Source organism: Halichoeres trimaculatus, unplaced genomic scaffold, assembly GCF_033239565.1.
Source record: "Halichoeres trimaculatus isolate MK-OKI-2021-1 unplaced genomic scaffold, fHalTri1.1 fHalTri1_scaffold_20, whole genome shotgun sequence".
In the NCBI taxonomy this organism is placed as follows: Eukaryota; Metazoa; Chordata; class Actinopteri; order Labriformes; family Labridae; genus Halichoeres; species Halichoeres trimaculatus.
This window is the reverse complement of record NW_027437198.1, coordinates 16,616,606-16,735,422: the sequence shown is the minus strand read 5'-3', so window position 1 is coordinate 16,735,422 and position 118,817 is coordinate 16,616,606. Positions and strand designations below refer to the sequence as shown.

Sequence of the window (118,817 nt, the reverse complement as noted above, 5' to 3'; positions counted from 1 at the left end):
TGTATTACAAACGCACATCTTCCAGAATACTAAACAAGAGTCGAAGAAGTTTTCCTTTGTCAACAACATGACATATCTGTCCTGGAGAGTGGCCGCAATTTTACGCCATTAATTATTTACTACTCGGTTATCATGGTTATCTCTGTGTGAAGAGTCAAACAGATGCCTGTATTTCTGCACTTTGACTACTAGGAGATCCCGTCCTTCTACCATCTTGTCTGCGTGTCTCTGTCTAACAGGTTAGAAATTTTTGAATGTGTGCAGTGCGTGTAAGACACTGTGCAAGGGGGTGTAGGTGCAAAAATGACATCATTCATTCGCAAGAAGCTGTGCAGGCCCCATGAACGCGTCAAGCGTAAATCAGCCTTAACAAGGTGGCTCATCCCTTCTTTTTCAGTCAGTAAAAAGACAAATGTTGGAAAATGATGCAAATAAACTGTAAATAAACAATCACCTCCATGACTTAAAACAAAAATCTAAATGTGTTTGTCTTTCACAGGCCAAGCTTACTCTTCTGTTACATATAAAATCTCTCTCTGTCTCTCTCTGTTCCTCCTGTAAATTCTCGCTCTCAGACTTCAGACGTCCTCACCCCTTTCCTTCCTCTTCCTCACTCTTCTTTTTAAACCCGTTTCACACACAGTTTAAAGAGGATTCTGTCTCAGGATGTGCGGCTTAGAGATTAGAGGCTGAGACAGAAACAATCAGAAGCACATATAACACAGTTCACCTCAGCTCTTGACTTTCTTACAAACTCTGCTCTGCAAACTCTGGCACATCTGAGTCTGCTGCAGTGTAAAACAGAAAATTACTTGGTGGAGGTGTGTATTATTTCTGTCTTCAAAGGAAAGATAACACCTTACCATGTGTACCAATGTGTAGCTTGTTAGTGATGTAGTTCTCTGTCCTTATATTAACAACCTCTGTCAGGTGATGCATCTTTTTTCAGTCTACGTCCTATTTCTGGTTATAAAAATCACATTTTTCTCACAGGATTCTGCTAACACCTTTATACTTACACTCGCTTTCACATCAACACATCTAGAGACTTTAACTAGAATTGAAATAATATGAAAAACTAAAAACAGGTACAAGTTGTTGAAGAAACTCCCCCATAAAGAAAGGCTGAACCACAGGTGTTTTAGCATTACATAACACTGTTTGCTGTATTTTGTCCACACTCAGAGAGGCCTGCTGCACTTTTTCTCATTAAACTGTGTCTGACAGCTCGGATGGTATTGCACGTCTTATCCAATATCTGCAGCAGTTATAAAGCTGTCAGACTACAGATTAATATTTTCCCTTTCCCCCGGCTGCCTTTATTTATTTATTTATTTATTAATCTATCTATTTTAGCACTACTGTTGATGAGCATATCTGATGCTGACAAATAGGGTGTCGTCAAATGCGCTCGGCCAGCGTAGCCTATTCAAATTCTAATGTGAAAGATAAGAGAGAAACCCCGAGAACAGTGGGTTTGAAGAGCGGGACAGCATCAGTCAGTCACACAGAGCAGGGACGGTTAATTGTTCATGTCAGGAGTAAAGCAGTATATTCATTTTATGCAGAAAATTGAGTTATTGTGAGGATTATCTCATTAGAGACAGTAAAGATTCAAGCTTTTTCTTGGCACAAAGCGACAACACATGGTAATTAACCTTTAGTGCTCTGTCAGCTTGTCTTTAACATGATGTATGTCTGTGCTTAAGATGTAGTGATGAATAATGAATGGGTGAGTGAGTACAGCATGTGTCACTGTCTGTAAATTCTAAAGGTGGAGATGCTTCGAATGCAGGACTACGATCATACGATACTATGGTGTACAAAACGATATGTAAAAATACAAAATGATATGAGGAGATGCAACACAAATGATAAAATATGACACCAATACATACAGAATAAAATGTTATAGGATGCTGTATAATGATATCCAATTCAATATAATGATGATGATGATGGTGATGAAAGCTTTATTTGTCATTGCACATGTTCTGATATGATAAGATGACATGATACGCTAGGATACGCTAAGATACGCAAGGATACGATACGATACGATAAAGAGGTAACACTTTACTTTAGAGGTCTACAAATTTCATAGCACTTAGGTAATAATTAGACAAAGTTTTTTCTTATTTCTTTGAAATTACCCCCAAAATTTCATGAGAATGTGGTGAAAATAATCACATAACTTCTGGCCAGATTCTGTTCTGCAGTGCACCTGTACTCGCAATGCCTATCACAATCAGGTAAGGCCAATTTACAACCCCATTCTTGGTGAATATAACATCTGAGGCCTTCAGTTGTATCATATAAAACATTATTGGCTTATCGTAAAGGTTTATCATTTTGCATGTGATTTCAATTATGCATAACAACAAACTCGATACTAAAGAACTTTAAATTAAATAACAAATAGCTAACTATCAACTGCTGATTGGGAAATTGAATTGTTTACTTAACATTTCAAAGGTAATTATCAGAGGAAACAATGAAGCTAACTTCTGTATTCAAGAACTAAGCCGCTATTTATCACCTGCTTATCTGGAAATGGCAGAAACGTTGGGATATTTCTAAAAACATTTTGTGGTGGGTTATGATTTGATTTCAAATAAATTATTTGCTAATCGTCATCTTCCTACCTTGTAATTTGGAGTAAATTACAAAGAAACTGGAAAATGTAACCTACCAATTGTGACTTGTGACAATAAATTTGGACATTATTTTAAAGAAGTTAAGTGCTAATTTAAAAACTTCGTTGAATTCTTACCAAAGTGTGATAAAATTTGCGGACCTCTGAAGTTAAGTGTTACCCGATAAGATGACAAGAGTTTTATGCTGGATGCCAGCGCTGTTTCTTGCCAATTTTACAAAAAACAGGTCCATTGGCACAGGAAGTCATGCACCCAAACCACCTAAAATGGCCAGTGACTTTCAAAATAAAACAAACCGTGTCCAAATCAGATCGTGATTAACCTGGCTATGGCAACAAACTGATATGATAAACAGAGCCAGACCAGGAGACAACAGGTTGGAGGATTTATAGCCAAAAAAAGAAAGAGAAGAGGCTCAAAAATGGCGCTGTCGGCAGATCAGCAGTCAATGGTGGGCTTCGTAACATAAGAAGTAAATTTAATGATCGATGTGCAGAGCAAGTAACAGCCCTTTTCTTCTTTGTCAAAGTGTAATGTTAGCAGGTATGTGTTTGTGGATGGGTGGGGGTTCCTTTTTGTGGGGAAGGGGCACGATCTTTGAAAAATTTTCAAATAGTTGTGAGCGAATATTCGATCACAGGGGTGGCCAACCTGTGGCTCGTGAGCCGCATGTGGCTCTTTGTCTTTCAGTGTGCAGCTCTTTGATGAACTCATAAAACTGATATATTGTTGGTAATGTTGGGACCAGTATTGATCAATACTTGGGTGATGAGACTGATACTTAAGTTTCAGTTTTCTTTTCTCTTCATGTGCTCCTCTCACTCATTCATGTGCTCATAGATAGATAGATAGATAGATAGATAGATAGATAGATAGATAGATAGATAGATAGATAGATAGATAGTTAGATAGATAGATAGATAGATAGAACAACATTTAAAAACACAAACACAACAAATCTCAAATCTCAAGAAATGTCTTTTGTGTCTCTTTGTAGTACCATGGTAATTTTTGTGGCTCATGGTCTCTGACTTGTTGGCTACCCCTGGAATATTCGATAGCTCTTTTGCTTGAAACATCCACTTCTAAGTTATACTGCCATCAAACCAATCACAAAGCAACCACCCTATCAAGAATATGCTAGAGCAGAAGGATAGATGGGATAGCTGGATCTGCAACACTGAACCTTGAAGAAGTCAGGAGTGTCTGCGCCTTAAATTTATGGAAATTCATTCAAAAATCTTGAGGGGCAATTTACTCCCATCACGAACATCAACTCAAGAAATCAAAAAACCTGTAGGATCCAGTTTTTTGAACTATCAAAATATCAAAGCTTGATCTTTAAAGTCTGTGTTAAAGTGATGAATCGACAGGCTGACATTTTGTATCCACAGATCCATGTGGTCAGTATGGTTAAAACACATCAGTGAGCCACGCGGCTGCACTAAGTGACATGTTCCCTTATTACATTGAACATGGACGCATTAGTTTGTTTTGAGTCAATCACTCAGACACGTCCCAGTGGTGCACTGTGGCCACAGCTGAAAACAGGCCCAGACTAATCCTTCACTCAGTCCCATCGCAGATTTTAGGATATATTTAGAGTTTTATAAGAATGGCACAGAGGAAAGCAGACACCAGTGTTCCTGCTGAGCTGCAGAGCCCAAGATGTGTTTTGATAGTTTGAGTTGTATTTCTTTGTGAAACATTGGAATATCCTTCAAAAAGAAGCACTCCAGATCACAAATATGATGAAATATTGCAGTGCAGAGCTCACACATCTCAACTTAAATCATGCTTCGAGTCTCTCTGAAAAATAACCTCAACAAAAGAATATGCTTACTCAGAGTCTATTCCCCAAAATTAAAACACAGCATATTTCTTTGGTCAGATGATAAATGCGGCAATTTCAATTTGAGTATCGATCCAAATGATTGGATTCTCCAGTATAGGAGCAGTGTTTATCTGTTTAACACATAAGGTCCAATGGGGACATTGAAAAGCCCATTGCAGTGCTGTCTGTATATTTTGCCTGCACACAATTGATTTCCAATACATGTGTCAGCAGAGAGGGGGGATTTGTGCAAGCACAGTGTCAGGCCATGCACAGATACCTACAGAGGAGCGTGTTAACACAAAGCAGGCTGTGATGCTGCACATCAGCACGCAACAAAAGAGTGTCTGTTTCATCCATACAGTGAATCTGGCTGGATTTGAACCACATCATCTGCAGACATAACGCCTGGGTGTCTTGCACAAACTGTTGCAGCAACACAAACATTATCCAAGGAGTGACTTGGGTGTTTGAGGAAACCAACAACTCTGCCTCAGATGCATTTCCCTCGTCTTTCCACTTTATCCTCCCTCCTGCTTGTTATCCTGATTACCGCCACAGCATCAAAATCTCGCAAATACTGGCCCAAAAACTGCTGCAGTCATCATATAAATTAGGAAGGTTTGTGCCTACGAGCAGTGAGATAAAACTGGATGAATAAACAGAATCTGTCAGCAAAGCAAGGTATTAAAAATCCCTCCTTCTTTCTGATTACGATGGAAATACTTGTGGCAGACTGCCATGAACACATAAGGACACATACTAATTTTCAGTACTCCAGTCACATTTAAGTCTTGAGTCCAACACTTAGTGCCATCACTGGGACTTCAATGCTGCAACAACACCAGGACAAGGTCAAGAAATAAGTAAAGTTGTTGAAGCAATTCAACCTCTGCGAAGTAGCGCAGGTGTCTGCAACTTTACATTCAAAGGAGCAACTTTACCTCAGATCACCTGGATTAAACTCAGGGGCTGTTCACACGACAACGGTTTTAGGGTGAAACACAAAAGTTTTGTTGCATTTCAGCCTCGCATTTACACGGAAACGGCGTTTCAGCCGACCTAAAACGCCAAGTTTTGAAAATGGCCTCCAGAGTGGGATTTTCCTGAAACGCTCCCAACACCGTTGCCGTGTAAACAGTAAGCCGGCGTTTCCAGTGGAAACCCTGACGTCACACTCTGCCTCGCACGCGCATACAACAGGACAACAGTACCATTGTTACAATCCTCGTGCACTACCGTGTTGTGCCTGTGCTGCTCAATCTGCCGTATCTGCTGACTATCTTTCAACAAAATGTGCATCTTTTGCTCCACTTTTTAGCTTAATATTCCCAATACACCAAATGACTGGCTCTACTTCAGTGGAGATCTCCCAAAAGCGGCTTCTGGACAAAACAGTATAGCACCACCTACAGGCCTGGCATGCTGACTATAGCCTCTTCAGTCCATCAGCGTTTCCGTGTAAACGCAGATCTTTTTTCACTGCCTTTTAGCGTTTTCAGATGAAAGTTGTCATGTAAACGGGGCCTCATTCCATTCCTCATTCCTCATTCCTCATTCCAGAGCCATCAAATCTACTTCATCTTCACAATGAAGACTGAGATTCTATACACAGTTAAAATCAAGCAAATCTTTAATCTATTTGTATTTGTGTATATATATATATATATATATATATGTATATATATATATATATATATATATATATATATATATATATATATATATAGTTAACAAGAACAAGACAGAAGTGCAACGGCAAGGAATTAAAAAAAGAAAAACTGGAGATTCATTCCATCAGCATAATCTCACGCCAGCAATGAGTGAGAGAGAGAGTGTCCTACTTAAAACTACTTTAATTATTTCCCTTTATTTTTGCATGTGTCTCATGTCACACAGCTGGAGGTGAAACATTCCTACACAGCAGACACAAAGCAAAATGCAAATGACATGCAGCCGAATCAATACACATCGACGACCAAGCAACACACACTCCTGCCCATGCATGTGCACACACATACTCACACACACACACACACACACACACACACACACACACACACTTCTCCTGCTCATGCCAATGCGGCATACAGCCTGAGAAAATGCTGACACAGTGAGTGGAGGGGGAAGCGTGATAATGGGGCACTGGGGCCGAGTGGAGCGATGAGAAAACAGTCATCAGAGTCATTAGCATCAGCGTGACCCCATTGGCTGCTCTGACGACAAGCTGAGCCCCCACACATCACAGCCTTGAAACAGCGCGGAGAGGATAAGAAGAAAAAACTGCAGCGTCTAATGGTTACCAGAGGGCTGCAAACATGCTAATCATATCAACATGTCAACAGGATGCTGCTCAAAGCCCACATGAGGGGTTCACACTTTAATTCGTGGTACAGGGAACAGGGAAGCTGTCGAGAGGCGTTTAGCTTCTCTGTACACATAAAGCCAATTTATGCTCCTTCAGAAAGCATTACGTCAGTTAATATGACCATCTAAAGGCTTTATTTACATTTATATAGAAAGCAGAAGCTGGCTAGATTCAAGAAATGATTACCACAGTTTAGGTGACATCAAAGTTTTTAGTGATGATTTCATGAGTTTCCGAAACACCAGCTGTAAATAAACCACCAAAACATGACACTACTTGACCCTTTTTTTCCCTCTGCCCTTCAAAGCTTTAGCACTGATTTCTTTAATGGTCAATTAAACACAAAACAGGGATTTTTTTTTTCTTAAATGTGCAAGATAAACTCTCTGGAATAGAAAGCTTTTGCATAGCTGATTTAACCATAGGTCAAAAGTTGAATGGCTAACCATAAACGGCAGTGAATTTCTTTGAAATTTGAGGATGCAAATTACAGGGGTAAGGAAATGTCTGTCACGATCTGATATGGGTACAACTGAAGAAATGTGCACGTCAAAACTGCAGATACTTTAAAGCCAAAGACTGTATGACAAAAAGCCTTGCCTCTACACTTTGAGACTCTCTACTTAACTGTTTGAAAAGGTTGTTGTGAGACTCAAATGAAACATTCGAAGGGAACACAAAAACTGAACTGTTTCAGTTTTAATTTCGTTGCTGAAGACTATGATGAAAAATATTCGTCAATGAACCTTTTTCACTGATGAAAGCTAAATAAAAAACTAAATTAAAAGTCAAAGATGATGAGAAAGACTGTGACAAAATATAACTGACACTTTAGTCAATGAAAATTTTAGGGAGGCCGGGAATGGCAATAGGTTGAAATGTATCACAAAAGCTGCTGACGCTGTCCCTGAGCCGCATGCTCTGGCAGCCGGCCATTACCTTCACTAGACATCCATGCACACGCAGCAGTGCTTGTCAGAGGATCACCAGAAATGAGTACAAACCTTTATTATTACACAGTCTATGGTACAAACACAAGAATATGAACCGTTAGAAGAGGAAGGGTGGCAAAAAATCCCAGGACGGATCCCCAAATTACCAAGACAAGCCGCCCAACTTTTTGGGACCCTTCTATTGGGGTGCCAGCCTAAACCAATCTGATCCCACAAGGCTGAGATACAACAGTGCAGTTCCTTCATTTGTCGAAAGAATCGTCACCTACCGTGACACTTACAGTGTTCTCTGAAACATAGCTTGATTGCGGTTAGTGACAAAGAGCCACATGGAAATCACAATGAAGGCGAATTGCTGGACGTCTTCCGTAATTTTTTTTTTTTACTGTTTTCCTTCTACTTTGGATTTATTAGCCGGGTGCATGCCGCCCACCAAGAAGGGGTACGGTTGGCTGCGGGAAAGCGAACAGGATCAGGCCTTACCGATCTGACCTGCACCAAATCGCACTGATCCAAACCGAACTGCTTGGTAGAAACAGGGCTGTAGTAACTTTTTCACCAAGACCAGCTTGCGAGATAAAAAAGAAACTCCAGATGGAGATAATGAAACGGGTAAGGCAAGATGTGAAACAAAATTTAACGTTGCCTGCAAACCACGGTCCAAGTTTATAAATTGTGTACCGTCATAACAAAAGGTTAATATTAGAGAAAGACCAATATGGATTTTTCCAGGCTGATAACGATACCAATTGTTTGTAGTCAAGGAGGCTGATAACCGATATTTGAAGCCGATATTAATTTGCAGTCAAAGTGCAAATATTGGTGTCAAAATGTTGAACAATACAAACTCCAACACTTAACTTCATTCAAATACCTTTAAGCATGAGTTTATTAAACAGCTCCCAAGCTTGTCAGCATGTTTTATAAAGTTAAATGAAAACTTAAAAAAATATAAACAGCTACAGTTTTTTACAGCGAATAAAGTTTTCCGAAATTTCAATGTAACTGCAATAACTGTAATAACTGCACTGCTGATTGGCTGTTTCCCAAGCCATGGCTCTGCTTGTAACCAATCAAATGGTACTGTGGGTGGGACAGTGCTGGGGACTGATTAGTGACTGCAGACAGCGGAGCGGCTGCATTAGCGCTGCAACGTCGCAACAACGCCGCAACAACGCCGCAACAACGCCACAACAACCCAGTTTTAAATTTATTATTTATCGGCCATCGGATCTAAAAAAAGCCCGATGCCGATATGCCTCAAAATGCCAAATATCGGCCCCGATAATCGGCCCGGCCAATAATTGGTTTATCCCTTGTGAATATGATGCCACGCCATATGACTTAACATGTAAACGTCTTTTCTACAGCCTCTTACCAGAAGCAGCAACACAGGAGAACTAAGACAGGTCTGCAGAACTTCAAAGTGTGCAGGACGTTTTCACAACAGTTGGGTTGTTCACATTATATTTGACTAAAATCTCCTAATATTTGGTCGACAGATGCCTCTGTCTATGTGTCAAACTCATTTCAAACCATCTAACCATCACCACCTCCCCATGAGCCAGCCCTTTATGATGGTGTTCATGATGAGGATTATGTTAAACAGACAAGAGCATGTTTGTGAGGAGTGAGTCAGACGTGTGAGCTAAAACACAGATGCTCTATATTTAGCAAAGTAGTGACTGTTTCCTGGGGCTGGATGCCAAATTAAGCTTTCTTATATTAAAGTAAAACACTCTTTTCTGCACGGATGCACCAGAACCGGCCTCATAGAGACACCATAGTGAGTTTGGATCAGCTTTTCTCAAACTGTTTCATTCCCAAGAAATGTCTTCTGGCTCACGGCTGCAGCTCATCACCCTCTTATGATCATTATTCAGAGCTGACCTTATCAGTGTGTGATTTATCGCTGACTGCAGCACAATGTCATTATCATCCCCCAAACCTCTCACAGATTCTGAGGCCTGGCACCTCTGGATCTTTTCAGCTGGGTTTAATAAGAATCTGGGACGGCTGATAAGAATCACGACAGGAGAGGATCTCAGGTGGGGAGTTTTCGCTTGCACATGCAAGTTCTGCTGCAATGGGAGCAACCATAGTCTGTAAAAAAAACACAACAACATTGATGGCACCATATCAGAAAAGCTCGACTTAGCCCAGCTTTGAGGAAAGTTTCATGAATATGATAGATAAACAACAAGTATGAATATCAGAGAGCGTGAAGCAGGGCGTGTGAGGTAACTCTGGTTGGCAGTTTGTGTTAAGTGTTGAAAGAGCTAAAGATCCTCCGGCCCCGCTGCAGAGCAATCGCAGAACAGTTTCCTCTGAGTCTCTGGTGAGGTTAGTTAATGAGCAGAAGGTGGAGGTTGAGTAGAAAATATAGCAACTGTGTAAATGCGATGTCATTAGCATTGATCAGGGACCGATGCTGTCGATGGCAGCAGGGTGAGGGTGAGTTTCATGACTCCACACAGTCATCTGGATGAATCAATGATGAAGCACGGTGTTACGCAACTAAGAACAGACACGGCTACAAGAAGACCTCGGTGTTTCCACAGGAGGCTTTTTATTCTCAGAGTAGCACTCCAGATTCAACTGATATGGCTCCTCATTAACTCCGCTCCTCATTTCTTCTTAGAGATCTGAAAACTCAGGAGAGGGAGGGGGAGCTCTTTCAGCCTCCCCTCTGCTCACAATCTGCATGAAAGCTTGGAGGAAGCCTGTTGAGTTTTCTACAAAGGCGATGTGATCCAGAAAGGAAAACAAACAAAAAAAACTGCTTGCTTTTCGCTTTAAAAGCCAGCTGAGAGTTGCCACACTAGGAACTAAAAGCAAAAATGCTGCAACTTTATGCCTTGAGGCAGAAAGTGCACGGTAAGTTCACAACCAAACACTCGACTCTCATCTTGATGATTTGTCTGAAAACAACATGGAGCCCGAGGCTGAGGTGAGCTGCGTGTGGAGAATCTGTTGTTGAATAAAAAAGCTGTTTTATTTCGAGCAGAGCCTAAGCAGAGCACAGTGTCTAATAGACATCACATTCCTGGACTTTATTTAGAGATTCTATATTATAAATTATCAGACATCTGAGAAACTTCAAAGACCCATAGGTTATAAAATATTTTAATTATTTCATAGGTTGGGTTATTGTTTTCTAAAACAAAACTATTTCTTCTTCCAATTATAATGACTTAATTCTTATAATAAAAATTAATAGCCAACAGGTCATCAAATCAAACATAGCCAAGCTACCAGGTCATCAAATGAAGTATAGCTTGGCTGGTGAGTCATCAAATCAAGCCTAGCCTAGCTAACAGGGCGTTAATTAACGTATCCTGGCTAAAAGGCCATTAAATGAACTGTAGCTTAGCTCAAAGGTCAAAATATCAAGCTGAGCCATGTTAACTGCTTATCCAACCAAGCCTGGCCCAGCTAACTAGTCATCAAATCAACCCTGGATTAGTTTACAGGTAATTAAATTAAGCCAAGCCGAGCTAACAGGTGATGCTATCAAGAGTAGCCAAGTAAACTGGTCATTAAAGAAGTGTAGCCTAGCTAACAGGTCATAAACTCAAGAGTAGCCGATGTAACCGGTCATTTAATCAACCTTGGATTAGGAAACTGGTCATTAAATTAAGCCATGCTAAAAGGTATAGCATAGCCCAGCTAATCTGACATCATATCAAGTTTAGCCTAGCCTACAGGTCATCAAATCAAGCGTAGCCTAGCTAATAAGTTATTAAATTAAGTGCGACCTTGCTAACAGGGTGTTGATTAAGCGTAGCCTAGCTAACAGGTCATTGAATAAAGTATATGAGTTACTAAATAAGGCTCAGTCTAGTTAACAAGTCTCAAGTTCAGCATTCATCTAAGAATGTTCCTGATTTTTTTTTTTACTCAGGATTCTGGAAACCAAGGTGTCAGCAGCACTTTACCTCTTTTGTATTGTTTTAATTTTGGAATTATTGATACATTTAAAACAAAAATATTCAGAGTTTTGGTCTATTTTCTGTTTCACATTGTTTATGTGACATAATGCCTTGAGTATGAAAATAACTCACACTCCCCTCCTGCTGCATTATTTCCAGTCAGACTGAAGTGATTGAACTGAGTGCTTTGCATCAATACCTCCAACAGCAGGGTCCTTCATCATCTTTTATTTGTGGATAGCAAAAGCAAAGCCGGACTCCTTTAAACCAGCCAATCGGCTGAGCACTGACCCATTAACGCGCGCCCACCTAGTTATGTTGGCTGTAAAGCAGCCGGCGGAAAGGACCACAGGGAGAGAACGGGAAACGAGATGGCTTTTGAAAATCAATGAGAATATCAAAGAGGCTCTTTTTCCATACTCCCACTCAAATCTTTAGGCAGAAATATTGAAAACCCTTGAATCTCCTAAACTCTGGTGAGCTTTTTTATTGGTGGTAAAAGACCCTCAGGGAAACAGTCGGCAATGGTGTGTCGATAAAGAGAAACACAATTAGGGAGTTTGCGCGGATTCGGAAAACAGCTGCTCCAGCAAAGAGGAGTTCCACTGTAAGTCTCAGCAGGGACAGCATATCTGTGTTTTCGAGAAAATACAGAGACAAAAAATAGAGAGTAGAAAAACACACAGAGAGATTGATAGAAAGTTGGAATCAAGAGGCATTTAATTGCTAATTAATAGGATAACGTTTGTGCTTCAACAAACTGTAAAGCCGTATGGGACCTCTACAGCGGCACCTTATGGCGCCGCCTTTAAACTGCCTTTGGAACACTAATTAATTCACATCCTGCTGCTAATTAATTTGCCACTGCTAATTAAACTGAAAGGCACCTTCTTCTCACCCAGCCTTCTCAGTCCCTCAGCTCCGCTCTGCTCTGCTGCGTCTCCATCTTTGGGTTTCGGTTTCATCCTCCCCTGATTCAACAGCTCATCCAACATGCCGTGCGTCAACCCCCTCTCCTCTCCTCTCTTCCCTCAACAGCGTCTTCACGGCTGACAGCTGACGCTATTATTGTGTGACGTGCCCCCAGCTAAAAGTGGACATTGTGATGTTTGTACCTTTAAACGGCTGCACCATCAGGGGTATTGTTAGCAGGACGTCAAATGTAACAACTCTCACACAGTTTTTCTGCTTCAACAGCATCTATAACTTTTCTGTTTTTCATTAGTTCAGAATAACTCTTCTAATCATGTTCTTTAAAAACAGCTGTTTCAGGAAGAAACATCCCCTGATGACTCACCACTGTTCTGGCAATCATAACATATTTTACTTCTATGCTTGTAATTATTTTGTCGGGTATTGTCTCTGGGTGTGTTGCTTTGGAAATGTATGAGCAGCAGTGCACTTTGGTTGAACCAGGGATAAGGAGGGATGTAAAAACTGAAAAGTAACTCCTCAACGGTGCATGTGACTTTAGATGCTAATTTCTCGTTGATTTCTGACCCTCTGTGGGGACTCAGTCATAAGTAAAACCAATGTGCAGTACAGTGAAAGAATAGTTTAGTCTCATACAGGCTGAAAGGATGGCTCTTCGAAGATGTAATTTCACTACAGAATTCAATTAATGACGAGTCAAGCAGCATGATGAGGAGTCTGTAATAACTAATTACGGGTTGGTATCAATTATTATGATTGAAATGACCTCATTATATTCACGGTTTAGTGTAATTACTGATGCTTAATGTGCAGCCGAGAGCTCCTCACTGCACACTGGAGACCCAGATCCTCAGAAATGTTTTAACTCTGATATTTAAAGCCTTTAACGCACAGCAGTAAGAATGTAAGAATGTGAAAGGTGTCCGATATTTTCTTCTGTCTGAGTCGAGGAGTCGTCACAGAGGATGCTGCTGCTGTTTCTTCATCCATGTGATGACAGTTTCACAATTTCCGACACATCCTCAGAGGAGGAGATCGTATGTCGGCACAGCTTTAAATATCCATACACTCCCATCAATAACAATTAGAGTGACTTGACTTCTTTCAGGCTGTAATGCAATTACATTACCAATGACAGAGATAATAAAGACTTACATTATCGATTACAGCAGAGATAAAATCTGTACGCTGCTGCTCTTCAATTAAAGCGTGCATATGTGTGTGTATTTGTGTGTGTGTGTTTTGGTGAATCCGTATGTTAAATGACCTTGTTGTTAAGGTCTTTGGTGGTAATGCGCTCCAGGGGTTAACTGGATGGCAGCAGAGAACAAACAGTGCTGGTGCTCTCTGTGAAAGCTATAAATACTTCATATACAAACACCTTCATGTGCTCTGTATAGAAATGTCATATGGTGTGAGAGCGCGTGTGAGTGGGTGTGAAATGACAGAACTTGAGTGTGATCAGATAATAAGATCTGGTATTTAAAGACATGTGGAGCACGTTGTGTGATCAAACCCAAGCTGCTGATAATTCCTGCTGTAAAGTGTTTGTTGTGCGACCCATTTCAGCCAATCAGGAAGAGGCACGTACCAAGATATACTCAAGATTTTCAGAAAAGCTGTTGACGCACATTTCCCTAGCAATGAACTGAAGCATCTCCTTCACTTTGATTTTGCGCTTTACTTCAGGTTCATCCAGCCACACTCACCTTTTAGCCGTTTTATCTCGACAGCGATGAATTCCCAAAGACCACTCTGATGGAAATTACACTTTGGTGTTTGTTCAGTCTGTGATGTGTCTGCGCTGGAGTCCACAGGGAGCTGTGTAGAAAAAGAGTGTGCCTGTGAAAACTCTGCTTTAGGACAACTGTGTGCGACAGATGTGGCCTGTGAACTATTGTTTTTTACTCCACATGAAGAAATAATCCTTTAGGGAGGCGTCTGCAGTTATCACACTAAATATCTCGAAGCTTGACTTTAAATATACTTGTATTTCTTCTGCAGCACATTTTTCCGTCACTGTTTGACTGTTTTTTTTCATATTGCTCAGTTTTCCCCCTGTCCCTGTGGGCAAAGGATAAAGCGAGAAACCAGAATCCAACTAAGGAAAGCATCAGGGTCTTGCTCACACAATCTTCTCCAGCAGGGGTTCCCAAACTTTTTCAGCCATTGGAATTAAGAATAGAACAGTTCACAAAGTCCATGATTTGGATCTTATCACAGTTTTGTGGCCACAGTTTCCAGCTCTCTGTGTATGGATTTTTAACACCCCAGAATACCATAAATCCCAATAATCCACTGTTAAAAGGTTGTTTTTTCTTTTTAAATGATTTTTTAAAACCTGAAAGAATGAGGCAGTTTGCCATTTGATACATCATAAAAGCTGGGAGAGATATTTCTAGTTTCAACACACCTACTGCTTAGTAAGGAAAACTGCTATCGGCTGTCCCAGTAGTTGCTAACAGTCACTAAATGACGCCATCGCCTCAATTGCAAAATAATCCATTTGCATGTAATTGTCATGGATACTGTAGAATAGAGGAATAACACTGTAGGAGAGACAGAAAGCAGGTATAAAACCCCATAAATATGTTAAGTACTATGACTGAACTTGCTTTTGCCAATCCTCGTTTCCTTGGATCCTTGTTCAAAAGATAAGATAAGATAAGATAAGATAAGATAAGATAAGATAAGATAAGATAAGATAAGATAAACTTTATTGTCCCTGAAGGGAAATTTGTCATGGACATAAGTGCAGTGCATATCAATTAACAGTATACAACATAATATACGATAACACACCTGTTGTAAATGAATAAATAACCCTCCTTTATCCTGGCACAAAAGTGACATAAAAGAGAAGAGCACATATGCTATTCATTTGCATGGAGTTATCTGCTCTGGCTGCAGCTAAGAGAGACTGCTGCGAGTAAAGGCTGTGTTATGCTTTCTTCATGAACGTGATGCGCGGAAATGAGGCACATGAGATCCGTGCAAGATAATGCGTGAGGCTTTTATGCTTTTTAACACCCTGGGCTGCATCCGTTAATGTCCATTCCCAAACTGCAGGGGGCGGTGTATCACAAACATATGTCTACCAGAGTACTAAACAAAAGTCAAAGAAGTTTGGGGGTTTTTTTATAACACATTTACATATCTGTCCGGGAGAATTTTTCAAGTTCTTTTAACCAATACCATGCCTGCCATCACACAGAAAATTTCTGCATGAAAAGGACTGCACCAGGGGGCGTGGGTGCAAAAATGACGTCATTTGTCCACACGTAGCAGCGCAGACCCCACAGATGCATCAAGCATGAATCAGCCTTAAGGAGGATTTGTGTGCCTGACTGAGAGTGATTTGGATAGGGGAAACGGCCCATCCATTGCTTGTTGAGGAGAGTAAGATCAAAACATGCTGTCACATCACAGTCTCCAAACTCCAGAAAAATTGCTAGATTTGTCGCTAGTTGCCTTAAAAAAAAAAAGACAAGACTGAAAAGTTGCTAGAAATAGCTACAAAGTTGGTAAGTTGGCTACAACTGGATCAGGTTTGAAAGGGTTGAGGATCAACTGCATTGGAGAACTTGGCTCATGTGACATTGACCTTCATCGGTCAAAACTGTTTTTTGATGAGGCAGAGTTTTTGAACTCTTTAAGGGATAAAAAAGTCACAGCTCTGATGACGGCAAAGAAAACCTGTGCCCTTTCTCCTTTTTTAAGTGAACTGCGACGGAATTTGAAACATTAAAGAGAAAAGGGAGACGACTTTCTGTCTGAGTATAATTCACTTAGACCCACGATGGCTCCACTGTGACAACACTTCAAAGCTTAACAAGGAGAAAAAAAAAGGTGGTTTGTTGTCAACATCAGGGAGTTATGGTTCCACAAAATCACTTGTGGTTCCAGTAAATCTCTGAAGCACACCGTGTACTGCCACCCTGGGCTGTTATCTCGGAAAGTATCCGAAGTAAATGCTGCTTTTAAGCTAATAAAGAAGGAAATCTCATGGTTTGTGTCTGAATCTGCAAGACTTGAGGAGATGAAGTGGTGCTCTGTGGGAGACTCACAAGGTCTCGGGAACAGATGTGTTGTTTCAAGGTGAGTCAAATGATTATTTTCACAAGTACGGTGACTAAATCAGGACTAACAGACTTCATCACGAGAGTCAGATCTCTCTAAATGAATATTTAAAAGTATTAATCATTTTGAATATTTAAGTGTTTTAAAATACAAAATCAAGCATTTAACATTCTCTTGGTTTCACGTCTGTGCAGAAAAAGAGGATTCGGTAAATCTCAGGCGCAGCTCTTAGCCTGCTTGACTCCACTTCCCCTTTGAAGAAGTTTAAAGAACCAAATTAAAAAGGAAGCCCTGTCTCTGATACCGCCGTCACTGCATGAACATTTTAGATTAAATCAGGAAAATACATCCTCCCACAGGCAATTTGCTTTTCAATATACGTCAAGTGTTTGAATGCTCTGAAATGTGAGATTTCCTCCAGTTTTCAGGCCTTAAAGGAAGCTCGAAGGTGCCGCTGGGCTCTTCACGCCGTGTAGGTAAATCGACAGCGCACATTGGAATGTTTTTCTCCAAGTGTGATCGGATGATAAAAATAGAGCGGGATAAACAGCTCCAGGGAGGAGCACTGAGCGATAGTGATGTCATCAGCAGTACTGGACCAAATATGAGTCATCCAGAAGTTTCAGAGCCTCGGTGATGAAAACATCACTCCCAAAGTAGGCTAATCCACTGAAATCCACAGATTCACTCTGTGAGCGAACGCACGGGCAGATTTCACACATTAACGCACAGCAGACGCTTCCTCCATGACTTCAGATGAGCATGAGATTAACTCTGCACCACTACATGTTTCAATATAGAAAATGCATTGCATAGATTATCGAACCTGCTAATTTGAAGGCTTTACACCTCTGTGCATGTGTGTGCATGGGCAGAACAGTCGACTGGATTTTATAAATCGGCTTTGTGTCATTAAACTTTGGCAAGAGAGAAAAGAAGCGAGAGGCTAAGTAGGCGACTGCCTTTGGATCAGCAAGGTCTCCTTTCTGTAGCTCAATCCAAGTCCTTAATCCAGATGATTCTGAGAAGTAGAAATTTATTAAAAAGACATGAAAAGTGATATAGAAGCAGAACCTCAGAAACAAGCAGAGATGCAAAACGAGGCTCATTAAAAGCATAAAAAGATGTTTGAACAGGCTCAAAAAACCTTCACAAAGAGCTGCAGAATGAGGCACTAACAGTCACAAAGGTATGCAAACCAGATTTCCAAATGACAACAAAAAGATGCAAAATGAAGGACTAAAAATGACCACAAAGAGAGGCGTGATGAGGCTCTGAACAGCTTCACAACCACATTTATTTAAGCATTTTTCACAGCTCTTCATTCACACCTCATTTAGACACCGGGGGCAGAAGCTGGGATTGAACCCCGACCTCCTGATTGAAAGATAACCCACTCTATCCAAAACAGCCTATAAATGAGCACAAAGAGGTGTGAAACCTCCATATAGAACAAGAAGGGAAAAGATGAAAAACATGCACAAAAAACGCAATGATGTGGTGTAAAATAATGCACTGAACTGCTAATAAGAGATGAAAAATATTCTTAATGTTCCATCACAAGATGCAAGGGTCAGAACAACCACGAAACCAAGTTAACAAACCACCAAATTTACACAGAACACCAAGAAATTTAAAAATACACAAGAAGATATGCAAAAGATGGAAAATGCTGCACAGCCTTGAAACAAAGGCAAAGTGACACTCAACGGTTTGGTTGATTTAGTAAAGCCTGATCCTGTTTGTGTTTCCACGGCCAACTGAGCCCCCTAGTGGTAGGTGGTGTGTAAGCCAGATGCCGATAGCGGCATCAGTTAGGTAATAGCAAGACACCATAGCAATGCCCCACAGTGTACCCCGCTAATAAATCCAACGAAGAAGAAAAACGTGACACAGTACACAAAGAAAAACATCCAGAGACATCCAGCAACCTGTCTTCTTCGTGATTTCCATGTGGCTCTTTGTTACAAAGCGAAATCAAGCTTTGTTTCATATGGTTTGCATGAAGGTATAAAGTCTGTCAATCTCAGAGCAGGACAGATCGTTTAGTAGTTTTGCACCAAATACCTCGGCAAAAACTTACTGCACTTTCACCTCATACAATACAGGTGCACAAGTATGTTTTGCACCTGGTGCACTGCAACAAAAAGTGCAAAGTGTGAGTGTGTCAGTGTTGAAACATGTGACTTTTAGAAAAGGAATTGTGCACCTGGAATTACAACTTTGTGAATGTGTGTTTTTGTGTTGTATTTGTGGTAAGAAAAAAAATAGACACAAACAAGATTTTTTTTTACAAGTACACAACTCATAGAGTGTGGGAAATCAGATTTACTGATACACATACAAATTCAATGTACACAACTACAAATTTGATGTTACAGGTGCTCAAACGTTGCACCCAGAACCTTCATAGGTTTGTGTCAGTTACGTGGAGATCTGTCCCGGGATTGGTCAGTGGAAACGCCACAAAATGCCTGCAGTACCAAGACAAACCAAGCTCAATCGTTTGGTGGAAACAGGGCTTAAATGACTAAGAAATTATGCACAGAGACCAAGGGGGAACATCCAGTTGAGAAAAATGAAACTTTTGCGAAAAATGCTTAAGGCTGGCTAAAGAAAGACCAGAACCCACGTACACACCAAGCCATAGAAACTTACACGGTATTAAGGGTATGATTGGTAGTTTGATTTAGATACACTTTTTGTTATAGTGGTTAAAAAGATCAAAATGTCCCGATGGCAAGCAATACATAATGTGTTCTAAAATGAAAGCGAATAATATCTGCTGTCTACAGTAGGAGAAAACCCAGAAAAACATCAGCCAATCACATTGATTAGGATCCGATCTTTTACACCAATCAAATTCCATCCTGCTGTTTTGCCCTCCTCCTGCACGTACGTTTCACCAGCGCACTGCCACTGACTAAATGCATGTTCCCGAGTTTAGCGGTGTACAGGTTCGCACCCAGCAGAAGAATGGCAGAGAAACTACCCATACCCCGATTACTGATAACCGCTCCCATTGGCTAAACAGAGCAAGAAAAGAAAGACGGAGGCTTTTTGGTTTTTCCTTACCTCTAAATGAGACATGACTCGATGTAGTGCGAAACATAAAATGTTGTGCTGAGTCCGTTTGTCAGTCGTTCACAATCATAGTCACGAATCAGAGGCGTGCAGGTGAGGGGGGCGTTGCTTTGGAGGAGCTCCAAGGGGAGTAGGAGGAGCGGCTAGGCGGAGTCCTGACGAGATGCTACTTTCAAATTCATGCTAGTTTTTCAGGACTGACAACCCTGCCTTTAAAATGCATATTTACAGCATGGTTAAAAAAACTGGGCCTGATACACTAATCTCACTACCGGGGGTGAATTTTTTTTCTAACTCTCCCTTTTAGAAGATTTTAGACACGGCTCAGCTCACCCAATAGCTGTTAGGAAGGAAGATCAAGCCCCCTTCATATCTGATGTGGCGTCATGGAGACCATGTCCGTGTTTTATACAGTCTATGGCACAGACTTAAAACAACCACAAAAATGTACAAGAGCTGTACAAAACAACCATGAGATGCATAATATCAAAAAGTTGAGAGTTAAAGGTTACTAAATACAGGGGTGTAAGTTCAAAAATATGCACCAATCATTCATGTTTTTATTCACCATATTTGTGCTCTTGGTTTTATGCACCTCCTTTGCCAAATCTCCTTTTTTAGCTTCTCCCACTCTCTCTCTCTCTCTCTCACACACACACACACACACACACACACACACACACACACACACACACACACACACACACACACACACAGCCTCCACTTTTCTTCGTTCACCTTTAACCGACCTTCATGTCCATCTTTTCCCTCTTTACTCCTCTCTTTACTCTGTCCCTCTCTCTGTGGCACAAGTGAGGACAGATGTCCTCCCTAACTGGCTGATTGAGTTACTTCTGCTGTCCCTGTTGACACACACGCACACACACACAAAGGTGGGTACACACTGTGAATAGCTTTGCAGGGGGATGAGAATGCATCAGGATGAAATGGAGACAGACAGCTGATAATGACACGGACCTCCCGCAGAGACACGGCAGATGATAGTCTATAGAAGACGACCTGTTGACTGCACGGTGTTAGCATGCAGAGTGTTAGCTCGTCTCTAAGCAGGTTTTCACAATCTTAGACTCTCTCAGCCAAGTGAAATACAACAGAACACTGAAACAAGACACTAAGATAAAACCTGAAATGATCTTTTTTACTTTAAATCCAATTTTAACAGAGGATATCACCGCAAAAAAATTGTACATTTTTACAAAAAGGAAGAAGAAGCTGGAAATCCTTGCTGGAGATAGGACGTAGGGGTTGGCTTGCTCAGCTGATGTGAGCCTGAGATAAGAGGATGAAGTACGGGACATTGGAGAAGCTCAGTGTGTGTTTTCGTTTTCATAGAGGCTCTCCATCCACCATCAGCTCTTTTCCTTTTTATAATCTGAAGGGAAACAGACGGGGGTTTCTCTTTGTGTACTCTACTTTGAGTGATGAAGAGGGAAAGATGAGAGGGCTGCAGACAAAAAGCAGCACTGGGGAAATACGACCCAGCAAGCTCACACAGGGAGACTCATCCACAAATGAAGTTTAATATAAAGAGACCAGAACTTGGAGCAGTGATACTTTTAAACTTTTATTTTTAGTCTCTTTTGTGCCTATATTTCCTATAAATTCACAACACATTCAGGGGGTAGGGGTCTCAAAGAATGAGTGGCAGCCACTAACAGAACCAGGGGTAGCGCATTATTCGCCCCCCTATCTGCTTCATCTGAAGGTCTGATCCACAAACTGCTCTGATGATATTAAAGCCCAAACACACCCATAAAGTCTGTGCACAGGTGCTGGGAATTAACCTGTGTGTGCGTGTGTGTGTGTCTGAATCAATGCCAGGTGTTCAGTGTCTGGCCCCTGCAGTCAAGGACGCACTCCTTCAACCGCAGACATCCATCAACACCTGATCACTTCTTCTCTTTGTTCGCCTCCTCGTCCCTCTATCTCCTTCCTTCTTCCCCCTTGTTTTAAACAGTCCTTCATTTAAATCCTTGGTTTCCAAAGCCTGTCCCTTTCTCTGTGACCCCCCCGCTGCCTCTCCTGACATAACTTCCCATCTTAAAGCTCACTCTGTATCCGTCTCCTCCCTGAGCTAATCTATGCTGAGTGACAGTTGGAGAGAACCTCCATGAAGAGCAGCTCGAGCGTGTTAAAGGGAGAGACACGCAGGGAGAAATAAAGGAAGACGTCTCTCCTACGTTTGGATCTGAGAGACGAGGCAGACAGTTTGATGAGAGGAAGAGAAGCTGAGGTGAAGGAGACGGATGAAGCGATGGAGGAGATGAGGGGCGGTTTAAAGAGGCAGCAGAGGAGGGGTGGGGGGGGTTGGGGGGGGCAGGTGACTGAGATGAAGAGCAGGCTTTGAGGAAACTTAACAGGTTTATCCTACTTAGATTTTCAATAAATCCAATGAGGTGAGAGGGAGAGATGGAAAAGATAAGAGGAAAGTAGAGGCAAAAGGAAGACAGCTGGAGGAAGAGGGGATGGAGGAGGAAAGAAATGTTAGAGAGGGGAAGTGAGGATATTTTTTCACATTGTGTGGGTCGTGAGATCCAAATTAAGGCAGATGATCATCGTGCCTCAAACGCCAATACACCAGATGTGTCTCCGTTCCGTCACGTCACCGGATCAGATAGGTTTCCATTCAAGTCAATCTGTCTGCTTCAGTAGCGGCTGCTGGTCAGTCAAGGAGGGGTAGCTCATTTTTTTCCGGCCTTCATCATAAATTTATTTATTTTTTTATTTAAACGTAAATTCTACCCTCCTATCCTTTTCAAGAAAATAATCTGTGACCCTGTCGTACCAACCAGGTGTTTTTTCCAGGGATTTTACCAGTGTCCTCTCAACGCTCGTTGTTTTTTTGGTAAGGTAAACTCGTTGGGGATTGATAAAGCCCCTGGATCAGTCCAGAATGACTCAGAAGATGCTCTGGTGGAGGGTTATACTTCAAGATCACTGACTGGCTCATTTCACCGTCAATCAAAAAGGGATCCGGCCTTAGACAGATCATCCAATCATCATGCGGAAGCCCAGCATCCAGGGCAGACCATTGCCTCATAGACCCACAGCGAGGCAGATGAGCGGGACAAAGCCCAGCGTTTATCCAACGACAGTCCAGTTTCCACAGTGGAACAACCCACTCTACGCTTCCCTGCTGAAGTCAGAAGACGCTCAGCGTCCCACTGTGTTAAAGCGCTGAGACGCTGCGGGGATGTATGAGAAGGAGGTGGAGCCAGTTACCTGTGATAGGTAGCTGATCCTGAACAAAAGATGAAGGAATTCTAGCTCATATTTTGTCAATGAAATGTACACACAGCAGTACATATCACCACTTTTTTGGGGACATTTTAGGGGAAGCTGAGCTTCCCTTGCCGTTATAGAGCAATCGCTACTGGTCTGCTTAGACTGGACCTGCTCTGTTGTGGTCTAGCTCAGTGGCTGGTCCAGTTTGTTGCAGGTAATTCACAGCCATCCTATTTTTGTTGGATGTATAAATTCAACATAGGGAAGATCAAGCGGGACAGGAAGTCAAGACTGGAAACTACCTAAAAACACCTGGTGACTTTCAAAATGAAACAGTGTCAAAATCAGTCCGTGTTTAGCTTGACTTCCACGACAAATGGACATAATAAGCGGAGCCAGACCAGGAGTCAACAGGTTTGAGGTTTTACAGCCCAATAAGTTTTTTTATTTATCAATAAGTGGGAAATGCAGGAACCTCTCGGTATCGTGACTCTAGCTGTCCGTCAGTCATGCAGCTTGCCGGACTGAACACGCAGTCAGTCTAAGTTGACAGAATCAGTGGAACCAGACTGCTGACGTATCTGGTGTATTTGAGGTGTGATAGTTGACTTTAATATACTGAACTTGGTCATGGAATGAAAAAGCAGGAAAAATTGTAAAGAGCTGCAATGGGAGCTGGAAATGAAAAGTTAATCAACAAAATTGCAGAATAGGATACATAAAACTATTATTTGACATTTTTCTGTAATTCAGATTTTTTTTTCTCAGAATTTTCAGAAAAAAAATGAAGTTCTGACATTTAAAAAAAAAATTGACCTTGTGTATAGATATATAGGAGTAACTTCTGTACAAGATGTTCAGGGAAAGGCTCGAAGCAAACACGACAGAAATGCAGAGAGAGAATGTGTGCTAGCACAGCCAGCTGACGGGGGAGAGTGAAATGATTTAAGACACATCTCCTGTTCAATCTGTACTCTCTGCCCTCCATCTCTCCCTCGGGATTCCTGCTCCTCATTCCCCATCCCTGCTCTCCTCCTGCTCTTCATCCATCTCTCCTCCTTCTGCTCCTCATCCTTCATCCCTCTCTCCTCCCGCCTTGGTTTCTAGCCAACACCCTTCGCTCCTTTGTTTCACTGCCAGGTGCTGTCCTGCAAATCTGGAGATGTAAGGAAACTTTGTTCTAAGCTTTCATGCAAAAAAAAAAAAAAGAAAGTTGAATATTTAAGGTGAAAATAGCGTTTGGCGCCAACAAAGAGAATAAAGTATCACGTAGCGTCCTCCATCAGATGAGGTTTGCCCCGATTGTGGTCGGACCCAAAGGCACTACTTCATTTTTTCTTTTGTTTTTTAAATCTAGAGCACATTTCTCTCCTCCAGCCCTCTTCTCTTCTTATTTTTGGGAATTTTCTGCCATTCTCTCACTGATCTTTTCACGTCTGAACGTCACTTTCTCCCTCCTTCCTGTCTGATATTCTCTTCTTATGTCTCCCCCTCCTTCCCTCTGTCAGTTCCTTTTCCAGCTTCTTCCCCCATGTTTCCTAATCCTCCTCCTTTCCCAGCGATAATTCCCCTCCTTCCCTTCGCTCCTCTTCATCACCCTCCTTTTCTCCCTTCTCTCTTTGGCAAACGCTTTCTCCTCTCTTCTCTTCTCCTCTCCTCCTGCCTGTGTATCTCACTCTCGCCTCCTTCCCTCTACCTCTTTTCCTTAAATCAGCCTTTATAGACTGCGGCAACACACGTGTTCCAGACGCGCTCACACAAAGATGAGGATGTGTGGAGGAATTAGTGCGGTTATTAACGCACCGAGCGTGCACGAACAAAACAACCTGCAGCTCAGTCTGCAACATCGCTGGCATTTTCAGGAAGAGAAAGTGAAAGGAAAAGGATCAATGAAAGATGAAAGGAAAGAGGATGAAAGCTGTATGGAATCAGGAAAATGGGAAGTAAAAGAGCCAGGGAGGAAACAGAAAAGGTCAGACGATATGAAAAAACAAAAAAGAGGAGACAAAAACTGGGATAAGAGTGTCAGTGACTGAAAGGGAGAGTCAGCAGGACAGAGCTGCACAAAAGATATAAGTGAGTGTGTGTGTAAAAAAGAGAGGGAGAGACAGGGAGGGAGGGGAGGAGTGAGCAAGAGAGGGAGGAGTGTGTTATGGAAGGAGGAGTGAGAGAGGGAGAGAGTGTGTGTGTGTGAGACATTGTCATCCAGTCCTGCCAGAGAGCAGCAGCGGCAGCGAGCTCCACTAGCGGACGGACTCAGACGCATGGAGTGACTCTGGAAATACGGGATTACACTCTGATGAAGAAGCAGCAACAAGAGGAGAGCTGGAATAACACAAAAGAAGCCTTTTGTGCTTCTAATCCCACTTCTGTTTGGAGCATCACAAGCAGAGCACCAGTGAAAACACATACATATGATATATATATAAAACTCCTATACATATATATCAAATTATGCCTGTTTTCAAAGAAGCTGCAGCCGGAGAAGGACTCACTTGACATCAAAGTGTGAAAAAAAATTGGGGGATAATATTCAGCTTTTGCTTGAATTTTTTTTTGTCAATTTTTGCTCACTTGGAGAGGCAAAAAAGACAAAAAAATACATTGACGCAAATGGGAAATTTGGAAAGCGCGCTACTGAGTTGAAGCAGTGACAATAAAAGGAAAAGCAAAGAGCGTCTGCTGCAGACAGTCTGTTATTTTCCAACAGCGCTTCTTTTGAAAACAGGATTTTCCTTTTCTTTTTTTTTTTTTCCTATCTGCCCTGGCTGTCACACTGCTGTTTGGCTGTCACATCTCCGCTTGTCTCTGTCGTCCGAGTGGGCCGGGGGAGCATTAATCCAGCGCGCCACTGAGAGTGCAGAGGGCAGTCCACTGGCTCTCTGACCCCACCACCCTGATATTTCCTGTAAGCAACGAGAAAAAACTGCACACAGGCAGCCCGGGGAAGGGGAGGTAAGTTGTGGGAGAAATAAAGAGGCAGGAACATCAAGAAGAAGATAAAAGAAGACATAATCAGACAAAAACAAATAGACGTTAGCAAAAAAAAAAAAACTTGGAGAAGGAGCCACGATCTGTAGCGTGGGACTCCACACTCAGCCCAGATTCTCCTGAGTGCTGGGTGCAGCAACGCTCAGGCATCAAGATCAGAGATCCACAACATCAGCCCTCCCCTTTCCCTCTCTCCTCCTCTCTCCTCCCCCCGTTTACTCTTAGCACTTGTAGGGCAGGACCGTCAGAGGTACCTAGCTTGTGTCCCAGGTCCGTCAGAGACCTGCGGAGAGGAGGGGGGGGGGTTCATTCAGAGCGGCAGCAACAGGAGCCGAGAGCACAGAGCCACTGGACCTCTTCTGTGTGTTGCTAAAAGCTCTGTCACCAAGGGGATTGTGACTGTGTGTGAGAGTGTGTGTTTGTGAGTGTGTTTGTGTGTGTGCATGAGTAAAAACACGCCTCAGGTGCACAAGGGGACACTTCTGGACTCTAATCATCAGAGGATTTCTTTTTGACAAGCCCCTGGAGTGATGTTTTAAAGAATATTGAGCAGCTGCTTCTACCTGTTGGTTCTGGGAACAGGAAGGAGATCCATCCAGCACAATCTCTACAGAATAAAAGCTCAATATTTGACACCAGGGAGCGAAAGGTTGGGCGTCTGAGAGAGGAAGTCCCATTCCCCCGAAGTGGACTAAAAGATGCCCACCACAAAAATAAAAAAGCTTCTTTGGAACAATGACATTCAGGGTAAGAGGATGATAGATGCAAGTTAAGCTCTGCGAAGGAGAAGAGGAAGAGGGACACACTCCTCTCTGGTCTGAGTTTTTCCAGGACATCAGAACTGATTTGACTTCACCGCTGAGCATGAAGAGTTGTTATCCACTCAGGAATATGAGTCCATCTCCAGAGTGAAAAGCCTTTCATGTAGGAGTCTGTGACTATCTGCAAATTTTAGAGGAATCTGCCTTCTTCTTTTTTTTTCCTTCTTCATTGGCTCCAAGGAACCACGAGTTCCCACTTTTCACGGATTATTCATCCACTCGGTGGGAGGAGGGTATTGCTGGAAATGCCAGAGGCGAGTTCATTCGTACGTAACACGCCCTCCTAAACTGGATTCCCTCCAAGCTTCCGGATTTGTCTACAACCGCCTCTGCTGTCTGCTGACAACATATGGCTTTGTGAAAGGTGACGTTTCCTGATTTTGGAATGTTGTTTGCTTTGATAAATTGCAGAGGGTCGGCTCTTTAGAATTAGCTTGGAGCTAACTCTTGTAAAGTACACTGAACTACTGTATGAGTGCTGACTATCATTATGGTGCTGTTACCAATCAGTTAAAAACACCTACACTTGTACGGTAACCTGCCAGAGGCCATGATGGGTTGACGTATGAGCTGAGGGACTTATTCATTCCTATTCAGAGCATGTTGAGATAGGAGACTAATCTCTTCCCCTTTAAATAACTTAGTTTTCTTTTGCTTACTTCCGGACACATTTGCAAGTTGCTCTGTTCATCAAAATATCGTCTCAGCTCAAGCTCCAAACAAAACAGATGTATAATTTCTTGTATCTTTGTTGTTTTCAAATCCTAGGAGCAATCACTGAAGCCCACCTTTAATTCCACATCAACACTGAGGCATCCCAAGACATTGGAGTAGGTCAAAGATGGCCGCCTCCATGCATCCACTGTTGGTAAGCCTCTCGTTGGCGGTCCTCCTAGGCTTGAACTCTCTCAGTATGATGAACTTAAACTCAGGTCAAGCTTTGGCCCAGGTCGCTTCCAACAATGAGACAACAGAGCCCTCCGTGGTACCGGAGGCTGCACTGGCAACACCAACACCAGAACCAGCTGAGACTTCCGGAAACCGCTGTTGGGGTTACTATGATGTCATGGGCCAGTGGGACCCACCTTTCAACTGTAATGCGGGTATCTATTTGTTCTGTTGTGGTTCCTGCTTCTACCGATTCTGCTGCCAGTTCAAAATCCACAGTTTGGACCAGACATCTTGTTCCAACTATGACACGCCCGTCTGGGCAAACACTGGGCGACCGGTTGCGCCCGTCACAGAGGTCCAAGAGGAACCGGACCGTGATCGGACCCATATGATCGTGTATATTATCTGTGGAGTGGTGGCCATCATGGTGTTGGTCGGGATTTTCACCAAGCTCGGGTTGGAAAAGAGTCAAGGGGGACAGACGGACATGACCAACTCCAGGTAGGAAGAGGGAAGATGGATGGATGTGATGATGGATGAATGTACAGAATGAACCATAAATGGACCAAAAGATGGAATGACACAAATATAGATCCATGTATGGATGAAAAGGCAGCGAGATGGAGCAGTAGCTGGATGAATGGATGGATGGATGGATGGATGGGATAATGCGGGCACGGATGTTGGGCTAAATGGATGGTTTGAAGGAGAAAAGGACAGACGTTAACAATTTGAGCAATGGAAGGATGTAGAAAAAGATAAATGATTTAAAGATTGAAGAAGTTAAAGAAAAGATGATAAGATTGTAAAATGGATGATATTTGGCATCACAGAGATTGTTTATTAATGATTAGCTTGAAGTTTTGCCGTGATAAACAGTCAAACGGACATTAAATGCACCAAAATTCTGTTGCGTTCATTGTTGCTGGATTTTACAGTGTTGCCATCCAACTAACCAAAGAATGGTCCCTGAGATGTTTGGATGAAGCCCTACAAAGCTTTGTTTGTTTTGTTTTCTCACTTTTTATCAGAATAATAAAGTCAAAGCAGCCTTTTTTTGTTTAGGTGTATGAGTACTTTCTTGGCTTCTTGCCTTTTATCGTCCTATTAGTTATACAACATTTTAAAGCTGCAATGCGACGCCATTTTGTTATTGTGGAACTTTATCTTTCTGTAACTACTGAGACGTTTTTCAGCCACTGCACCGTGCCTCGGATTTGACTGGGCTGCTGAAAAACTAATATCTGACGACAACTAATTTTTGAAGCTTAAAGAGTTGTGGTGACTTGGGCCTGTGACTGTCTCTTTTTTTAAAAGTATCCCTGCAGAGGCTCATGGGTATTGTAATACTGAGACCATCCTGCACATGTGGATTCCTTCCATCCCGTGCAGACCCTTGCTTATATGAGAGAGTGTCACCAGATGGGAAATGAATGAAATGACTGGATCACAGGGAGGTGATAATGGGTGTGATATTTGTATGCAGCCATGAGGGAGTAATGGAGAGAGAGAGAGAGAGAGAATGCTCCAGAGGACATTGGTCAGGTGGTGGTTGGGGAGGAGTTTGGGGGGCAGCACAGTGCAGTTGTACTGTGTTTCTCTGTATCCATGTAGCCGTTTCATATTAATGGATGATTGATCGCTATGACACAACTATGACTCTGGCAATGTGTGGCCCCGAGTACACAGTGAGAAGACAGAGGGCTGGTTTTTGGAAGGGACGAGTATTGAGCGGATCTGACTGGAGTACAGCCAACGGCTAATTCTAGTGCAGAAAGCGGGGGTGTGTGTTTGTGTACGAGGGGGAGGGAGACAGTGTGTGTCTGCTGGGTGTGAGCGGGCAGCCTATCGGGTGTAAAGAGTAAGGCCACAGGGGTCCCTCCAGAGCACTGTCTCAAACTGCCGGGACAGAGGAAGGAAGAGGGAGAGGAAGAGGAGGAGGAGGATGGCAGTGAGAATTGACACTTGTTGATGCTCTATCTCAATGAAAGCTGGCAGCTTTTGGTATATTTTGTCTGAATATGTCAGTACTCTAGCTTGGCTGTTTTTATCAGTTGCACATGATGCTGCATGAAGAATTTCTCAGGCTGATTTATTTATTTATTTTTTGTAAATTAACACTTAACATTATCTGAAAGTGGCTGCAGAATAAATATACCATTGCTTTTATATGTAAAACAACACAAAAAGGGACAAACTTAGGGTAAAAATGTCTGTTTTCATAATAGCTGTTTAACACACTCTCTTTTTTTGGACACAACACAGGGGACTCTCATTTTTTGACTCAGAGCGGGTGTTGCGGGTTGAGTTTATTGTGTTTCTTCCAGAGTATTACATTTAATTTGACCATACATTATGGATGGTTAAATATTGCATTTGTGTTGGATGGAGGAATACAAACTTAAAGGCATCCAGTCCACTCTTTTCCCAATAGGAAGAAAAATGGAGTTAGTATTCCTGCTCAGGTTTGTTTTGTGCAAGTGAGAAGACAAGACTGTTTCTGCATAGACCACCAAAAAAGCGCAGTTTTCTGTGGCGCCAGTTTTTGACGGGAAGGTAATGTGCCTCGTGATATGATGGAGCTCAGGATGAGATACTGGAGCCAGGTCTGGGTGAGACTGAAGGCGGGTGTGGTCCCGTTGGGGCAACTGCAGCTTTACTGGCAGCAGCAGCACTAGCCCCTAGCCCGGCTCCCCAGTGGGAGATTTAAACAAGGATAATTTAGAGATTCAGCCCAACAGAAATGTGAACTGAGCACAGTAGATCTTAATTTTTGGCGTCAGGTTTTTTTTCTTCGTTTATTTTGACAGGAATTAAACATACCACAATAGACATGGGTGACGCATTCGCAACTAAGTCTCCTTTTCTCTTGCACACAACATGGTAAAACGCTTAAATATGCTGTTATAGGTAAAGTATATTAAAAGTGTACTTGTAGCTAACACCAGTCACTCACCAGAAAACCTTCTTTGTTTTCCATACTGTGGTTCTACTCACACCACAACTCAACTCAACTCCTCCTAATCCTGCCTTGTTCCTGGTCTCCATCTTGCCTAATAAGTTCATAATAAACCTGAGCACCATCATATATGTATGAAAACAGATTTTCTTCCTCTTCATTGGCTAGAGTGACAGTCAGATCCATGTTTGTTAATATTAAACAGAGGCAGAAACAGTGGGACTCCCTCTCTGTGACGGTTTTTAATGAGGAAGTAAACACTAACATACTAAAATGTCTCCAGGAGACACTGTGGTTTATTGATTTCTGAATTTATTCTTTTTCTAAATATTCTGTAATATGTCTTCAGCCTGCAACATGCTCTTTTAAGATCTCCTAACTGGTTCGTGACACTTTAAGAGGCAGGCATCAAGCATAGACCGTAAAAAAATGGACATCATCTTGCTTGGCTGAAAGTGAGGTCGTTACAAAAACTACTCCCCCTGGTGACTGGCTGCGGTATAGGTAAAAAAAATCCATCTCTCCAATCATTCCAGATGGGCTGTGGTCAAACTTTAAAAACGTAATACACCTTGTAGAAATGTTTCTTACATCTGATTGTTGTGGTGATTTGAAGATATCATTTGGCTGCCTTGTATTCAAGTCCTCGTTTTTCTCTGAAATGTTTCATTTTCATTAGTTAAAAGAGGATAAAAACAAGATATTTTGTCGCATTAACCGATGATTGACAGCTGACGTTCTTGTGTATTTTTTTCGGGGACTGTAAAATATATCGGGAGGGAGAGTCAAGAAGAGATTAGACTTTAGGAAGAAAAAAAAAAGTATTAGTTTTGTCACTGGGCTCTACTTAGATTGTCTCAGAGGCCCTCATAGCCTCTACTGCACAGACTCTGGCTGCACAACTGCTACCAATAGTGGCGCCTGTGACGGGGGAAATTTGGCTTCAAAACCGAACACTAATGGATTATTAACTGAACCAGAAAAGGATGATTTGCTCATACATTTTCAATAGATCCAGAAAGGTGACTGTGAGTGTGCCAAATGTGAAACCAGTGAAGCTTGCATTGCCTCCTCGAACCAGGTCACTGGCACCCCTCCACTTAAAACAGCATGAGCCCAACCCCAGACCAGTCTGTCTAAAATAAATGACAAAAATAAGTCGTATAAATAGCGATGCACCAGGTGCAAGTGTACCTGACTTTTAACAAGAGTCTGACTGGTTCATGTTGGGCCCAAACACTCATCTCTGAACAATAAAGAGACTTAATTTCAGCTTTCTGTGTGTGCTGCTTTACTTTTTGTCAGGGAACATTTGAGAAGCCAAAGGATAAATTCAGGGTCTGAATCAGTGTTGGTACTGGCAGCTGCTTGACAGTAAGACACTTTCACCTATCTATAAACACGTCAGTGTGCTGGGTTTGTGTGTAAATGTGTGTGTTGTAGTGAGTCTGGTTGTGTGTGCATCCAAAGAATAAATCCAACCACAGAGCAGTTCAGGTGGTAATGCTGCAAAACCTCAGGTCAGGCAATCACAACAGGCAGCAGTGCAGTGATGTAAAGCAGAAACATGCATGCTCACACACACTGACAGGAACCCCCTCGCTGCACACACCCCTCTGTTGCACCGGCTCTCACCTCCCAAGCGGCTGTTTGTGTTTTTGTTTCGCTCTCAGCCTGTCTGCTGTGTGTCTTCTCTGGAAAATACTGCAAAGCAAAAATTAAAAATGAATCCCGTCCTTTGATACGAGCTGCGCTGAGAGGATTAATGTGGCAGATCAAGTGCTGTTCAGATATGTTAGGTAGCTTTTCTGTAGGCTAACAGCTGATAGAGAGGACAGGTGAAGAAACACATACACAGGTAGTCAGAAAGACGCCCGTTTGTAGTTCATGTACCAAGATAAATGTTCAGTCAAATTTTTGACCCAGCAGCTTCAGTTGGTTTGTTTTCAAGCTGGTTTTCATGTCCGACTCGTGAGGTGTGCTGATGACCCTTTGTGATCCTCATCAGTGACTTTGCTGACACAAATGTTCATAAAAGAAATGTAACAAGTCATCGATCTAAAATGAACCTGAAATATTTTCCATGATACACACAAATGCACACGCTCCCTGTAGCATCATTGCACTACTTATCCTAAGTTATTCAACTGAAGAGCCGTGTGTTCAAGGGCACAGCCAATTGAACGACCCACCAGGGAGCAAAACAACCATTTCCATGGGCCATTTTATTCCTTTACTGCATTGTGTTTCATCAACACTGCTTTCTATTTCCTTTATTGTTCACTGCAGTGGCGCTTTTCATCATCGCCTGTGACAGGTGTTTAGAGGCCAGAGATAAACGCTCGGGCTCCGCTTTGCTTTGCTGCAGCCGTTGCAGCAACGGACGGATGAATCCAACATTTTCTAATGAGGTGTGAAGTTCAAATTGGGTTTCTCCTTTGTGTCAAGGCCCATGGCAAAGTCATTAAAACCGCAGATAAATATAAAGAGGACAGACAAAACTTAATGAAACAATTCATCAGGTCGAATAAACACGGCACAAAGAATCTCCAGGACTCATTGCTGATTCATCTCTGTTGTTGTTGTTATGCTCACCCTGCTTCTGTGTTTTCAAAGAGGAGTTAGGCTTGTTAGGCGGTCACCCTCCTCCTCCGCCACGCTTAATCTGGACCCAAAATAAACTCTTTGATGCTGCAGCGTTATGAAAAATAGACTTTGACCCTCCCACCCTCACAAAAGTGTGCAGTTACCTAAAACCAACACGGACTTCCTGTTTGTGTCTTTTATTAGCCTGTGCGCACAGGTTGGGAATCATGTCTTTGTTCAATAAGAAGAGGTGGAACAGTGAGTCAAACCCTGAGGAGTTAAAACTCAGATTTAACTGTAAAACGCACCATGTCTATTATCAGACATTTTTAGGACTGCGCAGTAATAATGGTTCTCCTTCCAGCAGAGACATGGTCCATTAATTCCTGATAATGGCTCTTATCCTTTCCTGGAAAATATTTCTCAAACTTTCTCATGCACCAGCCTGCTATAAAAAGGTTTTAAAGTTTAGAGTTGGTAAGATGAGATGCACTGTAAAGGAAGTCATGTCTGAAGGACTTCTAATAAAACAATCCCTGATACAAAACAAAGATCTTCTTCCTTGCTTTTATCATCCTCCTGTGTTAAAGAGCAGAGGTGTGTCATTGTACATGCATGTCCTGCCCTGCTAGCTGCATCACTTGTGCTGTGATTGTAACTCCACACCACACCCCAGTGCAGCAGAGCTCGCTGAGACAGATTGCTGCAGAGCCCTGAACTTCCTGCGTGCAACTGTTGCTGCAGTGGCTCCACGACGCCTCACCCACTTCTATTTCCTCCCCCTTCTCCTCCTGTCATCCTCTCATTTCTAATACCGAATCCTATTATTTGTTTTCCTGTTTCCTCACCTCATTATCTTTGGCTCACTTTCACTTCTGGGGCCTCATGAATAAAGCATCACATGTTCGATATATAAGGCCGGAAAGTGTGCATGAACCTCGGTCAGGTTTTAAAAAAAAGACAATGACAAGTGCACACAGTCTTATCCCTGGGTGCATTCAACATTTTGAGTCTACGAGGTACTGAGGAAATGAATAAATAAAGCAGATGATGAGAAAACATGTGGAGGATGTCCACTTAAAGATACTGATTAAAACTGAATATACAGAGGAAATACAAATAACACGGTTCGGTTTGAGGCTTAGCTTTCACAGCCTACTTTCACCCCTTTTTCTGTAGACACACAAAGTAAACTGATATGAGTTTTTTTTTTTTTAATATCCATTGGAAGAGAGGGATTATCAGTCTACGTCATCATAAAGATGTGCACGCTTCTCGACCGCAGAAGCAGCATTTAGCTCCATTCATTCGAACGAGTTAGCGTTTTTAAACACTAAATTCAACCTGTTAGAAGCATCAAAATGTACGGTTTTTAATGTGGACAGCTGTCAAAAACAATACTACACAATAGAGGCAACTTTTGTCAAGTTTTGAACGTTACAACCGGTGTTTTGGCGTTAATAGCGACCATGCTAACTGGTGACTTTCAGCCGACGACGGCCTGATTAACGGCCGAGAGTCACCAGTTAACAGGGTCACACTTCACACTGAAACACCAGCAACGTCTGCGTGTGTGTAATTAAATGTGTATTTTTTATCCAACCTCAGTTAACCAGGTTTGACTGCAGTGCAAACAAGCAATAATAACTGCTGATGCTCAAAATACAGATTTGACTTTGCTTATTTAATGAAAAAGTTGGTTTGGGGCTGAGGTTCTGACCAAACATGGACTCAATATGGACAGTAAATAATGAGTGAACCTATAAATTATGATAAACAGTAACAACTGCTATTTCACAAACCTGGGCGCATTTCACGGTCCGTCAAAGTGATGACATGGTTTCATCTGTTAAACAGGTGGCCAGATCTGTTTTGAGGTTTCTAGTTTACATTGTTGTTCTCTCATAATATGACGATGATGATAAAAATGTACCTGAAAGTAACTTTATTTTTTAATGTATGGTTGTCATGTTCAATGTACAAAGTCACAATTGCTTTATTCTAAACACATGACATATCTGTTTTACAGTGTCTGTATTTGCCTTTTTTCTTTTCAAATAAGCCACAGGGTCTGATTTCAGATATCTGTGTTGTTTCTCCATTTCCTATCACCAGCTCGGTTTCAAGCAGCCCACTTAGAATTGTTTTTCCTTCCAGGCAGATAAGTCAGTTTTAGGGATCTCTTCTTCCTGCTTTGACTCCTGCTTTGTTGCATGAGCTCAGAGTGCCTTAGTTAAAATCATGCCTTGTCTTCATCATCCTACTTCTTCTCTGAAGGTTAATTGTATCATACTCTCATCAAACCCCACACATCTAATTACCAGAAGTTTACAGGATCCTGAAGTAGATGCACGGATGTGACAGCGTATCTCAGTTTCAGTTTGAAGAGAAGATAAAAGAAAGATAAACCAGGAGTGAGGGCTGTGGGCTGTTAACTAGGACCTTTGTCACTTTGGATTTTGTAATTTGGATGTGATGTAGGAGGTTTGTAGGAGGCTCCGTGATGAGTGTGTGACTGTATGAACCTCTATTATTCCTCTAACATTGTTTGCAAACTTGCTGTGTTCTTTCTAGCCTCTCCTGTGTGTGTTTTTTTATGTGTGTGTGGAGCTACATGGAGGTTGGGAACAGGCCGTTTGTTTGTAGGCTCCATTTTCACTCCAGTGATCCTGGTAATGGTCTTGTCCCTGTGTAGATTGACGTTGGCTCCAAGTCGCCCTGACAGAAAATCAACTTTTAACATGAAGCTGTTTGGTGGAGCGTGCTGCAGCAAGCATTTCTGGAAATTTTTATCTCTCACCTTCTTCTATCTATCTATCTATCTATCTATCTATCTATCTATCTATCTATCTATCTATCTATCTATCTATCTATCTATCTATCTATCTATCTATCTATCTATCTATCTATCTATCTATCTATCTATCTATGAAGCCAATCTCTTACTTTTTAACTCATTTTTATTCATGGCCGTCTCAGCATGCTCAGCTATTATGCATATCTTCATTTCTTTGCAATCTGCCCTTCAACCTCCTGTTTCCGTTTCATCTTCTAATATCTGTCAGTCAGGAGGAGGGGAGAATACTAAAATATTCAAGCCCGGGTTGCATTTCTCTCTCACAGAAATCTTCGTAAAATTTTATTGGCAATTAAATCTCTATTGATTTATAATGACTTGTTTACTCCTATTGAAGTATCTCATAATTTGCAATTAACTCAAACTTCCTTGTTAATTAGAGAGGTAAAAATTAAGTGTACGAACACAAGAGACTTTGTAATCAACTATTCCAGCTAGGAATCTATCCATGCATTAAATACAGCAGGATACGGGATCGCGGAGGGCTGGGGAAAATCCCAATAGACCTTAAGTCGAGGAGTTGGAGTAGTCGAAAAACCAAGCCCCCAGGAAGTACAGCAGGCTTTGCACATACCTAAATATGCATAACTTGATAGAATTTCAATGGTTGAGTTACTTGAAAACTCCCCCTTATTCATATCCAGAATTAATTTTTAATTGAATTTGGATGTTCTTATTTTACTAAGGGCTTAGCTGTGGGATCTTGGGAGCCAGTCTCAAGTGGCTGATAGAGGAATTGCAGCCAGGGCTGGTTGCCACCAAGGTTAAAGCTATGAGAACCACACTTGTCAGATGAATTGTTATCATTCAATAAGTCATATTTCGTGGTATGGCTGAGGTCTTGGAGGTCCCTGGCTTTCCACATGCTTATGTGAAATGCCATACACCTTCCCTCTCTTCTATGCAGGGAGAGCAGAAGCAAAGACCCTCCAGTGCACAGAACAGAGCGAGCATCAGTGACCCTGCTTCAGAACCAGATGAAAACACCCTGATCTGCATTTCTACCTAGAATTTCCTTTCTGGTCTTGCAAACTCATATCTCCCAAACCTCCTACATTCGCAACTTCTGCACAGGAACAGAGATGTAAAAGATGAACTCAGAAAGAGGAACAGGCTGGCACAGCGTGAAGGAACTAACTTCTTTACTTTGTTTTCTTCTCTCAACACCCCTGTTCATGTTCTGTTTACTTTCTGAAAGCTCGTCTCATTCCTTGTCAACGTCTCTCTTTGTCTCCAGCTTGTTTCACCTCAATCTAAAGCCCTTCCTGCAGTTTTCTTTTCAACAACAACAATAAAAAATTCTAATGCAGTTATTACATGAAAATCTAATAATAGTATTTTAAAATGTGTTCGAAACACTGATGTAACTAAGGTTCAAAGTTTTCTATTTTAATGGGTCAAAACAGTGCATCTGTTAGCCTCTGTTCTTCTCAGCAGCAACACTGTCACAATAAAACACACAAACTTGTTGTGACAGGATTGCATGCTGTGCAGATACATGTTGAATCCAATTTTAAGCGTGGTTTCTCACCTTTCAGGGTTGTGAGGCTCTGTTTTTCATCTTCCTCTCACAGACGCTGAGAGTCAAAGAGAGACAGAGGGTCCAGCTGTATTCATGCCTCTATTAATTGTGAAAATAACCTCAGAACAACACTTGTTTGCAGTTAAGTAAAGAAAAGAACTACAACGCTGAGGAACCAAAAGATGTTAATGCAATGATTAGCACTGAAACCTTTCCACTCTTGTGCAGTGACAGAGCGGAGATGTACTAAACATGGATCTGGTGGAATTACGCTGTAAAATAGCAATAGTCAGAGAAACATTGTTCCTCATGCTTTGCTCCTTTGTCACATCCTTGGACCTGTGGTACTTCGACTGTAAAGCACATTAAAAAGATGGACTTACTGTGCTGTATCTTGATAAAATAAATCATTACAATGTGGATTAAACCATGTGAGGATGGATTTTCTTCACCCTGGGTAGTCCTGGTATACCTGGCAGCTAATTGGGGGTACACTCTGTATGTTAGGGTGTAATGTGTCAAATGATTGATGATACTGCAGGGGTCCAGAGTCTATAGTCAATAGCTCCTCTATATCATTTGTTTTGCCCCCTTTAACCCCCCCACCCTCCTCTCTGAGTGCATCTACACAATCAGTCATAAAACAGTCTACAGATACACTCACGGTCACACCAGGAACACCAACACAGAGCTCTGCTTACTGGTAACACGTTCACTGTTCTGAAAAATTCCTTTTTGTGTTTCACAAAAAGACAGCTGTTGGTTGGAATCAAATTTGAAGAGCAGGAAGCGATTTCACAGAAAACAAACATATTTCTGCTTCTTTGCACGGAAACATGCCTTTTCTTTATGCCTTAGCAAACCTTATTTGTTTCTCTGATATCTGGATGCTGAACACGGTTTTGTTTGTTCTTTGCACTTTGGATTAGTAACACAGTGTCTGAGCAACAACGAAAATCAATCAGGATTCAGGCCTTTAGTTAAGACGCAACATGACACTCTCAAAGTGCACAAGAGCTGCTGTGCTGCGGGAGCCGTGAGCGGTCTGCAGAGCCCACAGCAAGGATCAGACCGAGTACGTTACCTGCATCTTTCTACATCTCCACCATCACACATGCCTGGATTTACCTGTTTTGTCTGTCCAGGTTTCATTTGATTGCTTTGATGAAAATACTGTCATATTTTATCGTCCCAAATAAAAATGATTGTGACAGGTGGATTTTCCTGTTTAATCTTTTCAACACTTTAAAGAGGCTGTAAGGAGATTGAAAGTGATCTTGAAAAGTCTCCCTTCTAGATATATGCCTGATCGTAATCCACACATTAAAATGAGATTAACATATAGAAAGCTGCTACAATGTTTGCTTGATGTCACATTTCAAACTGTAGTGCTGCGTAACTGCACAGATAAGCTCTTTACCTCGTGTTGTATCCAGTAAAAAGTTGTCTTGGACAAAGAAAATTAGCTTCCATCCATTTTGTTACGTCTAGAATACATTAAGAGCTTTTTGTAAGCTTTTATTTTTGAAGGTGGCTTTTCCACTCACCTGCAAAATAATTGGATAGTATGAATAAAAACTTTAGTATGTTGGTTGTTTTGTTTCATGTATGTGATGGTGTTTTGTTACCCAATAGGTATGACCTGTTGCTCTTACTTCTTAGTTGCACTAGCTACTAGCCTAGCAGCCAGCAGAGTCTGACCTTGCTTTTAGTGTAATGAAACCTGAAACACCCAGGTTTACTGTGATAACCTCCTTCTGTGCTTTATTTTGTTTTTCTGGGTGAAGACTGGGTTTGTTAAATTTCCCTGATAGTGTTCTTATCTCTTAAGTTTTGGTATTGTTTTAAATTATTGTTTTAAAAGGTTATTCACTTTGATTTATTTTTCTTGCACCATAAATAGTGCAGTGTAATTTTAGTTGATAAGTGACAGGTATTTTTGTCCAGCTTTTTAAGTGTGTTTCGTGAAATAATGGTGCAGCTGTTATGAAAATAAAACTTAATTCACTACACACTGTGAGTTCCACCGTGAATATAGTTTAAGGCGCAGTCACTTTCCAAATGTGTTATAGATTGTGTTTCATCTAAACTGCATATCTCACCCTTGTCTGGAGCTCTGGTTAGCTAAAATGCTAACATTTGTTACCTACCATGGACAGGTCAATCCAGAATTTAGTACTTTGTGGTTCGGTGTAACATACTAAGCCTTGTTTACTCTTTTTTTTAACATTAGTATCAGGATTACATATACTTTTAGACTGAAAAGATGTATTTATCTTGTGTATATAAATAGCATGTTAGCTTGAATGCTACATTTTGTGTTTGAGCATGACATCCTAAGCTATGTTTTAATACTGATTTTTCACATTAGCATCCAGGCTAAAGGTTAAGTCAGCCTCTTAACCTGATGCAAATCTTATTCCAGTCCGGGGCACACATTAGCTTGAATGCTAAATTTGGTTAGCATACTGCAAATGGGTAGATCTAGTCCTTTCAACAAACATTATAATTCACATCTAGAACTTACTAAATTGCACTTTCTGAATGTGTAATCTTTAGTACTCTGTGGTTGAGCATAGCATGCTAAACTTCGTTTTAGCATTATTTTTTCACATTAGCATCAGGGCTAAAAACAGTTACACTATTTTGAACATGAATAGAGCTGGACACATGCTGAAACACTCACACATGTGCACACTCACATTTGGCAGCTACACTGATTCTGTCAATATGTGCCTTCTAATTATACCAGCGCAGTATCAACATCAGGATGACGTAACACTGACGCTGGAGCCCTGACGCTGTCAAGAGGAGTGAGAAGGAAAGAAAGAGGAAGACAGATAGATGTTGATGTCTTTTTCTTGAGCTGGACTAAAAAAAATACAAATCTCCTCATGTGTAGCTGTGAAATAACACAGGCTGGATGGGAAATGACAGGAGAACTAAAGTTTCTCATCTCCTCATGACAGCCATGATGGTCAAAACACAACCTCCCTCATCCGTCCACTCCCCCCTCTCTCCTGTCATCTCTTTTCCAATCCATCAACTTCACCTGTACTTTTTTTCCAGCGTTCCCTCCTCTGTCATTTTCCTCATAAACTCCTCAGCCTGCTGCCCTCTCTGGTTTCTAACAACGCATTATTCTTCATATGTCAGCGCTGAAAAGACGGGAAGCTGTTCAATAAAAAATGTCTGCAGGCTTACACGGCTTAAACCGTTTGAAAAGACTTGGCACGTGGAGAAGGGGATGTTTTCCAGGCTCAGGGATTTTCTAAAAAACAAAAACCACTTCAAAGACATTATTTTCTGCTGGTTTATATTAAGAATGGGAATCTTTGGATTTTATCGACACTGATGCCAGTAATGATCACTACTTTTATGGTCACTCCTCCCTCTAAATAAAGAGCCCTGACATAAAAGATGATTAAAGATAGAGGTAGGTACATAAAAAAGGCCTGAACACAAAAAGCACCCTCAACATTCAGTGAAACAAAGCACCAATGTGAACCATTCGAACCATTATACCCCAGTGACACTCTCCACTGGGATGACAGGCACAGAAGAATATCCACTCATGTATGACGGCCACAAAAGAGCCTTCAATGTTGAATTCAGCTGAGTTTTCTTTTCTTTTCATCATGGCTGATGTGAAATAAGCACTCAAAGAGTTCAGTTATTGCTCCGGGAAACAAAGTCACTTCATGTGCGCTGCTCATTCCTGATTTGTCCTCAGTGAGAGGACAAAAAAAAAAAAAAACATGGTTACTGTGAGTCCCTATAACCAATACGCCCAGCCTTCGCAGTGCTCAGCTGCATGGTGTAACATACAGGGGGCTTACACTCCTTAGAAAAGTGGAGCATGAAGACAGAAACACCGTTACGTAACGCAGGAGGAGGGACAGAGGGAGGGAGGGGGAGACTGTTTCGGGAATGGTACGAAAAAATCTTCAGGGGTAGAAAAAGGAGTAAAAATATCACAAGAAAATACACAGATTATACAATTTATGTGCCTCAACAATGCAATATTTCATACATAAATGAATCAATAATTTTGTGAGTGGTACCATAGATTCTGAAGTGATTAGTTTAACCTTACAAGTGTAAAAAACTGTCGAGGTTACACTTTTGAAAAACTAAAGAAAAAAGCAAAAACTCTGAGACAAAAACGTATGTATGTCATTCCTGAACCTTTTTTAAAAACACCTCAACCAGAGTGTTTGTGGGTCTCACAGCTCTGTTTTAAAGCTTCAGCTGTTAACTGGTCCAAGGTTTTGCCATTCGTAAAGAAAGTGATGCTAACTGTTAGTGGTAATCAGCTAGGGGTAAAGCAGCCATTTTTGTTACAGCTATTTGTTGTATTTTGTTTGTGTGTGTGTGAACTTGTGTTACTTATATTTCTGTTGGTGCCACAGCAGCTGGTGTGAGTTCTCGTGTGTTTTTTATAAGTAGAAGAAGACGCAACTAGTGGCAGGTGTTTCTGTAGCTAGAGGAGCACACAGTTTTTGATCGTTGTCTGAAACAGGAGGAGGTGCACAAGTCAGCAGTTTATAGGGATGAGTACCGTTCACATTTGAAACAATACCTGGTACTGATACCTGGTACCTGGCAATTGGTACCGGTACTCAACGGTACCAATTTTCGGTACTTTTTTGTGTTTATATGGTAAAAAATACTAAATTGATAAATAATAAAGTATAAAATTTTTCAATTTAAGATATTGATTCTTCATTTTATAACCTTGCAATGCTGTGTTCATGTCCAGCATGGAAAATCACCTACTCTTCCGCTCCCTCACAGTCACAAGGAGTCAGTACCTTTAAAAGTACCTAACTTGGTACCCATCCCTATCTGTATACATCTGCCGATGAAGCACCTCAGTGGCTTTCGGGATGATTTCATCAAGTCTCAGTACAAACAACATTACTAAGATGTTTTTTACATTAAAGCCCTTGATAACTTTTGACAACTAAGTCCTGACACTTTCAAGCAGGAATAACTTAAAGGACTTTATTAACTGCAGAAAATTGGACATTGTTTTCCTCCCACTATCTGCCGCATCTTAAGGAGATCAAGTTTTGCTCCTCCGTGCAGTTTGCTCCTGATTGTAGAGATGAGCTGTTAGCATCTCCACTCTCTGCTGCATGTAGATGCATCAAGATCAGTTTTTTGAATAGATGTGTATGGTTTCTGGTGTTTCTGCAGCCAGCCTCAAGTGGACACTTAAGGGACTGCAGTTTTTAATTTTTTTTTGCACCTGCCTCATTTTTTAAGACTGCAGGTTGCTGCTTGTTTATCATGCACAAAGTGTCACATTCACGCAAATGCAAAAGAAATCTGGTAAGAGAGGCAGTGAAGAGTATAAAGCAGAGAAAAATAGACTCACATGGACATCAGCCAGGCATGCTGGTTGAAATCCTGATGGAAGTCTTTCCCCGACTCTTGGCTCACTCTTCAGCTCGCGGCAGTGCTTGATCATGATGATGGAGGTCAGGAGGTTGGCATCTGATGATCTGAGGGGGCAAAATGGGGAGAAAGTTGGTCAGTTATGAGGGGGTGAGTTTATTTAGGGCTTTAAAGGTGATGAACAGGATCTCCAAGTGGATCAGGTGATGCATAGAGCTGGTGAACCTGTAGAAGTGTAAGAGATTTTAACATTAGCATTAACGATTGAGCCTTTCATTAAGAGTAGAAAAAAAGCAGTTTGCGTCTTTGTCATTGCGTTCCTCCGTCATTTCTGCCTTTTTAAACCGAAGGAGCTTTTGTACATCAAACAAACCCTTAGCAGTGTCTTTCTAATATGTAGCAGTGAGCGTTAACTATATTTGAACGCTTCCTGTTGTGTTTTGTTGAAGGAAAATAAGAATTTAACTTTGTATTTCACAGATAGAAACAACACAGATGGATCAAAGCTGCAGAGTTCTCTGAGATGTATTTACTGATCCAAAGCACGTGTAAATAAAAACACTGCCTCAAAGCTTTTCTTTGCAACAAAAACAAAAAATTTACATTTTTCTGTAACCTAAGATTTGATTTGACTTTGTGTCAATTTAAGAGCTAAATAACATCCCCCTTTTCCAGCCTCCATCCCTCCTTTTCCTCCCTCCCTCAGGCTTTCTTGTTTCACTCCCTTGTTCATTAATTCATCACTCTATTCTTCCCTCCTCCATTTATCAGTATGAACTACTGGGAAATGTATGGGGACATCTACATTCCAGCCACATGCTCCTTCTCCTCCCTACTTTTGTATAAATGAAAGTGATAAATCTTAAGAGCGAGCAGAACGCAGTGTTTGCTGCATGCAGATTGTGGCAGAAGGGCATTAGACGGAAAGCAGCTGTTCGCTGTTTTCATGTAGAAAACCGAGGTAAACACTGCAGGCTCTCACTCAAACAACCACCTTATGCACGCACAATATGAGCCCACTTTAATTTTCTGTCATAACACGAACTCAAGTGATGTTTAGAAATGTAGAAATATAAAACAGGAGTACTCCAGTAGCTGTTTAACAACACTCAAAGACTTTAGTCTTACTATGGCGGCTTTTTGCTGCTAAGAGATCTAAGACCACAGTATGAGCAAACATTTATCTCCAACAGTTTGTTTTAATGGATCATATCTTACTAAATACTGTCACCCTGGTAGAGAAGCTAATTTTTAATTCTTGCTCACATTAAAAAAACTTTTAGTCTCCGGCACTCTGAACTGTCACCTCTCTCCTCGTCTTTTCATCTCTGACTCGTCTTTCCCCCGCCTTTCTTCTGTCTCCAGCAGAAAAAAAAAAAATTCTTTGAGGAAAAGTTTCAAAGGCCCTTCCGCCCCGCTGACAGCCTCCAACACTTGTGAGAGCTCTCGAGGAAGCGACAGGCTGCTCCACAACAAAACGTCAGCGGGGAAGAAACCGTAGTTTACACAGCACTTTAATGTGGATTAACAGGAGGATTTTTTGGTCCTGAATGCAGCACAGACTACAGCAGAGCCACAATCTGATGTCTCTGTTATCATCTCAACACACACATTATGAGACTACACACAGAGCAGGATCACGCCTGATAGAGAAGCAGGGCATGGAAGAAGTGTAAAAAAGATCAAATTACTAAAAAGTTGATCTGTAAAAATGTGATGGAAGAAAAGAAGGTATGCATGATTCAACCTATCACTGATTCCACTCTCCTTATGTCCTCAGGCTGAACAAGGCAGCCATATGTTTTACACGATCCCCTCCGATCAACAGTTTCTGCTGCTGTCGTGCTGAGAAACGCAGCACAGACGCAGCGATGAAGGAGGCACGGAAGTAAACAATCTGCTCTTTTCAGCCCTATATTCTCCTCGTGTGCTCTTTGCCTCTGCTGGTGACCTGTAAATCTCTGCACGCCATCTCAAAGGATGTCTCTATTCCTGAAATGCAGCTCAGATTTCCAGACAGGCAGATTTTCAGTGAAGCTACAAGCTAAACGCACAGGTGTATCCTCTGTCCCTTGTTTGGAAATGTCACAGAGCTGCTGCAGCAGCAGCGGTGGCAGCGGGAGAGTTTCTGCTTGTGAGTCTATTCTTTACTGTCATGAGAGTGTGCGCAGGCATTAAATTACACATCCATCCCCCTCCCAACATGCGAACCGTTCTTCAGCTTTTACCCGTCGGTCTCTGCCGCCATCCATCTCTGCCGCCGTCTCCCCCTGTTAATGACGACTCCTCCACTGGCTAAGCTCATGCTAATATCTGCAGCCATTAAGTGGATTTATGATCCTCCTTCTCTGTCGGAGCTTAAACTGTGTGTCATACAGCGAGTCTGCCTGACCTGTTTTCACCACACAGCATTTAGTGGGTTTGTTAATGCTTCCAACATGTTTCACAAACATAGGGGTTTAAAAATAGAGAATAATCAAAGTTTAAGGCTGAAATGGGTCAAGTAATGAAACGGAGGGTGTTGGGGAAAAAAAACTAAAATCTTTTTTAATTAACTGCTTGAAGCTGAACATTAAGTAAAGTAAAAAAAAAATCTGCAATGAAGATAAATTATATATATATTTTTTTTATAACATTACATTACATTATTTTCCAAACTTATGCTAGCAGTAAGAAAAATAAAACCTTTTAGCGTGTGATGTGGCCAGATGCACGTAGCTTTATAAACATATGTGGTATATATGAATATATGCATTAACATACATCTGACCCCTTCTTTTACAGGGTAATGTAATCTTGACAGATCAGCCCACAGCAGTGAATGACCTCTGTGTCTCTAAGGCCGGAGGACAGCACGCCTGTGTTAGCATGTTGACATAAAAACAGCTCACAAACACACACACTTAAACACACACAGACACACACAGTCACATTGCCACACAGAGTCAACAACAGAGGACACGACTTGTTTGTAAAGGACCTTGCTGTGGTTGGTTTTAGATTGGTTGACTGGTAAACAACTTTGCGACAATGTCTGTTGTTGTTTTTATTTCATAAGCTCACTGGATACTACATTTCCCATAAAGCAACTGGAATGTATTTCTTAAAAGGCTTTTTTCAAGTCAACACAACCCTGGTTTAAAAGAGGAGTAATGTTTTCTCCCTTTTTTTCTCATCTTAAAATCAGTGGAGAAGTGCTGCTTTGGATGAGGAAACCTGAAGCCTGGTAATATCCTGGTACTCCCTGTCAATCAACAGACATTTTATATTAATACACTTTTTTATATGTGTGTTTGGGCTTTTCTGTCTTAATGGGAAAAAATCAGGCAGTGGATATGGCAGAAAACAGGGAGAAGAAATCGGTTGTGATGTGCAGGAAAGGGGCCATGATTTGGAATCTGGGCAGTTGCTTGAGAACTATAGCTATCGTACATGGGGCGCATACCTCAAGGCGCGATCCCACTGGTAACACACTGTAACGGTGGTGCTCGAGGGCTGTCGAACCAAAGCAACTTAACACTAGAAAAGCACTCAGAGAGCGCAGACCTCCACCAAGCATATTATGATTGTTACACAACTCTTTAGTACTACTTTAATGTTATACTCTCTTACAGCAGACTATTTGCTACAATTTGGTGTTAGTTGCAGGTTTGTACAATAATTTGCTATCTGACAGTGTTGAAAATCATGATGACCCTTGGTATCCAGAATATTGCCAGGATCTGGATCGTACTTTTACATCTGTCAGAATTTTTCGTGACCTTGTCTTGTATTGTTTTGCAAAGCAATCGGACCATTTATGGTGATGTTGTATACACAAATGGTGAAAACAGCCCTACCTCACAATGATCAAGAATCCTTGAAAAAAACCCTGGATCCAGAAAATGATTCAGATCACCTCCAAAACTTAATCACTTCTTTTTTTTCCCATTTTGAAGATTTCCTGAAAATTTCATCAAGATCCGTATGTGGTTCACAGACAAACAGACAAACTCTTCCCAAAACATAACCTTCTTTGCAGCGGTAAAAAGTCAAAAAGCAACTAAAGTTGCAGTCATATCTCTGTGTTTTCAGTTGCACTGACTCTGTTTTGTAAACAGATGCTTCAAGACAATGTAGGCAGCCATGACAACAATAATGTGTACCAGCCAGTTGGGGGCCAATCATGGGGCACGGATGGCCAGTGTGACCCCGCCCTTAGTTTGTGGTGCCCTGTTGAAACATTTCACTAGTGATTGAAGTGAAAATTCCAGGCGGTAAAAAGTACAACACTGTCTAACAACACAGCCAATTGAAGGCTTGGTTGTTATTTGTCTGTGTTTATGCAGAAATTTATTTTCCGTTAGTAAGAAAACCTTGTAAAAAGGGAGAAATATTGCAACACCCTTTGAGATAATTCACTGTGACCGCTGTGCTGCGTACAAAACAAAGTATCCATGAAAATGTTTGTACAGAGACGGCCTGTGTGTAACTACGAGCTAAAGACACAAAACAAAAAGACAGAAAGAGCGTTTTTTTTTTCTTTTTTAGAAGACGCTACAAGTATATGTGTGTGTGTGTCTGTGTGTGAGTGAATCAGAGGGCAGTTTGTCATGTTGCTGCTCCACAGCCCTGATCCAAGCTGACAGGTGAAGCTAAGCGCAGCTAAACAGAACACGTAACACAGAGGATGAGGGAGAGACAGAGAGGGAAAGAGTCAGGAGGCGGCAGAGATAAGGAGACATAAAAAAACGAGAGGATGTGGGAGACGGGGAAAGAGGGATGGACATGAAATAAGTGTAAGGAATGAAAGGATGGGGAGATAGGCGTCAGAGTTACAAAGCCATTAAAAAGAGAAACAGGCAGACGAGAAATAAAAAGAGTGAGTTAGAGCGAAAGAGAAAGCTTGGGAAAGAAGGGAATTGTGATGAACTGGTGGAGGAGAATTGGTTAATTGGTATTTTATCACAAGAGCGAACTGAGAAAGTTAATTTTTCATAAAATCACTCTGTTAATCTTTCCCCTCCCGCCTCCGTCCTTCTGCTTTTCACGCTAGTTTGTCTGTGTTCATTCACAGGAAGTGATTGGCTGATTATTTTATCATCAGATCTTTTAATGAGAAGAGAGAATTACAAACATTTGTCTGTTTACGAGTCTGCAAAGCATTTCACATGATTAGAAAACACTTAAAATGTTCAGATAGGTCAGGAGTTTAATGCCTGGGCTTGGCTGCAGGTTTACAAACCTCTACATATTCATATGTTGTAGCAATCCCTGAATCTGTCAGAAAACTGCTCAAAACACTTAATTCCAAAAAGATTCTCACATGATCTTCACAAGAATTGCTAAAATTAGGAAGTCATCCTTTTGCATCTTCAAATTGGTTCATAATGTGTTGGGGGTGCGGGCCTCACTAAGGTCTAGCCATAGATCAGCTCCTGACCCTTTACCCTTCTACTGCTACTGGATATCTGATCCCTGACACATTCAAGCTAAAACCTGCTCTTGATACCTGATACTCTTATGCTACTTTACAAGGGATTCCCATCCCTCTATTACTTAATATCCATTACCTGATGCCTAATACAAGCTGCACGACACCCAATACTCTGGTTTCAGGTAGTTTTTGTATCGATGTTTAATGTGTTGAAGTGCAGTTGAAAAGAGGAAACAATACAACAATGAAACAGCAGGCAAAACAATGCCCTGAAACAGTTAACGTGAAAAAGGGCGCTGGATCTTTCAGGATAAGAGATGCAAGAGAAACAGTCTTTCAGATTAAAAAGACATACACAAAGATCATCCCACAAGCCAAACTGACCATTTCTACATTCCTGATGAACGATTGATGTTCATAATATGAAGCTGGAGATAGAGGCTGAACACACAGGAGGAGCATGGACAGAGAGAACAGAAGACAAAGGGTCTAAGGAGAGAAATGTTTGTGGGCAGATTCAAAGTCGTACGGGATGATGGATTAGTTTCATTGATGTGAAACACCCTGTAGGTACAGTACTGTTGTGCATCTGTGTATGTGTTTAGGTGTGTGTGTGTGTGTGTTTCAGAGCAAGACAGGAACGAGAGTTGGCAGTGAGACTTGCTTATCCATTAGTGTATTACAGCGCATTGTCAGAGTGTCCTTGCACACTCTGTAGGTGTGTGTTTGTGAGTGTGCTAGTAAACCTTAAGTGACAAACTACATATTGTGCGTGGCTTTGACGTCTGTGCACAAGGCTGAACTTTGAGTTGAATGCAGTGTGAAGGGAATATCTGTGCATGAGTGAGCCCGAGCTATGAGCTAACTCAGGTTGACTCCTGACTCCCACCTCTGTTGCACTTTATTGCGAAGGTGTTTTTTAAATGGCAATGCTTTTGTGCTGCGTTACAGGGCATTGCATCAAATGTATTGTTCCGAGTCTGAGAGATTAGCAGTGACTTGTTTTGGTTTTAACTGACGAGGTGAATTTAGTCTTTGGAGATTTAACAAAGCGGGGGATCAATGATGTGCAGTGGAGTGGTGTTATGATGACCAGGGGACTCATTTAGCACATGTTTTTAAGACAAAATCTCTTCCAAGGTTTAAAGGTATACAAAATATTCACTCATTTTGTATTTTTTAGGGCCTTTCAGCCCAACATGAGCTGTTTGAACAAAAAAAGCTCCAAAACATGCATCCCGGATAACATGTAGCCACAGATAAGTAGCAATGTAAAAATACAGAGTTTTGATTAGTTCAGAGCTAAAGATGTAAGTAGTTAGCAGGATTTTTTAAAAATTTGTTCTACTCTATATTTTTAAACACAACACTTGAAGTAGGGAGTTGTTTCTTTTGTGATGCTAGCATTTTTACTTTGAATTTGATAGAATAAAAATGTTAACTGGGTAATTCCAGTGTCTATCATCTGTCAAGTTAGCCTTGAGATGGTTAGCTTATCTTATCAAAAACACTGGAAACTTGGATGTTTCAAGCTAATTAGATGCATTTATGAAGCTAACCAATGAGCGTGATATATCTCTTTCTTAGTGCTGCTTTATCTAGTTTTTAAACTAAAGCTAAAAGAAAGCCACATACAAAAGATAGCCAAAATTAGCAACAAGGTTGAGATCAAAATGGATAATTGAGCCTGTTCATTAATCAGAAAACTCTTGGTTTACTTCTGTCTCAAACAGTTAAGTCGGTTTTATGAGGCTGGTATTTCTCTGTGATGCTTGGTAATTAAATAAAGATCTAACTGGTTTATGGGGCAGGCTTTAAACATCACTTTCTGGCCTCCAGAGGGCTGGCCAATCAGAGGGAAGGGGGTTTGTGGAGCTGGGAGCCTTAAAGAACCATTAGCAAACAGATGCTAAAATAAAGGTTTTCAAAAAAAAAAAAAAGGGAATGTAGCTGTAAATCGTGCAAAGCCACTACAGGGGCACCAGAGGGACTAAACAAAGACTAAGAAAAAACACAATATCCCCTCTTTGAAGTAAGAAGCTTTACAACGATAAAGAGCCTCATATGTACCCAAATTATGACGGTGACATGGAGCGACTACATCATAACATGAAAACCGTGAAACCAGTATCTCCAAATTTGCATTCTTGAGTGTGTAATCAAGCTGTTTGCATCCATTCATGGTTCACTCTGCTGGCTGACCAGCTGCATCCCCTTCACCACAAATAGCACCCATCTGGGAGACGTAGAGCTGCCACAGCCCGATGCTCATGAAAACTGCAAAATGAGCAGTTAAGATTTGATATTCATGGCGGCATCCTGTTGTGTTCTCTGTACTGTGGGACTCTGCGTGCGTCTCACCTTCCTGAACTGAGCAAACAGCACCCCTGGGCGAATGAATGACCATCATACTGGCCATGTCAGGGCCATGTGTCTGCGCCTGCGGTTGTAATCCAAGGTCACTTAACTCCACAGTCCGCACACTCTGCTAACATTTACAAGAGCCTGTCACAGTGATGATGGAGTGCTGTGGCATTGCTAATTTGTCAATGGCGCTCTGACCATGACACATTTACGATATGACATGTACAGGTTGTGTGCTGGGACTCAATGTGTGTGTCCATAAAAGGCATTAAAGGATGAATTGATCTTATTGTCCATGTCCATGGGATGGATTGCTGGGATGGTGAACCCACAGGCTGAATCAAATCGCATGTCTGGGATTAATGTGCTGCTTTATACATTTGTACATTATAGCTTTGAATCCAAATTAAAGTGAGGTTAAAAAAATGAATAAAACAGCTTTAATTTTTAAAATCAACCAAAATGCTGGCCATAATAATAATGATGTTGCATGTTCTTTTAAAAGATGAGAGGTCTAAGCTGTTTAGACATTGGCAGATATCCAATCAAACAGATCAATAATATTCAGTCTCTCTTCCTCCCATGATAGATCACAGCGTACTGAGTACCTGTGCATTATCAATAATGTAAAAGCCTTCACAAGATGATAAATATCCTACTGCTCATATGTGTGTGTGTATGCTTCTGTGTGTGTATTCATGCGTGGGTTATGTGTGCGTCACACCGATGAATGTTGCAGAACAAATCGCTTGAGGAGGATGAATCTCTGCATGTGTGTGAGTGTGTGTGTGTGTGTGTGGCTATGTCTCCAAAATAAAGACGGCCCAAAAATAATGAGTGCAGGCGGCGACTAAAAGGTTGACATATGGTATCTTCTGTGACATCATCATGAGCAGCACTGCGGCTTCAGTGCTGCCAGAAACAGGTCCTACATGCTGAGTGTGAATGTGTTCATTTGAATGTTATTTAACCACTCAATGCAGAGGCATGAATGGAGTCCATCAACCGGGCGAAACTTGTGAATCAAACTGCTCAAACTGTTCACTCTTAAAACAACACACAGTGTATCTGATTCATTTGTTTATGAGCAGCTTTTAATCTTAATTTTGTGTAAATTTCATCTGTATTTCTGCACATTTTCTGGAAGCTCAGGCCGAACATTGCAGTACCACAAGAATATGCAGGGGGTAGTGTTGAGCAGAATAAACAGCTGTTCTGGCTGGATCAGCAAAACAAAACAAGGAAGTATACAGAAAATTTGTTATTAATATCTCTAATTGGAAGATTGCTGATTTAAAAGTTTAATTTGTTCTGTGATGGTGCTTGTAAGTCAAATTACTCACATTTTAAATCAATTTTCCCCACTGAAATGAATTACAATGCCATTCACCTGTCACAGATCACCAAAAAACACCACATTTTTTGTTAAATGTTTTAAATAAAATATATTAAAAATAATGAATATAGAAAAAAAAACACAGAGAACTTGAAGATGCTGATGGAGGTGGAGGAGAAGGGAACTAAATCTTATTTTCACAACACTTTCATCTGGGGGTGTTTTCAATATTCTCGTCCTTCTCAGGGTGCTCTTATAATGATTTAGGTAAGGGTGATTAAATAGCACCATCACATGCCCATTTGTACCTTCCACAAGGTGTTTATTTTGAATGAAGTCTGAAAGTTTTGCAAAATAACTGCAGGCACAAATGCAAGCACAACACTTTCACTGTAAGCTAAGTGCTCAAAACGAATGAGTGAGACAGAGTGGGATGCTGGGCAGGTATTGTTCACTGTGACATTCCCTGCCCCAGCTGTAGGGTGTCTCATAACCCAAATTTTGGCCCTATAAGCATAAAATCAGCTCAGAGATGGCTCGTAGCTCTAAAAACTCATCAGTTGGGACACTACTACAGTTCCTCCTCCACTGTTGCTCGACTCTTCTTCTCTGGTGTAACTTTTACATTCATTTTGCCAAGTCATACAAATGAGACAGTAAGGTAAAAGGTCAATCTCTGTTGTGAATGTCTAAACTTTGAAAAAATAAGTCATTCCTTTATTTCTATGACTTATTATCACTTATTTTTGCCTTTCTGTAATGATTATGACTTTAAAAACTGTAATTTTTACTTTTTATCCCATATTAATAACACTTTATGGAATTATTATGACTTCCTATTTCATCAATGTGAAATTTGAGCTCAAATTTTCACAGCATAATTATGACTCATTATTTCAACACTTCTGTCTCACAGTTTTGACTTTTTATCCAATTGTTATGAGCAGAGAAAGGAAGTGAGTGCTAATCTGCTTCAGAAACGTGTATTTCCAAAAGCAACATATTGTTTTCTGGGGAAATTAAACAGGAAATGTTATCTGCTCCCTCTGCTGCACCGGTTTATGAGCCCTTCAACACTCTGCCACCTAAAAACTCCACCGATAAAGCACCTCGGTCAAACTTTATGAGCTCATGTAAGCTCTTATTGTTTCCTTGTTGTGACATGACGGTAAACCGAAACGGGTAATTAAAAGTCCCGCATGATTAAGTCATTCACTCAGTCGCTCGCTTGTTTTCTCTTGCACAAATTGCAATGTCAAGAGAGCAAGTGGGTTGTGATAGAATTTAATTAGCAGGCGTTAAAGAAACTCGTCTGTTTTGTCGGGGCCAATGCATGCTCTGGTTTGACGCATTAATATTTATTTCACGCTGAAATTGTGTAGCAACACGGTCGAACACCGTGAGACTGAATTTGTGGTATGTACACCTCGTCCGTATTACTGATTCACGGCCCGATCCTGGTTGTATAACTTAATGTGCTGTATTGTTTTCGATTGTCAAAGAGGGTTTTCATGCTAAAAATAAAGTGAGAAAAACACCCTACAGTCTTGCAATAAGACATTCACACTGCTGCACACAAACACATTCTCTCCCCTGGGTCTACAGCACAGCATTTTGTAGCTGAATCACTCTTCACTGTCACAGCAGGTTAGTTTATATTACAAGGCCCCCCATGGATGATTCCAGAGGTCTGTAAACGTAGCATGGGTCTAAGCACTGAGATGCAACCCCGCTGTTTGCTGTATAATTGTGTCTAATGCTGCTTGCTGAATACAGTTTGTGCCATCTGACCGACCTAAACAGACAGAGGAAACACACATCCTGCTCGCACTGACGGAAGCTGCTCACACACACACAAACACAGATGTTGGTGTCCTACCTACAGTGGTGCCTTGAGGGACTTAATTGATGCCAAACAGGAGTGACTCACCCTTTAAATCTCATGGGTGGTAATTTAGAGAAGCTAAAGTGGGAGGGAAGTGTGTGTGTGTGGTTTCCAGTGTTTACCAAAAAATCCTCCCTGCCTGCCGAAGTATGGAGGGATGTTATGGTGTTTATTGCTACGCGTGGGCTGCACCCTTTCCGTCCTGATTCTCACATTTCAGTAATAATTAGAAATATGTCCCAAATAAATCAATTACAAGCCTCATAACAGCCAAATAATCTAATCACAACCCACTTGTTTAATACTGGGGTATTTGTTTTGTACGTTTCATTCTCCTTCATGTTGGCTGCAAGCATTAACAACTCTCATTTACCCGCCATGTTATGCTCAGAGTCGGAGCATACAAAAATGTTGTGCTGCTGTGTTCAGGTTGTAGATAAAAATGAAGTAAAAATGGAGGGAAAGTGAAGTGCATGCAAGCGTGAGCTGTTTTGAAGTCCCTCCAGGTTTTTCTGACACAGTCTTCTCAGTTTCTGGTAAATCAGGAAGCAGTGAAATGATCGACGTTAGATTCTAGCTGTCTGACATGAAAGATGCATTCGTGGCTCCTACTCGGAGGGAAATCGCCACAATGAGAATCTGGTGAATGAGCTTCTTTTCTGCAGCTTTTCTGAAAAAGCGATTGTTATGTAAATTAAGCTGAAGTTCATAATTGTTGACTGAAAGTGTTGCTTCTACATGTGCAGGCTGAATGCAAAATGAATCCTTTATAAGCAAGAGGAGCCGACGGAAAGAGATACTCACATGTAGCATGGGGATTGTGTTTGTGTGTGAGTGAAGTTTATCCGTCTCTTCATCTTCTCTTTGTCTTGTAGAGTTATGAAGTGACAGAGCCAACACTCGGAGTCTCTCTTCATCAGTAATTCACTACTTTATCTCAACACTGCTGTCACACACACACATACATACACTAAAACACACAAAGCCAGATTCCCACACACAGATAGTAGGCTAAATGGACACTGTAGTGGCACAAGTGGTAGCAGGCATTATCTCAGAGGGGGTCTCATGCACCAGTCCCTCTGACACATCGAACATTAGCTTACTGGTAGATGCGGGTGCACATGCACGCAGTGCACACGCAGATCTGATGTAGCTGCCAGATAGAGCACCCTTGTAGGCTTGGTACAGAGCCTGGATCTGTCTCCCACCCTGCTCTACTCCTATTAGAGCTGACAGCTGCCAAATAATGTCCCTTGGCATGGCTGAGTGCCTGCCATGCCAGGGCCTGTTTGTGTTCATGCATACAGTCTCCTATTCGCTAACATGAGTGTGTGTTTACATGTGACCGTGTAACCTCAAATACAGGAGCTGGCTGTTATTGCAGAACACTGCATCTCTTTTCTGAAATCTTGCAGATAGACCAGGTTTGAGGTTTTCAGCCTGTGGTTGTTGATGGATGAGGGAGCACAGAGTCAAACCGCAGACGGATCAGGTGGAAGTTGGGCGTTAAAGTTTACATTCTGTGACAGAAACAGAAGCTAGCTAGTTACAAAACGAGCGTGGTTGTGGAAGTTTTGTTAATGGAAAATCTCTTCAACTGCCTCATTTCCAACTCATCAAATGAAGTTGCTGTCATAAATCGCCAACTGAAGATTCAAAGTGAATATTTCCCACAGTTAGCTGTCTTCTGCTCGTGTTTCTAAAATGAGAGGAGTTAATAAAGACAGTTTTGTACAGTCAGAGTCTAATGAAGTGCCCTGTCTCGGCCCGCTGTGATACTATCTGCACAGTTTTCAGAGGTTAATGGTTTTTGCTATCATCGTATGAATCAGTCTCTAATTGTGCATGACTGAAAAGATTCCACAGTGCTTTCTGGCTGTCTCTATTACGCACGTATATTAAACTGCGTCACTCTCGGTCAGTGGGCTCTTTAGGGCTTTCATTCTGAACCGTTATCATTTCCAACAGCTCCACGGCTGCTTGAACTTTATGTTTTCTCAAAAATCAAATTCAAAGCTTGTAGCATTTTGTTTTCACACTATATTTAGCAAATCCCAGTCAGGACGAAGCTGAGCATGTGGTGCTTAAAGCCTGCCAGACAGCCTGGAGATGTTTCTTTGAATTTTCCAGAAGTGAAACCAAACCTCACGGGACCGAAACCCTCTGTGGTGGAGATTTCCTGCCTTCTGCTGAATCATTTGTGTTTAAGAGCTTTGAAAATTACACTCCGTACATCCTTTTTTTAATCACTGTTCAATTCATATCCTGTCTTGCATTACGCAGAAGCAACATTTCCTGGTCCTCTAATGGGGGAATATGGCTCATTAAGCCTTGTGTGGATACAAAATTAATATCATGCCATCTACAAAATTAATCAGGGAGTTTTCCAAGAGTAAGAAAGTAAAAAAAACAAGTGAAAAAATTAAGGAGGTTTGACTTTGTGGTGTCATACTACATAGCTGGCTTTCTCAGCATGCATTGTGCAGGTAAGAGGGCACACAGTGGACAGCTGCTGCTTGGAATCCATCTGTTGTTTTACTTAATTAAAGTAACAAAGGCACAATGACTTTGAAACAGTCATGGCAAATACACACCTTATCAAAAGACAGGAGTGTTCTGCTTTCTCATACTTTAAACATGGCTATGAAGTAATAATGCAGGATGCTCACACTGTGTGTGCAGATTTTCAAACTGCTACATTTGTCTGTACACTAATCAAAATGCTTCCTTCTATAAAAAAAACACAAGATCCAAACGAGATTTGCTTACAGTGATACTCCGGGATGGAACAAGTTGGGTCCTATCACAAGGTTTAGGGCAGAAATTACCCCTACAGCAGTGTTTTTGTGCAGCAGAAGCCCAGGGCGCATGCTCCAAACACCCCCTCCCTGCTCCTCTGCCGGTTTCCTCTGCACTCAGACGGGGCCATATTTGACTTGACCAAAAACACAAATAAACGGACTCCCACCAAAAAAACCTGATATCGGTCTGCATTCACGCTTTAGTTAGATAATTTTCAGCGCGTTACTTTCACACAAAAAAACACTGCTTAATAAGGCTCTAGTTCTCATCGTGTCTCTTCGTCCTGGCAGACTACCTGTTTTTGTTTATATCTGGCACGCCGCGCGCACGGACTGATACACTAAGCGGCGAGCGCCTCGTTGCCAGCTGTGGCTCTGCAGCGGAGGTAGCGCCGTTTTACGACACGATGAGAACTAGAGCTTTATTTAGCTGTGTTTTTGGGAGGGGGTGTTTGGTGCGTGCGCCCTGGGCTTCTGCTGCACAAAAACACTGCTGTAGGGGTCATTTCTGCCCTAAACCTTGTGATAGGACCCAACTTGTTCCATCCTGGAGTATCAATTTAAATGATGTGATTATTCGTAATGTGTGAGCCTCAAACACCAAGGTCTGCCCATAGCTCCGCCCCCAACGTGCCTCCAATCAAAGGAGCAGAAGCCTTAAAAAGACAGCAGCTAAAACAAAGCCTTTCAGACAGAGGCTGAAATAAGGGGTATCTTAAACACCAGTGTGACAAAAACAGAGAAATTTTTGAGCTTGTAATCATAAACAGCTACCACAAGGGCACCAGAGGGACAGAATAAAGACAAAAAATGCACTACCCCCCTCTTCAAGAACCTGATGTTTAGTTTCTGATTTGGTTTGTTTCAAAATCAACAGAGAATAGGTTTCCCCTGATTCAACCAATGGTAGAAATGGTTTGAACGGTCCTTTAGTAGTAAATCCAGTCTTGTTCAAACTTCATTTTTACCAGGTTTGCAAAACAATACAAGACAAGGTCATGATAATTTCTCACAGATGTAAAAGTATGATCAAGATTCTGGCAATATTCTGGATATCAAGATCTAGAATATGAAATATGTACTTTGTCATCATGATTTTCAACACTGTCAGGTAACAAAATATCGAACAAACCTGGAAGTAACACCAAATTGTAGCAGGCAGTCTGCTGAAAGGGAGTATAACATTAAAGTAGGACTAAAATGTTGTGTGACAATCATATTATGCTTTGCAGAAGTCTGCGCTCTCTGAGTGCTTCTCTAGTTCTAGCTCTTTTTATGTTTGCCAACGTAACAGCAGGCTATTTGATTAGAGCTCAAATTTTACTGTTTGTTGAGTGTTTTCTTACCTTTTGAACAGTCAGTTAGACTAAATATATATTTCCTTGGATAATAGTCTTTCTTCCCCATGCATCACTTTGGAAAACGTAGTGTGTGTTTTGTGAGTGGCTGCACATTGACACTTGGATGACCCAGTCTTATTATGACAGGACCAGATTTCCCTGAGCATGTTCACCGTGGTGATATTTCTACACAATATTCCAGTTCTGATCCAAAACGAGTGATGCACATCAAGTATTTTTCTCAAGAATCTACCTTCAGCTGTGTGTGGTTGTTGTGTGTCTGTGTTTGTGTTGAGGGGACTCTGATGTCTTCATATCACTCTGCATCATTTCAAGAGTGTTAACATTGCAAGTTGGAATAGTTTATGTGACAGTTTCCTTGGGGAGGAGAAGAAAAAGAAGAGCAAGAAAGGCAAGAAGGGAAAAAAAAGAGAATGAAAGAACAGTGAGAAAAAAATAGAAACCGGGCTAAAGGGCAAGAGGCTGTGAGGGGTGAGACAGGCCGGGCACGACAGAAAGGGAGTGCAAGAGAGGCGGCATCAGATGGCCGAGAGGAGAAGAAAGATGGAGGAGGCCGAGGAGGTGATACGGGGAGAGATAAAAAGCCTGTGGCAGTGGAATAAAAACAGATAAAGAAGAGGGAGAGATAAGAGGAGTGGGGATAGAATCAGACGCAGAAAGTGAAGGAGATAAGAAGTGGAGAGAAAGAGTTTCAAGGGACATTAAGGGTGGAGAGAACAACAAGAGCTAGATGATAGCGCTATTAAACATTCTGGAGGGGACGAGGAGGAGGAGGAGGAGGGGGAGAGGAGGACTGACTGGCTTTATTTCCACTGTGAATAAGATGGGGCGGGGAGAGAGAAGGATACAAATGAAGGAAAGAGATGAAAGTGGACATGTATTAATGACATGAAAGAGAGAACATAAGTAAGCTGACAGGTGGAAAATGCAAAGGGCAATTGAGATACATGTGTGTGTACAGGATGTACATCACACAGCTCATACTGTGGACATGTTTTCTGAGTACTTGTTGCCCTCGCTTGTCCTCGAACGCACTACTTCCCTTGAAGAAATAAAGTTCACCTATGTGTGTCAATCCTGCACATATTTTCATATTACAAGCCAGAAGAGATGACGTGTCTACTTTTAAGCTTTCACCTGATGGAGGAGGTTTTGCTGAGTCGTTCAGAAGAGACCTGTTTCACCTTCACACCAAGGAGCGCGCTCATGGTCGCCTTGCAGCTCCACTGGAGCAGCTAAAGATTGTTTAATGGCACCTAAGCTGTAAAAAGAGCGTCGAGGGAGGGAGAAGAAATGGCACTTAAACTTCAGATATACCCAGATCGTGATGCTTTGTGCTCTACCAGACATTTAAGGTTGAATCATACCTCTGCTCAGCACCTGGAAGGATGGGCAAGTTGAAAACCACGTGCAGTGTTGGTTCAGAGCAGGGCTGTGAAAAATAAATAAATATTCCTTTTGAAACTTCTGCAGAGGCCTGAATACAAACTTATTTCTTCACATAAAACATTTTTTCATGTTCAACTGAGCATTTGTCAGTTGTTCTCCTCTGCAGTGCATCCTCCAAAACTAGGAAGTAACAACTTGCCATTGGCTAATGGGGAGGTGTGCTGAGTGGAACTGCTCTTTTAACTCCTTTAAATCTGAGGATGAACTTCATGTAAACATATTTAAATAATGATTTTGTAACCCTGTGACATGTGTTCTAATCATTCTCAGAGCAAGTAGGAGTTCTTATCCCAGGCTGTAAACACACTGTATTGAATTGTGCTGTATTATTCAGGTGTTCTTGTTTCTATGGCTGCTCCTCCAGTTAACACAGTCCATCATCTCACAGCAGGCTAATAATAAGACACTGTTTCTTGTTTAGGAGACTTTCCTTGATGAAGTTACCCCCTGGAAAATATTCTGAGTCTCCTGAAAGTGTCAGTGAGGTTATACCTGATATTTGGACTGTGTTATTATAATTCCCTGTCAGTGAAAACACATTGGTGGTGATGGTGTTCTTGTTTTCAGCCTTTGTTAAAGTCAGCAGGAAGTAGGAAGTTTATAAAAACCAATTACATCCTTTGTGGGCAACAGTGGGAATAGAGTCTAACTTCTGATACGGGCAGAGCAGTGTTCAGCAGGTGGTGTTATTTTAGCCTCTGTATTTTTTTTTTTACCTTATTAAAAATAAATAGTGGCAGGGGAAAACTTGGTGGCTGACATTTAAAAAGGGCAAGTTACCACCCAGGTTGTTTACTGCAGCAATTAAACTGCAAACCCACGTATGACAGAGAAACAGACAGTGTGAGACATTTTGACAAATCAGTTATTTGGAGGAGAGAGAAAGATACAAAATGCCTCCTTTCCTTCACCGCCATGAGCAAAAATGAACCCACAGGAACATCAAGGCAGTATTCAGAGAACAATCTGAGAAAACATGTCACACTACAGAGAATCAAAAATAAACACAGAGCTTTTAGATAATGGAACATACTGCTTTGTACAAAATAAGATAAATTTTAGACTCACTGCAAAAAACTGACCAAACTTGCTAGACCCCAAACCTGTAGAAAATTTCAGATTTTTTGTTCAGGGGAAGATAAGAGACACCAGACCTAGTTACACAGACAAGCAACACAACCTGAGCTTCCATAACACAGCAATGCCTGATCGTCTCCATGCCACACCATTCCGTAGCTGTATCACAATTCAAGTCCCTGTTTTCAGCAGCAAATTTTTGTTTGTAAAGAGTTAATTTTTCTCGTTCGAAGGCTTTGTCCTGCTTGTGTCCCAGTTTTGCGCAGAACTTTATCAAAGCCATCAAACAATAAAAGAGAGCTGGAATGAAGGCTGTCTTATCTTTCTGAAGTGATTGATGCTCCCAGTTGGGAACAACCAGAGACTCAGACTTTCATTTTTGTTTCCACTGTCTCTAATTTGAGTTTTCTGTTTGGGTTTGTTATTGCAGACGGTCTCTTTCAAACTTCTCCTCAGGTGGAGCCTGTACTGTTTAACTCTGGAGTGTCACATTTGTTCATCTCTTGTATCATCCCTTAAATCCATTTAGACTTTCTTATCATACCCTTTGATTCTCGGATTTCAAGAAAACACATCACTCTTGTTTCTCTACCTTCAGTGTTGTAGTTTTGTGAGATTTTTGGACTACTTGAGCTTATATGTGTTGTTATTTTTCTGCCCTCTTGCAGGACTCTGACAGAGCTTCTGAAGCAGCCTGGTGAAGCAGGAGCTGTGGATGGCACAGGGGTTCATCATCCCATTGGGACCAACGGCATCTCGGCCCGGGCACTGCGATCCAACAACGGTCAGTCCATCATAAGTGAGTCCACGTCCCTGTTTGGTTCTACCTTCAACTGATGCAAAATAACTGATCTGTTAATCATGGGATATTTGTTTTGGAGAATTGGTTTCCCAAAATTTTCCTCTCAGCTTTTTAACACACAGTGGCTTGAAGCATGTCTTCATTTTCTTTGATCAGGTGTCCTACAATCAAAGTGTGTTTTGTTCAAAGAAAGGAGATAGTGTTTCTGTTTGAACAGCACCTAAAGCAGAAAATTGATGAAAGAATTGTCCAGTTGTGCAGAAGAGAATACGTTTTAGCAACAAAGAATAGTTAGCTTTTAGCTAACATCAATCAAACAAGCAGTTAGACTTGTCACATTTACATTTAACAACAGTGTTTTGCAATCTGGGCATGCTGTGCTAAGTGTATGAGTTATGCTGTTGAGCTAACTATCCTTTAGCTTTTCACTATCTCACTTTGATTTACAGTAATCTCTTTTTCAAGTTACCTATTTTAACTGTTCATCCACTTAAAGCTAATCCAAATATCCTTTACTTTTAGCCAACAGTGCTTCAGATATTATTCTTGGCTTTGGTGGACTGTTTCAACAATTTACCTTATGCTAACTCTTCCTCTTTATACCCCCCAAAAAACAAAAACAGGGAGTCATCAATAAAAAAAATAATAATAATAATCATAATTGAGCTGGGAACTTTTTCCTTGGTCTACCCATTCCTTGGTCATGTGAGCCGTGTTCAGTAAAGGTTACAAGAAAAATTTAGATTTTTCAATTGTAAATAATGATAAAAATATTTCATCCCCTGTTTCATTATTGTCAGGTGAAAATCACCCAAACACCTGCTGAAAAAAACAGGGATGGTTTCAGGAAAACACACCTACCTTCAATGACATAAGTGGCTTGACACTACCCAGGGACCCATGAAAGTCAGACAAAGCAGCCGGCGATAATGTTCTGGAGTTAAGTAGCGAAACAAAGCTTTTCTGTTGTGTGTATTTGTGCTGCGAGAAGTCCATCTGAAAGTATAACGTGATGCTCATTTATCTGAGCATTAGCAGTCTGTCTGTCCACTGTAGCTAATCTTCCATTAGCTTCGCGCTGTGGTTCCAACAGTACTGGAGGCTAGGCATTTTTGTTTAAAAACTGAGACTTAGTTGACACCTCTGGAGTGTTTATGATCTTTTGCTAATGGCTTAAAGCATGGGCTGAATTTTTAAAGGAGGTGACTGGCTCTGCAGTGTACAGAGAAGTTTTATCACTAAAGACAAAAAGTACACAGGCACAGATTTGAAGAAAGGTGCCAGCACATGCTCTGCTTCATTTATAAATGATTAAAGTTTTCCAACACTGCACTTAAACCACATTATTTGTTCCCACACAGACACGAAGGCCGTTCTCTTTACTTTCATCTTCCTACCATCGCAATAAACAAGTTTTTGGCCTCTTTTTCACCCTGTGCTGTGCTTATTAGTGCTCTGCTTCCCTCGCTTCTTAAACGTCTTTATTCCCCTGCTATCAAACCCTCCATTACCACCTCTGCTTCCTCACATCACTTTGTTTTCATATTTTTCTCTCCCATTCAGCTCCAGTGTCTCATCCGCCTTTAAGCACAGCGCACGCTCATTTCCAACACATACAGGGGATATTCTTCAAAGCTTTTTATTATTGCTGTTTAAATGTGATGCATCACAACGGTTAAGGTTCATTTCCATGAAAATCCAGAGCTCTTGGCTCCATCTTGAGACCAGAGAGAATATTTACTGTAGCTGACGGACTATATAACAACCACTTTAACTGTATGATTAAATAAATGCTGTAAAAATGCAGCACTTAGGCTGCACAGTAGGGACAACGAATTATATGCACACATTAAAACACTCAGGGAGAGAAGTAAAATGAGGGAGAATGACGATTGGAGTTAAAAAAGAAAAAGGTAAGCAGAAGGTGAGGTGTGAGAGGTGTAAAGAGAGTGGACTTGTGGGAAAAAAGAGTGTTTAGTGATGGGGCTGGATGGGGTACAGGGTGATGACAGTCAGGGCAAAGAAATGAAGCCATCCTGATCCAGCTGCCTCAGCTGTCTACGAATAATCACCTCTTAATTAAACACATTTAATCCTCCTGGCTACAGAGGAAGAGAGACACTGTGGCTGCAAATGCTGGAAAAAACTGCTTTCACTTTTTGTTGTTTCTATCACGTTGGCACTCATATTTTTCCTCCTTTCAGTTTGCTGACTTTTAATGAATACAGAGTTAAATGTACAGGATGCTAACTTATGCACCTTTCATGCTCACTGTTTAGCCTTTCAACAAATCTCTTTTTTTTATTGTAAAATGCCAAATCAAAAGTTATCTGATGGTATTTTATATAAAGTACAGTTTGGTCTTTGAAGAAGAGTTTGAAGCCAAATGATGGTGGCAGCCATCTTGAAAAACAGCCCAAACTAACTCACATCAAGTGGACACTCAAGGTACTGCTTTTCTTTGGCTTAATTTCTAAATCTGAGGGGTTGACTAAAATATGACCACCTCTTCGGACGTCCTTTAAGTTTTGTACATTTGATACATTAGCTTTGTTTTGATTACTTCCCCGTTGTCTTATTCTGTTAGGTTTTATTGGCTACCTGGCTTCTTTTAACTCCTTTTTGCCATTAGACCTCCAGGTCAAGGTGTGGCATGTTAACTAGGGATCCAATCCTAAGAGTAACAGCCGGTTGGGAAAAATTAAGCCTATTTGGAAGCCTAAAAGTTGCTGTGCATCGACAATCAGCTTGAGGCTGGCTATAGAAAGGCCGGAAGTCACGTAGACATTCAGCCATAAAACAGACTCATTAAAAGACATGTTTACAGCCTGGTCTAAAAAACATCTTGTACCTAAAATGCTAATTTCGCTATCCGCACACACTGTACAAGGGGTTATTTCTTTTATAACTCAGCTGTTTTGAAGATTTTCCAAACATCAGCTTTTAAACAAACAATGACTCAAAACACGTCTTCATAACTTTTCTCTAACAGTGGTGTTTTCTTTGATCAGGTGTCCTACAATGAAAGTGTGTTTGTTCAAAGAAAAGAGAGTGTTTCTGTTCGAGCAGCAGCTGAAGCAGAAAAATGTTAAAAGAACTGTCCTGTTGTGCAGAAAAGAATAAGTTTTAGCAACAAGTAATAGTTAGCTGTTAGCTAACATCAATTAAACAAATAGTTCACATTAAGACTTGTCACACTTACATTGAACAGCACAACTTTTCAATCTGAGCTGCAGGCTGCATCAAGTGTAAGAGTTATGCTGTTCAGCAAACTATCCTTTAGCTTTTCACTATCTTACTTTGATTTAAAGTAATCTCTTTTTTAGTTACCTATTTCAACTGTTCATCCACTTAAAGCTAGTGCAATCTAATTAAAGCTAATCCTTATTCTTTCAGATAATATTCTTGGCTTTGGTGAACTATTTTAACGATTTACCTTATGCTAAGTCTTCCTCCCTATATCCTAATAACAGATGGGTGATATTGTGGAGACTACGTCCATGTCTATGATCCAGCCCTGGTGTTTGTCTGTTAAAAAAATAAAAGCTAGATCCAATATCGGGGCCAAAGGACCGTCACCTATTGGTTCATCAATTCAATTCAAGTTAAAATTCATGAAGTTACTAACAATGTAATTCTTTGTCTAAATGGCTTATCAAAGAGCAGAGGCTGTTAAAGTATTTGATAGGTTTCAGTATCCCATCTGTATCTATATTAGCTGATACCAAAGCCAAGGACTTAAAAGTTGGATTGAGGTGTAATAGTGTGATTTGATTTAATGTGGCCTCAGTCAGACTAATATGATGACACATCCTTCAAAAGTCATGTTTTAGTCTGATGATATCATCCAAACATTTTGATCCAGAGCATTTTTTAGATGTTGGTGCTTGACTCGTTTAAAGTCGCTGAAACTAGATTTTAAACTATTTTCTGAAACATTTTAGACAGGAGGGAGAGTCATCAGAGGCTTATTAGTGCAGTTTGACAGAAAGGAATCACGATGAACCAGCAGTGAGATAATGAATGCTTAGACTCATTTTCCTGAAATGTAAAGCAGAGATCTGAAATCGACAAAGTATCTCTACAAAGAAAACTAGCTTTGATTTTCTGTTAGGAGACAACTGAGAGCAGATACTTCATGTTCTGATCTTGTCACTGCAGGTTCATCAGTGCAATATGACTTAACAGAAACTGTAGCTGCCCTCTTGAGAAAGCTGTGAGGAGCCCGGTGCAGCTGATTAGACTGAAAACACACCGAACAAGTCCTGAGCCCCCCCACTAATGAAGACAGCAGACAAATCCTCGTGTTCCCTCTCTGGGAAAAGACTGATCTCTTTATCTGCCTTCCTCTCTCCTGCGCTCATTTTCCACAGATATTTATTTTTAAAGCAGTGTAAGAGATGAACCAGAGGATATGAGGAGCACAATGTGAATTCTGAGGCTGGTATTTCTGACAGAGAGGAGAGGAGTAGAAGTTTGGAGGTCGAGCTGCGGTTACAGGCACAAAGTAGATGCAACAGACAGCTGGTAGATGGAGGGGAGGAAAGAGGGAGCAAAGCCAAAGAACGGGGTAATGGGGAGTGAAAGAGCGACAGGAGGGAGGAGATTCAGCTTATATGAGGTTAAAAGAGACGTACCTGAACAATGACAGTAGTGAAGCATGGAATAGAAAAAAAGGAGGGGAGGAGAAGGTCAGGAGAGGAAGCTAATGATGTCAGTCAGCAGTGGGTGTGGACAAGAGTGTGTCAACATCTTTTGATTGTGTTGGTCAAGCTCGGGGACACAAGGGCGGCATTATGTGGAGTGTTTGAAGAGGGCTTACTTACAGTTTCTGTCTCCACAAATCGTCTTAAGAACACTCCCTGTGGAAATTAAGCATCAGTTCAATTCTAAGTCCCGCCTCCTAACAAGCAGGAAGCCAATCAAAGTAAAAGGAGGCCAATCAGATTTCTAGGAGGGACCAGTCCACTCTCGAGAAACAAGAACAAAGAAAAACAAGGGAATGAGATGAAAAGAGACACAGAGTTGAAAGAAAGAAGAGAAGAAGAGAGGAAAAGATAGAGTAAAGAACGGGGGGAACAAGCTGCAGAGAAGATGGAAGAGACAACTCTCTGCTTGCTGCGAGGGGGACAGCTGGTCAGCTGCTGCTCTGCTCCGTTCTGGTGTGGAGAGCTGCCCCCAGGACAGTCACCGTGCCCCTCACACACACACTAACACACATAAACACACACGCTCACACAAACGTGCTAATCCATGTGTATACACAGCCACATGCACTTGCAGACGATTGCATGCTTACATACAAACAAATCACAACCAAGAGCAGGAGATGCTCCAGCTTTCACTGTGATGTATCTGATGGTGCAGAGAGAAGAGAGTAGAGATGAAGGGATGACAGAAAGGAGGTAAATAATGGCTGAAATTAAAAACCAGTAAAGGAAGGACAAAGAGCTGGATACAAGAGAGTAAAATCAAATGTGAGGCGGTGAGTGAGGAAGGCGACGTGATGGGACATAGATCTGAAAGTGTGGCAGGGGAGGAGCAGTGAGAGGAGAACAGATGGCGGGGTGGTAAAGCGGGAAGGAAGACTGAAAGCCGGGAATGCTCACACATCACTTAAAGCTGTTGTCATGTCTGCTTTCACACATTAACTCTGACTGTGGCACAGAGAGCTGAGATTCTCCTCTTTTTGTTTGTTAAATTATAAATCAGTGGGTTTAAAGCTGATCTTAGAGACGCAGGAATTTGACCTGGAGCTTCCACTGTGGAAAGAAGTTTATTTAAAGGAAAGGAAATAAAAAATACTCCCAGTGTGGATTTCATGAACATATTTCAGCACTCATTAGCAGAGTTTATTTTGATTTGAGATCAGTTAGAAAAAAGAAAAAGGGGTCTGAAGATGACTGCTTTTAAAACTCATACTTGTTTCAGTGGTGGCTTGAAAATAACGTTTACGCCTGCCAGAGTTTTACTCACTACTCAAAATGCTCAAAAGGCCTGATATTGAACCCTTTATTTGTCAGAATCTGTATGTGTGTCTCTTCTTCTCTTAATCTTTCTCTCATGAACACAATGCTGCACACATGAACACATGTTCTGCCTCATTCAAACAAACAATCCCCTTCTGTCGAGGGAGACTTCAGTGGGGTAGAAATCGGGGCTGGGGCTGACTCTTCTTCTCCAGCGGAGGTCTCTTCTGAGATGTGAGAGGATTTGCATTTGTGGGGCATAATTTGCATGTTGCTGGCCTGCAAGAGCAAGAGAAGCAGCAGAGAAGGAGAGAGGAATATAAACATCAGAGCGCGAGTGGGAGGAAGGGAGGCTGAGATGGAAGGAGGGAATATTAAAAGAGGTAGAGATGGAGGAAGAGGAGGGAAGGAGAAGTGTGTGTTTGATGTAGAAAGAGGGGGAGAGCTAGAGACGACGGAGGAGGGAGATAGGATCGGTGTGACATTGAAATCAAAACAAGGAAATGAGTATCATGGGAGCCTGTAGGACGGGTGTTAAGTGAAAAGACGTACTATAGTCATGGAGCTGGTGTGAGCATGTGAGTGTGTGTGTGCATGTGTGTGTGTGTGTAGGAGTGTTCTATCATCTGTGTGTGAGAGAGTGTTTGTTTACATCGGCGCGCCCTTGATTTCCGAGGATCGTCGCTACAGTGCCACATGGGGCCAGTGCCAATTATATCCGCACTGAGCTTGTCAATGATATAAACCAGAGAGGGAGGCAGAGAGGGTGAGTGGAGCGAAATTCAGTTTAAGAATATATGAATATCCTTGCAGTGTGTTCATATAAGCGTGAACACTTGTGCTCATGTGTGACTGTGTGGTTGCTGTTTTCTCAGGTGGCTAACTTGTGGTCCAAGTTGTTGCCATCACGTCGGAATGATTGACAGTACCCAATAGAAGCTCAGTGTCGCGCCAATTACAACGTCAGGTGTGTGTGTGTGACCTAGTCTGACCACGCCAGCCTTGTGATAGCCATCGTGGCCTTGACCAACCCTCACGCTGTCCTCACACAACCAGATTTAATAACCCAGAGCTGTTTATGAGAGCACACAGAATGTGTTTAGCCAGACTTGGCAGGTGCAATACATCAACACAGATGCCAGTGTGTATGCTGCAATGTAACTGTGAACAAGAAGGAAGCGCCGTGGATAAATGCTGGAGCCAACAACTGAAGAGACAAAAACTGAGAGGAACAACATAATCCTCACAGCAGATAGTCTGAATGTATCGAACTGATTGTTAATAAATGTATAAAATGTAGTTTTAGTTGTTTACATGTCTCACTTGTCTCTTAAAGTGATATTCCAGGATGGAACAAGTTGGGTCCTATCACAAGGTTTAGGGCAGAAATTACCCCTACAGCAGTGTTTTTGTGCAGCAGAAGCCCAGGGCGCTCGCACCAAACACCCCCTCCCTGCTCCTCTGCCGGTTTCCTCTGCACTCAGACGGGGCCATATTTTACTTGACCAAAAACACAAATAAACAGACTCCCACCGAAAAAATCTGATATCTGTCTTCATTCACGCTTTATTTAGAGAATTTTCAGCGCGTTACTTTCACACAAAACACCGCTAAATAAGGCTCTAGTTCTCATTGTGTCGTAAAATGGCGCTACCTCCGCTGCAGAGCCACTGCTGGCCATGAGGCACTCGCTGCTTAGTTTATCAGTCCGCGCGTACGGCGTGCCTGATATAAACAAACGCAGGCAGTCTGCCGGGACGAAGAGACACGATGAGAACTCAGTGGGAGTCTGTTTATTTGTGTTTTTGGTCAAGTAAAAAATGGCCCCGCCTGAGTGCAGAGGAAACCGGCAGAGGAGCAGGGAGGGGGTGTTTGGTGCGAGCGCTCTGGGCTTCTGCTGCACAAAAACACTGCTGTAGGGGTAATTTCTGCCCTCAACCTTGTGATAGGACCCAACTTGTTCCATCCTGGAGTATCACTGTAAGGAGGGAGTATTCTGCTTTCTGTAATTTAAACATGGATAAAAAAGTAACAATACTAGATGTTCATACTTGATGCGTGCACTACTCAACATTCATAAGTCATAGAAATCTCTGAATCTGTCTGTAAACTGCTCAGAACTCAGAACTTTGTTGAAATAATGAGCTCATCACATCAGGATCATCTAACTAAATTCATGACACGTTTGTTTGTCGGGCCTCAAACACAAAAGTCTGCCTCCTAAAGGCTGGCCAATCAGAAGGAAGGGGCTTTGTGGAGCAGGGGAGCAGGAAGCATTAAAGGTAGGGTCTGCAGGAATTTTCTTACTTGTTACTAAACACAAATTCAAACTGGGCTCCTCCTTCTTGGCTCAGTGCTGATGACAGCGCAAACCCACTGCCATGTGAACACACTCACTAGCCCAGCAACCACCTGTAGCACTGCGTTTCTACTTGACTCGAGAGTCATGCACCTGACTTGGCATGTTAGCACAAGCTAATCACGGGTATTTGACACATACCTGGTTAGCAGAAAGTCAACTCACATCACTTTCCGTATCGTGGTGCTTTCAAGGTGCCCGAAAGAGAGCGAAAGTTGAGCCAAGCTACACCCTCATTTAGGAAAAAGCTCTATCTATTTGGTGTTTGGTGTTTTTCTTCCTCTGTGCTACGTCAATCATCATAGCCGCTTGGATAGCTTCTTCCACTAGCTAATCAACGCGCAAAGACACTTGCCGGGCACTCTGTGGTTGGCTGATGCAACCACGCTTACTCTCCACCCCCATACAACCAAAACATCAACATACAGGCTAAGGAGAGCGTTCGAGATAGACACAGACACTGACAGACATGTATGGAGGCCAAGAGCTGACGATTGAGCAGGATTGTTCCTGTAAGAGTTGACATTTTCTTTTTCAGGGAAATCCTGCAGACCCTACCTTTAAAGAGACAGCATCTAAAACTAAACGTTTCAGAGAGAGGCTGAAATAACAATTTTCTAAAACACTAGTGTGATAGAGAGAAATAGAGACTTGTAATAACCATGTAAAGCTACCATGAGGGCATCAGACGTACAGAATAAAGCTGTGAAAAGCACCATACCGACTCTTTAAGAAAGGATGCTTGATTTTAAAATCCCTTTCATGTTAAAAACCTTCTGTGTGCGCTCTCTTGCCACTTCTTCCATCTGTAAATTGGCTTCTTTCACTCGACCTTCGTGTCTGGCGTGGTGATCTATTATCATCTGACTTGTAGAGGTGAGAAATGTGAGCCTGCATTTCTCCCTCTCTATATCAGCGTCTCACTTCTTCCTCTCCCCTTCGGCAGAGTTTACTGAGACAGCAAAAAACCACCAAACATCTGAAAACAGTTTGAATGAGCATAATTGTCTAGGTTGCAGATACTTTCATGGCTTTCTTTTGATGATTTTCACGCCACTGTATCTCTATCTTTTACTCATTTCCTGTGTGATACCTCTTTCTGATGATGGAAGGTGATGTTTCCTCTCAGAATAATTTAAATGAAGTTTTCACGTTACCACACATGCACAAGGCGTGATATCTTCTCGGGTGAATCAGGTCTAAGTAAGCCTGATAATCCTTTTTTTGCATTGCTAGCTTGACTCTCCCATATCTCTTATCCTGTCTCAATCCTCCTCTTTCCAGCTCTCCCTCATTAGCCGCCAATCTTCTCTCATCCTCTGCCCTCTTTCTGATCACAGCCCTGCCTCCCTCGAGGTCTCTCTTTCTCTCCTTCTCCTTCCATCTCTTTTTCTACTTCTTCTTGTCATCTCTCCGTCCCCGTCCTCCCCCTTTTTTTTCTTTCTTTCTCCACTCTTTAAATCATAGCCTGAGTGTCTGCAGCCTGAGCTGTCTGATCCCTCATTTTCTGACTGAACACTAAAGTCGCCCAGAAATGATCACAGAGCTACAGTAAATAGACGTGATGTTCCTTTCGGTGTTGTTTGGAGTTCAAGAGTTGAGTGCTCTGAATTGAAAGCAAACTTTTTTGGGGTGAAAGGACAAAACCTAAAGGGAATGTTGTAGAAAATATATTGTTGAAAACAAACAGGAAGAGAAGGTTCCTGAAAGTAGGTTTCCAACTCGCGCCACATAAACAAAAAAAATCATCCGAAGTGGATTAAATGCAAAATAAAGCATCAAACTGTGCAGTATAAAACCTTGAGCTTAAAGAAACAGAATATTTCTCACAGCACGATAAATAATGAAGAAGTACGCTTGTGATCCATGATGGTGCGGCTCTTTTTCTTCTCATTCTGTGCAGATCTGTCGCCACTGCTGAAAGTCAACTAACTCACAGAGGGAGAATAGCCGAAATGGGCTTATTAATAAGCTAGGGCAGCGGCAGATTATAGCTTTAGTGAGCCGCCAAAATAATGACCCAGACTGACAAATAGGCAGACTGTCAGGCAGACAGAAACCAAGGGCGGCAGAGTCAGAGATATGATTAGAAACATCGTTTGATCTGCAGCGTGCTCGTGAAAACAAACTCCATGTTGGCAGAAAGACACACAGACGTGTTCACTGACACATCACCAGGTCTTTAGAGGACAGATCAGACAGAACCACACATGACATTTGGGCATGAATTTACCGCTCAAAGTTATAAAAAAGAGCTCATCGGTATCCTCATCCGTCTCTTATATGTGTTTTGCAAGTTTATTTTTTCTGTTAGCTTGTTCCAACACATTTTAACCCACAATCTTTAACTACAATGGAGTTGCCTGTAAGCATGCTGTCGCCAGACACAAAGTAAAGCTAGGGCTAAGAGGAACGGTAGCATCTTCAAGCTGATTCATCTGTTTTTGCACATGTGCATGTGTGTGTGAGCAATGAAGGTGTTTGTGTGTAAGAGGCTGTTTTTGCATGCCAGAGTGTGTGCGTGAATTGATCGAGAGGAGTGCAGGGGGATGTGTTCCCTCTGTCATTTGAAGGACAAAAGACCCCGCTCTGCAGGGGCACCAAGCAACCATGTCAACCCTCTAATACATACATATACATAGAACACACACACACACACACACACACACACACACACACACACACACACACACACACACACACACACACACACACACACACACACACACACACACACACGTAGAACACATCCATTAATGATAGAAAGTCTGGATAGTGTGGACAGACAATTTATAAATTGCGCTCAAGAGACATATGACAGCCAACGTTGTCAAGACACTGTTACTGTGTACTTATTAATGGGTGAGGGGTTGAGTACTACATGTAGAAGTGTGTGTGTGTGTGTGTGTGTGTGTGTGTGTGTGTGTGTGTGTGTGTGTGTGTGTGTGTGTATAATGGAGATGAGGGGAAATGATGATGGAGGTTTTGTTGTGTCTGTCACCTCCTCTGCCTCCAGTCATCCTGTGGGTCAGCTGTTATTTATAGATTGATATGTTTTTACATATCTGACCTTAAATATAGCAAGCTGTGTGTCTGTGTGTTTGTGTTTTGTAAATGAGTGAAAGCTTAAAATGAGGGGCGGTACGTACACATTTGTGACAATGTAGGTCGGAGTGACGTAATCTGAAAATAGGGTGGGATTGCTGTTAATCAGAAGTAAAGTGAGCAGTGAAATTTTCTAGTTTGAATGTAATGAGACATGTTGAAGAGGATTTTAAAGTATAGAACAGGAACAGTGACCTCTTCCCCTGTGTGCCTACAGAAGGAGTTATTCCTGTGAGTACTGAGGCCATTCACAGGCCCACTGTGGATTTCCATGGCAGTGAGAAGCCCCTGAATGTGCTTGAATTTTTGCGAGTATCTGTTGGATACTGATACCAGCTACTGCTGAGCCATGTAGTGAGGTGCACCTTGCGTGGCTATACATTAAATGTCAAGGATTAGCATCCTCTGCTGCCGACTCACTGATAATATTACTGTTATGGAGCAACTGGGAGGGATAAGGCTCCATTTTGTCTCTGTTATACTGTCGTAATGAGGCCTAACCCCTCTCATAGACGACCCTATGGTTCTCTGATTAATGCGTTAGGCCCAGGGTAGAGCTTCTGCTGACAGCCAGAAAGGGGGATGATGAAAGGGAGATGTGTTAGTGACAGAGGAGAAGAGAAAATCTGCCTGCTGCTTGCCATTTGTGAGACAAAAAGAGGTAATCTGTAAAATGAAATGTAGTTTTAAAACGTCCGGCTACAAGCTAAGCTATAAGTTAGGCCTACACTAAAACCATCATAATTTTAATACACATTAGAAAAGTGTTGAATTCCATTCCAAATGTTCAGTTGCATTTCACTCCATGTGCTACATTCTACTTCAGAATCAGAATCAGAATAGCCTTTATTTGCCAAGTATCTATTCCAAGTATTTGGTTCATTTCATTATTTTCCAAATGTTCCATTTCATTCCAAGTGTTCTGTTCGATTTCACTCCACATTATTCATTCCAAGTGTTCCATTCTGTTCAAAATAATCAATTAGTTACATTCTATTCCAAATGTTCTGCTCAATTCCAGATGTTGCAACCATCTATTTCAAGTGTTCTGTTCAACTTCAGTCCATGTAATTCACTCCATCCAAGTGTTCCTTTCCATTCTTTCCAAAATGTTCCATTCTGTACCGTTCTATTTCATTTTACTGTTCCATTATATTCCGAGTGTCCTGTTCCAGTCCAATCCAGTCCAAGTGTTCTGTTCTCTTCTTAGTGTTCTATTCCACTCTTTAGCCCCATTTTCACCAAGCAGTCCGGCTTAGATCAGTACAGTTTGGTACTGGTTGGCTTCGTTAAGCCTGGTCCTGTTTCCGTTTCCACAGCCAACCGTGCCCTCTTGTGGTAGGCCGCGTGTAAGCCAAATGCTGTGTCAGTTACACAATAGCGTGACACCATAGTAGCGCGACACAGTGAACCCCGCTAATAAATCCTACAAAGAAAAACACAACACAGTAAACAAAGAGCAACAATGGAAGACATCCAGCAATTCGCTGTCTTAATGATTGGCATGTGGCTCTTTGTTAAAATCGCAATCAAGCTCAGTTTTAGAGAAAGCTGAGTGCCATGAGGAGAAATACAGCCGCTGTTGCTTGGTAAGTGGTGATTCTTTCCACCAGTCAACGGACTCCAGTGTTGTAGCTCCATCTTCCGGGATCGGATCAGTTTAGTGTGGCACCCCCACGGAAGGGTTCCAAAAAGTGGGGTGGCTTGTTATTTGGGGATCCGTCCTAGGACTGGTCAGTGGAAATGCTACCAAACTGAACCGCTTCAAGGAAACGGGGCATGTGTGTTTTATTCCATTCCAAGTGCTTCATTCCATTCAATTCTGCTCCCAATGTTCAATTTTGTTTCATTCCATTACAACTCTTCTATTTCATTCCAATTGTTCTTTTCTATTCTGTTCCAACTGTTTCATTCCAAATGGTTGGTTGCAATTGAACCAATCAACTCCGTTCAAAGGGTTTTACTAAGCACTATTCTTTCAGAAATTGTAATTTCTTTTTGAAGCCTAACACATCCTAACACTAACACCCAGCATCTTTGATGACCTTAACATTTTTTTTCAGTATTTTTAAATGTAAAAGATTCACAGATTTATCAAACTCACTGACTCAACTTTATGTGAACTTCAGAGAAATTCAGAATACATCAGCTCTTCAAACCCTACAGGATGATAAAATCTACTTTCCTGGGTGGTTTTCCAGTGATGGCTGCTCTGCTATGCGTTGCTTCATTGTCTAGATTGGGTGAATTGATTGAACCGTGGAGGTTTTATTTCAGTGATATAAAGCACATAGGCACAGAGCTTTCATTGGCTTTCAGTGTAACCACAGGCTGATCTGCCCCGGGGATATCCAGCTGCTTCATTCTCAGTGCTCTGTACATGTGTTCACCCATTTTCAGAGACGGTCGTCCTCTATAATCAAACCATCAATCCTGAACACGCTCAATGCTACGATTACCAGCTTAGAGATGATATCAGAGAGGAGGAAAATGACTTCTAGAAACATGTTCTCTTTCCTTTTTCCAGCTGAGTCAAAAATCACAGTGCAGACCTTTCCTCTGATGCCTCTGTTGGTGACTTGAAAATAAGACGTTATAGGTTCGTTAAAGGTGTCAAAGGATGGAGCGGTTTATAAACCAATCAGCAGTAAGAGAGGAGGATGTGCCCCCGATAACATCTCCCCGGCCTGAAGGTTGCTCCTGCTGTGCGCTTAAATTGAGCTGGTTATCACTAAAGAAACAGTGGCTTACTGTGTGTGAGTGTGTGCGTGTGCAACATATTTGTGTCATATCTGAAGATAGAATTCAGTCTCACGCAGCATAGCCAGAGCTCTTGGAAAGCAGCATGAGAGTTCTCCACACAAACACACACAGACATATGAACAGGCACACACCTCAACAATCGAAATACGCAAAAAGCTTCCACAGCCACACATAAAAACACACATCCTGTCTTTCCCTCTGGTTTTACCTTCCTTTCCAGCGCGCACACAAACACACATATACAAGGACGCCACATCACATCACGTCACTTCAGAAAGCGTGTTTAACCTAATCACAATCAACCATGCGTGATCCTCAGAGGGGGAGTCAGGTCTGTTATGACAGTCCATGTGCTGTGTGACGGCCAAGGGGTTTGGAGAGCACCGACCAGCAGCCTGCTTTTAATAGGCACACACACACACACGCACATGCACACACACTCAGAGTTAGAAACACACATATGACAAAGACCTGTGCAGGACAGGCGGGCAGGGCAGCGGACACGAGGACAGACGAGGGAGGAAGCCAAACAGACAGGACTTCCAGGCAGAATGACTGACTAATTTCATGGTTCATTTCCATATCACTAACCTGTGAGCGGACAAACATCAGACTGAGGCTCGTACGTCTGATCACATTTGTCTTTGGATACCTTACAGGGAAACCTGTTTTTTTATTTTTACTTTGGTTCAAAGGTTTCTTGGATTTGCTGCTTAGATTATAGCAGCAAGACTGTAATCCACCACCTGAAAGCAAAGATCTTATCTGACATGTTGGGAATAAATATCAACAAATTCAAAACTTTCATAAAAGCCTCAAAATTTTGAGTTTTTCCCATAGACTATATAAAACATAGACGTAGCCTCCACAACATCACCTTTCTGGTCCTGATACCCTGAAATGAAGCCAAGCCGCGGATGCAGCCACATTTAATATGACACCAGCTGTGAGTTTCCTTTCGAACAGGTCAGCCACGTGACCTGAGCTGTGTCTCTGATTGGACAATCAAACTATCCTAGTAACCTCTAAACCGTCGAGTTCTGCTGATAGCAGGATCAGCCTTTTCGACCCAGGCCGTTCTTTGAGCCAGGCTGTAAATATGCTTTTTAATGACTTCCGGTCTTTCTGCAGCCAGCCTCAAGTAGATTCTTGATGAACAGCAACTTTCAGCACTTCTGCATAGGCTTTATTTTTTCTAACCGGATGTTGCCCTTTGCTTTTTCCGGATTTCTTTGCTAATTTCACTGCTTTTTTATATTAAAAAAAATAATAATTTAAAAAAAGCGGATGCTAAAAAACAATTTCAGATGATGTTGGTGTAGTCATAGGATAAGACTTTAGGCCACTCTAAACAGCTTGTTTAATAGGTCACACAAGATTTTTGTGAGATCTACATGAGATTTGCTCAATTCATGACATCATTAGTTGGTGAATCACTACAATTCTACAATTTCATTTAGCAGAAACTTCTGACCAAAGCAATGCCCAACACAGACAAGAATTTAGTACTTCAAGTTATTTGGCCAGTGGTGCTGCCATCTAGTGCAAGAAGAAGAAAAGGGTTTATTTCCAATCTTGCAGCTACAGCTAGCCACAACCAAAACTCAACGTCAACAATATCATCGAAACTTCAACAACATTCAATAATAAGTGCCAAGTCTACCTAAAAGGACACATTTTGAAACAAAACTTTGCTGTATGGAAGGATAAAAGAGGCTTCTGGAGATATAATGCATTGTTTATATGTTGTAGAAATCCCTGTATCTGTCTGTAAACCGCTCAGAACGCTAAACGCTGAAAAAAAAAATTCACATGATCCTTGTGAGACTTCCTTAAATGACGAGGTGATTGGATAAAGATCTCCTAATTGGTTCACGACATGTTAGATGGGTGGGCATCGAACACCAAGGGTTGGCCATAGCTACATCCCCTTCAGATAGCTGGCCAATCAGAGGGAAGGAGGTTTGCAGTATGTTAAGCTTTAAAGAGACAGCAGCTGATCAAAGTAAATCAGATAAAGGTTGAAATAAGGGTTTTCTGAAACACCAATGTGAAGAAATCCTTGTTTTTTTTTAAGCTATGAAACATGTTGAGCTACTACGGGGGCACCAGAGGGACAGACTAAATACAAAAAAAAGAGAGGAAATTTAAGTTCATAAAATACACTGATTGCCCATGCTGGAGAGTCCACAGCCTCTCTGATCTTTCTTTTACTTTACAAATGTGACCACCTGTTGTTAAAATATGGGCTCTTTAATTCTGCACAATATGGAAAAAAAACCCTTAGTGACATAATTAGTTTGAGGTGAATCACAGTGTCTGGTGTGTGATCTGTTTGTGGCTGTTATCAGCCTGTAGTTCGCTTTGTGTCACAGATGCTTTGATATTATATCAGTGAGCTGAACCAGCAGATACAGACCTTCACAGTACATGTGTATTTGTGAATGACAGACAAGGTGAGCCTGTCGTATATCAAAGTGAAGCCATATAGCACTGCCAGTACACTGCTGTGAAAGTGACAGACATCATTTATCTAACAGAGCAGAAACAGACGAGTGTGTGCTCTCCAGATCTGTCTCTCTCTCTCACATACACACACACACACTGTTTATAATCTTATCATTAAAGACATCTCTCTCACTTGAATCATTAATCCATGCATATTAAACTAATCCCACTTTGGATTTCCTTCAAACTTTGTCCCACCCACTGACTGTCACTCCTTCTTGATGCTTGTCTGCGTCCCAGACACTCTCGCCATATGTTCAAACACACTGCTGCCATGGAATCTGGCCAATAGCTGATCTGCAGCACAAGGGCGAATGTGGCTGTCATTTAAGCTCACATTAACAAGAATCTGGATAATTAAGAGTGTGACAGCGTCCTTCAGTCCACACCTGGAAATTGAACATGTGTCCTTTAATGTCTGACAATATTGTGATGGATTTTCAGCTTCAGGTCTCAATTGGTTTGTGAGGAAAAGACTTAAGGTCTTTTTTAATCATGATCAAAGGAAAGCAGCTGATGGTTTTAAGTGTCCTCTAGTACAGAGTAATGCTCATTTTGTAAATGATGTTCTCATTAATGTTGTTCAGATGATGAAGCAAGGTAAGGAGCTGTTGGATCTTTGTGAAGCATCTGTTGCCTGAAAGAAAAAACGTTTCCTTTTGTTTACTAAAACGTGCTGTGAGGAGGATCTGTTTGTTGAACAAAAAACTGGATATTAGCGCCACCTTTGGGCCTGAGTCTCACACATACTGTAACGAAGACGTGACTTTTTAACAAGGCGTGTGTTTGTTTTGGAAATGAATGGAGATTGGGTTATTTACCGTATATGACAGGACAAGGTAAGGTACTTATTGACAGTTACGTAGCGCTGTTATGTTGTCATATGAAAAATGACAACAAGCAAACGTTGTAAGTTTGTACTGTAGTTTAGTGGCTGGCTAAATGTAGCACCACTGGCAGCCTAGTGTTCCAATGTATCCATAAGCTCAAATGACAACAAGCAAATGTTATATGCCATCTGTTGCTTGATGGTGCCTGAAATTAATGTATTAGATAAGTTTCTGTGCATGATAAAAATGGGATAACCAGCATCACTGTTGACAGAAACTTGTCCTCAATTTTGTGGTCTCAGATCACCTGTTAATCCTGTTTCTTTACATAATGGCGGAGACATCAAGAGAATTAAACTCTGTAACAGTTGCATACACCTGCTGCACTCATGGATGAAAGCAGGTTTGTTGCTGCTGGATCACTGGGACAGAAGATTTGTTAACTTTTTATAACACAACCGTATTAACTTTGCACTGAAGCACTCCTGCTTGTGCATGTGAGAGAGAAAAGAGCGGGAAGAACAGAGAAAAAATGGTGAATAAATCATAAAAAGACAGATGTCAAAATAGAGCAAAAAAGGTTGCATAAAAGTGACAGAGACGTATAAAAAGGAATAGTTAGTGAGGATGAGATAATCAGAGCGACGGAGAAAAGAGAAGAACCAACAGGGGACTGTTTCCCCTGTCTATTGATCTTAGCTTGTTGCTTAGATATTGTTCCACAGAGATCAGGCTGAGCGCTGACACAGCCATCACAATGCATTATGGGGGATCAAAGAGAGGCCAGTGCTGGCCGAGGAGTAGGCGCTGACGCCGTGGAGGAGAGAAGGGAGCGAAGGGAAGAGGGGATGAGGAGGAGGAGAGGGGAGCTCACTCTGCTGAACAGGGTTTACCATCACAGCCTGGCATTCAGAGCAGCATCTCAATCATTCACCATCACACAGGAGAGGCAGGGAGGGTGAGAACAGAAGGCACCTAAGACAAATGAAGGAGTAAAATATGTGAGTGTGTGTCTGGGAATGTGTTTTTAAGCTGATGATGAGGTGAGAAACACGCTGAGGCTTGAAGGCAGATGATAGAAAGATTCTGGGAGCTGAGAAAACAGTTTTATCTCTTCTTCTCTGCTTTTGTTTCATCATCTGTCTCCATCAATCCCTCCACCCAGTGTGTGAAATGTCACTGGACAGCTTACATGTGCTGGCTGCGGAGTGAGAGAAATGTCAAGCATGCTAAAAGTGCTGACGTATGTTACTACGCATGTGAGTGTGTGTGTGTGTGTGTGTGTGAGCTGTTTTAGGGGTATTTGTGTGTGTACAGCAAAGCCAGAAGCAGGGACATGGTTGTTTTTGTACCTGGATTTTCTGTCTATCATCAGTCTTTGTCCTCAAATTGCTTAATAAGATAATCGAGGTCCTACATATCATAATGCTTTTATTATCAGTGTTTGTAGGGAATCTGTGCTGTAAAGTTTAGGGGTGAAATTAGGATTACACAGAATGTTTCGGGGTTTGAACATAGACTGTATATAAAGTGGACAGTGTGGCGCTACCATTTACCGTTGAACAGTTTTGAAGCCAAAATTCACCCATCACAGGTGCTGTCAGTGAGAAGATAGATAGATAGATAGATAGATAGATAGATAGATAGATAGATAGATAGATAGATAGATAGATAGATAGATAGATAGATAGATAGATAGATAGATAGATAGATAGATAGATAGATAGATAGAAAAAAAGTAAGAAAGTGTATAGAAAGTGCAAAAAGGTCCACAAGAAAAAAGATGACGACAGCACGCCCACCACTCTCCAGTCCAGATAGTCTCCACCTCCATAGGGTCCAGGACTGAGCCTCCTCAGCAGTCTGTTCATATAAGTCTATTCATAATATAAGGCAGCCAAATAATATCTTCAAATTACAACAATAGGACATGAGAAACATTTCTACAAGGTGTATTAAAAGTTTGACCACAGTCCATCTGGAATGACTGGAGAGTCATTTTTTGACCTATACTGCAGCCAGTCACCAGGGGGAGCAGTTTTTGTGGCGACCTCATATCGAGCTGAGTAAGATGACATCCTTTTTTTGTTTACAGTCCATGGGTTTGAAACCGGTCAGAATATCACAAAGAAATGTGCTACAACATCCGTAGTGTTTATGTCTGTGATTTACGTTATAATTTGTGGTTTGAAGTTGTAGCGAAGCTGCAGGGACACTTTATTCAGGGTGAAAATGAGGGTTTCACATGGTTAAATTGATCTAGGAAACACTGAGGACCACCACCAGTCTGAACTCTTAAGAACAAAAAAAAAAGTGTGGGCACAACTAAGGGCATATTTTGAAATATTTCTCGTAAAAATACTCAATTTAAGCTAAATTTACCTGTCAAGTATAGAAACATGTCCCAGGCTTTATCTTTGGCAACTAATGTCCTAAAAATTGGACATGTTTCTAGATTATGTCTTTCGACAAATCGGACAAAAACATTTGCTTGGTTCAGACTTTTTATAGTGTGCTGATTATTTTGATGTGACGAACATTACTGGAAAAAACTTGAGATATTTGGTGCAGTTTTAATTTTGGGAGCATGTTTTGTGTTGATGTTAAGATATGAGGAAGGCTCTGCAATGGAGAGACATTTGGGGTCAAATTTAGGGTTATGTTTACATTTAAAGTTTGTATAATGTGAAATAAGAGCCGAGGAGTAGCTCAGTCAAGGTTAAAATTTTGGACAATGTTGTGGTTGAAGCTCGACAGGAAGTAGAAATATAAGCGTAGTTTCAGGTAATGTGAAATCAGTCAGAATTATCTCTTTAGAACATAATCCACTTATCACTTTGGGTGATTTTAATGTAAGGAATCAAGTCGGATCAAGTTTGCTGTATTAGATTTTAAATGAAGAGATAATAACTTCACCGCTCAGAATGTGTTCATAAAAATGTTTTCAAGCACTGTGTTGACACTAAGTATGTGTTTGTATGTGTGCAGCCAAGTGGCACTGTGTGAGTGTGTTTTATAACATAACCCGGGGTGGTACACTTAAGCCATCAATAACAGGCTGAGTCACATGTTCCAAATGCCATAGCCCCGACCTTGGCATATGAAGTCACGTCTCCTCCTCAACGACTCCATGAGATATTTTGAAGTGTGAGTGTGAGGCGGCTTTGTCTCAGGAAAAAGAGGAAGGGGAAAGTTAGGTTCGTGAAAGCAGAGACACTCGAGTCACTTAACCCTCACTTGCTACAGAGCGACTCTCAGGACTTGGAGAAAGGCTATGAATAAAAATTAGGGAATGTTGGACACAGAGGAGCTGCTGAGTCCAAGCAAACAAAGGTTACGCAAAGGCCAACGAAGTCAGGCACAGGTCACTGAGCTGAGTCTGTGCCATCTGCCAGCTGGATTGTGCCTGGTGGTTTGACATTAAAGCTACTCCTCTACACCTGCCCTGACTGGTTACAGAGATGCATTGCCTGAAGAGCTTTTTTCTCAGGTCATGTGTGCTGCATCTATGGAACAGCTCACATGGGACACTGGTGAGAAACAAGCATTGTTCATGCTATAAATGAATCTAGCTGACTCTCCTGCTGTGAAAGGTCTGGGGGATTTAAACTCCTCTGGTGTGGAGACATGAAGGATGGATCATGTAGTCAGTAAAAGTAATGTGCTGTGTCCTGTTGCAGAGCTTTATATTTGCAGGTGAACACACCTGTGAGGGCATTCAGGGCCTCTGAAGAACCAAACAGACTCTAAATCTTGTGTCCTCAGATGCTCCCTGTGTTTTGCAGCATGCAGCAACCTGGTCTTTTTAATAATGGGGCAGTCATTCATAAAAGTGAGAGCAGCCTGAATTATTTTTAGTCTGCTGGCCTACATTTCACACTACCTAAAGGATGACAGCACCCGGAGAGAGGGGACGTGTAATTATTCGGAGGTGGCTGGACCCTTACATCCTCTCATTCTCTCTGTCTCTGTCTCTTTATCCTCTCTCTCTCTCTGAGGGGGACAGGCAGAGGATCCAGCTGCCAGGATATGACAGATCCACAAATCACGGCCTTGGGGGGAACCGAAAGTGGGGTAGAGACAGAAGTCAGAAGCAGGCGGTGAAGAGCTACACGGGGACAATGCTGAATAACAGTTTTTAACAGGATGGGGGATAATTGGAAGCATGTCAGAAACACGTTACACATGGAGGGTTTTCTAACTTCCACAGCGATGAGGCGATGAGCGTAGGAGAAAATGAAAAGTCTAAAAACAGGCGTACAAGATTAAAACAAAGGAGGCAGATTGCTTCTCGGCAAGACAAGACCGCTGCTGGATCCAGTGCTGTAGTTTCTCCTCCCTTTGTCTCCCTCATGTCATCAGTTTCTCTTTTAAAGCCATCTGCTCCCTCTGTTTCTCTTCATTAGGCTCGTCTCCCTCTTTTTAGCTCTCTGTCTCCCTCCCGCAGTAACACCTCTGTCCCAGGTGCCTCTATTTTTTTTTCAAATTTCATTTTCTCTTTACTCATTCCACTGTTTCGTAACCTTCTTTAGATGCAGGGTGTCTGACCAATTAGTGTTATTCCAACGTTTTTTGATCAGTCAACATTTTGACTAAAACTCGATTTAAACACCATACTAGTTAACTCATTAGCCACATTCACGCAATATCTAATAGTAGCTTATAACTACTTGTCGCAGGGGTCTCTCAAACTTGAAGCCACAGATACATCCCACCACTTAATGTCAAATTATAGCTAAATTTGGCGCACTGTGTTCATGGCTGGGCCTGCTGTGACCAGGGAAGAAATATCCGATTTCTGAGTTGACCCTGAATGCAACACAACCACCATGCAAAGTCAAACTGAAACTCAATTGCAGGGCAAGACAAAAGGTCCAGACTTAGTGATATCCATCTTCATCTGCCACCTCCTTAAAGCAAATGTGGCCAAGCTGTGTGAGAAGAGGCTCTCTCAGGTGTCAGTACAGGTGTTCAAACTTGATTTAGCAACTTTCGCTTAAGTCGTTGTCAGATGGATAGGCTCGGTGAAGCATCAGCTGAGAGTTAGCTTCACAATTAAAATGGTATAATGCCAGAATTAGCTGCTGTCTTAGAGTAACTAAGATGTTAGCACTCGTGACATGGCTAATGCCTCTGCGTATTTTAAATGCTAACTAACAAAGAGGCAGTAAAAGGAAGATGAGGATTATTTGGGCTTCGAGATAACTTCCAACCTGGTAAAAAGACAAACAACAGTTGACCACTAGCTGAAGTCCAACAGCGAACTTTACTTAGCGTTAGCAACTTTCTAGCTGAGTGTTACCAACAAATTAGCTGAATGATAACACAGCCATTTCCCAAAACGTTAGAAACGTTGTTTTCTTGTTAGCAAATCAGTTGGCCACACAAAAACCCATCAATTGATCTAAACCTCTTTGGTAGAAAGTAAAATATGTCTCACACTACATTAAAACATTGCTGATACTCCAAATCCTATGCCTAAGTCTGCAGATAATTGCTAATATAAGCCTTCATCCACCTGTTAGCTCATTTTGTAGCAACCTAAAAAGTAGACTGATGCTAAAACTAGCGTGCTTTGCTGTAGGACAAAGAAAATGTAAAGTTAGCTTTGCTACAGAGTGGTTGAACACTTAAAATTAGCTGTTGTTGGTTGTTGTTAGCATGCTGGTAGCTATGAGTTATCCAAGTTTAAACTGGCTCTCCCCAAAATGCTGTTTTACATTAAAATGTGGATGTTCTCCACCTTGTACTTCATTTATCTGTGAGCAGTGATAGGATCATTATTAACCTGTAATAGCCTGCAGCAGTACAACATGGCAGCACTGTTTGAGCCCCATCTGTATTAGCATTCTGTGCAGGTCATGCTAACGATGCATCTCCCCTCCCCACCTTTATAATCAAGCCCCTCTCAGGTGGCCTCTGCCACCCCGACCATGTTAATCAGGTATCGCCCAGAGAGAAGCAAGATGGAGGCAAAAACAGGGAGTCTGGGAGGAGGCGGTGGTAGTGGGATGGAAGGTGATTTGAAGGTCAAACACAGACATGCACGTGCACACAAACACAGTCTGTCTGAGCTGGGGTCTGTAGGGCATCAATCTCTGTTAGACATGCTGGGTGGGCACACTAGCAAGAGATTCACGCTTTAGGAAACACTGAGAGGAGCCGCTCCTCGATCTGACAGGACAAAGGGACAGAGGGAAAGAATAAGCTCAGTATGTGTGTGCGTTTGTGTGTGTGTTTGTGAATGACCATGCAGGTTGTGCGTGTTTGTGTGCGATCCTCTGGGGCAGTCAACGTGACCGAGGTGTTTTGCTTTTACAGGATGTGGCAGAGGAGTAAAACCCGATGAGTTCATTCAGGTGAAAAGTGTTTCTCACACCAGGAGCCGTTTGCTTTCTCTTTTGTTTGGACAGGAGAGCTGTCGTGTTCCCATGTTGGTAATTCTCTACGTCTGAATCTCCTGCTTAATCATACATTTAGCAGCTAAGCTGTCGACAGCAAAACCCGCAAAAATCTCTTCCTGGTGATTTCTCATGATGGGCATTTACTCATCTTTAGTCTCAGAAAGACAACACATCTTCAATCTGAGATGTCAGAAAAAGAATACTCCAGATGTTGCACTAAAATTTCATTCCTGCACTGATATGAGCATGTGTGTTGATCCCCCATGAAAACGACAGCACCAACACATCCCTTTTTCCTCTTTTGTATTCATTTCTTGTAGTCTGTACAAACAAACTTAGAATATTTAAGCCATCTAGTCTCTGGATGCAATAATTTTCTGACTTCTTGCTGCATTAAAAGATTAAGCAGAGAACTCTCACATGAAGGATTCCTTTTATTGAGCACTGTTAAAAAAAGATCTGCAGGCCGAAGATCTTCATAGAAACAGAGACGACAGAGAGACAATCTGCTGTTCCTGTCTTTACACGCCTGTGTTTTTTATTCTTCTGCATTTTTTTGTGATGCACTTTGTAACTTTGCTCAGAAAGGTGCTATATAAAGTTTATTATTATTATAAAACTGCAGAGTGTGGAGTGGGAGTGGGTTGTTAACCATCGGTGCTGACTTACTCAGACTCTGAGCTGTGTTTGTCATTGCTTATATACTTGCATAACTGTTGGTATATAAACTTGGAAGAGGCGTCTCACTGTACATCAGTGATGCCAAAATACCTCCTGTGATGGAGCAGTGATGTCTTGGACATTTAGAGATGGGAAACATCTCACACATTATTGGAAAGCTCATTGACTCTCACGTTAGTGTTTCTTTATATTCAGTAAAGCCAGCACTGTAAGAGCTGAGACACCAACAAGATGTTTTACACAGTTGTTACAGGATCATGTTTTCTCATCGTGTGTCACTTGCTTTTTTTTAAACACGCTGTAAAGATTTAAGATCCCCTGTCAGAAGTCAGGCATTAGGATTTTAACATTCCAAAATTAGACCAGATCTTGGTGCTTGGTCTGTTAGGTACAACAACTCTTTATTCCCCCTGCCCTTCAGAGGGTGAATGCTGCGGGAACAAGCAGTACAGACGCAGGATAAATGCTGGGATGGAGGCTGTACTCTGATGGTTTCCTCTGTGGAGAGTTTAAAAAGCTTTTTCGCATGATTTAACTACAAAGTGCGCTCATAAAGAGATGCAGAGCACGAACCTGTCCCCCTTCTTTTGTTACCTACATGGGTGTAATTCAGAGAGGCTATACAAGCCTCTCTCCCCTCCATAGGTTTGCACTTAATATTCCTGATGGGTCGCCCCGCTCCAAGTGTTGCAATGGGAGCTGTTGAGTGAAGGACAGCGCCGGCTGGCTGCTGGTTTTATGGTTCTGCGTGAAGTCAGTGAGCTGAGCAACAATTCCTCCTCCAACATCACCACCGCTGCTGCTGCTGCCTGGAGAATACGGATGAGATCATTCCCACACAAAGGCTCAGCCACGCAAACAAAGGGCTCAGACGCACCTGTGTGTCAGTGTGTGTGTGTGTGTGTGTGTGTGTGTGTAAGTGTGTGTGTGTGTGTGTGTGTGTGTGTTTGTGTAGACACACACAGAAACACACTTTCAGAAGGGAATCAAAATGATGAAGTTTGTGTCAAGTGGTTAGAGAAAGAAAAAGGCCATGTCTAACACAATGAAGGATTCTTTTTTTGCTGTACTCAATTGCTCACCTTCAAATGTGTGTGTGTGTGTGAGTGTGTGTGTGCAGAGACGGAAAAAACACGAAGAGTGTGAGAGCTACAGATTACAGAAACAATACTTAACATGATTATTTCACCGGTGAATATCGTCCCTTTTGTTTATGGTGCTTTTGCAACCAGCCTCAAGTGGACACTCAAGGAACTGCAGCTTTTAACATTTTCTGCATTGGCTTCATATTTTGAAACCAGAGGGTGCTGCTAAGTCTACCGAGTAGGGGTGGGAGAATCATTCAAAAATCGAAATTTCAGGATTTTTTGTTTGACAATATCAAAATTGGGATTCTTTGTCAAAAAAAAACAATTTTCTTTTCAAATTCAAATTCTTCATTTCAGTCTTTGTTAATAAACTAGGTTGGAAAAAAGTTACCACTTTTCCCCAGCAGAGGGTGAAACGTTTCTCTCTTAATCATGTGATGTGCATTTTATGGGAAAATATGGCTCCTGACATAGTCTGTTGACATTATCATCAATATTTAACTTTTTCACACAGTCTGGTGTTACAAAGAAAACTTAAAATCGCAAAACTGTAAATATCCAAAAATCACAATATTAATTGAATCGGCACCCCAAATATCATAATAGAATCAAATCGTGAGAATAGCAAATCGTCCCAGCCCTACTACGAAGTATACTTGCTTTAAAAGACTGGATAATAGGTGATGCTGAATAAGATGGGTACATATTAGGCATTCATGTGTGTGTGTTAGAGTATGTGTGTGTGTGTAAAAATACTTTGCTGTGGTTCAGTAATTGAGGAGCTCCTCACTAACAAGTGGAGGAGAACTTGACTCAGAACCACACTTACACAAACGATTGTGTCTCTCTGTCATCTACAATTAGGCATCAAATTACATCACAAGAGAGAGGGACCACTTCAGGAGCTTACACAATGTTCACAAACACACACACACACACACACACACACACACACACACACACACACACACACACACACACACACACACACACACACACACACACACACACACACACACACACACTCACAAAATCCTGTGTATCACTGTCTCTTCTTTCTTTTTCTACCTTCTCTTCTTTTTTTAACATCTTCTTTACATTCTCTCTGAACTGTTTCCTAATTTTTTCTTCTCTAACTGGAGACTTAAATTATAAGGACACTTCATCTCATCCCCTCCTTTTGTCTTTTTGCTTTTCTTCTCTTCCCCCGCCTCCTGTTCCCACCCTCTAAGTCATCCAAGCTCTCTCGTCTTTTTCTTCTTTATCTCTCCACCCTTTCATCCTTTATTGCATTTCTTTGGCTGCATCAAAGGTCTGTTCGCTAATATTTCAAACAGAAACTAATATGCACACCCCCTGCCCTTTCTTCCTGTCTGCATGCATACATAAATAATTAAGTCAATTTTCCATACTCTTCTTTTGCACAACCTGGCAAAGACTCAAAGGTGGCGGTGAGCGTCCATATGTTGTGTTTACTCTGATGTTAGAAGCGCTATGTGAATCTTGGTCACTATTCCGTTATCGTGTAGATAGTTATCATGATTTTTTTGTTTCTGCCTTTAAGGAGTTGAAAACAGTTGCAGTGAGGAAGCGAGTTTGTCATTCATCATCTTTCTGTTTCGGCAGCAGCTCGTTGTTTCTCAGAGAGCAGAAAATGACATGATAAAAACATTTAGAAAACATTTTGGTTTATCAACACTGTCAGGAAATTACTCCCAAGTGCACAGAGGTTTTTCATCTGTTTCCATAAACTATGACTGCTTGTATGATAACAGCAAAGCGAACCTATAATGATGTAGAAACTTTTCAGTGCCGTTTGAAGGCTGAATGAACGTAACATGTGACTTTTAAAATGTTTGACCCTTCTGCAGCAGCCTGCGAGGTGATTTGTGAGCATTAAGTAAAGCTCCAGGGGCTGCTCGGCCTTTGAGACGACAGAGTGTGTTCTGCCTCTAAACTCGGCCTCATGACTTTAATAATTCACCACTTCTCCAGGTACAGGAGGGCGAGTGTACCTGTAGTGACTAACACCTTTTAAACTCGCACAGAGTGCTGACTGTTTAAATCTCTCTGCCCGTCACATTAGGTTAAAATGACCAGAGCTACCACCTGAAGAAAGGCAGAGAGGAAGAAGAGAGCAAGCTGTGATGAGAATTAAAAGTTTCTAGCAGTCTTTAAAATCTCTCTTCTTTAAGGATTTCTCAGAGATTCAGAACAAACACTCATCTGTCAAGATAAGTTTCATAAAAGGTGTATTTTTAGAAAGTTTGTCAAGGACGTCATGTTCCTGATGATGTTTCATCAGTTCTGCAGAAAGTTTTAGCACTTCTCTTAAAACCTTTAATGTGTTTGATGTTGATGTCTTCAAGTCCCCTTTACCAGTTGGTGTTGGTTTTGCTTGAATTGCATTAAAAATGCTTTTTAACCATCAAACACACAAAGTCTACATCAAAGGGCAACATTTGACGCCCTGTGAAAAGAAGTGGTGCAAAACTCTGAGTGAAGCAATGAAGACAACAGCACCAATTTTTTATGCTGCATAACGTGAAAAACTGCAGGTCAAAGGGCATGAAGCGGAGCACAAAGCAACACATTAAGTAGTTCATTAAGCAGTTCATTAAGCAGCAGGAAGTTAATTAAGAAGGGTAAAGGCAACTAAAAAAAGTGCATAAAGCAACACCACAAAGTGCATGAAGCAGTGTGGTGAGTAGGGATTGGTATTGTTTAGAACCTGACAACTCGATTCGATTTGATCTTGATTCAAATGCTTTAGTGTTGATAAAAAAAACTCAAAACGCACAAATAATTAGAGCTTTTGTTGACAATTTTTAAGAATGGCCTCCTTCAATACAATGCAAATAACATGAGCAGTGCCCCTCACTGGCCAGGAGGCGAATTAATTCAGAGGACTGGCCAAATCAATATTAAGTTGGGTAGGGATATATTGGCATTAGTGATGCACTGATACTGATCAGTGGTATCGGTTATTGGTGTATAGGGTTGGGTACCGAATCAGGTACTTTTATGGGTACTGACCGAATTATGTCAAACGTACCAGGTACCAATTCACGTAAAACCAAAAGGTACCATGTTTAGGTACCTAAATGCATCCTTGTGACTGTGAGGGAGTGGAAGAGAAGGCGACTTTCCATACTGGACATGAACACAGCATTGCAAGGTTATACACTGAAGAACAAGTATTTTATATTAGAAAAAAAAGTTTTATTATTAATTAAATTGATATTTTTTACTACATAAAAAGTAACAAAATTGGGACCGTGGAGTACAGGGTCTGATTGCCGGGTACCAGGCATCGGTACCGTATCGTTTCAAATGTGAAGGTACCCATCCCTATTGGTGTATTGGTGCCCCTCAGGGCTGGATTGGTATCAGAGGGAAGAGATCCATTTTGCTGATCCAGGCAACCAGCTTGATGCCTTTTTTTTCTTTGCCAGTGCTCTTTGCAACTCAATTTGAAATGTTACCTCTGATGCACTTATTTTTTTGCCTTTTATCCAAAACATTACCAGCTTTATCCCGCAGTAGGGCATGCAGGTTATTATTTAACACTGGAATCGGATCAGTATTGGTATCGTTCGATACCGACACCAAAGCCCAGGTATTGGTATTGGTATCGGAACCCTAAAAATTGGATTGGTGTATCCCTAATTGGGATGATCAAATAATCACTATTTTTACCAACCCTTAGTATTGAGATATGTGAAAAAGTGCATGAAGACACAAAAAAAGTGCATTTAGCTGTTTATGAAGCAATATGAAAAAGTGCATGAAGCAGAGTACAGTAGGAAAAGCTGCATATAGTAGCAGCAGAAGCAGTGCGTCAAGTGTTTTACTTTCACTTATTTCTAATTTAAACACAGGTTTACCTTCCCAGTAATGAGCACTTTGGACTCATTGGTCTTGCGCTGAGGTATGGCTACGGTGCAATATTTCCCTTCCTATTTAAAGGGCGCAACATCAGTGAGGAAAGGTTTTGTACGTGGGCAGGTTTACACCACACTTCAACTTCTGCTTAACAGAAAAACACACAGCAGCAGCTGCTCCTCACTTAAATATCAGTGCATTTCCTGACACAGTCAAATGGAATTGTTGATGTGACGGAGGACTGAAAGATCTGAGGACACACTCACAGCTTCCTTCCTCCCACACAGAGTTTTCTGCTTGGGCCTTGCACAGATCAAAAGGATTAAACCACATTTGCAAGAGTCCAATGTGTTAAGACAGAATCAAGAAAGACTGAGAAGAAAGTCTGTTTTTGAAAGATAAAAACTGACCTTTTTTAGAAGCTCATTAAACTGACCGGTAATGTTACGGTTTTAGTTAGCTACAGCTGGTTGGTGTAAAGGGACCTCTGTGAACAAACCCACAGATCGGGGAACTTAAAAAGGACTTGATTTCGTTCAAAGTCCAAGTTGGCTGAATGAACAAAAGGTTGCTGATTGTTCATTAGTAAAGAGAAAGAAACAATCCTTTATCTGAGCTCCAACTGATCTGAAGTCTTAAGAATGTGAGATTTCTTTTTTCATAAAAGATTAATTCAGGAAAATTAGCTCAATGTGCACGACCCAGATTGAGTCCCTGTTGCATAACACGGCTTTCTTTACCTCTCCAAAATTCTGCAGCTGTTAGAGAGGGAGCTGCAGATGATTATGCAACACACACACACACATACACACACACTCACCACACACACAGGCTGACACAAACAAATCGCACATGTACCACTGCACCCACAGAAAGACAATAGAAATGAGACAAAATCGCTCCCAAACACGAGCGAGTGAATTTTAGATGACCGTGCAGCGCTTTACCTCTTTTGAATAATTGAATCCTCTGAAGTTAAGAAGCGGTGGCCAGGGGTTTGCTTTGTTGTTCCTTCAAGAACAATTAGAAAGAGGAAAGGAGGACGGGGGGAGGAAAGAGAGTGAGTCATAGTGACTTTGCGGGGGGCAAGTGGAACTTCAGATCCCCAGTTAAGGAAGCTCTTTGCAGATAATGAAACAGAAATCATGGAATGAAAAGATTCACTCAAAGTTACATAACACACACACAGGCACAGGGAATAAACACATACACACTGATGCACCAAAGAAAAGGAGCAGTTAATTATCACATACAATGTTGTTGCACATTTTTGAAGCTCTAACTACTGTAGAAACAAGTGAGTAAAGGTTGTAAAAATTAATAAAAAAGGAAGAAGAGGACAGGACCAAACTATTTTCTGTGGTTTGCAGTGTAATTGGGGTATTTCTGCATGTTTTTGAGGCTTCTTTTAGTACAAAAATGTCCAATAAAGTCAGAGAAATGACGGGAGCGCAGGAAGCTATTAAGGCTAATGACGCTGTCCATGGTGCTGAAAACAGCTGCAGTGTATGAAGATAATAGGGAAACTAGTAGCTTCTTTCTGTCCTCTTTTCCCTCTTTTAACAGTCTGTTTTATGTCTCAGTATCTGTCACTCTGTCTTCGCTATCACCCCTCTACATCTGCTATCACTCCTTCTATCTGTGACTGCATTATTTATGACACACGATTAGCAACATTTGCAGAGACGACAGTCATCCGTCTTCTCTGCTGAGCTTATCTGACTTCATTTAGGATAGTGAGGAACTTGATCAGTACAAAGGACAAAATAAGTAAGAGATGTGTGGCTGTGACAAGATATAGAGGATTTTCCTTTTGTGTGATGAAAACAGTTTAATATAAATACAAACAGTAGAGGCCAAAATTGTGAAAAACCCTAGTAGATATGAAAATGTTGACATTTTATCTATTGGTTTGTCCACCTTTCGCAGCAATGACAGCAGCACATGTCTCTAGCATAGCGTCAATATATGTTAGCACATGCCTTCTGCAACTCAAACTAAAGACTTTCCTTTGAATTTACAATAGGTATGTCCAGTTTTCCAGCTTGTCCAGATTTGCTGAATGGGTTTCAGGTCTGGGCTTGAGGAGGCCAATCCATCAGATTCAATGTTCCTTTAAAAAAAAAGACCTGCATCTTCTTAGCATGGCTCTATTCTAATAAAATTAGCTGAAACCTCTTGAATATACTGTGTTCTAATAATTTTGACCGCTCCCGTATGAACTCAGACCATTAGTGTGTATAATAGAATGACGTGTTTGCAGCTTGTTGTGACCCTAAGAGTCAATAAATGTATGCTTAAGCATTGATCAACAATATGTTTACTGTTTACAGTCTGCAGAGCTGATCAATGAGCTCAATGATAAATCCTCACCCACTTACAATGTGCGTTTACTACATCAGTGGAGTTTCTGGTCGCAATTTGACAGACCTTATCACCAAAACAGTATGGGTATGATTATAAAAATTAAATGCTAACTCAGCCAAACTTGAAATAAACCTTGTAGGAGTTGAAGAGGCAGCGTTGTGGCCTTTAGCCTCCTCGCTTATCAGTTCCTCCCGTGAATTTCTCTGTAGAAAAAGTAGGTTTTACAAGAGATCAACAGATTTTATTGCGTTCATAAGTTAATAAATATGACATTAGTCAATGGATCTGGATATCTCTGGATGTAAACAAATCTTTGCACACGATATAAGGTCTGGCCTCTTAGGCATAATGTAAAGAATCAACAAGGGTAGTGTTAAGCATTAAGGCAGGAACCAGTTTGATACCCATCCCTAGTTAAGCAAAATTTGTATTCTTGATCTTGTCAAATGCTGCATTTTTAAACACTTTCTCTTTGGATCACCTGCAATACTTAATGCAATTTAAAAATCAAATGCACTTTAGATCACAATTACTTAAGAGTTAAAAGGGAGAGACACTGTCCATCCCCATCTTTCTCACTAGACTAGAATATTTGTCTAGCCCCCTCCATGTTTATGTCTGTGCATAGACACAAAGCAGTCTGCGGCTGTATGGAAAGTGTTGACAGGAAGTTCAAAGTTCAGTGCATCCAATGCGGGCACTAAAGGCAGATAATGACACTTGTCCTGGGACAAACCCTCATTTACCCTGCATAGTGTATGTGTGGTCGGGTCACAGAGAGGAGGGGCCGATGACAGAGCGACTCCCTCATTGGATTCAGTGTACTGAAATGACTCCATTTAGTGCATTTAACAAGAGGAGAATGAAACTACGAGAGACACTCAGAACAAGGAGGCAAACTGCGTGTGTGTGTGTGCAGCAACTCTTTCTAGTCATTTCATCACTCTTGTTATGTTCATGTTCACATCACAAAGTTCAAAACTCTGTCTCTGCTCTGCTGTCACTTAAGACAGGCAACCAGACAAAGCTAAATGTGTTGCATCACAACCAGAGACTGTATGAAAAATGTACGAAGCCAGTGTGGAGTCACTCTGCGGTTTGTGGGCTGCCTCTTTGAACCCTGAATTTGGCATTTGGCTACTACACTGGAAATGACCGTATTTGGACAAAAGCGGTTAATGCTGAAGAGATAGGAGAAGTTGCTAAACATCAACTTTTTAAAGTATCCTGATTGGTACCACAACAGAAGGTGGCTCTGTTTTTTTTTCTGGTACCATTAAGCACACATATATCATCCTGCTCATGGTCTCCTTCAGCCCAATGAGACAACATAACTCAAAACTAACTTATGGATCTCAATGAAATTTTCAGGAAATGTTAAAAATGGGAAAAGGAAGAAGTGATTACATTTTGGAGGTGATCTGGATCACCGTCCGGATCCAGGACTTTTAAAAGAATTCTTTATCATTGTGAGATAGGGCTATTTTCACCATTTGTGTATATAACTCCATGATAAATGGTCGAATTGCTTTGCAAAACAATACAAGACAAGGTCACCATAATTTCTGACAGGTGTAAAAGTACTATCCAGATCCTGGCAATATTCTGGATACTAAGATCAGGAATATGAAATGTGTACTGGGTCATCATAATTTTCAACACTGTCAGGTAACAAATTATTGCACAAATCTGCAACTAACACCAAATTGTAGCAGACAGTCTGCTGAAAGGGAGTATAACATTAAAGTAGGACTAAAGTGTTGCATGACAATCACAATATGCTTGGCGAAAGTCTGCATTCTGTGAGTGCTTTTCTAGTTTTAGATAGAAATTATGGTGGAAAAAAAACAGATAGGGCTGTACGGTGGCGCAATGGTTAGCGCTGAAGCCTCACAGCAAGAGGGTCACCGGTTTAAATGCCCACCTTGGCTGGTTGATGCTCCCTCTGTGTGGAGTTTGCATGTTCCCCCAGTGCATGCGTGGTTTCTCCCCAGGTACTACGGCTTCCTCCCACAATCCAAAAACAGAACTGAACAGGATAGCGGTATAGAAAATGAATGAATGAGAAAACAGATAGAGAACATCAGAAATAAAAGAAATAATGGGTGAAAAAGCTGCCCATACGTTTTTTTTTTAATAACTGTCTGGCCAAATAACAGCCTCACACTTTTACTAACAGAGGATAAAAAAATAAACACAGAGGAAAAACAGGTGAGTGAAGAAGAAGGAAGAGGAGGCAGAGAGAAGAAGACAGTTACATGGGCTGGCAGAAACATGTGACTAACAAGTAACAGGGAGAAATGTATGTGATATGAAAAAGAGCAGAGGCAGGATGGGAAAGACACAGAAGGAGACGAGGGAGAGACGAGGGGGAGAGAAAGAGTACAGCGACTCAGCATCTGCTCGTTCTCTGTGGATGTGTTGTTCGCGTGATTCAGAGGGACCACAGCACTTCAGCACACCTCAAACAAATGTTTGCATGTTTTTATCCCAGCACAGGTTTTAATGAAGGGGGCCCATATGCCACACACATGCCACCTTCTGAGAGTTTCACATGCGAAGAACATGCTGTTCTCTGACACAAACCTGGTGAAGTTTGTGCTTCACTCAGTCAAATCACAGTAAAACTAAATTAAATTTTTAGTCACTGAGCACAAGTAGGTGATGCGATTTTATGTTTAAGGTAAAAGAGCTTGTCATAAAAAAATGACCTGTGGCTGAATCCTCCTGAATAAATCCTTCATATTTGGTTTGAATAATAGTCTTCAAAGTTCTGAGATGATGAGACTAAGCCTCTCCTTCCCTCACACGCTTACATAAAATGATTTGACATGTACACCACTTGCCTGTTCATGCAGTTAGCCCTGCGGTAGCATGAAAGCTTTTATTTTAGCCTGCGTGTGTCAGCCTGGAGGACTCACACTTGTGTCCCTGTTAGTTAAATGCAGTATTTATTCAACAACAGAGGACCCCCCTGCTCTTCTCCTTCCCCGCTACCCACACCATGCCATCTGTCTTGAATCTATTCCCCTTTTTCTCTTTCCATCTCTCTATCTGTGTGTGAGTGTGTGTGTGTGACAGTAGTCATGTCAGAGTAAGGCTGGCTGAAGCACTTGCAGCAGTCTGCCTCTTTGATGTTGAGCCCTGTTGAATTAGGCCATCACCCAGCGGTGCTCTGCTGCCTGCCTGCACACACAGAACACAAATACAAAAACAAATGCGCGCTGCTTGGAAAGATGCACATACAACACAAAGTATTCATGCTGCTCACACTGAAGTCGTTGATGCACACATTCATCGTGCAGGTCATGTGGCACCTTAATAATTTGCTTCCTCTTCTGTGAATAGCATTCATACTCTGTAAGTCCTCATTTCCTTCAGTGTGTCTCTTTAATAAACATAGATTTGAATTCTTATGAGTGCTTCTTCTCAGGGGCCTTTATAGTATAGTGCTTCAAAGTGCACGCACACACTCATGAACACACTGAAATGTAGGACATTCAGCGAGAATTTATTCAAGAATACAGAATACAGGGAGGAATTTATTCCCTTTCAATCTGCTCTCCCTCGCTCCAACAATATGGTGGTATGAATAGTGCCAAAGTGACTAAGGCAGGCGGGAGGGAAGCCTCCTGAATTACACATAGAATCAGGCTGCTGACCTGACATTTTATCTAATGAGCATGCAGTCTGAATATGTTCTCATTAATGAGGTGAAAATCCCAGAAATGATTAAACAAAAGTAACTTTCCAGAATCCTGAAAAAATCACTTTATCGAGTGAGGTTATCATTTAAGAAATGATGCATCAAACAAAAATCTTCCTTGAACACTAAAACTTCAGTTTTTAATACTGTAGTAATAATCAGGGATCTTCAATACCGCATTTTTCACACCGATAATAGTACAAGTCCTCCCCAATACTGAGTACAGATACCAGTAGTGCTTTCGGTTCAGTTAAAAGTGAAAGATCATTTTGAACAAAGGCAGCATAGTCACTGACATTTAGTCCAAAATAAGTCACAAATAACGCTATCTGAGTTTATTATTTGTTTTTAATGAATTAACAAAAGTGAAAAATAAAACTAACAACTGTCAGAGAGAATTTTTAAAGTAAACACGAGTGTAAAATAAATAGTTTAACTATTAACTCTCCCTGGTTGATTCATATTGTCTGAACACGACCTGACGTGTGTAAAACGGCAGCAATTTAGCGCTAACTACTGGCAAGGAGGACTAACTTGACATGAGAGTTTTTTGCCTTGAGTATTGGCTGTCGGAATTGGCAGCCTTCATGAGTACCCGAAACCTTGAAATAAGACCAGTATCAGCTCAATATTGCTACTAATAATAGGTACTCAGCCATCCCTATTAATAATGAATTAAATATCTATGTCACGTAAAAAAGTATTATTAATTTTACAAGTTTTAAACCACTGTCCACTGGTGGCAGATTTTTTTTATACAAACCAAAGCAGCGTCAGTATCTCCAGCTCTGTGTTTTAAACAAAACAAAGCTGTTTTTCAGTCACTGGACTTGAGTTAAACCACCACTGCAGTTCCTCAATATCCCTTCCTCGCAGTATTAGGAATAACATAAGTGATTTTGATTGGCTAAAGGTGGAGCACAATTCCATGGTAGGTCAATCAGTTCTAGTCTTCAGGTACGTGGGTAGTGTTGTTACAAACTTTAACGCACCACAAAAATGCCTAATTCTTTTACTTATTTAAAGGTTTTTCAAAAAAGTAATATGAAATCACTTTTCCTGGTAACTAATTACATTTATGAAAGGGTAATTGCTTTACTAATTCAATCACCTTTTTTAAAGTAACATAAAAATGACACATCTTTTTTTAAAGTAATTTACCCAACACTGCTTCTTTATCACCTGCCAAAGAAAATTAAGAAGGTACTTAAATTCTGATCTCTTGTAAACTTTGACAGTAAAGGAGATCAAGGTTCATATAAAGATGAAACTAGCCACACTTTTTTTATTTATTCCAAGTCTAGTGTCTGGTTCTAATGCCATGACACAACTTCTGACAGTTGTTGCTCAGAAATTCAGGTCATGTGCACTACCAACAAGAAAAACGCTGCCAGTGGACACAGGTCCTTATAAAATGTATAAGCCTCCTTTACCACCACATTTATTTATTTATTTTTTTGTGAAGCTACCAAGCTAGCTTGTTCTATACTCCTTAACTGTTGGATTGACTGTGGGGAAGATCTAAAAATAATATTGGTTGAATAATATGAAAAGAATAACCCAAGCGTTTGTGTCCAAGACATTCCTAATGCCACCCACACTTTCTTAACATGATGCTTTTAAGTACAGTGTAGCCTGATGTTCCAGATTTTTAATCAAAGAGAAAAATAGATCAAATGGTGTGCACATTACTACATTATTTTCTCTGGATGTCTCTCCCTCTCTCTCTCTCTCTTGGCTCTCTGGTGGCCAGGAACAGCCCCGTGGTCAAACTGGAGACCAGCCAGGGATCTTTCCATCAATTAGTTGATTTTTTTTTCCCCCTGCTGGCATCTCTGCCTTCAACTCTCACTCCCTCTATCTTTCTGTTTTTCACTCCATCTCTCTCTGAGTCTGCCTCATTATTTCCACTGTTGTTGGCTCACTAGAAGAAAGCTTGAGAACACTGCATTCGAATATAGGACACTTAAAGAGCAAGCTTTTTTCTTCCAATGTTAAGTAACCACTTGAAAGATTCTTCTAAAACCCTGGGCAGTTTGGGATGTTTTGTTTATTATTCTCACCTTCAAACTTTTATTTTATGAGGCCTTGAGAAAAGATTTGGTGTGGAAAGCAGGTGGTAACAGCAGCTCACATAAGACCACAGCAACCTCTATTTTACACACACATTAAATTACAACACACAGTTGTGCCTCTCCGTGGTCCCCGTCGCACACAGCGTGACATCACTGCATATCAATTACACGGGGAAGTGAAGTTCTATTTCTAATTCAATCACTCGGTGCTGCTGCCACATCTCTTGCTCTCCTGTTTCCCCCTCGCTTCCTTCCCAGTGATGCGTCTCAGTCATTGCGGGGTTGGTGGCAACGGGTGGCGAGTTAGAGTGCTTGTTTATGCATGTGTGGGCATGTAGGTGTAAGAGAAAGAAAGAAAGAAAGAAAGAAAGAAAGAAAGAAAGAAAGAAAGAAAGAAAGAAAGAAAGAAAGAAAGAAAGAAAGAAATAGTTCAACCCTGTTGGATGTCATCTAAAACTTTTTTAAGTGTAATGACTGTTAAAAAGTGTGACTACCTGTTTAAGGGGATTCTAGGTTCAAGATACAATATGACATATTTCAAACATTAGTAACATTGGTTTGATAGAAGCTACCCTCTTTATTTGTAGCAATATCATCATTGCCCTTGTCTTGAATAACTACAGAATACTAGAAAAGCACTCAGAGAGCGCTGACCTCCGCCAAGCATATTGTGATTGTTACGCAACACTTTAGTCCTACTTTAATGTTATACCCCCTTTCAGCAGACTGTCTGCTACAATTCAGTGTTAGTTGCAGGTTTGTACAATAATTTGTTACCTGACAGTGTTGAAAATTATGACGACCAAGAACACATTTTATATTCTGGATCTCAGTGTCCAGAATATTGCCAGGATCAGGATCCTACTTTTACATCTGTCATCAAATTATGGTGACCTTGTCTTGTATTGTTTTGCAAAACAATTCGACCATTTATCATGGAGTTATGTACACGTATAGTGAAAACGGCCCTATCTCACACTCTCAACAGCTAATGATAGCATCTTACCATTTACTAACTACAATGACCACAGTTAAGAGACTCAGTCTCATATACTTTTGATGCTGTGGTATAAAAATGTTCCTAGCTAACATCAAGCTGGCTAACTGTTTCACTCTCGGCAAACTTAACAGTAGCACCTAGCACCTCGCATCTATCCATCAGCTCAGCTGTGACTGCATTCAGTAGTATTTGTAATTTACAGGCAATGCTTCAATTTCTTGCCAACATGATTTTAACAACTAGTTCAGGGAGAGAGTAAGTGCTAACAAAGAAATGGCTAACAAATGGCTTTTTTACACACAAAATTGGATGCAAACAAAGGGTATTTGTACTCCCTAGTGTAGTAGTGTGTATACTCCCTGGTGTGTACTTTCTAGCTTGCAGTGCTAGCTAGTTACTCAGTGTTTGTTTCATTGTCTAAATTAAACTAATTAAATCTTACAGAAATAAATATGAGCTAATATGTTATTAGCTTGGAAATGGTTTTAGCAACAACTTAGCTCAAACTACGGTTAGCTAATGAGTGGCTAATTGTGAACATTAAGGAACAGCATAAACTCTAGACAGCACTAGCTTGTAGTTAGCTGTCAGCTAGGAAGTGGTTGAATGCTAACGATGCTGATGTCAGCTTAGGATTTAGCAGGTGTGTCGTTTAGCCGTGAAATGAAGCTCATTGCTCCTCCAGATTCTTATTTACTTACTTACTTCTTATTTTTTGAGAAGAGAATAATTGTGTCCCATTTTTGACATTTATATGACTTACACACCTAAATACAGCTTTTTTAACATGGTTGTGACATCGGAAAAAATGGCCGCAGTGTAAATAATCTAAATGTGTTGCCTGGAGCCACATAGGATGGTCAACAAATGTGCTAGAAATAAAAATACTGATTGTTTGGCACATTTTTCTTATTCTTTATGCATCACTTTACTCAAAATATTGTATATTTTTAAACTATCTTTATATCACAGGTTTGTGTACTGTTTGTTGTTTTGCTTCCAGGCCAGTACGCCTATATTAAGTAACACTTGCTTCAGGCCTGGATAATCTGCACATCTAAAAGGTTTCATGAATATATTAATTTTAAGCAGAGGCATTATGTAATAAAAGCTGAAAAAATAAAAATGTGATTCTCCGCTAATCATTTCTATCCAGTCTCCGAAGCATAGTAAGTATGTTACATCACATCGTGGAAAGAGAACGAAATCTTAAACATTGGTTTAAATAAGTCTTGAAATGTGACCAATGTCTTAGAGTTATGGAGAACTTGCAGTAATGTGATTTAAATGTACTCATAAAAACATTTTATAGCTGCTTTTTGACTTTATTTTGCGGGCTCATGTGCTCCTTCTCTTTCTCTCTCCTTCAGATCATAACCATTTGAACAACGCAGCCCTGTCGCCCCTGGGTCCTGCTATGGCCTTGTCTCACCCTCATAACAACCTGGGAATTGGCTTTAACAAGTACACCTCCCTGAAGGCTGTCGGTGAGTACAACCACACACAAACACACAGACACCAAGCGCACACATACATACACACACCTTTACGGCTGCTGCTGCTGTGTGTGAGCATGTAGAAGTGGCTGATGATGTGGTATAACGAGGCCGGTAAACAGAGCAGGCCAACTGCAGAGTCAAGTGAGGGTAAACAGCATACGGTGTAAACAAACCCTAACCAGGATGATGATGGATTCTAAACGTCTCACACAGTGAGCGGGAAATGGGTTAAAGGAGAGCAAGCACCCATTAGGATAATGAATCAGAGTCTGACTCATCTGATCACGCTGATTCATGATTCATGTCTGAGTGCTATAGCTGCTTTTTTATATACATCACATGAGATCACAGCAGCCATGATAAAGAAGTAATAACAACCCAACAGCAAAGCCATGTTTCCACTCATGTGAATAATCTGATACTGGGACCCAATTAAAAACACAACAAAACACAGGGGTGTGTAAAGCAGGTGGAAAAACTATTAACGGGGCCCTTGAGTATCTGTTGGATGCTTCAGTGGAAGACAGATTATCTGGTATTAAGTAACAAAAAAAGAGGAATGAGATTGGTTCCAAGATAGTAAAGTTGTGCCAGGGTTTAGCTTGACTTAAGTTGTGTAGTTCTTCTTTCGAAACCATTTTTCTTTGGACTTAACCACCAGGCCAAACTGTCACCCCTGTATTGTGCAAACCACACATTACAGTAATTAAATCTGGTGTTGTGGGTGGGTTAGTCATCTCTCAAAGCGTGACAGGGTAGAGTTTGATGAATCCAAAATCCACTCATCTTCTCAAACATGCTCTCCTCTTCTCTCGCTGGATGAAAAAGAAAATAAGCCTGTGAGTCCTGACTGTGTGGACAAAGTCATGGCAAGGACATGCAGCACTTTGGAGAGGATCTGCTGACCATGCTCACACTGAACCAGCATGAAGCTGGACCAAGCTGCATTTACATCTTTATAATACAGTTTAAATTACAGAATTCACATCTGTTTGTTTTCTCTACAATACAAGAAACAAAAGGTGGAGCAGAGTGAGCAAGCTTTAAGCACAAGTCAGGTAAACAGGATTAAGATACAGGAAGGAGGATGGGTCACACAGGTCAGAGTGGTGTGTTGGTCCAACTTGTGCCAGGAGCAGCAGGAGTTTGGCACAAGTAGCTCTGATATCTTTATCTTCATTAATTGAAGACAGGTAAAGTGAGAGTGAGAGGATGCAGGGGAATACTTTTAGCGCAGGGGTCTAAAAGTGTAAAGCAGTGAGCCTCCCTTCAGAGTGCTAACAATAAAAAAATGAATAATATTCTCTGAGTTTCTACCATGAAACATTTGAGTATTTATCCTGAACATCCATCCTAATGCAGTCTTCCACATTTTAGTGCAAATGGGTAAGATTTAGATGAATTTGGGTCAATGCCTATTTGTGCATTCATTATTAATTTTAAATTAACATCAAATATTTAAATAAGAAAACATGACAGCTCTCTAGCCAGGAAAGAAAGCATGGCCACTATGGCAACAAAGAATAAAAGTTCAATCAAAATGCAATAACCAAAACATAATTCAACTAGAAAAGCACTCAGAGGGCTGACATACGCCAAGCATGTAGTGGTTCTCACGCAACACTTCAGTCCTACTTTAATGTTATACTTCCTTTCTGCAGACTGTCTGCTACAATTAGGTGTTGGTTGCAGGTTTGTACGATAATTTGTTACCTGACAGTGTTGAAAATTATGATAACCCAGTACATATTTCATATTCCAGATCTTAGTATCCAGAATATTGCCAGGATCTGGATCGTACTTTTACATCTGTCAGAAATTATGGTGACCTTGTCTTGTTTTGTTTTGCAAAGCAATCCGACCATTTATCGGGGAGTAATAAACACAAATGGTGGAAACAGTTCTATCACACAATGATAAAGAATCCTTTAAATAAAAATCCTGGATCCAGATGGTGAACTGGATCACCTTCAAAATTTGATCACTTATGCCATTTTAAATAATTTCTGAAAAATGTCATGAAGATCCTTTCATAAGACAACCTGTTCAAGACAAACAGACAAACTCCCAAAACAATAAACCACCTTGGCAGAGGTAATTACGCATAAATCATATATAGAGCTGATCTTAGCACCTACAAAAGTCTTCTTAAGCTGACTGTTAAGAATAGATTTTTCATTTATAGCAGGTTACTAATTCACAGTCAACAAACCACACATTGTGGCCTTGGAGTTTCTGGTCAAGGAAAAGCCCAGCTTAAGATATACATCGTCATTGCAGAGCAAAATAGGAGGGTCTGAGACCCCTTGATTGACACAAAAGACCCCTGAAAGCCTCAGCTTCAAAATTTGGGTGTGTGTCTTGAGAAGAAGATTTAACCATACGTCAGTTGGCTGGTTTCATATGTTCACATGCATGTGTATGTGTGAATGTGTGTGTCCTGTAGTTGTGTGCTCTCAGTTTCAAACATGGCAGAGTTTGCCCCCAATGCATACACACAAACACAAACACTTGAGTGCACACAAAGAGATGGGCCGATCCGTATAGCTGACGGAGAGTCAGGAAAAATGTTGTCGTAAACATGGCACACTGGTGATCATACTTTCCTTTTTTTGTGCTATGTTTTTGTGCCAATTCTTGTTCCTCCCCTGGAACTCTTTGGCGCCCTCTGGGGGAGGTGTGCCTTATATTTTGAAAAGCACTTTTAAAGCCTAGACCTTATCATTTGAGATTAAACATCTTAAAGCACATTCAGTAATTGAAATGGTTGTTCTTTTCATGAAATCAGAAAAAGTTTCCATGGACATCCTTGTGTTTCTGAAAGTACAAATTAAACACTTGCTATTTTTGCAGTTGCTAGATTTTTCTGTGTGCGCTTTGGGTCACAAAATGATGATAAACTTGCTATTTCCTGAGCATGCATGCTTTGGATGTTGGGGGTATAAAAGATGAAGCACTCTGGTATTTTTTTGAGCAGGAAACTGTGCATACTTTTGTTGGGAACCCTTACAGGATGTTGAGTTCTACTGCAGGCTGTTATCCCATTACAACTTTTTCATTTTAGCCTCCTAAACTCTGCTGCACCTTTATACCATTGAATATTTATAGTAACGAAAAGGAACTCTTTAATTCTGACTTGGATGATCAAGCTTCTATGAAATTTAAGGCCAAACTATGTGGACATTTTGCCCTCACTAAGGTTGGGACATCAGGGCTTATGTCAGACTGCTGGATGGAGCAAATAAGCTGTGTCCTGTTTTTAAAGACAAATTAAAAAAAATAGAGAGTGAAACAGCATGAGCAGATGGAAAGTTTGTGTAACGGAGAGGAAAGCAGACAATGCTGTCACAGAGGAGCCTACCGTCAGGTGCTCCTGCTGGCAACATGTGTGGAAACACTCGAATGGACGGCAGCAGCAGTTGTTGAGGGAAAGAGGGGCGTGTTAAATTCATTGTATCAAAGTCGGCCCAGATTTTCCTGCCCAGACGAGAGATTTAAGCCAAATTTTCTGCTGCTGTGGCTTCAGACGCAGAATTTTATTCCATAATGGAAAGACAGACATAACTAAGAGCTTCTACAAAATCCTGCACACACAGTAAAGTCCAGGTTTCCTCAGCACTCAGTCTGTCACTGAAAGCCTCTCAAACATGTGATCGTCATTATCATGAGGAACAGGCAGTGAGTGCAAGCCTCCGGAACCACATGATACGACACATCAAGCAGCTTATTCTGTTTGCAGAGACGGTATGTTAATGTGCTCTTTGTTGCAGGATGCTTGGCCCCTGCACAGTGCACATGTGCACGAATATGTAGGTTAAATCCATAGGAGCAATTGTAGATGTGCAAACATACAAATGTGCTAATCCTCGACATGTTTTGCATCATTTTGCAAAATTTTAATGAAAGCAAGAGAGTTTCCTGCACCCACCCTGCGTTCTCAATCGCCAGTTTCTGCAGGTCTGAGGGATACTTTATAAACCTTTAAGTTTCAATGTATTAAAAACTTGTTCGTAAAGGCAGATATGTAATGTTAGGATGGATTATTCATTCTGAATTGCAGTAGGATAGTATTTAATCCACTTGGGGCATTAGCCTGAGGAGGCAGATGACTTCTGTTGACTCTGTTTCTCTCCTTAAGAGCTGCTGTTGAAGCTCCCTTCAGTTACACAATAGACCCTAAATTGAAGTGTTCAATAAGCAATTACTGAACGGTTGTAGTGTTGGACACCTACTAAAGTGTGTGAAAATGAAACCACTCCTGCAGGCTGAGAGCGTTAGCAGGAAACACTGGTTTCAGTCAGTTTAGCCGGTGAGAATATATCAGGGATGAAAGCAGGAGGAAAACAAGCCTTTAAAGTGATAAATTTGCAGTTTGAGTTTCAGCCAGACAATGAACAGCTTCTGTTCACAGTGTTTATCTCAATACTGTCCAAAGACTCCCGCAAACAGGATAAATCAGGGATACAGCTGAAGAATTTTAATGATGTACACAAAGAGCTATCATCCTGAATCTGTAACAAGAAGACGAAGTCAAGAATCCAGGGAGTGAAAGCATAAAATGCAATGACAAGGCTTTCACAAGCAAAGACTACACCACTACACTTGGTTTCCTCTCGTCTCTGTCACACAATCATAAATCCAACCTTTATCCAGCTCCATTCACAAACCTTCATTACAGGAGATTAAACGTACCTGCAGCTTCATCTGCTTTGACATAATCTTATTTGTGCCCTCCTGCTGGGACTGTATGATCATATCAGACACGCAGACAAACACAAACACACTTGATTATAAACAAGTACTTCAAGCAAATAGAAGCTGTGAACTGTGATAATAAAGGAAACAGATGTAAGATATCAGGATGAACGAGTTCTTTAATTTAATGAAGAAAAAGCATGAAACAAAGGAGATAAAGTCCCTCATTTTCCTCCAGGAGAAAAAGCTGCAAACAAGGTTGTTAGTGTCTTCAGGGCTGAGTCATACAGAGAGGTAGAGGCTGGGGGGAGGACAGGGTGATGACCAAACAGCAGAGTAGAGTTCCACTCAGAGAGTTTGTGCTAATCTGAGTCGACACGCCGGACGCGCTCTATTTTTATTCTCTACAAATCTCCCGTTTTACCCGACACGATCCCCGAGCAATCTTCTCGATTTTCTGTCTCTCTGCTGCTGCTGCTGCTGGTGTTTCTTCTTACAGAGTGGTGTCATGATACGACCACAAGCTTTAAATCAAGTCATGAACCTGGTTGCAGGATTGTACAGTTTTCTAGATGTTGACCCAACAGACTCCCTCTGAATGTGTGGGGATGTTGGTTTGTGAGCAGGTGAATGTTTCACAGAAAAACTTTAACCACTTTCCTTCCTTTCTTTCTCACCTTCTATCCAGACACGACTCCAAGAGACTACTACAAGAGCTACCCAATGGTGGATTATACACACCGTCAGTCCCCGCCCACTTTCCAGCCAATCAACTTCCACCCAAAGGACAAACCCTTCCTCCCACCACCTGACATCCATGCTCCTTTGGCCATCACCATCAACACCTCCCAGATCCCCAAACCCAAGATCTCCAAGACCAACACCCACCCGCTCACATCCAGCTCAGCCTTCAAAGCGTGGGACCCCAGCAAGAGCCACATCCAGCACCCGGTGGCCACCCACATGGCTCTGCAGGCGCAGCCACAGCACCATCCCATCCAGCAGCAGCAGCACCAGCCGCTGCACCAGCAGAACAGCCGGCGCCAGGCGTACTCCAACAAGAGGCAGTTTAGCATCGAGACGCTGCCCGAGCTGTTCTCGCAGCCACTGGCCTACAGTCACTCGCCGCACATGCACCCGAAGCACAAGGGACTTCCGACCAACAGCAAGACAGAGGTCACTGTCTGAACGTGGTCACGAAAGTGAAGGAAACCAAGCGATGTCGTGCTCAGATATCTCATATATCCAAAGCCTTGATGGCGAGAAGGGAGCAGCAGGCAAATATCGTGTATAATCTAATTTTTTTCACCTGTGCATTTTCCTCATCATTGACACACTTCTTCTACGAGTGATATTTGTGTACTTTTAAAATCCACTGGATGAAAACAGCAGCGGAAGATAAGCTGTGAAGGTGGAGCAGCAGGTGTCGGCTGTGACTCTTTGAACCAGACGGCTCTTCTAAATAATTGAGAGGCCTCTCGGTGTGTTGGCACAGATCTCTCCTTCTCCTTTGCACCTCAATGACACTCTGCACTGCTCTGTAGCACCACCACACCATGCACAAATGTTCTGATTCCACACTCACAAGTTACCCCAAAAAGCAGCCTGGACCCTTTCTGTCTGCTTCTTGTGGGCGAGAGGCTGGAGGGGGACTGTTTCCCCCAAGACTTCGGCTCCCCATCAGCAGAGACAATGCTATTGTGTTGTCAGCTCCCATTGCCCTGCAGCCCCTGCACAGAGTGAGATATAAGCCTTGCAATTCATAGCAGAGAGGAGGGCGTGTTGGGGGGTGGAGGGTGGTTGTTCATCTCATTCCAGGGGCAAATGAGAAGAGAAGGATCTCAACCGTGTACGCACACACGCTTCACACTTGTCAAAAACTACAGAAGGCTCCCTCAGCAGTGTCAGAGACCACAGGCAACCCCCACTGGCACACAAGTAGACAAACACTTGCGTCTCGTCTCACACTGATCCTCAGAAACTGGGGAGGAAGCAAACGAGCAGGCTCCCCTCTTTGGTATTTGTAATGGTTTGTCAAGCTGCTTGTTTCAGTCACCTTGTCTTGTGTTGCTCTGGATGTTGAAGAATCAGAGGATGTGTTCAGAAGCCGTCAATGCATTTAGAATGGATAGTCAAAGTCACTGCAGTCTCTGCTCTACCTTAGATTTGTTTAAAGCTGCACATTATTTCAGGTATTTAAATAAATAAAGGGTCATATTCAGCATGTGCGTTCTCAAAGATCCAGTCCGCTTACGTAAAGCAATAGATGCAGATGTTTGCAAAGATATTTCATTGTAGGGGTTAGCATTAGTAAAGTAAGTGAAAACACATTTCCCAGCATGCAAACCAACAGCTGCAAACAAGTTATTGTGTTTACAGATGCAGCACAAACAGGTGAGGAAACGGAGAAGCTGAAACCTGTAAAACTTGACCTCTGTACGGTATGATTAACGCTAGATAAAAGTCGGCCATATTGAATGTTCAAGGTGGATTTTTTTGTCAGACTCTGAACTGAGGCTTTCAGAAAACTTAGGCTGAGGTTGCTTTTGCAAATTTGTCAGATGGGGCTTAAGATGCCGGTATTAAGGTCGGGATTTAATTATAACAATCATCCAGCGCCAATGTTCCAGGCATCAGTCAACAAATTAAATTTCACTTGTAGCTCCCAAAATCTCTCGCCTCCACACCTCCTCTTCCCCCCGCACCGAAGAGTCCAACAACCGTGCTGACTCACTGATTGAATTCACCTTCATTTGTTATCATGAGGACACCAGCTCTGCCGCAGTGCATATGCCTGGCACATGCTATTGTGCATGGGACAGGTGGTGGAACCTCATCAAACAGACACGCTCGGCTCAGTGCAAGGTTGAATATTTTTGGTTTAAATTGGTGGGGACATATATTCTGTCTCTTTTGTTTGCAGCATCATGCAGTTTTTGGGCTGAAGTCAGGGGGGGGGACAGAGCGGTGGGATGCTGTTTCCAGGCAGAAAAACCACATGACCGAGCCAAATAGTGAATGAATGCTACTTACTGCAAGACGTTTGAACCCTAGCATGTATGACAAGAGCCTGCAGAGAGTAAAGGAGATGAAGCAGCAGATTTAAATCTCTACAATTAATGGTCTTTCTTCAAGATTTTATGGTTTAACCCAGGGGTAGGCAACCTTTTCCATGACTCAAGCCACTTTAATATACACCTATGCCCAAAGTGTCAATACTTACCTCTTTCAGGAAAACGACAGTCAACAGGAAAGTCTCCTTGAATGGTTTTCCATGCTTAGCTGTGCAGTGAGAAAAGGTATAACCTCCAAAGTTTTGAATGTGTTGCTCTGTTTCGCATATTGTGCTAACCCTGTTTTTGTGTTTGGTCTCAAAAAGACGCAGCACACTTTCACAGCAAAGGGTGCATATCGCTACCTCCAGCAATCTCTGGCAATCTCTGGCAATAAATTCATACTCTGTTGTCCAGCTGTGTTGGAAAGAACGACTGGATCTTGATTTGTTTCCCTTGATAACGCTGCTAAATGGATGGGATTGCAAGCTAGCCGACTACCCTCCCAAGAGATTTGCGGTGATGCACATGCAAGCCACATTCGGGCACTTGTGTTGTCATGATTTAAATTTATCATTTAAGGTTATATATTAAATTTTTATGTAAGGAAATTTAAAATGTGCTCAATTTCTTGTGAAGTGTTGTATAGAGTACAACACGATACTTTTATTATTTATCTATTGGATTTATTTTGTCCTCTGCCTCACTGTAATTGTTCTCTGTATGCCAGCATAAATAGCCTCAGTTGCCAACTATGGCACCCATGCCCTAGGGTGCCTACCCCAGCAAACTCAAGATATCTAGAGCCTCTGTGTATGGGGCAGCGATCCAACCCTTAAGGGAAATCAAAGCTTCATTGATAAAGTCCAGACGCTTCCCTGCTTGTCTTAAATCTATGAATGATCAGTCAGTTCCTCATACTTCCTTCAGAGTGACAAGAATCGTCTGCCAGAGGTTTACCTCGATGACCAAGGATGCCAAGATGTCAGGGAATATTGACTGAATAATATATAAAGTAGAGTCCTCCAGGGAGACAGCGAAGGAGAGCATTAGCAGTGACAGACAGACTCATATCAATAAGTCCTCTGCAGGATGAAAGTGTAAGGGTAGATCTGCTCCATGATTTCATATTTGGAGAAACTTATTGGCAGGAAAGTTTCTGTGCATGCCGGTATTTGTAGGTTGATTTTCTAGCCTGTTCTTGCAGCACTTCCTCTCTCTCACTTCCTGTCTTCCTCGTGTCACTCTCGCTCTTTTAATTTCTCTTTTGAAGCGTCTCTTCTTCCCGACCTCCCTCTGTGCATCCACGTCCATGGAGGTTTGAGCGATGAACAGAAAGCTCTCGTCTGCTGTGCTGTACCCAGTGCTCCGAGCTGTTGGGTCCTCTTACTGTAGCATGTGTGTGTGCAGAGAGTGAAGTAGAATTAATGACAGAGTCAGTCACAGTGAGGCTGGAGCACCATCTTGCTCATGATCATGCTCAAAAGGACCCAGACAAAAACAAGCTCCAGCAGACACAGACTGGGGCGTTAATGACCAGATGGTTCAAGATATATAATTCACATCTTGAGAGCTGTTAGCGCCAACCAGACTACCTGAAAAATGCACCAAGTGGATTTTGCATTAAATGAATTTTAATTTTTCAGGGTTTTTTTTTCCTCCAGTTAAAAAATGTCAACCAGATTCCCCAATTTGCATCTCAATTTCATGGAGCAGCAAGCCTGCACAAGCAAATAAAAGTGAATGCCAGCGTTAAACTTTAACGAGAGCGAATAAATTAGCAACATAATGCTTGTTTGTAATGCTCCAAGGGTTTCACCACTTTACCTCTCCAAGATGTGAAAAACCTGTAAGGCAAGCTGCTGGGAGCTGCTGGCACGCTTTTTGTAATAAGGGATCAGCTCGGAAGGGGGATCATAAATACAAAAGCATCAATGGGATATGCATGATGTGAATATGCATCAAACACATCTGTGCTTATGCTTCGCTTTGCGCCGCACAGAGTGAGAGGCAGCAAGCTGCAGCAGGTTCCTCTTCGTCTCCTCCCTGTCACTGTGACTCCAACTGGGTCACGTCATGTGAGAAGTTTTCCGGCCTCTTAAAGCCCTTCCAAAATGTTTTCTCTGAGGTCCGCCCTTAATCACTCATAAAGCATTAGAGGTCGAGGACAAACTTGGACCGACGGCAAGTAAACAAGCAATATACGTAAAGCAATAAGCTCCTGACAGTCCTCACCCTCTTCTTATCTCTTTATTGGTCGACAGGGCGTCCTCCTCTCGAGTTTGGGGGTGGCTGCTAATGAGGGTTGTGGCTGTTAGAACCAAAGGGAGAGCTGAGCTAAAGGATGGGCTCTGCAGGAGGCAGGAGATGAGAGCGAACAGAGAGCAGAGTTGCATGGACACCACTGTTAACGTAATGGTTGTTTCTGTATTTGATTTCTTTCCCTCTCTGATGAGCAGCTTTCGAAAGCATCGTGTAGCTGAATTATTCTGAATTGCACAACCTTGTTAATGTTGGGGTTGAGTCTTTCATACTCTTGCAGCACTGGAGGTGAACACGAGGGTAACACTAGCTCCGGGATGTACAATTAAAAGATGGGAGTCTACGGTTAGTCCTTTGGGACAAACAGAGCCTGAGGACAGGCCACCAGCAAACTCACAAACAATTTCCTCTCAACTATCCTCAGAGCGTCACAGCTGGTGTGGCTCAGCAGCACTGTGAACGGCTCACTCTCCATCATCTGCATATGAGGTGTCACATCACAAGACACAATCATGCTGCTGTGCTGGAGGACTCTGTCAGTGTGGGCTTCCTGCGTCCTGGATGGAGTATTTTTTTTTCTTACATGCTGGATGGACTTCTCTGACTCCCTTCAGGCAGACACCGCCTAAAAACAGACTGCTGGTGAACACGAAACTAGACTCTGTCGAGCCTGAGTTTTTGCCTCTAAAACAGTGTAAATACACTCGCACAAACACACACATACACACACACTCACAAACTGACATGACAGAGCTTCAGAGGTGTCTCACTAATTATATCTTTCATACAAATATCCACAACTTTGTGGTAAAAGCAGGACCAAAAGCCTTGAATCAGGAGAAACTGAGTACACCTAACTGATGCTTCAACATCCAAAAACAGGGCGAATGCTAAGACTGTTTTGGATCATCAGCTTAGCGTGCGTTTACTCAATCTCCCCTGATTAACGACAGACTATGGCATCACTCGCTCGACTCCGAGCTAACTGACTGTTGTTTGTAAAACTTCTTCTCTATAAAAGAAACAAGTATTCTACCGCAGGTTATCTGGATGCAACCTGGTAGACATACTTGGGCTCTGTGATCCCTAGCAGTATATAGATTATGGTGTATGGTTCAGTTCTTTGTTTTTCTGTCGGTTTGTTTTTTGTACTGTGTTTTTTCTGTCAAAAACAAACAAACAAAAAGTTTCTTTGACCAACAGGAAGTGCTCCAAGATTTTACAGTCATGGCTGCTTCAAACCCCGTTTAACTTCTTGTACCACCAGAGGATGTCAACTGTTTAAAGCTTGTGATCTTTTGAGTTACATTGTAAGGTATACATGCACTCATGTATTTAATGTTAAAAGATATTGCATTGTATCCAAGTGCTTTGCCGACGTTAGCTGAAAGACGAGAGAAAGATTTTATTGTAAAGCTTTTGCATCTGCAGAAAATTGAAAAAAAAAAAAAAGTCATGCTTTGTTTCATGATAATTTTTAACAGGCAGCAATAGGCTGCCTTGGATTGCTATGTACTACTTGTGTATATATGTATGCTGTACCACTTGTCTGCTGTGAAATTTGTTGACTACTCAGCTTATATAAGGGCTTTTTATAGACTTAAAAGCAGACTGGGCGATCTAACGTCACTCTGTAACTTGAGGCAAATTTCTCTCTTTTTGTTAAAGGGTGAAGGGATACTAAATGAATTTTCATGCATTCAATATGCTCTATACATACAATTTTGACTGACTTACTGAAATGTCTAAAGGCACTCATATGAAGTTGGCCCATGTGTCCTGTTTGAATAAATCTTTCAAGAAATAAGGCGTGTGGTTGTTGATTAGAAAATGGTTCAGTGGCTTTTTTTTATTTCAGATTGTTAAAAACAAGCTATCAAGGTAAGCTAACTAGTTTGGGCAACCCTCAAGTTCATTATATTCCACTTCAGATTTTTATTAAACCACAAACAAAACTATTAAGAGTGTAGTTGCAAAGGGGTGGAAAATTTCCAGAAATTTCCAGAGGAAATTAAGTTCTGGAAATTTTGAAATATTCTGAATTGTGTTATCAAAACTTACTTCACTTTATGTTGTCCTCAGGTGGTGCCTTTAATGATCTTGTGCTGTGGCCTTAATAGCCAAGCAATAGCATAGGTATTTAAGTAAGCTTGCAATAGATCTGGTTGTTTTTGCCAAAATTATGCTACAATATACGCACCCTCGCTATGTAATAGTTACTCATTATGAATTCCCAGTTAACTCCCATAAATTCCTGTGGGAAGTTTCTGGCTTAAAAAAATTCCTGGAATTTTGCAACCCTAATAAAGAGAGAATAGCAAGTTGCTCTGTCACTATTTTTTTACAAACTCAGTTAGCCCCTCAGTTTTTGTAGTTACTTCACAAAGATGTTCTTTGACAGCATTAAAGCAGCTTGTATATTTTTAACTTCCTGTGTTGTGAAGGAGTTAAGAAAATGGTATCAGCAAAAAATCTGCTTTGAGACAGTCACATTTTAACATTAATAAAGGGGACAAAAAAACGAAACAAAAAAGGACCCAATATGGAGCCTTGTGGAACACCGTTTTGTGTATTCTAAAAAGTAGAAAATAAACATAAAATTGCTACAAGGTTTCCCATGAATTAAAACTTTAGTTCTGCACAGCTATGTAATGGCAGCAAATATTTTGAAACATAAGCCTGGCCTCACTATTTTTTGCTGATGTTTAACAACCTGACACAGAAAAATCCATTACTGAGAGGGCAAGACAGCAACAGCAGACGCCTCATGAACAAGCTTCATTTAACAGTTTTGGGGCTTGTCAAAAAAAGCATTCAGGGAAATAAAAAGAAAGAGTGAGTGAACTGAGAAGGGGTGGAAAGTGGGTTCATCATGAGGGTAAACTCCGACACTTCATCACAAAACAACCCCTAACAGCACAGAGGATATAAGAAGTGCAGGATTATCCAAAATGTTGAAGATCTGCTTCAAGCTTTCATTTGACCCAGTTAGGGAACTCCCAAGCTTGATTTTCCACGCATTCTGCTTTTAGGTTTACTGTTTAGTGACACAGATCAAAACAGAAAGAACAGAAAGTTACAAAATCTAACAAAATACAGACGATATGTTTGGAGGGATGAGTACGTGAAAGTATGAGAATGTGACAGAAAAAAGAGCACCATGCAGTTTCTCTTTCCTGTCATTCCCCTGAACTCAGCTGCTTCACGGTAGGAGGACATCTCTCTTTTTTCTCCATCCCCACTTTCTGCATCACCCTTCTTTCCTCCCCTTATGTTTTTTTTTACTGAACACAGCCTCCAGTCTGGATCTCCCAAAGAGCCGTGTTGCTACTTAATATGTTCTGACATCATCTGGGATTTGGCTGGATGTGTTTCCTGTGGCTTATAAGCGAGCTGGCAGTGTGTGTTTTTAGAGCCCTTAAGTGTGTGTGATGTCACCCGACAGCACGTAAAACCTCTCACGTCGGCCTGTTTCTCTGCAGCCTGTCAAAAGAGCATACACACACATTCACAGTTTGCAGGAGAAGGCTCAGTCTGAAGGCATTAGGAGCGGTAAAAAGCTTCTTCAACAGAGTGGAGTTTGGTGGGATAGATGATGAACATTAATCGTAAGGGTCAATATTTTTGCTTTATCATTTAGGGAAATCATAATGAAGAGCAATCAGTGTATTTAATTGGCTTTCTCAAAATAATTGTCTCTGTCTTGGCACAGCTACATCCTCGCAGCAGGATCAATACTCTAATCCAGTTAAGAATGTCTGCACAGTCAGAGGACTCTATTTATTTTCAACCCTAAGACTGCGTTAAAGGCTTTTCAAATGAATCTGTTAATTACTTCTGACACCGGTAATAGGATTGCCAGTTTATTCAAGAGGACAAAATGACTATTAGAACGATTTTTTATTATTTTTGATGAAGAGAAATGCTACAAACCAGATGCAGAAAGAGAAGCATCGCTACTTGTGGTGAGGAGGAGTAGGGAAGAGGATGGGTGGGGTGGCATGAGGATGTTCTGAGGTGATACAGAAATTATTTTTCAAGGTTGTATTATTCAGTGTCCAGGTTGGGCCACCACCAGTCCACAAACTGTAAAAACGCCCCTGAGGCTGAATCCCAAACACTGATGTGCAGCTTCAAACTGCCCGCTCACAAACAACACTCCTTTAATAGTGTCCATTTAATGCACATGCCTGGAAGAAATGGAGCAAAACAAGCATATCTGATGAGCTAATCAGAAAACAATGTATTACAGGCATGAGCGCACAAATGTTTAAATATGAGCTGTGCAAAAGAATTAAAAACAATTAAGACAAAAGGGTCATGTTTATCACACATGGTCCCAGAGAGAGTCGACCAAGAGAGGCTACTTCTGCACACACACAAGGAAACAAAGGAAATGAGAGGTGCAGGGGAGTGTTTGTTTCTGCAGGCAGATCCAGCTGTATGGATGGATTTATTAAACACTCCTCATATTTGTGCTGCTCTACTGTTTCTAGTATTAGGTGCCTCTTTATTTTTTTAATTTCTTATTTCATTAAAACTTAATTCTTGCAAAAATATCCAATTTAATTTACTGTGTTTTTTTTTCTCCCTTTTGAGTGATTGTGTGCCCTGTCCTCTTTGTTGGTTCAGTGGACGGTCTCCTGTATCGCAACACTAGAGCTGCGTTCTAACCTTAGCCTAAAATCCACAGGGATAAATCACAGTGTGAGGCAGAAGTAGCATCCATACAAAGAGAACATCAACAGACAGCGTTTTCTTTTTGTTTTGTTTTTTTTTGTTCTACTCTTGATACAATGATTCATGCTAGCTAACTTAAGCTCTTTCCATCTGGTAGTAGTAGATATCTCTTCATGTTTGAAGACTTTCAATCATCTCATTATCAAAAGTAAACCTCTGACAATCATCTTGCACTGTCCTCTCAGATCTCGAGATGTATATCAGTCTTAATTTAAAAAAATACACCTGGATTGCATTAAAAGCTGCTCAAAAGTTGTTAACTGCACTCATGAAGTTAAGTGTATAAAATGGTATCGTCAGCATAAAAATTAGACTTTGCATCAGTGGCATTCTTACACCAATAAAAATGGGACCTAATATAGAGCCTTGAGGGACACCAGTTTGCATATTCAAACAGGTCGAAGGTACATCAACCCCTTCATATAGCTTCCTTCAGCTTAGATAGTTTTCAAACCACCAAACCTGAAATTTCCTCTTCAAAAGAATTGAGTAGTCTGCCGTGTTAAAAGCCAAACTGCAACAACATAGTGCTCTTTGGAGTCAATGGCATTTTTATGATCATTTGATATCTTTATTGCAGCCATTGTTGACTGGACAGACTCCAGGTCAGGGTTTGAATCAAATTGCTCTCCACATAAAAATATGAGAGTACAAACTAAACCCGAGGTCCAGCTTCAGCACTCACGCTTCCCTTGGAAAGCCTTTGAACCATAGTAATGGTCACTCAAGTATTTAAACCCATCATTTATAATTAATAACTGTTAACATTTATTTATTAGCCTGCTGCAAGAAAATGCCACCACAATGACAAAACAAAAAGCAGATAAACTCGTTAGCCGGTGGGCAGCCAAACCATAATTGAGTAATATTGCCAAAGGTTTCAGCTGTCCAAAGTGCCACTGGGCATTTGTGTGGGCCGCTGTGTGTGTGTGTGTTTGTGTGTGTTTGTGTGTGTGTGTGTGTGTGTGTGTGTGTGTGTGTGTGTGTGTGTGTGTGTGTGTGTGTGTGTGTGTGTGTGGGTGTGTGTGTGTGTGTGTGTGCGTGTGTGTGTGTGCGTGTGTGCGTGTGTGCGTATTGTGCATATTGTGCGTTTGTGTATTTGTAAGTGCAGGCAGGGCACTTGGCATCATCTCCAGCTGTCATAGATGCCACTGTTCATTTGTGTGTCTCAAGGGTTTGGACCAAATCCATCACAGAGCAAGAGAGCCACAGACCATGTCCACAGAGCCCCTCTCTTTCTCTCTAGCTCTTTCTTTCTTTCTCACTCCCCCCCCCCCCCATGGGGGGCATCAAAGAGGCTGAGTATCACTGTATAATGTTCTTATTCAGGTCAGAGGACACTGGAATATTGCATTACCATTACTTACTCAGTTATCTTGCTACTACTGATGCTTGAACTCTGCCTTTAAACATTAAACCTGTCAGCGACATCAAAACAGAATATGTGGGACATCATCTTACCAATTAATTTATTATGCAAAACAGAAAAGGGAAATCTTCAAATTCTATGTAGCTTTTTTGATTTATAGTTGTTACACAGGATTGCCTTATCAGGGAGAAATTTAGGACGATACCAATGGCCGGTGTATATGAAAAATATGTATCATATTCATGAGAAGAAAAGTCAAAATTATGAAATAAAGTCATTATTTTGTAATAAAAAGTAAAAGTTGTAAAATTGTAAGTCATATTTATGATGTAAAAAGTAAAAACGTATAAAAGGAACTCATCACTATGATATAAAAAGTCACAATTCTGAGATAAATGGTCATGTTCCCGCACGTGGACTGAGATTTTGTTTTGGATACCTTTTTGCCCCTTTACTTCTTGTGAATAAAAAGTGCTTTTGTTATAAGATTTGTGCATTTGGGTCTTCCCTGCCAATCCCTGTTATAAAAAATAAAACTATGAGATAGTATGACATAAAAAAGTTATGATAAGTCAGGAGTTTTTACCTCTAATTTCAACTTTTGTGCTATCTTTGTAATTTATCATCCCATAACGTGTGACTCCCATGGTTAATTAGTAGGAGTTATATGTAGTACATTTGGTGCTCATGTTGTATGCTCCAGTCTAGTGTAGTATGCTAGTCTGAGTATTGCTATATAAGGACAGCCATCTAGCAGGAAAATATATATATTTAAAGATAAAGAAAAAGAGGGAAGCTAAGATTAATTAAGGTTTATACATTTTATCCAGCCAAGGAATAGTCCCTCC

The 118,817-nt window shown here is 41.4% G+C and overlaps 1 protein-coding gene across 2 annotated transcripts; it reads left to right on the top strand.

The window, feature by feature from the left end:
• Positions 1-25,313: 25,313 nt before the first annotated feature.
• On the top strand, positions 25,314-113,667 carry LOC141809464 (protein shisa-8). 2 transcript variants are annotated; one of them, XM_074696501.1, is made up of 5 exons: positions 25,314-27,263; positions 27,668-28,291; positions 61,478-61,593; positions 101,722-101,838; positions 107,234-113,667. In XM_074696501.1, the coding sequence occupies exons 2-5, from the start codon at positions 27,741-27,743 to the stop codon at positions 107,731-107,733; spliced, it is 1,284 nt and encodes a 427-aa protein (XP_074552602.1). In that variant the 5' UTR covers positions 25,314-27,263; positions 27,668-27,740; the 3' UTR covers positions 107,734-113,667. The 2 variants fall into 2 exon arrangements, with proteins under 2 accessions (XP_074552602.1, XP_074552600.1); XM_074696499.1 differs by having other exon boundaries at positions 61,478-61,608.
• Positions 113,668-118,817: the final 5,150 nt, after the last annotated feature.

Bases quoted from the DNA above. Each gene is read 5' to 3' on its own strand.
- LOC141809464 (XM_074696499.1), top strand. From the start codon at position 27,741: ATGGCCGCCTCCATGCATCCACTGTTGGTAAGCCTCTCGTTGGCGGTC. The intron at 28,292-61,477 runs GTAGGAAGAGGG...GCCCTCTTGCAG, and splicing joins ACGGACATGACCAACTCCAG to GACTCTGACAGAGCTTCTGA. The intron at 101,839-107,233 runs GTGAGTACAACC...CCTTCTATCCAG, and splicing joins CACCTCCCTGAAGGCTGTCG to ACACGACTCCAAGAGACTAC.